This window comes from Mobula hypostoma, chromosome 4 (genome assembly GCF_963921235.1).
Source record: "Mobula hypostoma chromosome 4, sMobHyp1.1, whole genome shotgun sequence".
Classification (NCBI taxonomy): domain Eukaryota; kingdom Metazoa; phylum Chordata; class Chondrichthyes; order Myliobatiformes; family Myliobatidae; genus Mobula; species Mobula hypostoma.
In genome coordinates, this window is record NC_086100.1 from 189,342,905 (window position 1) to 189,485,599 (window position 142,695).

Genomic DNA, 142,695 nt, shown 5'->3' on the forward strand with positions numbered 1-142,695 from the left:
TCTCTACTATCTGAGCTCTTCCCATCCCTTCCCTGACAGTCACCTACTTACCTATCTCTGTAGGCCTCGGGAATTCCTTGTAGCTCCTATGTATTTCCTGCTCAATTTGGCCAATCTCTTTAATTCTGTCTGTATATTCACCACCATGAGTATAATTATGTGCTGTGTTGTATGATGTGAGCAATCATGGTCTTTCATCTGTCTTTCTCTATCCATAAATATGATTGTTCTTGGCAAATTTTTCAACAGAACTGGTTTGTCATTGCCTTCTTCTGAGTAGTGTCTTTACAAGACGGGTGACCCCAGCCATTATCAATACGCTTCAGAGACTGTCTGCCTGGTGTCAGTGGTCGCATAACCAGGATCTGTGATTTGCACCGGCTGCTCATACGACCATCCACCACCTGCTCCCATGGCTTCATGTGACCCTGATCGGGGGGCTAAGCAGGTGCTACACCTTGCCCAAGGGTGACCTGCAGGCTAGCAGAGGGAAGGAGCACCTTACCCCTTCTTTGGTAGAGACGTATCTCCATCTCGCACCGTGTTACCCAAGTCTGCATACTACAAGTTTATAAAAACAACTGTAACATCAATTCATTTCGATGTGTTCTGATTTTTAAAATGTACGCCTGATAGATTTTCAGAGAAATAATATACTTTTAAGTTATAGTTTCATTACATACTTCAAACTGTTTACATCTGGAAATTGTGCAGTGACATAGACAATTAATATATTTCTCCTTTTCAGTTGTTTCCCATGCATGAGTGATCCTTCTCTGATGACCTGGACTAACTTTCGCCTCCGCTCTGTTGTCATAATGACCCGAGCCAAAACTTCAGAAATGTAACCATTTGTCACCAGGTTAACCTCTATCTGAGCAATGTCATAAGTAAGAAGGATCCACTCTCGGACTCCCAGTCAGTCCCGGAAATGTTCCAGGTAACCAGATCGCTCTTCGTACATTTTTCATAAGAAAACTCGACTGTTCAGGTCTGAGAAGTTACTCTGTCAGGATTCAGGTTTATTTCTCACATGTACTTCAAGCATACAGTGAACTGCGTCATTTGCATTAACAACCAACACACCCAAGGGTGTGCTGGGGGCTGCCGCAAGAGTCGCCGCACATTCCACTGCCAACGTAGCATGCACAATGCTCGGTAAACAAAACAACTTCAAAACAAGCTCCATTCTTCACTCACTCTCACTCACTCTCCAGAACAGGCTTCTACTCTTCAGTATCAGCCTCCAGGTTCCAGGCTTCGACACCCAGATAACAGCAGAAGTGCAGTCCTCTAATCCCAAGACAGTCCATATTTTATGGCATCTAGCCTCCAGGGGACTCAGATTCAGACGCAGACACTGGGCCTTGGAATACCCCAGTGGACTCGCAGAGAACCGCAGCTCCGGTGAAAAGGCCTTGACTTCTGGACTTCCAATTCGATTGTGGTCTCAACCAAACAATATGCTGAGAATCAAATCTGAATACAAGTTACAAATGTCTTAATTCACTACTTGTGGTGTCTTCAACTATTATAATTAGCCTGAATCAGAATGAGAATTATTATCACTGACTTATACAATGGCTCCTGAGCTAGAGTGGGTAACTTCACTCACCACAATACTGAACTGATTCCATAACCTATGGACTCACTTTCAACGATTTTACAACGCATACTCTCAATATTTATTATTTATTTAATCAGTATTTTTATTATTATTTTTCTTTTCTTTTTTGTATTTGCATGACGTATAGCCTTTTGCACATTGGTGGTTTGTGTGTCTTTGTGTGCAGTTTGTCATTGATTCTTTCGTGTTTCTTTGTATTTACTGTGATTGCTTGCAAGATAATGGATCTCAGGGTAGTATATGGTGACATACATGTACTCTGATAATAAGACCATAAGACATAGGAGCAGAATTGGGCCATTCAGCCCATCGAGTCTGCTCCACCATTTGATTTAAGCTGGTCTATTTCCCTCTCAACCCCATTCTCTTGCTTTCTCCCTGTAGCCGTTCACACCCTGACTAATCAAAAACTGATTAGACTCTATGTTAAATGTACCCAGTGACCTGGCCTCTAGAGATATCTTTGGCAACGAATTCCACAGATTCACCACCTTCTGGCCTTACACCTCCTTTGCATTTCCATCCCACCATTCAAATTCTATATTTATATCTATATTCATTAAGTAGTGCGATGGTTGAGGGGAAGAAATTATTCCTTAAACAGCTGATTATGCACTTCATCATTTACCTGCACTGCACTCTTTCATAAAACACAGGAGATTCTGCAGATGGTGGAAATCCAGAGCAACATACACAAAACGCCGGAGGAACTCAGCAGACCAGCTGGCATTTACAGAAATGAATAAGCAGTTGACCTTTCGGCTGAGACCCTTCATCAGGACTGGAAAGGAAGGGGAAGATGCCAGAATAAGTAGGCTTGGGAAGGGAAGGGAGTACACGCTAGAAGGTGATAGGTGAAACCAGGTGGGTGAGGGAATTGGATCCTCCGTGATGAAGTAAGAAGCTGGGAGGTGAAAGGTGGGAAAGGTAATGGGCTGGAGAAGAAGGAATCTGATAAGAGAGGAGAGTGGACCACGGGAGAAAGGGAATGAGGAGGGGCACCAGGGAGATGAAACAGGTAGGTGAGGAGAAGAGGAGGTAAGAGAGGGGCAAAGTTGGGAATTGAAAAAGAGGGAAGAGGGAGGCAGAAAAATGACCTAAAGTTCATGCCATCAGGTTGAAGAATACGAGGTGTTGCTTCTCCAACCTGAGAGTGGCCTCATCAGGGCAGTAGAAAAGTCCATGGATCGACATGTTGGGACGGGAATGTGGATTGGAATTAAAATGGTTTGCCACTGGGAAACCCTGCTTGTTGTGGATGGAGCAGAGGTGCGCAACAATGCAGTCCCCCAGTCTATGTCAGATCTCAGCACTGTAGAGGAGGCTGCATTGGGAGCACCGAATACAGCTGGCAACCCCAGCAGATTTGCAAGTGAAGTGTTACCTTACCTGGAAAATCTGTTTGGGGCCCTGAATGGCGGTGAGGGAGGAGGTGAATGGGCAGGTGTAACATTTCTGTCTCTTGCAGGGATATTTTTCAGGAGGGATATTAGTAGGGAAGGATGAATGGACAATGGAATGATTGTCAGAGTAATTCCTGTGGAAAACAGAAAGGGGAGGAGATGAATCCTGCCTACAGATGTTCCAGAATGAGGTGTTGGGAAGATGGGGTGAGGGTGGATGTTTGGGAAACGGAGGAGATCTGGTTGAGGGCAGCATCAACGGCACCTGTTCTTTGAAGAAGGAAGACATCTCTGATGTCCTGGAAAGGAAAGCCTCATCCTGGGAATGGATGTGGCAGAGACAAAGGAACAGAGAAAAGGGAATTGTAAATTACAGGAGACGGGATAACCAAAAGAGTCAGAACACTTATAAAAGGTATCGGTAGACAGCTTGTCTCCAGAGATGGAGACAGAGAGATAGAAAAAGGGGAAAGAGGTGTCAAAGGGAGGTGTCAGAAATGGACCAAGTACATTTAAGGGTAGAGTGGAAGTTGGAGGCAAAGTTGATAAAACTAACAGCATGGGTGCATGAAGCAACAGAAGTATAGTGCAGGAAGAGTTGGGGAGCATTACCAGAGAAGGCTCGGAACATGAACTGTTCCACATCGCCCATCAAAAGACAGGCATGGCTGGGGCCCATGGCTACTCCTTGAGCTTGAAGAAAGGGGGAGGAGCCAAAGGAGAAATTGGTGACAGTGAAGACCAGTTCCGCCAGACGAGACAAACTGGTCCGGTCTGTTGTACAGAAAGAAGCAAACAGCATTAAGCCTTTCTTGATCGGGGACAGAAGTGTATCGGGACTGGACATCCATAGTGAAAGTGAAATGATCAGGGGCAGGGACTGAAAGTTTTTGAGGAAATCTAGAGCATGTGGGTTTTCACGGATGTATGCAGCAAGGGACTGAAGCAAAAGGGGTCGAATAGAATTGAAGTATGTGGACGCAAGTTCAGTAAGGCAAGAGCAGGCAAAAACAAAGGGCCTACCCAGACAGTCAGGTTCGTGGATATTGGGTAGGGGATAGAAATGAGTAGTGTGGAGTAGGGGAACTGTGAGGTGGGTAGCAGTGCATGGGAGATCTACAAACATTGGTACAATGCTGATGAGCTTAGTGATGGTCCTAATTGGCGTCTTTTTTAAGGGGTAAGTATGAAGAGTTGCCTGAGAGTTGCTCCCTGCACTTTTTTTCCAGTAGCTTTCACACTTTATTCTGCATTTTTATTATTTTCCCTTATTCTACTGCAATGCAGTGTAAGGACTTGACCCACATAAACTGTATACAAGACAAACTTCTCATAATATTTTGGTATATGTGACAATAATAAATCAGTAAGCAAAAAAAAACTTTCCTGCCTGTAATGAAGGTCAATGTCATATGACCGTTCTTTGGGTTTTATCCAGATGGAAATGATAAAATGGAGCATTTGTTGCCTGTGCACAATTTGTGAGCTATTGTTGTTGAGAAATGAGTTCTTAATTTAAATGACAAGCTATCAGTACTTATCCATCAAACAATCTTATTAACTCGATCCCATCGCAGGGAGTAATGTTTTGCTAAAATTTAGAACCATTTAACAGAGCCAGCTGAAATGAAGGGTTTTAAATAATTGTACATTATTAAAAACCAGCTGTTTTACACATTCATTCTCCAAAGCATTGGAGGTTGGTACATATGTCCTTTGATGGTATTTATAATCATGAGGCATGAACGCATATTATAGGCTAAAATAGACAAAAACACTGTGGATGTAGAAAGCCTGAGATAAAACCAGAGAGCCCCATGTGAAGCAACACACATCAAAGTTGCTGGTGAACGCAGCAGGCCAGGCAGCAGCAACTTTGATGTGTGTTGCTTGAATTTCCAGCATCTGCAGAATTCCTGTTGTTTGTCCCATAGGAATCAGGTTTGCAGCAGACATCAACTCATAAATACTCATATGTCAATGACTTGGATGATACAATTGGTGGCTTTGTGGCCAAGTTTGCGAATGATACGAAGACAGGTGGAGGGGCAGGTAGCTTTGCGGAAGTAGAGGGGCTACTGGAGAAGGTTGTTCAAAGGAGGATCACCAAAATGATACTGGGATGGAAAAGCTTGTCATATGAAGAGTGTTTGATGACACTGGGCCTGTACTCACTGGAATTTAGAAGATTGAGGGGGAATCACATTGATGCCTATCAAATGGTGAAATACCTCAATAGGGTGGGTGTGTAGAGGATGTTTTCTATGGTGGAGAAATCTCAGCACACAGAGGACATAGCCTCAGAATTGATGGGCAACCTTTCAGAATGGAGATGAGGAGAAATTTCTTTAGCCAGAGAGAAATAAATCTGTGGGATTTGATGCCATAGGAATCTGACAGGAGAGTGGACCATGGGAGAAACATAGACAATTTACAGCACAATACATGCTTTTCAGTCCACAATACTGTGCCGAACATGTACTGACTTTAGAAATTACCTAGGGTTACCCATAGCCCTCTATTTTTCTAAGCTCCATGTACCTATCCAGGAGTCTCTAAAAAGACCATATCGTATCCCCCTCCACCACTGTTGCCAGCAGTCCATTCCATGCACTCACCACTCTATGCATAAAAAACTTGCCCCTGACATCTCCTCTGTACCTACTTCCAAGCACCTTAAAACTGTGCCCTCTTGTGTTGGCCATTTCAGTCCTGGGAAAAAGACTCTGACTATCCACATGATCAATGCCTCTCATCATCTTATACACCTCTATCGTGTCACTTCTCATCCTCCATCACTCCAAGGAGAAAAGGCCGAGTTTACTCAACCTATTCTCATAGGGCATGCTCCCCAATCCAGGCAACACTCTTGTAAATCTCCTCTGCACCCTTTCTATGGCTTCCACGTCCTTCCTGTAGTGAGGCAACCAGAACTGAGCATAGTACTCAAACTGAGGTCTGATCAGGATCCTATATAGTTGTAACATTACCTCTTGGCTCTTGAACTCAATCCTACGATTGATGAAGGCCAATGCACCGTATGCCTTCTTAATCACACAGACAACCTGCGCAGCAGCTTTGAGTGTCCTATGGACTCAGAACCCAAGATCCCTCTGATCCTCCACACTGCCAACAGTCTTGCCATTATTACTATGTTCTGCCATCATATTTGATCTACCAAAATGAACCACCTCACACATATCTGGGTTGAACTCCATCTGCCACTTCTCAGCCCAGTTTTGCATTGTATCGATGTCCCGCTGTAACCTCTGACAGCCCTCCACACTATCCACAACACCCCCAACCTTCGTATCATCAGCAAACTTACTAACCTATCCCTCCACTTCCTCATCCAGGTCATTTATAAAAATCACGAAGAGAAGGGGTCCCAGAGCAGATCCCTGAGGCACACCACTGGTCACTGACCTCCATGCAGAATATGACCCATCTACAACCACTCTTTGCCTTCTGTGGGCAAGCCAATTCTGGATCCACAAAGCAATGTCCCCTTGGATCCCATGCCTCCTTACTTTCTCAATAGGCCTTGCATGGGGTACCTTATCAAATGCCTTGCTGAAATCGATATACACTACATCTACTGCTCTACCTTCATCAATGTTTTTAGTCACATCCTCAAAAAATTCAGTCAGGCTCGTAAGGCACGACCTGCCTTTGAAAAAGCCATGCTAACATTTCCTAATGACATTATGCCTCTCCAAATGTCATAAATCCTGCCTCTCAGGATATTCTCCATCAACTTACCCATCACTGAAGTAAGACTCACAGGTCTATAATTTCCTGGGCTATTTTTATTCCCTTTCTTCAATAAGGAAACAATATCTACAACCTTCCAATCCTCTGGAATCTCTCCCGTCTCCATTGATGATGCAAAGATCTTTGCCAAAGGCTCAGCAATCCCCTCCCTCACCTCCCACAGTAGCCTGGGGTATATCTCATTCGGTCCCAGTGACTTATCCACCTTGATGCTTTCCAAAAGCTCCAGTACATCCTCTTTCTTAATGTCTATATACTCAAGATTTTCAGTCCGCTGTAAGTCATTCCTACAATTGCCAAGGTCCTTTTCTGTAGTGAATACTAAAGCATTTATTAAATACCTCCGCTATCTCCTCCGGTTCCATAGACACTTTTCCACTGACACACTTTATTGGTCTGATTCTCTCACGTCTTATCCTCTTGCTCTTCATATACTTGTAGAATGCCTTGGAGTTTTCCTTAATCCTGCTCGCCAAGGCCTTCTCATGGCCCCTCCTAGCTCTCCTAATTTCATTCTTAAACTCCTTCCTGCTAGCATTACGATTTTCTAGATCTCTATCATTACCTAGTTTTTTGAACCTTTCGAAAGCTTTTCTATTCTTCTTGACCTGATCTTCAACAGCCTTTGTACACCACAGTTCCTGTATCCTACCATCCTTTCCCTGTCTCATTGGAATGTACCTATGCAGAACATCACTCAAATATCCGCTGAACATTTGCCACATTTCTGTCATGCATTTCCCTGAGAACATCTGTTCCCAACCTATGCTTCCAACTTCCTGCCTGATACCTTCATATTTCCTCTTACTCCAACAAAACACTTTCCTAACTTGGCTGTTCCTATCCCTCTCCAATGATATGGTAAAGGAGATAGAATTATGATCACTATCTCCAAAATGCTCTCCCACTGAGAGACCTGACACCTGACCAGGTTCATTTCCCAATACTTGATCAAGAACAGTCTCTCCTCTTGTAGGCTTATCTACATATTGTGTCAGGAAACCTTCCTGAACACACCTAACAAACTCCACCCCATCTAAACCCCTTGCTCTAGGAAACTGCCAATCAATATTGGCATGATGACCCTATTATTATTACACCTTTCCAGAATCTGTCTCTCTATCTGCTCCTCGATGTCCCTGTTATTATTGGGTGGTCTATAAAAAACACCCAGTAGAGTTATTGACCCCTTCTTGTTTCTAACTTCCACCCACAGAGACTCAGTAGACAATCCCTCCATGACTCCCTCCTTTTCTGCAGCCATGACACTACCTCTGATCAGCAGTGCCACACCCCCACCTCTTTTACCTCCTTCCCTGTCCTTTCTGAAACATCTGAAGCCTCGCACTTGAAGTATCCGTTCCTGCCTTTGAGCCATCCAAGTCTCTGTAATGGCCACAACATCACAGCTCCAAGTACTGATCCATGCTCTAAGCTCATCCAATTTGTTAATGAGAAATGGAAGGAGAATGAGCACTAGAGGCAGGTGAGGAGGAGGGAAGGGGTAAGAAGGGAACTATAATACAGAATGGTAAAAGAGTGGGGTAGAGATTACTGGAAATCATGCCATCAGTTTGGAGGCTACTCAGACGAAATATGAGACGTCGCTCCACCAACCTGAGAGTAGCCTCATCATAACAGTTGAGGAGGCCATGGACAGACATGTTGGAATGGGACAGTGAAGTAGAATCAAAATGGGTGGCCACCAGAAAAGCCCACTGGGAAATACCATCTCTAACCTTTAAGGTCAGGTGAGGCATTGCTTCCTAATTTTACTCAGAAGGGCCAAATCCTGATTTTGTAATTTTCCCATCAAGAGAAGCAGATTGATCAGCTGAAGAAAGACATTGTTCCTTATATTTCTTTATGAGTGTTTGGTCTACAAAATGTCTGCAATACCTTTCGTCATTGAGCCGGTGAGTTTATCCAGCAGGTTGTTTTTAGTTAGGCCTCACTGACTGCAGGCCTGTTGTAGTTCTACATGCCTCCCATAACAATGGGATGGGTGGAGCCTATTTTGTCCTGTTGGCTTGTTTGAGGTGGATTGTTGGCCAGAGCTTCAGGCTGAAGTGAAAGGACTCTTTGCATCTCCTTGGATTCTCCTTCCCTGACTTCGAAGGATGTGCTTTCCTGTGAAGTGACCTCCAGACATTTGAGATACAAACTGTATCTTTCTGTCCAAATCCAAGCTGCAGAAAGCTGTAAACTCAGTCAACTCCATTGTGGGCACTAGCCTCCCCATCTTCGAGGACACCTTCAAAAGGCGATGCCTCAAAAATGCGGCATCCTTCATGAAGGGCCCCCATCACCCTGGACATGCCCTCTTCTCATCACTATCTTCAGAGAGGAGGTACAGGAGCCTGAAGATATGCACTAATTTTTTTAGAAACAGCTTCTTCCTCTCCCCTATCAGATTTCTGAATGCACAATGAATCCATGAACACTATGAGTCCTGAAGAACGGTCTCGGCCTGAAAACGTCAACTGTTTACTCTTTTCCATGATGCTACCTGACCTGTCGAGTCCTTCCAGCATTTTGTGTCTTGCTCAGTATTTTTTCTCTATTTTTGCCTGACTTATTTAATTTAAATATATATTTATTATTGTTTTTAATAGTTTTTCATTATTATGTATTGTGATGTCCTGCTGTTACAAAACAAAACATTTCACAACATATTCCAGGGATATTAAACCTGATTCTGATTCTGACCACATACTTTGGAATCACATTTTCTTCTATATTATATATAAAACATATTGTACAAAGCAAGGCTTTTCTTGACAAAAGGAAGAGGAAATAAACACTAAAAGGGCTTGAAATATCTTTCTATGTTTTCTTTCCATTTAGAAATGCTTTGAGATATACTTTGGGTCTTAGAGACCAACATCTGCATGACAAATTGGAAAGGAAATGCAAGAACCCAAGATGGGACATGTCACATTAGCTCAGACCGAAAGAATCAGATGGTTTGAGTCTCTGTTCCTTTGTCAAACTTTAAAAGCATTTGAGGAAGTTGTCTGTCACTTATAATCACATCAAAAGGAGAAGGTTGCCACAGTTATGTCTCAAAAAGCACTGAGAAACAGAGTGGAATACTTGTTTTGTTTCCAGGTATGGAAAAGAAAATTAAGGGCACCACTCTCTGGCGCTGTTTACTGGGACAATGAATGACGGAGGTGACATTTACTAAGAGGGCCCTTATGGCCCAATGAACTGCAAGACCCAGCAACCCCCCAGCTTAACCCTTGCTTAATCATTGGGCAATCTACAATGACCAATTAATAACCTTATCAGTACGTTTGTGGATTGTGGGAGGAAAGCGGAGCACCCAGAGAAAACTCATTTGTTCACAGGGAGGATGTACAAACTTCTTCTAGAAGGCGCTGGTATTGAACTATGACCCTGGCTGTAAAAGCGTCAGGCTAACTGCTACGCTGCCATGGGGACATTCGTCTTCTGGCAATAACAGATGGGTCACCACTTAGAAGCTGCTCACTGGAAGTCTACATTCAATTAATGTTGATCTCCACTCAGAAAGAACAGATCCATGGATAAATCAAGGCGTAAACACTTTGACTAAAAAGCATCCTTGTACCTCTATTTCCACACAAGGATAAGGAAACTCGGCATGTCACAAATGACACTCAGTGAAGAGGACTAAGTAGGTCAGGCAACATCTATGGAAGGAAATGGAGAGTCAATGTTTTGGGTCGAGAACCTTCATATGGACAATGGACCAAACCACTAACTACAGCCACACTTACTCTTGCCCCAAAACTATGTGGATCCTGGATCGGCCTCTATCAGCACCTGAAGACCCACCAATGGGCAGCTCCTTAGCAGAGCATGTTACTCCAATCAAGTGATCGCACTCCTACTTTCATGGAGGGCAATGAATGAACTTCATCTGGACTGATGAGGGGAGGTAGCCAGTCTGAGAGGGAAGAGGTAGTGCAAGAGCTGGCAGGTGATGGGTGGATTGAGGTGAGGAAAGGTGATAGATGGAGGAAGGAAGAGTGGAAATAGTGACAGAAAATGGGAGGTGATGGGTGGAGGCAACAAAGGGCTTCAGAGCATGGAATCTCATAGGAGAGGAAGGTGGAGAATGGAGCCAGATAAAGGAGATGGGGTGGGCAGATGGGAACAGTAGGGGGAAGGATTCCCAGTGGAAGATATGTGTGGGTGATGGGCAGACGGAGTGGGTGGAGGAGGGAAAGAGAGGGGCATAGGGTCTGGGGTGAGTGCAGGAAGAATGGGAGGGGGGGGGAAGGAAATGAGAATGGTTATGCACTGAGAATATGGCACCTCCACAGTCCTGCTTCTGAAAGTTCAAGGTTCAAAGTATGTTTATTATCAAAGTACATATATGTCAGTATATACAACCCCGAGATACATTTACTTGCAGACATCCTCAATAAATCTAATAACTGTAATAGAATCAATGAAAGACCGCACCAACTGTATGCAGAAAATAAAAAATATACAAAAAGAAAGAAATAATACATAATTAAGTAATAGGTATTGAGAACATCAGATGAAGAGACTTTAAATGTGAGTCCATAGGTTGTGGGAATATTTCAGTGATGGGGTGAGTGAAGTTGAGTGAAGTTATTCCCTTTGGTTCAAGAGCCTGATGGTAATAACTATTCCTGAGCCTGGTGGTGTGAGTCCTGAGGCTCTTGTACTTTCATCTCAATGGCAGCATTGAGAAGAGAGCATGTTCTGAGTGGCGGGGATATCTGATAATGGATGCTGTTTTCCTGCAGCAGCATTTAATATCGATGTGCACAATGGTTAGGAGGGCTTTTCCCATGATGAACTGAGCCATATCCACTACTTTTTCTTGGATTTTCCATTCAAGGGCATTGGTGCTTCCACACCAGGCTGTGATGCTAATAGTTTTAGATGTCATGCCAAATCTCTGCAAAACTCCTGAGGAAGTAGAGATACTGTCTTGCTTTTCTCAAAATTGCACTTTTGTTCTGGGCCCAGAACAGGTCCTCCAAAATAATAGGAATTTAAACTTGCTGACTCTCTCCACCTCTGATCCTCTGAGGAGGACTGGCTCATGGAACTCTGGTTTTCTTCTCCTGAAGTCTACAATCAGCTCCTTGGTCTTGCTGACATTGAGCAAGAGGTTGTTGTTATGACACCACTCAGCCAGATTTTCAGTCTCCCTCCAGTATGCTGATTCAACACCACCTTTGATTCAGCCCACAACTATGGTGTCATCAGCAAACTTGAGTATAGCATTGGAGCCGTGCTTAGCTACACGGTCATAGTGTAAAGCAAGTAGAGCAGGGGGCTAAGCACGCAGCCTTGGTCTGCTCCTGTGCTGATGTAGAGTGTGGAGCAGATGTTGTTGCCAATCCAAACTGACTGGGGTCTGTAAGTGAGGAAATCCAGGATCCAATTGCACAAGGAGGTATTGAGGTCAAGGTCTTGAAGCTTATTGATTAGTTTTGAGGGGATGATGATATTGAATGCCAAGCTGTAATCAATAAAGAGCATCCTGATGTATGCACATTTGCTGTCCAGCTGTTCCAGGGTTGAGTGAAGAGTCAATGGGACAGCATCTGCTGCGGACCTGTTGCTCCGGTAGGCAAATTGGAGCGGATCCAAGTCACTTCTCAGGCAGGTGTTGAGTTGATATGTTTTTTTATCATGTGAGGGGTTGGTCATGCCTAGATTCAACTCCTGCCTAAGCAAAGATCTGGACCCACAAGAATCTGCCTAATGCCACAGTAGTTTTACAGTGAATGCAATCTCACTAACTCTCCACTCAGCCTTGGACAATAGCAATATCTACATCATTCCACTGTTTATTCATCACAGCTCAGTGTTCAACACAATCATACCTTCAGTTCTAATCAACAAACTCCAATACCTAGGCCTCTGTAGCTCCATCTACAAATGGATCCTAGACTTCCTCACCTGGAGACCACGGTCTGTGCAAATCAGAAATAACATTTCCTCCTCACTGACAATCAACTCTGGTGCACCTCAAGGATAGGTGCTTAGCTCACTGCTCTACTCTCTCTGCACCCACTACTAGGCGCAGCTCAAACCATCATATATACTGTAAATTTGTCAATGACACAACTATTGTTGGCAGAATTGCAGATGGAGATGAGGGGGTGCACAGCGCGAGATAGATCAGCTGGTGGTGGTGCAACAACAAAGTTGCACTTAACATCAGTAAGACCAAGGAAATTATTGTGCACTTCCGGAAAGGGAAATCAAAGGAATACACGCCAGTTCTCATCGAGGGATCAGTAGTGGAAAGGGTGAGCAGTTTCATGTTCCTGGGTGTCAGCATCTCTGAGGATCTATCCTGGGCCCAACATATTGATGCAATTACAGGGAAGGCACCACAGTGACTATATTTCATTAGGTGTTTGAGGAGACTTGGAATGTCACCAAGACACTCACAAATTTCTACAGATCTGCTATGGAGACTACTCTAACTAGTAGCATCACCATCTGGTATAGAGAGGCCACTGCACAGAATTGGAAAAAGCTGCGGAAAATTATGAACTCAGTCTGCTCCATCATTGGCACTAGTGTCCCAGCATCGAGGATACCTTTAAAAGGCTGTACCTCAAAAAGGTGGCATATGTTATAGTACGCCCACCACCCAGGACACGGCTTCTTCTCATCAAGGAGGAGGTGCAGGAGCATAAAGGCACACACTCAATGTTTTAGCTTCTTTTCCTCCACCATCAGATTTCTGAATGGACAAATAGCCCTCTCTACCTCTTTATATTTTCTCTACTTTTACACTACTTACTTAACTTCATAAATATATATATTTATTGTAATTTATAGTGTCTTGTTATTATATATTGCCACATACCGCTGAGTCAAAAGGCAGGATCTCCAGAGTTGTGATCTCGGGATTGCCACCTGTGCCATGTCCCAGAAATAGGACAATCACACAATGTAACTCATGGCTAAGGAGATGGTGAAAGAAGGAGGGCTTCAGATTTTTGGATCATTTTGGTCTTTTCCAGGGAAGGTGGGACCTGTACAGGCAGGATGGTTTGCACCTGAACTGAGAGTGTGATGGTGGATACCATTTCCATTTCAACATTTAAGATTTGGATAGGTGTGTGGATGGAAAGGACATAAAGAGCTAAGGTCTGATGCCGGTCAATGGGATGAGGTAGATTAATAGTTTGACATGGACTAGATGATCCAAAGGGCATGTTTCTGTGTTGTAGTGACCCTCCAACAGACAAGGGGCAAATAGATTCGTAGAACCCTATAGCAGAGAAATAGGCCCTCCTGCCTATCTAGCCCATGCTGAACTATTATTCTGCCTCGTCACATCCTACTCCATAACCCTCCCATCTATTTACTTATTCAAACTTCTCTTAAGTGTTGAAATTGAACCTGCATCCATCACTTTGGCTGAAAATAGAATACCTCGTACTTTGGAAGAAATGTCAGGAGGAGGCAATGCAAATATAATGGTATGAGGATATTAGGTCACCTTTGGGCACCTGCTTAACCCCCTAATCAGGACCATGTGAAGCCATGGGAGCAGGTGGTGGATGGTCGTATGAGCAGCTAGTGCATATCACAAGTCCTGGTTTAGCGACCACTGATAACAGGCAGACAATCTCTGAAGAGTATTGATAATGGCTGGGATCACCCGTCTTGTAAAGACACTGCCCAGAAAAAGGCAATGGCAAACCTCTTCAGAAGAGCTTGCCAAAATGAATCATGGTCATGTGACCACGATCGCCTATGTCATACAACACAGCACACAATGATGGTGATGAAATAACCTATTAACTGGTATGTCTTTGGACTGTGGGAGGAAATCAGAGTACCCAGAGGAAACCCACATAATCCTGGGGAGAATGCACAGACTCCTTACTGATGGTTCCAGGTAGAATAAGGTGCCATATACATACTTCGAAAATAAATTTACTATGAATTTTGCTTTGAACTTTTGTTCATAACCTGACAGAGGAATCAACTTGCACGGTCATGTGCTTCGAGCTGCTTGGAAAATCCAACAAAGCGAGAACTATTTTCAAAGTTCAAAGTACTTGCCTCTCAAAGTCCCCATTGTGAGAGGTGGGAATGGGTAAGGCCAGCCAACAGGGCTCTGGTGAAGCTGTATAGGCCAATGCCCTGCATAGTGGATGCAATGGATTGTAGAAACATAGAAACATAGAAAATAGGTGCAGGAGTAGGCCATTCAGCCCTTCGAGCCTGCACCACCATTCAGTACGATCATGGCTGATCATCCAACTCAGAACCCTGTATCTGTCTCCTCTACATACCCCAATCCCTTTAGCCACAAGGGCCATATCTAACTCCCTCTTAAATATAGCCAATGAACTGACCTCAACTGTTTCCTGTGGCAGGAAATTCCACAGATTCACCACCCTCTGTGTGAAGAAGTTTTTCCTCATCTCGGTCCTAAAAAGCTTCCCCTTTATCCTCAAACTGTGACTCCTCGTTCTGGACTTCCCCAACATCGGGAACAATCTTCCTGCATCTAGCCTGTCCAATCCCTTTAGAATTTTATACGTTTCAATAAGATCCCCCCTCAATCTTCTAAATTCCAGAGAGTATAAGCCTAGTCAATTCAGTCTTTCATCATATGAAAGTCCTGCCATCCCAGGAATCAATCTGGTGAAGCTTCTTTGTACTCCCTCTATGGCAAGAATGTCTTTCCTCAGATTAGGGGACCAAAACTGCACACAATACTCCAGGTGTGATCTCACCAAGCCCTTGTACAACTGCAGTAGTACCTCCCTGCTCCTGTACTCGAATCCTCTTGCTATGAATGCCAGCATACCATTCACCTTTTACACCACTTGCTGTACCTGCATGCCCACTTTCAATGACTGGTGTACAATGAAACCCAGGTCTCGTTGCACCTCCCCTTTTCCTAATCGGCCACCATTCAGATAATAATCTGAATTAGATTAACTCCAACCATGCCAGTAACATTGGACGATGGAGAGACAGATCACCAATACCCTATGCTTCACTGGGAGCTAAAGGTCAAGAAGAAATATAGCAGATTTACCTTCCTGCAGCAACCACAAAGAAACACAACAGAATCCACAAAAATCACTCAAGTACAAATGGGATGACATATGAATTCATTGACTGTAAATGAGTTAATAAGTCTGCTCTTTCATTAATGGATCGAGGCCCCCCTATCAGTACAGACTTTATTACACAGATTTATACCTAACATACTTCAAATACAACTCAATTCCTTATTTGATTCATGTGGTCACATTTCAGTCATGGTCCCAAATACATTTCTCTCCAAGTGACAATTTTTAGCAGAACACCATCATTCTACAAATATGCCAGCATTTTTGACACAAGAACCATGTCACTAATATCAACCCAATTGGCTACAAAAAGTGGCATTTATGAAATCTCTTTCCTTCCGAAACATTTGGCTGTGAAATGTACTATCCTGGCCAATACATAGACAACTCTATATTGAGGTGTGAAGGAGTTCATGGAGAAATGCCACAGTATGGGCAATGTAGATAAGCTTCAGATATAGAAGACATAAAAGCAGGATTAAGACATTTGGCCCATTGTGTCTACTCTGTAATTCCAAATTTCACAATATATGTCGATGACGTTAAACCTGATTCTAATTCTGGTAAGTGGATTAGTGTAGATCAGGGGTCCCCAACCTTTTTTGCAACGTGGACCGGCTGAGCCGGGGGGAGGGGGTGCAGGGGGGTGGTGGTAGGGTTGCCAACGGACAAGAGTAGCAGTCAAATATGTTGTTTACCCCGAGAAAGACTACAATGACCATGAAGCCTTGTGCGGGCACCAGTGCGCATGCGTGTAAGTGCCGATTTTTTTCTACCAATCATTTTTGGCGATTCTGTTCAGAGGGGAAGGGAGGGGGTGGTGTTAATCACGACCAGAATATAGGTAATAAATGGTTAATGCACTCAATTTCGTTTCTAAAAGGGTTTATCTAACGAATTTAATATTAAGCACACAGCGCATATTTTCCTCGCATGAATATAGTGATAAGTCAATTATCAGGGAAGGACAGGGGAGCTTGAAGTAAGTATTGAACGAACTTCCAGTAGAAGTGGTAGAGGCAGGTTCGATATTATCATTTAAAGAAAAATTGGATAGGTATATGGACAGGAAAGGAATGGAGGGTTATGGGCTGAGTGCAGGTCAGTGGGACTAGGTGAGAGTAGCGTTTGGCACGGACATGAAGGGCAGAGGTGGCCTGTTTCCGTGCTATAATTGTTATATGGTTATATAAGTCACTTATAAGTCAATAGCATCATAACATTTTAAGCAACGTTTGGATATCAAACACACAGCACGTATTTTCCCTGTATGGACATATAAAATAATTGCAACAGACCAATATCGCTGAATCAGTGGGAGCCCTGGGCTTGTTTCCCTGCAACAAGGTGGTGCCATCGAGGGGTGATGGGAGACAGCGATACTCGAAGGGGGTTCTTTATGTCCAGTCTATTCCGCAATTTAGTTTTCGTTGCATTCATTGCAGAGATATGTTGGAAATGGAAGGAACGTTTTCAGTGCTTTCATGGCTATCTCAGGATATTTACCCTCGACTTTGATCCGGAATGCCGGCAGAGATGTTATGTCAAACATACTTTTCAGCCCGTCGTCATTTGCAAGCTCAAGGAGTTGATCTCCTTCCCGTGCTGACATGGATGACGCGTGCGTAATGACCTCGCATGCGTTCAAGCTCAACAGTGCGTGGCAGGGAATGAGGAAAGGTGCCGCTGACTCATCGCCAAATCATATCGTTTCCTCACAGCCCGGTAGCACATGCTTTGCGGCCCGGTGGTTGGGGACTGCTGGTGTAGATGGATATGTGTTGGCCAGTGTAGACATGGAGAGCTGAAGGGTTATTATTTGGAATCGTAGAGTGTCAGAGTCATACAGTATGGAATGAACCACCTTGGCCCAATTTGTTTATGTTGGCCAAGCTGTCCATCTGAACAAATCACATTTGCCTGAATTCAAGATTCAGGATTGTTTAATGTCATTTCCAGTACACAAGTGTAAAGAAGAACAAAATAATTGTTACTCCAGATCCGATGCAGCACAAAAAAAACACAACAAAAATTTAACCAACACCTCTCTAAACTTTTCCTATATGCCTGTAAAAGTGTAAGAAGCACTGGTAGAACCACAGAGGAGGGTTGCGGCATGGCATGTACAGGCCGAATCGAGGTGGCAAGCCCTAGGCCTGAGAGCCTATGGAAGCAGCAGGGCCTGGGCCTGGGTCCGAGAGCGAAGAATATCCTGACGTTTGGCCGATTTAAGCGCCGAGCCAGATGGAAAAGATCAGGGTGTTGGTGCCAGAGGAGAGGAATGGGCCAGTGTTCAGCTCACTGCTCACGAGGTTTACTCATCTCTGTGCTGAACTGAGGCAGTGGCCTACAACCAATGGACTGGCTGTAACTGTTTCATGGCTGTGGACTCATTTTTGTGAACTTCGGTTCTGAATATTATTTGCTTACTTACATTGTTTGCATGATTTGTTTTTTTTCCTGCTCTTTGGGTGTTTGGCGGTCTTTTTTTAATGGGTTCTATTGGGTTTCTTTGTTTTATGGCTGCCTGTATGGAGACAGATCTCAAGGTGTATCTAGTATGCATACTTTAATGATAAATGTACTTTGAACTTTGAATGTTGTTAATGTACCTGTCTCAACTACTTCCACAGAAGCTCATTTCATATATGGACCACCCTCTTTGTGAAAAGGGAAACACAAGAGATTCTGCAGATGCTGGAAATTAATAACGCACATAAAATGCTGGAGGAACTCAGCAGGTCAGACAGCATCTATGGAAAGGAACAAAGAGTCAACGTTGTGGGCTGAGACCCTCAAAGTTGCCCCTATTAAACCTTTCCCCTCTCTCCTTAATTCTGCGCTCTCCAGTTCTTGATTTCCCCAAACATGGGGGAAATGTCTGTATACATTCACCTATCTGTGCCCCTTATGATTTTGCACATCTCTATAAGATTATAGAGACCCAATACTGTGACATATAGGGTGTCCAGGGAGGGGTAGCACCTCTGGTGAAGGGGCTTGTCTTGTCCATTCTAGGGCAGCTCAGTTACCTTTGGTCCCCAGAGGACATTCAGTTCTCATCTGTGGCTCCAAGTAGCTGTTTACTTGCAACATGGCCACACCCCAGTACAGCGCTTTGACAGGGAGGCTAAACCAGGTGAGGGTACTCAGTGGGCCTCATACCCCGGTGAGATAGGGTCATAATTGTCCTAGTAATTCATAATCAGCTCCGGAAGACTGGGCAGATCAGTAATGAGATCCAATGGCCAGGAAGGCGGTATTACAATGCTCGGCAGAGAGCATGATAAAGCACAGGAGATGTCATGGTCTTCTACTGCAACCAAGTAAGACCCCAACTTGTGATGCTTGTTTGTACCACTGGACTTGGACTTCTGAAGTCAAGAGTGGCGAATTGTCTCAGTGCAACGGCCTTTCCACTTTAAAAACTCTACCGTGTGGGTCACCTATCATTGTCATACAGGATGGCCAACCACCTATATTATCAACCAAGATTATCCCCTATACTAGAGGAACTAAGAACCTAGCCTGCTCATCCTCACAGTAAACTTAGTTCCTAGAGTCCTGGTGGCATCGTCATAGATCTCCTCTGCACTCTTTCCAGCTTAACAGCATCATTCTTAGAACAGGGTAACCAAGCTGAACACATATTCCAAAAGCAGTCTCACCAGCATCATGTACAACTGCGTCATGAACAGAAGGACTTTGATTTCTTAATAGCCAGTTGACAGTAGCCACTGCCAGCACAGTGAAGTCAGAATATTACTCACATTGCAAACTTTGTCATTAATATTCTATAGCAGTCAAAGCCAATCCATTATAATACATAATTTTTTGTAAGAACTACAATGTTCCCATTGCTGAAATGTCCAGTGGATCTAATCACGTCAACTAAAGAAATGAGTGATTATTTGAGTGAAGTTAGTGATTTTAATCTTGAACTCCCTGAAGCAGCTGAGTGTCCCTGGCCTTTTCAAATTAAGAAAAGAAATGATTTCAAAATGAAACAAAATGCTAAATTACAGCTTTCGTTGCGGTTCATCTTGCTTGAGTCAAAATCCTTCAAATGAAATAAAGAGCCGTCTTTTTATTGAATAATTTACTGTGGTTTTAGCCAGAAAGTGTGACTGATATTTAGAAAGAAAGATTCAATGTTATAGAGTCAGAGAGTCACGGAATACCACAACACAGAAACAGACCCTTCAGCCCATCTAGTCTATGCTGAGCTATTACTCTGCCTAGTCCCTTGCCCTGCATCCAGATCATAGCCCTGCATTCCCCACCCATCCATGTACCTATCCAAATTCCTCTTAAATGTTGAAATCAAACCCTCTGAAATCAAACTGCTGGCAGTTCATTCCACACTCCCACCACCCTTTAAATGAAGAAGTTCTCCCTCAAGTTCCTCTTAAACATTTCACGTTTTACCCTTAACCCATGATCTCTTGTTCTAGTCTCATCCAACCTCAGTGGAAAAAGTCTGCTTGCATTAACCCTATTTATACCCCTCATAATGTTGTGTCCCTCCCCTCATTCCCCTCTGCTCTAGGGAATAAAGTCCGAACCTTTTTAACCTTTTCACTATAGCTCCGGTCCCCAAGACCAGGAAACATCCTTGTAAACTTTCTCTGTACTCCATCAATCTCATTAATATCTTGCCTAAATATTGTACTTTTCAGGATAATTAAGAGGGCCAAGTCACTTTGCAGCTAGTGATGTATTATCCCTGTGGCCAAACTTTTTAATTCCAATTCCCATTCCTGTTCCAACATGTCGGTCTATGGCCTCCTCCTGTGCCATGATGAGGCACAACATCTGATATTCCATCTGGGTAGCCTCTAACCTGATGGCATGAATATTGATTTCTCTTTCCAGTAAAAACCATTTTTCCCTCCCTCTACCTCCCCTCCTCTATTTCTCACTCTGGCCTCTTACTTCTTCTACATCTCTCCCTGTGTCTCCCTGTGTGTCCTCCTACTACTCTTTCTCACATGGTTCACACTCCTCTCCAATCAGGTTCCTTCCTCGCCAGCCTTTTATCTTTCCTACCTACCTGGCTTTATCTATGACATTCCAAATATCCTATTTTGCCTCCCCCCACCTTTTTCCCTCACATTCTCCCCCTCCTTTCCAGTCCCGAAGGCAGCTCTTGGCCTTAAACGTCAACTGTTCATTCATTTCCATGGATGCGACCTGACCTGAGGAGATCCTCCAGCATTTTGTGTGGAGTGCTTCATATTATTTGGAAATTTTGCCGTTTATGTAATGTAGGAAAGATGTTAGAGTATACACAGCAAGCTCACAGGAACGACAGTATGCTAAAATAAACAGGCAATGCTAGAAACACTCAGCAAGTCACGCAACATCCGTGGATAAAGAAATAGAGCTAACATCTCAATTCAATAACCTTTTGTCAAATCATTTCAATGTGGGAAGAAATGTTTGTGAACTGAATGCCCTGGATGTTCATAGAGTACAACAGCACAGAAAAAAGCTCCTTGGCCCATCCAGTCCATATTTACTGCCTGTTACACCACTGGTGTTTAGGGCAGCAATGAAGTTCTTCCATCTCTGTCTGTCCTTAGCCATCTTCGCTATTGTGCCCCAGCTGTGGTTCAGGGCCCTCAGCTACACACAGGTGTAGAAGGATTCTTCATTACTGCTTCTGTAGCAATTTTTTTGATCAGTCGGCGATGTTCACCCCGAGCTGAACCCCCAAACCTGGGAGACTGGTGGACCACTCAGATTGGCCTCTACCCTTTGACCTATTTGGCACCGGTGACCTAACAAAGAGCAAAGCACAAGGCCCTGACTCCAGGCAACATAGTTCTCCAGGTCATTGAAGAGCACAAGCCTCCAGATCCTACAACAAAGTTGTGGTTCCCTTGGAGGATCTAGTCCATGCCACACTATTATTCTGCTTAGTCCCACCAATCTGCACCTGGACCATAGCCCTCTACACCGTCCCTGTCCACGTTCTTATTCAAACTTCTCTAGTTCCCTGAAAGTGGCAACACTGGCAGACAAGATGGTGGGAAAAAAAAGCATACGGCAAACTCACCTTCATAGTTCACAGCACAAATATAAAATTCCAAATTACAAAACACTGGTTAGACCGCAGTGGGAGAGCTGAGTGAGTAGTTTTGCTCACTACAGTATGTGGATGGCGTTAGAGAGAGTGCAGAGGAGGTTCACCAGAATATTGTTTTGATTGCAGGATTTTAGTTCTGGGAAGAGATTAAATAGTCTGCGATTGTTTTCGCAGGAGTGGAGGAGGTGGTGTGGGGGTGGGGGTGGGGCCAGGGTCGGGGAGTGTGACCTGATAAAGGTATATAAAATTATAAAAGGCGTAGACAGGGGAGGTAATCAGAAATCCAATCAAGAGGGCATAGATTTAAGGTGAGAGGAAGATGTTTAGAAGTGGATCTTGATGGGGAAGTTTCTTGTACAGGGAATGGTTGGTTTCTGTAACTCAGCGTCAGATAAAGTCATTACAATTGAGAAACATTTAGATGGTGCTTGGATAGATAATGGTTAGATGGACATAGACCATAAGACATCCAGCAGGCGCAGAATTAGGCCACTTGGCCCATCGAGACTGCTCTCACCCCATTCTCCTGCCTTCTCCTCACAACCTTTGATGCCCTTAATAATCAAGGAATTATCAACTTCTGTTTTCAATACACAATGACTTGGCCTCCACAGTTGTCTGTGGCTATGAATTCCACTGATTCACAACCCTCGAGTTAAAGAAAATCCTCCTCACCTCTGCTCTAATAAGATGTCCTTCTATTCTGAGGCTGTGTCCCCTGTTGTAGACTCCCTCACGATAGGAAACATCCTCTCCACATCCACTCCATCTAGGCTTTTCAATATTTGATGGGTTTCAATAAGATTCCCCTTTTTATTCTTTAGTGAGTACAGGCCCAGAGTCATCAAACACTCCTCATTCATTAATCTTTTCATTCCTGGTATCATTCTCGTGATCCTCCTCTGGACTTTCTCCAATGCCAGCAAATCCTTTCTTAGATAAGGGACCCAAAACTTCTCACAGCCTTATAAGGCCTCAGCATTACATTCTTGCTTTGATATTCTATTCCTCTCAAAATGAATCCTAACATTGAATTTGTCTTCCGTACCACCAAATCAACCTGCAAGTTAACCTTCGGGGGATCCTACACGAGGACTCCCAAGTCACTTTGCACTTCTGATTTCTGAATTTTCTCTCCATTAATATAAAATATAGACTGATGCTGGCAAGTGAGATAAGTGTAGATGGTAAAAGATTTTGCCACGGACATGGTGCACTGAAGATCCCATTTCTATGTTGGGTAGTTCTATGACTCTATGTGTTTTGACTGAACTGAACCACAAGACATATCTTACATTGCCCTAGGATCACCAGTCATCTGTTGCCTGGGCTCTGCCATATGTTCTGATCAGGGTCTGGCACAGATTTCCAGGGAGATCTTAGGGGCTGCAGAGCAGAAAGGCTATCTCCATGCAGTTAGCTAGCTGCTCTCACACAATGGCTCTGACAGCCGGTACAGCCCAACTTCTGGCTTAACCTCCTGACAAAGCTGTCAGTGATAAAAAGGCTATTGCATGACATTCACAAGTGCTTAGTAATGCTTGGAACCTGTTGTAGAGCCATGGAGTTATACAGTATTGAAACAGGCACTTAGGTCTGTTCTTTTTCTTCAACATAGAACAGAAAACATGGAACTTTACAGCACATTATAGGCCATTTGGCCCACGATGTTGTGCTGATATATTAACCTACTCTAAGGTAAATCTAACCCTTCCCTCCTACATAGCCTATGTAGGTGCTCATTTTCTATCATCTCTGTGCCCATCTAAGTGTTTCGTTAATGCCCTTAACGTATCTGCCTCTCCCACCACCCCTGGAAGAGTGTTCCATGCATCCAGCACTGTGTAAAAAAACTTACCTATGACAGTGCCCCTATAACTTCCTCCAATCATCTTACAGTTATGTCCTTTCGTATTAGCCACTTAAACCATTTCTGAAAAATCCTCTGGCTGTCCACTCAATCTATGCCTTTTATCATCTTGCACACCGCTATCAATTTACCGTTCATCTTCCTTCCCCATAAAGAGAAAAGCCCAAGCTCACTTAATTTTTCTTCTGGTCCAGGCAGAATCCTGGTAAATCTCCTCTGAACTCTCTCTAAAGCTTCTACATCCTTCCTGTACTGAGGCAACCAGAACTGAGCACAATATTCCAAGTGTGGTCTAACCAGAGGTTTATAGAGGTGCAAAATTACCTCAACTCTTGAACTCAATCCCCTGACTATTGTAGGCCAGCACAGCACATGTCTTTTTAAGAATGCTCTCAACTTGTGTGGCAAGTTTTTCCCTTTTAGTTTCACTCCCCTACCCCCATTTTCCATTCTGGTGGCCTCCTCACCTGTTCTCTTCTCCTCCTTTAATAAATAGGTTGACCAACCAGTTGCCAAGTAAATATCAAGGGCAACATGGGTTCCTTGAAGTCCCTCTCTCCCACCAACTGCTCCCCCAACCTCTCCACCACTTCATGAGTTCATGGATGATCTCTGCCTTATTTGGATGCAGAATAGGCGAGATGGATGGAGTCAGAGAGTTATTCCATCCCATAGATACTGCCCTGAGGAATTCATCAGATCAGGCAGCAGCTATGGAAAGCTCCACAGATGTTGCATGACCTGTTGAGTTTCTCCAGCAATTTGACTCAGCCTGAAACATCAATTGTTTATTCCCCTCCACAGGTGATGCGTGACCAGCTGAGTTCCTCCAGCATCCTGCGTGTTGTTCAGGATTTCTAGCATCTGCAGAATCTCTGGTAGTTATCATAGCATTCATTTGTATGTTTTTATGTTGAAGTTCACAGTCACAAGCCTCTGTGGGACATCAAACTAGGATCCCAGGAAATGAGGTTTGACATATGAGGAGCATTTGAAGGCTCTGGAACTGCACACAAACAAATTCAGGAACATGAGGGAAGATCTCTACTGGATACAATAAGACCTGCATAGAACAGAGGGGGAGAGGATGCTTCCATTGGTAGAAGAGTGTAGAATCTGAGGGCACAGCCTCAGAATAAAGGTTTTTCTTCCTTTTCTGTAGAAGGAACTTCTGCAGCCAGAGGGTGATGAATCTGTGGAACTCATTGCCACAACGGCTGTGGAGGCCAAGTCACTGGATGTATTTAAGGCAGAGATGGACAGTTTTTTTGGATTGGTATGGGGTTAAGGGTTATGAGGAGAGGTGGGAGGAGAGGGTTGAAAAATTGGGAATGATTGATGGCAGAGCCGATTCAATGGTCTAAATGGCCTAATTCTGCTTCTGGGTCTTATGTTCCTTTGGACTAAACAACACTGTTTCTGGAGGAAGTCAGCAGTTTCCAAGGGCAATGCCAGTACAGGTTCCAAGACCCTCAGCAAAATACAGAGCTCTTGGGGAAGTCTTACTGATGGTGCATGTTTCTATTACTTCCTCATGCCCATGAAGAAAGTGTGTGGACTGGAGGATTAGAGAATGACAATAACAACCCTGAACCTTAAATAATGCGGCACAAAAGTGAATCAAAGCACAAGGCAGGATATAGTATTACAATGAGAGAAAAATGAGGTGCAGATAGATAAAAAGGTGCAAAGGTTATGATGAGATAGAGAGGCTCAAACCTTATTCACTGGTCTACCCATTTCATTCCAGTTCCCCCATTTCCTGCTCCAGTTTCTTCATTCACCAGTGTTGCTACGCGAGGTTATTTGAGTTACTGCCGCCTTCCTGTCAGGTCAGCTTGTACCAGTCTGGCCATTCTCCTCTGGCTTCTCGCACTAACAAAGCAGTTTTGTCCATGGAACAGCCTCTCAATGGATTCTGTTTTTGCTTTTCACAACTCACTCTGTAAACTCTAAAGCTGCTGTACATAAAGAGCCCAGGAGATCAGCAGCATCTGAGATAGTCAAACCATCCCATCTGACACCAACAATCATTCCCTGGTCACAGTCACTTAGATCACATTTCATCCCCATTCTTTTGTTTGGTCTGAACAACAAACTAACAACTTCTTCTATTTCTGGCAGTTTAGACACATCTAGGCGTATTACTGCCCTCCGCAGGATGTATAATTAATTACAGAACTTCAAGGAACTCAAATTCTCGAATATAACCTAGTCTCACGTATGAACTGAATAATAAACTCTTCAATCAGATGTTGGTTCTCTTGATGGCCAAACAAAGATTTAATAGAAAACCAAAATACGTTTAAGCCAGACAGCCTCTTGAACAACATGCTTCTTTCAGTTTTGTATCGATTACAGCTCAGCAAAACATGCTGGACTGTCTCTGGACTACCACAGTCACATAATCCAGTGGGATGTTTTCCTATTATCTTTAAATAATAGTTTAGCCACAATGCCCCACTCTAAGTCTTGTTAGTTTCACCACATCTCTACAATTTAAAAAGTAACAGTCTGAGACCTTTTTAACTAGTGGGTGACTAGAAGAATAATGCCTGCCCCTTAATTCATTTTTCCAATCCTCCTGCCACTTCTTCTCTATACCTTTTTTAATCCTACTTCTCAATTCTGCTCTGCCTAGGGGAACTCTAATTTCTACTTGCCTGCTCTGTAAGGAAGACTTTGCAATGCCATCCACAATTTCATTTCCCTCCACCCCAGCATGCCCAGGTATCCATGAAAATCTAATTGCACAACCCATCTTCCCTACTCTAAACACAAAGAGAATCTCAATAACTATGTCAGGACGAGCTTTTGATTTACTCCCTTTTATAGACTCTAAGGCAGCAGCAGAATCCGAACAGATGATAACCCTACGTGGTCAAGAGTCTTCTATCCACCGTAAGGCCCAGAGGATTGCTAATAATTCTGTTGCAAAGACAGAAACACCATCTGAAACCCGGTGACTAATCTTAACTCCAAGTTAAGACACATACATCCCAAATCCTGCCCTACTGCTCCCTGGGTCCACTGAGCCATCAATAAAAATCTTCAGATAAGATCCCCATCTATTATTTAAATATTCATTTGTGATCACTGATGAAATTGCTCTGCTTCCTTGATGCTGCCTGGCCTGCTGCGTTCACCAGCGACTTTTATGTGTGTCCCTAGTTAACTGGGTACAATTTCTATATCATTATGCCTTTTCTGAGCCTTAAATAAATCAGAATCATTCAGGTCTTGTTCCATTTTCTTATACTTGTTATCTCCCTCCTGTCTTTCAGTTCAGGTGAAGGGTCTTGTCACGGTGAGCACTGGCTACAAGTGAACCCAAGTGCAGAGGAACAAGACTCCCATGTAGCAACAGAAACAGAACATGGTCATATCGAGAGATGACCAAAGCCCAATGATCCTTTCAATCTTCCAGGGTTGATGAAATCAAATTTCTCTCTATCTACCTGGGACTGATTGCATCCATTTTCTTCTCCATGAACATGATGACTTCTATCCACCTGGCCATTCTCTCGTCTTACCCACTCCCAACAGGCAGAGGATAAAAAGCTTGAGAGTGCATACAAGCACTCAAGGACAGTTTCTGTCCCACTGTTATCGGACTGTCATTCAATATACCTCTCATTCGATAAAAGATGAACTCTTGAGCTCCCAGTCTCTCACTTTAGGCTGCCTACCTGCACAAGACTGTCTCTGTAAATTATAACACTGTATTCAGCATTCTGTTTTCCTTTTCAGAAGACCATAAGACAGTTGCAGAATTAGGCCATTCAGTCCATTGAGTTTTCTCTGCCATTCAATCATGGCTAATTTATTATCCCTCTCAACCCCATTCTCCAGCCTTCTCCACGTAACCATTGACACCCTTACTAATCAAGAACCTATCAACATCTACTTTAGATATGATTGCCTCCCTAGCCATCTGTGGCAATGAATGCCACGGATTTACTGTCCTCTGGCTAAAGAAATTCCTGGTCATTACTATTCTAAAGGGGCATCCCTCTGTTCTGAGGCTGTGCCCACTGGCCCTACACTCTCCCACTATTGGAAATATTCTCTCCATGTCCGCTCTATCTTAATATACTACCTTAATATACTCATGTTTGGAATGATAGAACTTAGAACCATACAGGCCTTCAGCCCATGATGTTGTGTGGAGCTTTTAATGTATTCTAAAATCAATCTAACCCTTGCAACACACATCAAAGTTGCTGGTGAACGCAGCAGGCCAGGCAGCATCTCTAGGAAGTGGTACGTTTCGGGCCGAGACCCTTCGTCAGGACTAACTGAAGGAAGAGCTAGTAAGAGATTTGAAAGTGGGAGGGGGATGAGGAGATCCAAAATGATAGGAGAAGACAAGAGGGGGAGGGATGGAGCCAAGAGCTGGACAGGTGATTGGCAAAAGGGATATGAGAGGATCATGGAACAGGAGGCTCAGGGAGAAGGAAAAGGGGGAGGAGGGGAAAATCCCAGAGGATGGTCAAGAGGTATAGTGAGAGGGACAGAGGGAGAAAAAGGAGAGAGAGAGAAAGGATGTGTGTATATAAATAAATAACGGATGGGGTACGAGGGGAAGGTGGGGCATTAGTGGAAGTTAGAGAAGTCAATGTTCATGCCATCAGGTTGGAGGCTACCCAGATGGAATATAAGATGTTCCTCCAACCTGAGTGTGGCTTCATCTTTACAGTAGAGGAGGCCGTGGATAGACATATCAGAATGGGAACGGGACGGGGAATTAAAATGTGTGGCCACTGGGAGATCCTGCTTTCTCTGGCGGACAGAGCGTAGGTGTTCAGCAAAACGATCTCCCAGTCTGCGTCGGGTCTTGCCAATATATAGAAGGCCACATCGGGAGCACCGATCAATCTAACCCTTCTTTTTTACATAGCCCAACATTTTTTTTCTTGTATCCATGTGCTTATCTAGGAGTTTCTTAAATGCCCCTAATGTGTCTGCCTCTACTACCACCCCAGCACAGAATTCCACCCAACCATCACTCCCTGTGTAAAGAACTTACCCCTGACATCTCCCCTACATTTTCCTCCATTCACTTTAAAATTATGATCTACCTGGATGGCACACAAACAAAAGCTTTCCACTGTATCTCAGTGCATATGACAATCATAAACCAATAATCGAATACAAATCCCTGAACCATCACTCAGAATCCATTTTATTCAAGGCTTTCATTTGAATTTAAGAACATAGATGTGCATGTGGGTTATTCATCTCCCTGGCTTTTTTTTTGCACCAGCTTTTAATGAGGTCAAAGTGACTCTACATCTCAATTACATTCACACACCATGTTACTTGACAACCAACATCTGTTGTTTCAAGTTTGCTCAAGATCATTTTCAGCAATTCACAACATTGACCCATCAAGGCAACAGAACATTAAATTTAGCAAGGTGTAATGAGCCAGGTTTAACAAATAGCTTAACAGTGAGGAACACTTATTAAGCATCGATCATAATATGATGGAGCCCAGTGTAGTGTTTCAATAGAACACATGTGGAATAACAAGAAGGATTCAACACACACAGAAAACAACACAGAAAAACTGGAAGAACCCGTGGTCAGGTAGGGATCTATTTCTATATTTATTGAGACACAGAGTGGAGTAGGCCCTTCCGGCCCTTCCAGCCACACCACCCAATTTAATCAAAGCCTAATCACGGGACAATTTACAATGACCAATTAACCTGCCAACTGGTACATCTTTGGACTGTGAGAGGGAAACGGAGCACCTGGAGAAACCCCACACAGTCGCAGAAACCCCTTACAGGCAGTGGCGGGAATTGAACCCAGGTCACCTGTACTGTAAAGTGTTGTGCTAACCACTACGCTACCGTGCCGATCTGTGGAGGGAAATGGATAATTGGCATTTAGAGACAAGACGCTGTCATGAGCCATGGACTGTTGGGCTTTTAGGTTTCTCAATCACCTGTATTTACTAATCATTGTTTTACCTAGAGCTGTTAAGCCCTTGTGTTTTCTGTTTAATTGTGACTGTCACCGGTTTTCCACATACTGTGATTATTTTAAGCAGACTCCTGATTAGCGCATTTCGTGGGGTACTTGTGTAGAGAATGATTTGCCTCGCAGGGTTGTCTGGTGTCTGTTGGAATTCATATATGTATTTCACCAGCTGATTAGAAAGGATAAACATCAGTTTAAGGAAAATACCAGTAGGAAGTGTATACAATCTCTATAAACAGAACCTCAGAACTGAGTCCTTTCGGTCCATTACAAAATCAACTGTTCTCTTGTATAAGTCACTTATGATGTTTCTAAATATAGAATTTTGCAATCAAACTAAACTCAGATGATAAACACAACTGATTCTGCAGAAGCTGAAAACCCAGAGCAACAAACACAAAATGTTGGAGAAACACAGCAGGTCAGGCAGCATCTATGGAGAAGAGCAAACTGTTGATGTTGATTGTTTATTCCCTTCTCTAGATGCTGCCTGATTTGCTGATTTGCTGGCCAATTCCTGCAGATCATACAACACCTCACAACCATTACATAATCTGTGTTTGTGTTCCCTCTTTCTAATGTCCTCTCGTTACCCTATGAACAAACAGCTTATTCAGTTTAAATTATTGTTGTATGCACCAGGATATACTGAAGTTCTTTACTCACTTGCAGTTCACAGTGTAAAAACAGTTTGCATTGAAATAATACACTCAGTGGCCACTATATTAGGTACTCCTGTACACCTGCTCATCAATGCAAATATTTAATCAGCCAATCATGTGGCAGCAATTCAATGCATAAAAGCATGCAGACATGGGCAAGAGGTTCAGTTGTTGTTTAAACTAAACATCAGGATGGGGAAGAAATATAACCTAAGTGACTTTGACTGTGGAATCTTGGTGCCAGATGAGGTGGCTGGAGTACCTCAGAGACTGCTGATTTCCTGGGATATTCACGCACAACAGTTTCTAGAGCTTACAGAGACTGGTGCGAAAATCAAAAGAAAAATCCAGTGAGTGGCTGTTCTGTGGATGAAGACACCTTGTTAATGAGAGAGGTCAGAGAACAATGGCCAGACTGGTTCACGTTGACATGTAGGCGACGGTAACTTAATTAACCACACAACAGGGGCGTGCAGAAAAGCATCTCCAGTGGTGTACAGAATTGCATCTCCAAATGTACAACACATCGAACCTCGAAGTGAACGCACTACAGCAGAAGTAGCAGAAGATCATGATAAATACTCAGTGACCTCAGACACCGCATATAGTTGCCACTGTATGTAAATACAATGGAATGGTGCAAAGATTGTTGTACCATGCAGTGTTCTCATTCAAACCCTGGCCTCAGTCTATCAGAAATATTCTATTTACTCTATCCATTCTTTCCCCATCCTCTCTGCAACTTAAAACTACTTTGTTTCTCCTTTCTCCCATTTCTAAGGAATGTTCTTTGCCCTGGTCTATGTCATCCCAGCATCTGCAGTTTTATCTGTCAACTCTGTTCCTCTCTCCACGGGTGCTTCCCGGCCTGCTGACTGCACCAGTGTCTGGCTCAAGCTTATTGATCCTTTCTGCCTTATTAAAAATCTTTATTCTTTGAGATACAGAGTGGATCTTCCAGCCATGCCGCCCAGCAACTCCCCGATTTAATCCTAGCCTAATTACGGGACAATTTATAATGACTAATTAACCTACCAACCGGAACAACAGGAATTCTGCAGATGCTGGAAATTCAAGCAACACACATAAAAGTTGCTGGTGAACGCAGCAGGCCAGGCAGCATCTCTAGGAAGAGGTGCAGTCGACGTTTCAGGCCGAGACCCTTCGTCAGGACCTACCAACCAGTATGTCTTTGGACTGTGGGAGGAAACCAGAGCACCCAGAAGAAACCCATGTGGTCACGGGGAGAATATACAAACTCTTTACAGGGAATGGAGGGAATCGTACCCCAGTCACCTTTACTGTAAAGCATCATGCTAACCACTACACTACCCTGCCATCCCAAGGGCCAAGTTGCTTACCTTGATACATCAGTCAACTTCCTCCCATGTGAAGGAGGATGTTAAAGAGCCCAGGGGAGGCAGTAAGGATTTCCACTTGAAGCACTGGAGCAGCGTGTGTGCTCCTTTGAAGCCGATTGGAACTTCCAGGAGAGAGATCGGGGGATCATAATCTATCATTGCACGATGACAGTTGAAGTTGTATAAGATGTTGGTGAGGCCATATGTGGAAAACTGTGTGCAGTTCTGGTCGTCTACCTATAGCAAAAGCAGCAATAAGCTTAAAAAAAAGAATGTAGAGAAAACTTACAAGGATGTTCCTGGGACTTGAGGATCTGAGTTTGAAAGGTTGACTAGGTTAGAACTTTATTCCTTGCAGCGCAGGAGAATGAGGGGAGATCATAAAGCGGCATACAATGTTATGAAGGTCATAGGTTTATTATTCCCCCATATTGGCTGAGATTAGAGCATGGGGTCTAAGGTTAAGGCTGAAAGGTGAAATATTTAAGGAGAACCTTGGGGAGAATTTCTTCACTCAGAGGGTAGTGTGGGTGTGGAACGAGTTGCCAGCGGAATTAATGGATGTGGGCTCGATTACATTCTATAAAAGAGATTGGGATAGGTATATGGATAATAGGGGTATGAACGACTATGGTCCATACAAGTACATTTGTAGATGGGACTAGGCTGTAAAGCAGGATAGTCTGGACTAGTTGGGCCCAAGGGCCTGTTTCTGTGCTGTAGTGCTGTACAACTCTATGACTCTGGATCCCTCTAAGTGTCTGAGTGGTTGCTGTGATTTGTACTTCTGGCTGCAATTTTGCAAAGAGTGACATCCTCAGAAGGTCTTGGAGACTGTGTTATCATGAAGCAAAAGAAGGTAGATGCCACAGTCCTGCTAAGATCAAATGAGATGACAAGCCAATTAGTCAACGTGTAGGTTTTTGATTGAGACAGAAATTATAGCCCAAAAACATCCAGAGCATCCCTGCTTTTTCCAAGTCAAGACATGAAGTCTTTTACACCCAGCTAAACTAAGTTAACAGAGTGTTAATTTAAATCTTCACATCATACTGAACAAAGTAGCACTCTGAATAAACACTGAAAATTCCAGAAACATTCGATAAGTCAGGCACCATCTGTTGAAAGGAAAACAAAGCTAACATTTCAGGTCAAAGACCTGTAACAGAACTCAGTTTGAAGATAAGCTTTAGAGCGAATCATTAATTCTTGTTATTTCTCCAGTTTGATCTTTCCTTTTGGCCACAAACACTCGGTGGCCACTTTATTAGGTATATTGGTACACCTGCATGTTATTGCAAATACATAATCAGTCCATTATGTGGCAGTAATTCTATTCATGCAGACACGTTCAAGATTCTGTTGTTGTTCAGTCCAAACATCAGAATGAGGAAGAAATGTGATCTAAGTGACCTTGACTGTGGATGATTGTTGGTGCCAGATGGGGTGGTTTGAGTATCACAGAAATTGAGATTTTCACACACAACGGTCTCTGGAGTTTACAGAGAATGATGTGAGAAACAAAACAAACATCCAGTGAGCAACAGTTCTGCGAGCGGAAATGTTTGTTAATCACAGACGTCAGAGGAGAATGGCCAGACCTGTTCAAACTGACAGAAGGGTGACACTAACTCAAATACCATGTGTTACAACAGAAGAACACCTTGAAGTGAATGGACTACAGCTGCAGAAGACCAAGGACATGCATTCAGAGGCCACTTTATTAGGTACAGGGGTATCTAATAACTACGGCCGGAGCTGTAGTGTAGAGGCATCCGCACTGGGCTTTGAGGTGAGTGGTCCAAGGTTTAAATTCAACTGGCTCCTTGTGCACTTTCCACTCGTACTGGGTTGAGCGTCAAGCTAGCTACTCAGTCTTGTGAAAAACAGACAAATGCTAAAGCAACAGCAAGGCTGCCGTCCAATACACTACAAGGTGCGGAAAGGAACAACAAAAGTGGTCACTGTGCGTATCGTTCTCCCGCACCCTGTTGACACTGTAATAAGCATTTCCCAAAGTGGTCCCTGCAGAGATTCTTGGCGATATTATTAATCACCTTAAATGCACAAGTTCTATTCTCAACCTTTCTTCTCCAATCTATTCACCTGGTTTTCAACATATTTAAGCCCCTCTCTAGTATTTTCTTACATTGTCCCAACATCTCTCTACTTCTCAATGAATGGGATTCTGCAGATGTTGGAAATTCAGAGCAACACATGCAAAATGCTGGAGAAACTCAACAAGTCAGGCAGCATCTATGGAGGGGAATGAACAGTTGCTATTTCCCTCCATTTCAATCTTTCATTTCTGATCTGATTCCTTCTCCTCTGCCAAATCCAATAACGAATCCTTCTAGATGGGCTGTTGATAAGATGGGTCAGAAATGAATTCTGTATTTATTGCAGAAATCCATCCCAATATTCACCTTACAGAGATCTTATGTCAAAATTAAAACAGTAGTTAAAAGCAAGTCTCACAGCATCTGCAGATTATTTTGTAGTTAAAAGCAAGTACGTGCTTTGGAAAAGATTAGAGCAGGAGTTCCCAACCTGGGGTTTACAGGTGCCCTCAGTTAATGGTCAGGCTCCATGGCATAAGAATGGCTGGGAACCCCTGGTTTAGAGGGATATGGAGCAAAGATGGGAGAATGGGACTAACTTAGATGCGCAAATTGGTCAGCATGGACCAGTTGGCCTGAAGGGCCTGTTTCTGTATTGTATTGCTCTATGTTTCTATGACTTAAACAAAAGGACTTGCTTATGTGTTTCTGTGTTGAATTTGTGACTTCATGACTCTAAATTCATCAGGATTACTATTCTACGTTTTATTAATTTCACTAGATCTTCTGCATATTACTTTTCCCACCTCAAAGTCCTTTTTAGTTGGCTTGCAGACCTAATTAGTATTGGTGATCTTTTATCTCCACCCATATGGATTCTGTTTTTCCTATTTTTGGCTGTTTGCCTTTGCCTTTATTTGTTCTTAATTACTGCTGCTCGCTCTCTCCCTTCCCTATTCTCCCTCTCCAATCTCTATTCTCTCCTCTATCCCACTTTAGTAGTGACTGTGCAGAGTTTTCTTCCCAGTCCTGATACACTTAAGCAAAGTCTCACCATTCCAAGCCACATGTCACTCCTCTCAAGGCCTGATTGCCTCCACCTCCCCTCTCTTCTTACAGACAATAGGTCACTTGCAGATGGACAGTTTAATTCTTGATTAGGAGGCCGCTCAGTCAATCAGGTCCATGTTAGCTCCCAGCAGAGCAATCCCAGTCTCCCTTCCTGTTCCCTTGAAACACTCATCCCCTTGTGCAATCATCTACACTTTGGGGCAATGCACCATGGCCAATCAACATGGGATGTGCGAGGAAACCCACTCGGTCACAGGGAGAACATGCAACCTCCACTCAGGCTGCAGTCAGAATCAAACCATAAGACCAGAGGACGAAGGAGCAGAATTTTGACTATTCAGACGTATCGAGTCTACTCCACTAGTTGATCATGGCTGATTTTATATTTTCCCTCTCAATCGCATTCTTCTGCCTTCTCCCCATAACCTTTGATGGCCTTACTAATCAAGAACCTCCACTTTAAATATACCCAATGACTTGGTCTTCTGGCTAAAGAAACTCAAAGGTTACGTGAAGAAGCCAGGAGAATGGGGTTGAGAGGGTAAATAAATCAACCATGATTGAATGGTGGAGCAGACTCGATGGGCTGAATGGCCTAATTCTGCTCCTATGTCTTATGGTCTTATCTAGCATACCCACAACGTATGAATTTGGACTATGGGATGAAACCGGAACACCCAGAGAAAACCTACGTGGACACAGGGACTACGGGTAGAACATACAAATTCCTTGCAGACAACAGTATTAATAGACCCTGATTGTTGGTGCAGTAAAGTGTTACAGAAATCACTACACTACCATGTCACCCCTAAATGAAAGACAAGAAAATTAATCCAACAGAGATAAAACACTTAAGATTTAAGCTGAACGAGGAAAAAACCTTTATTTTCTCTGAAGTTTTTTGTTGATTCTATCATACAGCATTGGTTTGTTCTACTGCGAATGCCCACAAGAAAATGAATCTCAAGGTTGTATGTGGTGACATACACTTATTTTGATAATAAATTTACCTTGAACTTCGAATGATTTTAACACCAGCAAGAAAGAAAACGCAGAGGAATAATATTTAAATATAATATCACAGAAAAATAACTTTAAAAATGTAACCACCAGGCATCAAAAGTGAGAACAGAAACCCGCAGGAAATGTGGCAAATGTTGAGCAGATCTTTCTGCAAGGGTGGAGTGAACAGACTGCTTAATGCTTTAAACAGTGTCAGTCTTCACCAATGGTTAATGAATGATGAGCAAGCAGAGCAAAGGGTTGGGAGGGAGTAAAATATCTCCAGCCGCTCTCACAAAGCATTACTGACATCACCGTTGATTCTTCCTGTAGTTTACTTTTATACCTTTGAATTGCTCCTCTTGCCTGACTCCCAATTCAAGTAAAAATTCTTGCTGATATTCAGAATACGATTGGAAGTGATAATTCAGGCAAAAGAATGACTTGTACTATATGGCATAATATAATATAACATAATATTCTTCCAGTCAAGATGGCATCGAGCAGTGGTCTCTGTTGTAGTCGCGGCTCAAATCTTGTCATTTTTCAGGTTTTGTTTAAAGTTCGTAGGGATGGTTTTGGGACAGGGAGGAGTGTTAGGGGTCAGGTTAGAGCATAGGGATAGGAATGTGGGGGAAATAGAGGACAGTCTGAGCCTCCTCTCTGTGTTTTTTAAGGCCAGCAACATGGACTGAGAGGGAAAAATAAGATCAGCCGTGATCAAATGGTGGACTAGACACGATGGGCTGAATAGCCTAAATTCTGTTCCTATGTCTTATGGTCTTATAGTTTGATCCTGTCAGATGCTATGTTGTTATGTTGAAATCGTACAAGCCATTGGTGAGGTCTAATTTGGAGCACTGTGTGCAGTTCTGGTCACCTATCTACAGGAAAGTTATCAGTAAGAATGAAACAGTGCAGTGAAAATTTACAAGTTTGTTGTAAGGACTTGAGGACCGGATTTATAGGGAATGGTTGAATAGGTTAGGACTTTATTCCATAGAACGTAGGAGATTGAGGGAGATTTGATAGAGGTATACAAAATTATGAGGGATATAGATAGGGTAAACACAAGCAGGCTTTTTCCACTGAGGTTGCGTGAGACTAGAACTAGAGGTCATGGGTTAAGGGTGAAAGGTACCTGTTTAAGGGGAACAAGAGGGGGAACATCTTCATTCAGAGGGTGATGAAAGTGTGGAACAAACTGCCGGTGGAAGTGGTAGATGCGAGTTTGATTTCAACATTTAAGAGAAATTTGAACAAGTACATGGATGAGAAGGATATGGAGGGTGCAGGTTGATGGGACTAGGCAGATTAATAGTTTTGCACTAATTAGATGGGCTGAAGGGCCTGTTTCTGTCCCATAGTGTACTACGACTCTATGACTCTATGTCAGGCCAGCACACTTGCAAGGTTGAGGACTGCTGACCCCCTAGGTATGCGATTCAGCAAGATTGGAGTTTGAGGCCTAGTGTTGGTGGTCTTGTCTTTGTCGAGTCTGGCGTTCAAGGCCTAGTATTTATGGTCTTGTCTTCATCGAGTCTGGAGTTTGAGGCTTAGTATCCATGGTCTTGTCTTTATCGAGTCTGGAGTTCAAGGCCTAGTATTCGTGGTCTTGTCTTCATCGAGTCGGGAGATCGAGGACTAGTGTTCGTGGTCTTGTCTTCGTCAAGTCTGGAGTTTGAGCCCTAGCACTTGTGGTCCTGTCTTTGTCGAGTCTGGAGTTCGAGGCCTGGCATTTGATCCTCACTAGTGTCCTCATTCACTGTCATCAGCAATTCCCAGGTGGATACCAAAGATTGAAACCCAAATGTCAAAAAGTCCAAAAGTCAAGGATGGCCAGAGCCCCGAGTCTGCAAACCTATACAAGTCTGCTGGAGATTTGAAGGTCCAAGTGTCTGTGAATCCATAAATCCAATGGACACCGAAGATAGCTTGTCTTGGGTTTAGGGGACTGTGTGTGTGTGTGTGTGTGTGTGTGTGTGTGTGTGTGTGTGTGTGTGTGTGTGTGTGTGTGTGTGTGCGCGCGCGCAAGCGAGAGTGAGAGCGAGAGAGAGAGTGTGTGGGAGGGAGGAACAAGGCTTGTTTCACTGTTATTGCTTTGTCACTTGGTATGCTCTGTTTTTGTTGGTGTTTGAGCATTGAGAGCATGCTACATTGGTGCTGAAATATGTGGCAATACTTGTGGGCTGTCTGCAATACCACTTAGGGCGGATTGGTTGTTTACACAAAGAACTTGTATTTATATGAAGATATATCGCAGAACAGGCCCTTCCTGCCCTTCCAGCCACGCTGCCCAGCAGCCCCTGGCAACCACGACTTAACTCTAATCCAACATGAGACAATTTACAATGACCAATTAACCCACCAGTACATCTTTGGAGGATGGGAGGAAATCAGAGTAACTGAGGAAAATCCACACATTCCACGGAGAGGAAATACAAACTCCTTACAGAAGACGCCAGGATTGAACTCTGACCTCTGACGCCCCCGAGCTGTAATAGGGTCGCGCTAACCACTACACTATCGCAGTGCCACTTCACTGCATGTTTCAATGTACAGCACGTATGATAAATAAATCTGAATCTGAATAATGCATTCCCAAGAAACACTGAAATACCTTTGATATGAAGCTGTTGTTGTCACAGAAAAGTCAACAGTGACCATCAAGGATCATTACCACCTGGATCTTGCCCTCTTCTCACTGCTACCGTCAGGCAGGAGGTACAGAAGGCTGAAGAACTGGACCACTGGGTTCAAGAACAGCTCCTTCCCTTCAGCCATCAGGTTTTTAAACTGGAGGCACAGGAGGCGGCAGATGCTAGAACTTGGATCAACAACCAAAGCTCTGGAAGAGTTCAGCAAGTCAGGCAGCATCTACACAGGGGAATAGATAGGCAACATTTCAGGTGGATTTGGACTGGGTTTTGAACTGACCTGCTCAACCCTAACCCTGCCGGAATTCCACCAATGGGACACCATGGACCACGTCCTGTACTACAATAGGTCTGTCTCTCAGTGTGTCTTTTTTATAGGTCTTGTATTCCTTTTTTTTGTCCCCCTTCACTCTCTTGTAATTTACGTTCTGTGTGTTTCCGGTACCGAAGTGCCTGTGATGCTGCTGTAAGTGTGATTTTCATTGTCTCTGTACCTGGACTTGGCTCAGCAAATGGCCATAAACACAAACATCTGATCAGCTGAATTACCCCAAACCAAGCCCAGCAACAATGCCAACTCCATGTGTTCCCACCTGCTCATGCTTACATTTCCTGGTTGCACAGGGCTAGGCAAACTAACCCCTCTCTACGAGCCAACACCCCAGAGTTGAGAAGGTTCCAAATGATCAATGTGCCTCAGGCATTCTGAAAGCTGGCTCATCCACATTCATGTCAACCCTCAAGTATATTTCTAGAGCTGATGTTTCCTTTGGAGCGTTTGGCTAACAGCCCAAGCTGCTTCTCTAACTGATGATGCTTTATTTACATCCCTGTTTGTTCAGACTCCATCCCTTTCAATCATTCACAATGCATACGCTCTTAAAAGGACACCTGCACCTTATTATCTGTCTCCTATCTCCCTAGTGAGATACTACATACCACATGCTTTGTCCAATTAAGTATGCAAAGTTGGCAAATAGATTGGATTTTCAATGTGGTTAATGGCTGCTCTTTGTTGACTTTGATTAGGTGGTTGGCAAGTTGTTCAAAGGCAAATTGAATGTTTTTCCCCTTCCAAGCAGAAAGTCCACCTGTAGAAATAAACTACTGCAGATACTGCTGATCTGAAACAAAAACTCTGCCGGTCAGCAGGCAGTGTCTGTGAAGAAAGAGGTAGAGTCACTAGTTCCTGCTGATCGAGCTTTGCTCCTTTATTCATTCTCATTCTCATTCTCTCTCTCTCTCTCTCTCTCTCTCTCTCCCCCCCACAACAAATGTAATGACTCCTTCAATTACGTTGCACCTTTAACTGATCTCACTCAGTGCCAAATTTCCACTCATCTTTTCACTTCTTTAATTCACTTCTCCAACATTCAAAACGAGAAGCACACAAGAACAGGAAAAGATGGCAAGAATAAACTACCCATCTTTAAAAGCCTGGTCTGACATTTAATGTGATTGTGGCTAATCTTTGCTGATGAAGGGTCTCGGCCGAAACATCAGCTGTTTATTCCTTCCATAGATGGTGGCTGACCTCCTGAGCTCCTCCAATATTCTGTGTGTGTGTTATTCTGGATTTCCTGCATCTGCAGAATCACTTGTGTTTATGAACTCATCTTCTCTTTTGTTCCTCATAATGCGTATTTCCCTATCTTTCAAAGATTTATCTGTATTCAGCTTAAATATGTAAAATGATCTGTCCCCAGCTTAAATATGTAAAATGATCTGTCCTCAACCAGTCTTGGGGGCAGAGAACTCTTGAGATTCACCGTTCTCTGAGGGAAGAAATTTCTATGCACCTCAGTTTAAAATGACTGGCCCCTTACTCTGTATGTCTCTTGTTTATGTCTTGCCTGCAAGTGAAAGCATTAACCCTGTCAAGCCCACTTATGTGCTTAAATAACCCAACATCCTTCACAGTTGTTAAAACAGTGAATGTCTGGGCCCCGTCAACTCTCTAGGGCAATGGATTCCAAAGATCCATCACTCTGCGTGACGTAATTTCTCTTCACTGCAGTTCCAATGTTGTACAATCTGAGACTGCAATCTGTAATTCCAGGTTTCTCAGCCAGACGAAATAGCCTCTCCACATCTAATCTGTCAAACTCTGTAAAGATTTTGCCTGTTCAGTGTGGTCACATGTCATTCCCCATTGAAAAGAAGCTTAGCTTAATGCAAAGCAACACACACAAAATGCTGGAGGAGCTCGGCAAGTCAAGTAGCATTAATGGAAATGAATAGACGGTCGATGTTTCAGGCCAAGACCCTTCTTCAGGACTGAGAAGGTAGGGGGAAGACATCAGAATAAAAAGGTGGAGGGAGGGGAAAGGGGCTAGCTGGAAGTTGATAGGTAAAGCCAGGTGGACGGGAAGGAGGAATCTGATAGGAGATGAGTGTGGACCATAGGAGAAAAGGAAGGAGGAGAAGACCCAGGGTGAAGTAATAGGCAGGTGAGAGGTCATAGTGGGGAATAAAGAAAGCGGGTGGATTTGTATACCAGAAGGAGAAATTGATATTCATGCCATCAGGTTGGAGGCTACCCAGACAGAATATAAGGTATTCTGAGGGTGGCCTCATCATGGCACAAGAGAGGCCATGGACCAACATGTCAGAATGAGAATGGGAATCAGAATTAAAATGTTTGACTGCCAGAAGTTCTGCTTTTGGTGGGTGCAGCAGAGGTGCTCAATGAAGCGGTCCCCCAATTTACGACGGTTTTCACCAACATGGAGGTGGCTGCATTGAGAGCACCAGACACAATAGACGACCCAGCAAATTCACAGGTGAAGTGCTGCCTCACCTGGAAGGACTATTTGGGGCCCTGAATGGAGGTGAGAGAGGAGGTATTGTACACGGCCAGGTGTAGCACTCAGGCCACTGTCAGGGATAAGTGCTGGGAGGGAGATTCGTTGGGAGGACAAATGTGTTTGCAGGTCTTTCCTTATATGACAGACCTGTCATATGAGGAAACAGTCTTGAGAATCTTTCTGGTAGTGAAGGTAGATAATTTTAGGCAATGAAACCAAATTTATACACAATACCCCAGGCAAGTTCCTGAGAAAAGGTGTGCTGGCATTGGAAAGGGTCCAGAGGAGGATTGTGTGAGTTATCCCAGGAATGAAGGTGTTAACGTAGGAGGAATGTTTGATGGCTCTGGGCCTGTACTTATTGGAGTTCAAGGGAAGATCTCATGGAAATCTATCAAACATTGAAAGGATTAGATAGCGTGGATGCAGAGAGAAGGTTTCCTATAGTTAGGAAGTCTAAGACCAGAAAGCACAGCATCAGAGTACAAGGGTGTCCCTTTAGATCTGAGGTGAGGAGGAATTTCATTAGCCAGAGGGTGGTGAATCTGTGGAATCCGTTGCCATAGACAGCTGTGGAGAACAAGTCATTGGGTATACTTAAAGCAGAGGTTGATGAGTTCTTGATAAGTCAGGGTGTTAAAGGTTACAGGGAGGGGGCAGGAGAATGGGGTTGAGAGGGATCAAGTCAAGTCAAGTCACTTTTTATTGTCATTTCGACCATAACTGCTGGTATAGTACACAGTAAAAACGAGACAACGTTTTTCAGGACCATGGTGCTACATGAACAATACAAAAGCTACACTGAACTACGTAAAACAACACAAAAACTACACTAGGCTACAGACCTACCCAGGACTGCATAAAGTGCTCAAAACAGTGCAGGCATTACAATAAATAATAAACAAGACAATAGGCACAGTAGAGGGCAGTACGTTGGTGTCAGTCCAGGCTCTGGGTATTGAGGAGTCTGATGGTTTGGGGGAAGAAACTGTTACATAGTCTGGTCGTGAGAGCCCGAATACTTCGGTGCCTTTTGCCAGATGGCAGGAGGGGGAAGAGTTTGTATGAGGGGTGCGTGGGGTCCTTCATAATGCTGTTTGCTTTACGGATGCGGCGTGTAGTGTAAATGTCTGTAATGGTGGGAAGAGAGACCCTGATGATCTCAGCTGACCTCACTATCCGCTGCAGGGTCTTGTGATCTGAGACGGTGCAATTTCCGAACCAGGCCGTGATGCAGCTGCTCAGGATGCTCTCAATACAACCTCTGTAGAATGTGGTGAGGATGGGGGGGTGGGAGATGGACTTTTCTCAGCCTTCGCAGAAAGTAGAGACACTGCTGGGCTTTCTTTGCTATGGAGCTAGTGTTGAGGGACCAGGTGAGATTCTCTGCCAGGTGAACACCAAGAAATTTGGTGCTCTTAACGATCTCTACGGAGGAGTCGTCGATGTTCAGCAGAGAGTGGTCGCTCCGTGTCCTCCTGAAGTCAACAACCATCTCTTTTGTTTTGTTCTATCATGGATAATAAATCATCCACGACAGAAAGGCAGAGGCAGCTCAGTGGGTTGAATGGCCTTATATTGCTGTATGCTTTATAGTCTTATGGTTTTATAGTCAAAGACCAACATACAGTTAGCCTTCCCAATGCCCTGCTGTGCCTGCATATTTACTCAGCTCCTGGTGAACATCCATGTTTCCAAATCTCCCACCGCTTAACAAGTACACAGCATGCCTGCATTTTCCACGAGAGTGATTAACCTTCCATTGTACGCCATCTGCCACGTTGTTGCCCGCTCTCTCAGCTTGAAGCTTCTTTGAACCCACATGATGACTCACTTTCCACTGTAAAATCCCGGGGAGTCCCAGTAATGACGCAGAGACAGATTCAGCCATCAGTGAGTCCCGGATTTGTGGGTGGGACAAAGTGGTGCAGAAATCAGGGACACATAGTAAGTCCAGTTGAAATACTAGCAATAGCCAACCAGATATTTTCTTGTAACACTAGAGGTTCTGTAGACGCTGGAAATCTAAGCAACAGCCACAAAAATGCTGGAGAAACTCAGCAGGCCAGGCAGTATCTATGGAGAGGAATAAACAGTCAATGTTTCAGGATGAGACCCTTCGGATCGGAAAGGAAGATATAAGAAGGCAGACTGATGGGGGATGGGGTAGTGTGCAAGTTGGCACATGATAGATGAAGCCAGGTAAGGAGAAAGGTGGGTGGCTAGGGGAGGGGGGAATGAAGTAAGGAGCTGGGAAGTGACAGGTGGCTTTGACTCTCCCAGCAGATAACAAAGAACTGCTGGCAATAACTAAAACTAATACCAAGACAATACCAATGCCAATACGAAAACCAATACCAATGTCAACACTTTACCTAGAGAGTAGTGAATCTGAGGCAGTGGAGGATAACACATTAAATATATTAAACACAGTTGAATAGATTGTTGAATAGCAGGGAAATTATGGGACAAAGCCAGGTAGTGAACTGAGTCCATGGCCAGATCAGCCATAATCTTACTGAATTATGGAGCAGGCTCGACAAGCCAGATTGCAAATTCCTCCTCTTAGTTCTTAAGTCTCAATACCAATGTGTTATTGAGAATTTAATACCACATTGTGGTTGCAGAGGCAAATACATTAGGGCCGTTGAAAATCTGTTCTCATTGCCCTTCCTTGTGATTGCATCTAATTGATGGTCCCAGGACATATCATCTGATTTATCTGCTCCACCATTCAAAAAGATGATGGTTGCTGAGATACCTCAGTGTGACTTTCCTGCAGTAACTCAATTCCTCCTGATTCCTTTAATATCTACAAATCTCCCAATGTCTGTCCAGAATATACAGAGCAACTGAGCCTCCTTTGATCTCCTGCATCAAGAACTCCAAAGGTTCAACACCTGCTCATAAAGAAATTTCTTCTCATCTCAGTCCTGATTCAACATAGAAACAGGCCATTCAACCCACAACATCTATGCTGACCTTCTCATCTATGTTCCTGCATTAGATCCATATCCTTCCATCCCTTGCCCTTCAAGCACTGTCTAAATGTCTCTGAAGGTTTCCTCCAGGTGCTCTGGTTTCCTCCCATATTCGGTTAGTGAGTTGTGGGTGCATTACATTGGTTCCAGAAGCAGGCTGCCCTCAACACAATCCTCGCTGATTTGATTTGATGCAAACAGCACATTTCATTGTTTGTTTCAATGTACATGTGACAAATAAAGGTCATCTCTTTTTTATTCTCTCTATCATGGAGTCAATGTAATCATAATGAGATGAATGGCTTCATTTATTGCATATGTTCTTATAATGCTATTTTGAATGCATTATATTTATAAAGATTGTCACTGGGATCTTTTTATTTCTATTTTTCCTCCAATTTCGGAGGTTGAGTCATGTATTGACTGAATAATGTCAGGACCCTTCACCCAGTCCTAATGAAGGGTCTCAACCCAAAGCATCGACTATTTACTCTTTTCCATAGATGTTGCCTGGCCTGCTGAGATTTTCCAGCTTTTTGTGTGTGCATCTTTTAGAAGGGGGCAGGAATATGGAGCAAACTGCCAGAGGTAGCAGCAGAGATGGACACAATTACATATTTAGATAGGTCCAGTACGTGGATATTTACCTACTGCCTGTTACACCACTGGTGTTTAGGGCAGCAATAAAGGCCCTCCATCTCTGGCAGTGTTCAGGGCTTCCTTCATTATGTCTCGGTTTTCACCACTGTCAGTCATGCAAGTCCGAGTGGAGGCTCAGGAATACCATCGCACTGAGATGTAAAATGATTCTTCATTGCTGTTTCCATAACAGTTTTGTTTTACTAGTCAGGGTTGTTAGCCCTGAGCTGGACCCCTGAACCTGGAGGATTGGTAGAACATGCTTAGTCTGGCCTCTACCCTTTGACCTGCTCAGCATGGGTGACCCTACCAAAAGCCAAAGCATAAATCCCTGATCCAGCCAATGCAGTTCTTCAGGTCATTAAGACACACAAGCCGCCAAACCTCAACAAGGTTGTTGTCCTCTTGGAAGGGTACATGGATAAGAAATTTTTACACAGATTTGGGCCAAACACAGGCATAGATCAAATAGACAAGTTGGCTGGCAAAACGTATTGGGCTGAAGGGCTTGACTCTATGCTGAATAACTCTCTGACACTATGACTGGTGAAGCATGCATAAAATATTATCATAACTCTTTCTCCCCCAGCTTGATTTAATGACCTTTATCTTTTTAACAGCTATGAGCATAAGCGAGAAGGTTTGGGGCATTGACTAAGTTGAGGATGAGTGTCATCTCTGACTTACATTTGTCTCGTTCACAGAAATCTCATGAGAGTTGTCAAAGCAATGATGTCAGGGACAGCTGGCTGTGCAATGTGACGCTCAGAACAACCGTTGAGCATCCACACTGCTCAGAACGACCGTGAGCATCCCAAAGCCCATTCATTTCTTCACAATCTGATGATCAGGCAGGACAGGCAGGACAGACATTGGAGCATTTCACCCATTTCAAACTTTCAAAGTCAAATTCATTGTCACATGCACAATTACAGTAGTGGAGGAGTCTAGGACCCGAGGACACAGCCTCAAAATATAAGGACATCCGTTTAGAACGGTCAGGATGTGCACTGGCAATACTGGAACCCAAGTGCAGAGATGTAACATTCGCAAAACTATGACACTGCGATTAGTGACATCAGGCATCAACTTAAATAATACAAGTAACACAGTATCCCTGGACCTGTCAAACTGGACATAATGAGCTTAAACAGAAGTCACCAGGAAACTACATTACAAAGAGTGAGTCACCAAGTAAAATACAAGGAACTCTAAACGATTAATGACTGTCAGTACATAACAATTAACTAATCCAGGTGCTCTAAAAGTCTTGGAGCCCAGCACATTCCAGCGCCCAAAGAACTCATTACATGAACAGAGACGAGGAGGAATTTCCTTAGTCAGAGGATAGTGAATCTGTGGAATTCATTGCTCTGGACAGCTGTGGAGGCCACGTAATTGGATATATTTAAAATGGGGGCTGATAGGTTCTTGATTAATAAGGACTTCAGAGGCATCATGGAGAATGGGTGCCATGGTAGCAGAGCTGATCAGGTGACATTATTACAGCTCAGAGTATTCCAGACTTCAGAGTTTAATTCCAGCACCATTCTGTAAGGAGTCTCTGTACGTCCTCCTCGCGGAACATGGGGGTTTCCTCTGGGTGCTCTGGTTTCCTCCCACAGTCCAAAGGCATACTGCTCGGTAGGTTAATTGGTCATTGTAAATTGTCCCATGATTAGGTTAGGGTTAATCAGGCTGGAGTGGCCCAAAAGGCCAACTCTGCACAGTATCACTAAATAAATAAAAGAGTAAAGAAAAACAGGAAAATAGGGTTGTCCGGGGAAAACAAATCAGCCATGACCGAATGGTAGAGCCGACTTGATGGGCCAAATGGCCTAATTCTGCTCCCACATCTTAAGGTTTCATGGTCTTACCTGTATGCATGTGTTCAGTGAAAAACTTAACTGAAAGTCACACAGCATTCACAAAAAAAAACCTTTAATTAAACATAAATTTTATGTATTTTTTACAAGAGTCTATCAACCTCTGCCTTAAATATACCCAATGACTTGGCCACCACAGCCGCCTGTGGCAATGAATTCCACAGATTCACCACTCTCCAGCTCATCTCCATTCTAAATGGATGTCTCTCTATTCCGAGCTGTGTCCTCTGGTCTTAGACTCCCCCACCTCTCCACATCCATGCTATCGAGGCCTTTCAACATCCGTTAGGTTTCAATGAAATCCCCCCCATCATTCTTCTGAATTCCAGTGAGTAGAGGCCCAGAGACACCAAACACTCCTCATATGAGAAGCCTTCCAGTCCCAGACGGGATAAGTAATGCAATCAAAACCCTGCGGTTTATTTCATGAGGGGCAGAATTAAAATGTGAGTGTACTGATAAATCTGCACAAACTTGGTCACAGTCACAATTATAGAGAAAGCACAGAGCAGGTAGACAATAAAGTACAAGAGCCACGATGGGAGATGAAGAACAAATCTCCAATGGGAAAGACGGAACATTTAGATAAGATTAGATTCAACTTTATTGTCATTGTGCCGAGTACAGATACAAAGCCAATGAAATGCAGTTAGCATCTGACCAGAAATACAAAGAATAGTGTTATTTACAAAATAACTGTGAATAAAAAGTAAGTGCTACAGCACACAAATATAAAAGTACTGAGACAGTACAATACAGATGCAATACTGCTTAGCACTGTGATGAAGGGTTCAGCAGTGTCACAGCCGCAGGGAAGAAGCTCTTCCTGTGCCTGCTGGTGCGGGAACGGAGGCTCCTGTAGCGCCTACCGGATGGGAGGAGAGTAAAAAGTCAATGGTTAGGGTGAGATGCATCCCTGATAATGCTTTTCGCCCTGCCCAGGCAGCATTTATGGTAGATGTTCTCAATGGTGGGCAATTGGGTGCCGATAATCCCCTGGGCAGTTTTCAGCACACGCTGGAGTGCTTTGCGGTCCGATACGGGACAATTGCCATACCACACTGAGATGCAGTTGGTGGGTATGCTTTCAATGGTACAGTGGTAAAAGTCCATCAGTATCCTGGGACAGAGGTGAGCTTTCTTGATGCTCCACAGGAAATAAAGGCGCTGTTGCTCCTTTTTGATCAGGATGGAGGAGTTCAGGGACCAGGTGAGATCCTCAGAAATGTGGACACCAGGGAATTTGAAGCTTCATACACACTCCACTACAGCTCCTTTGATGTAGATGGGGACAAGAGTGTGGCTCCTAGCACGCATTCATACAGGACTAATTATCACAGGGATTTTCAGGTGCTTTTATAGCCAATGTAATTATTTGTGCATTCACTGTTGTTTATTGTACATGAGGTCTGTACAATAGTCTTATAACAGTGGAATGGACAATCATTTTCCTTGAGCCTGGTAGGATGTGTTCTCAAGCGTTTTAATCTTCTACTTGAGGAAATGTGGGAAGAACAATAGAAGATGTTGGCAATACTCAGAGTGAAAGCGAATATCAAATTTATTGTAATATACATGAACAGGTGCAATGAAAATCTTACTCACTTCACAGGCATAAACACAAGAGATGCTGGAAATCCAGAGTAATACACACAAAATGCTGGAGGAACTCAGCAGGGTCAGGCAATATCTATGGAGAGGAATAAAGAATAAAGAATTGGGTCACTCCATCGATGCTGCCTGACTTGCTGACTTCCTCCAGCATTTTGTGTGTGTCACAGTCTCAGTAGTTCAGACAGCAACTGTAGGGTAAGAAACAGAATTAATGCTTCAGGCTGAAGAACTGATGATAAATTATCGATCAACAACATTAAACCATCTGAAGCATTTACCTTTCCTTTTCCCTCCACAAATGCTTCCTGGCCTGCTGAGCATTTTCATTCTTTACATCTGCCCCTGCCCCTTTTACACAATCCCCTTTCTTTGAGCAGACACTCAGACTGGAGTCTGGTGTAGTTCGGTAATGCTGCAGGAAAGTGCTTAGGGATATTCTGCTACGTTAGAGCTGTCTTATACATGCAAGTTTCGATTGCACTGATATGATAAATGTCTCCAACATTTTTGCACCATTTTTGCTCCATTGAAGCAAAGTTAACTAAAGAAGAGGCTTAAATGAAGTGAACTGTATTTTCTTCAATGTGACGGCATCTCATCGAAGGGCAGGATATAGCACAGAATTTCCCTTGTGCAATGATTAAGAGCATAGAACAATATAGCCCATACTGTTGTGCCAACCTTTTAGCCTACCTCAAGATCAATCTACAACTTCCCTCTCCCATATCCATGTGCCTATCTAGGAGTCTCTAAAGTGTCCCTAATGTATCCACTTCAGCCACCACCTCTGGCAGGGTGTTCCACACACTCACCACTCTCTGTATAAAAATTCTGCATCTGACATCCCCTCCATAACTCCCCCGAACACTTCGGGACAGCACAGCGGCACGACGGCTAGTACAACGCTTTACTGTTCCAGCGGCCTGGGTTCAACTTGTGCGGCTGCCGGTAAGGAGTTTGTACGTTCTCCCCGTTACCACGTGGGTTTTCTACCCGTTACCGCGTGGGTTTTCTACTGGTGCTCTGGTTTCCTGTAAGGAGTTTGTACGTTCTCCCCGTTACCACGTGGGTTTTCTACCCGTTACCGCGTGGGTTTTCTACTGGTGCTCTGGTTTCCTGTAAGGAGTTTGTACGTTCTCCCCGTTACCACGTGGGTTTTCTACCCGTTACCGCGTGGGTTTTCTACTGGTGCTCTGGTTTCCTGTAAGGAGTTTGTACGTTCTCCCCGTTACCACGTGGGTTTTCTACCCGTTACCGCGTGGGTTTTCTACTGGTGCTCTGGTTTCCTGTAAGGAGTTTGTACGTTCTCCCCGTTACCACGTGGGTTTTCTACCCGTTACCGCGTGGGTTTTCTACTGGTGCTCTGGTTTCCTGTAAGGAGTTTGTACGTTCCCCTCACTACCGCGTGGTTTTTCTACCCCTGACCATGTGGGTTTTCTCCCCGTTACCGCGTGGGTTTTCTGCTGACGTCTCCCACAGTCCAAGGGCGTACCGGTCGATAAATTGTCCTGTGATCAGGCTCGGATTAAACTGGGGGATTGCTGGGTGGTGTGTCTCGAAGGCCAAAAGGGCCTGTTTTGTGCTTTCTCAATATATAAATAAATAAATAAGAACCATAGAGTGCGGTACAGACCCTTCAGCCCACCGCACTGTGCCCATCTTTCAACCTACTCCAGGTCGATCAAACCCTTCCCTCCCACATAGCCTCCATTTTTCTATCGTCTATGAGTTGAATTCCTCTGGCATTTTGTGTGTGTCTTAAGAGTCTTTTAAATATCCCTAATGTATCTGCTTCTACCCCCACCCCTGCCAGCATGTTCCATGAACCCATCATCCTCTGTGTAAAAATTCTACACTTGACATCCCATCGCCATTCCCCCTAATCACGTCACAATTCTGCCTTTTCATATTAGCCATTTCCATGCTGGGAAAAAGGCACTGCTCTCTGCTCTATCAGTGCTCTTATCATCTTGTACACCTCTATCATGTCAACTCTCATCCCCCTTCACTCCAAAGACAAAAGCCCTACCTCGCTCAACCTATCTTCATAAGGGGGGTGGGAGGGAGGGAGGGAACGTCGACTCAGACCATGAGAGGCCTGCATCGGGCATTTTCATGCCTTACAAGGTCTGTGTGGGGCGCCACTCCTCGCACAGACTAGAGCAGTGTGTGATTAAGTGCCTTGCTCAAAGGAACAAACACGCTGCCACAGCTGAGGCTTGAACTACCGACCTTGAGGTAACTAGACGAACGCCTTAACCACTTGGCCACGTGCACATCCTCATAAGACATGCTCTCTAATCTAGGCAGCTTCTTGGTAAATTTCCTCTGCACCCTCTCTAAAGCTTCTACTTCCTTCCTATGATGAGGCGACCAGAACTGAACACAGTGTGGAGTTTTATAGAGCTGCAAAATTACACTGTGGCTCTTGAACTCAATCCCCCTAACTAATGAAGAACAACACACCATAGGCTTTCTTCACCATACTATCAACTTGCATGGTAACTGGAGGGATCTATCGATATATAACTTTAATCGTACTTTCTCAAACTAAAAATATATCAGGATCTCTCTTCCAAAAAGACCATACTGGCTGGTTGATTGGCTGTTTTCTACAGACTATCATTATGGGCATAGGATGGTGAGGTGAAGATTTGTCTCTACCAAAGGAGGTCTAAGGTGCTCCTTCCCTCCGCGAGCCTGCAAGTCACCCTTGGCAAGGTGTAGCACTTGCTATACCCCCGATCAGCCTCACATTAAGCCATGGGAGCAGGTGGTGGATGGTAGTGTGAACAGCTGATGCAAATCACAAGTCCTAGTTATGCGGCCACTGACACCAGGCAGACAATCTCTGAAGAGTATTGACAATGGCTGGGGCTACCCGTCTTGTAAAGACACTGCCCAGAAGATGGCAATGGTAAACCACTTCTTTAGAAAAATTTGTCAAGACCATGATTGCGCATGTCATAGGGCACGGCACATAATGATGATGTCATACGACACAGCACTTAACGATGGAAGTCATCATTATGGGCAATGGTGCTCTCTGGAGCAAGGCTTATTGAGAAGCAACTCAAAGCCTGTCCCAGGTCATCACATGCAAGGCTTTGATAATTTTTGAACTGCTCACTGTTTAGATGGAAGAACTCCATTTTTCAAACCCATGGATTCACACCAGAACACTTCCATATTGTTGAATTAAGACTGTCAGTGCTTTTGTTATCACGAAGAGGCATAATTGCTCTACTTGTTAACACCACCCTTGAGTTGGAGTGTGAAGTCATGGCTGATTCAACAAGACACCTCTTGTTAGCACTCTCTAGAGGTTTAACATTTTGCCTGTCCAAGTAATACAATATTTTAATTTAAATGTACTTTTAATTTCCGATAGCTGGATAAGAACTGCATAGTCATGAGCTAGAACCTTAAGATATCTTATTTTATTTAGAGATACAATGCAGAACAGGTCCTTCTGGCCCTATGAGCTGTGCCACGCTGCAACCCACCTATTTAACACTAGCCTAATTGGGTCTTGGTCCAAAAGGTCTACTGTTTATTCATTTCCATGGATGCTGCCTGACGTGCTGAGTTCCACCAGAAGTCTCTTTGAGGGGTGCCTCCAATGAAGAGGTTAAATCTTCCCTTCGGCAGGAGTTCAGCAAGACCTTCTCTCACTGCTCCCCTTCTGCGATCTCAGCTGCCCTCCAACTCTTCGATCGTGTACTCGCCCAAACCTGCATTTCACCTATGACTGCCTAGCTAGTCTCCTTCCCACCACCCGACTTTGTTATTCTGACTTCTCCCCGCTTCCTTTCCAGTCCTGAAGAAAGCTCTCAGCCTGAAATATCAATTGCTGATTCACTTCCATAGGTGCTGCCTGACCTGTTGAGTCCTGCCAGCATTTTGTGAGCATTGCTTTGTAGCTCCAGCGTCTGTAGAATTTCTCATGTTTACAAATTACGATGAACAATTAACCTGCTGACTGGTACGTGTTTTGGACTGTGGGAGGAAACCAGAGCAGCTGGAGGAAACTCACACAGTTCACGGGGAGCAAGAACAAACAGGTGGCGCCGGAATTGAACTCTGAACTCCAGCGCCCTGGGCTGTAATAGTGTCACGCTAACCACTGTGGCCATGTTGCTTTCCGACAGTCAGTTCCTTGCATATTGCATGTGGTCTGGTATTATAGAGTTGCACAGGTCAGAAGAAGGGATAAGTTCTAGATCTGTTGTCCTTGAACTCAATGACATAGGAGCTGAGACACAGCGAAGGCAAGGTGTTAGTCACAATGCATCTGATTCATTCTCCTTTCAAATGTTAATTGTAGCTGGTGGTACTTAACCATTTCTCGTGCATGACTGGACTAACATTCATAGATTGAGTTTGAGATTTACACTATTAGTAGAGGAGGAACGTAATAAAGTGGCCACTGAGTGTGCGTTCATGGTCTTCTACTTCTGCAGCTCATCCACTCTGATGTGTTGTGCATTCAGTGATGTTCTTCTGCACACCATTGTTGTAGTAGTAGAAGAACAAATTACCTTTTAAGCTCACGAGAGAGCATAGGCCATCAACTTTTTGCTGTTGATGTTTCTGTAGCAGGCAATTTCTTTTTTACGAGGTCGAGTCGACGCTCAACCCAGCACGGATGGAAAGCGTGCATGGGAGCCGGCTGGATTCGAACTCGGGACCTTCTGCCCCAAAGTTCAGTGCTGATGCCACTACACCACCGGCCGGCACATCACTGTCGTAACATGTGGTTATTTGAGTTCCTGTCAGTTTGAGCATGTCTGGCCATTCTCCTCTGACCTCTCCTACTAGCACCACATTTTCACCCACAGAACTGCCGTTCACTGGATGTTTTTTTTTGCACCATTCCCTCAAAAACTCTAGAGCCTGTTGTCCAGAAGATCAGCAGTTTCTGAGATACTCAAACCACTCTATCTGGCACCAACAATCATTCCATGATCAAAGTCGCTGAGGTCACATTTTTTCCCCATTCTGATACTTGGTCTGAACAACAACTGTACCTCTTGATCATGCCTGCATGCTTTTATGCCTTGAGTTGCTGCAATGTGATTGGCTGAATTAGATATTTGCATTTATGAGCAGGTGTAGAGATGTAGCTGATAAAGTGGCCATTGGGTGTATATGCACACTATGTGGGCTATTTTGGAAAGACAGCATGGGAGTGTCAGATTTAGTTGCAGAATATTGAAAGGCCTAGGTATAGAGGACATGGAGATGATGTTTCAAAGGTTGTGATGAATCAACATTTAAGAGGGAGATCGAAAATCTGGCTGAGTGGTGTCACAACAATAACCTCTTACTCAATGTCAGCAAGGCCAAGGAGCTGATTATTGACTTCAGGAGGAGAACACCAGAGGTTCATGAGCCAGTCCTCATCTGGGGTTCACAGGTGGAGTGTCAGCAACTTTAAATTTCTCAGTGTTATCTTTTCAGAGGAACTGTCCTGGGCCCAGCACGCAAGTGCACTAATGAAGAAAGCACGGGTGTTGAGACTGGAGACGAGGGATGGGCTGGTTCTGCCCGCCACTTTGCGACGTTTACTTGGCTCTGCGCTGAACTGAGGCTGTGGCCTGCTCTGGCTGCAGTGATCCCTGGCTTCGTGTCTGTTGTTTTTATTTATATATTTTACTTCCTTTTTGTGTTTGCACAAATTGTTGTCTTTTGCACACTGGTTGTTCGCCCTGTTGGGGCAGCCTTTCAGAGTTCAAAGTAAATTTATTATCAAATTACATACATGTCACCATATACAACCTTTAGATTCATTTTCCTCAGGGCATACTCAATAAATCCATAATGGAATAACCACAGGATCATCAGAGGTTGCATGAGCTCATGATGGTTCCGTCAAGATAGTGACGCGTTCAGATGCAGTAGCCTCTTAGGGGTCAGGGGCCACCAAAGGTGAACATTTCTTTTTAATGTGTTTTTTTATGATCGTAAGTCTCTACTGGACTCCAAGAACAATGGGTACAGCAGGTCTACCACACCAGTGATCTGCTTGTCGTTCAGAGCTGCAGGCTGGCGTGTCGCAGGAGCTGATGGACGAGTCGGAGGAGGAGAAGCCAGTGCTCATGTCGGAGAAGGCAAAGTCGGTGGTTGAGTCAGAGAAGGAGAAGCCAGTGCTCATGTCGGAGAAGGAGAAGTCGGCGGTCGGGTTGGAGAAGGAGAAGTCGGTGGACGGCCAGAGAAGGTAAAGCTGGTGGCCAGGTCGGAGAAGGTGAAGTCAGTGGACAGACCAGAGAAGATAAAGCCAGTGGACGTGCCAGAGAAGATGGACGGGCTGGAGAAGACAAAGCCAGTGGACGGGCCGGAGAAGATAAAGCCAGTGGATGGGCTGGAGAAGATAAAGCCAGTAGATGGGCTGGAGAAGATAAAGCCAGTGGATGGGCCAGAGAAAATAAAGCCAGTGGAAGGGCTGGAGAAGGTAAAGCTGGTGGTTGGGTCGGAGAAGATAAAGCCAGTGGACGGGCTGGAGAAGATAACGCCAGTGGACGTGCTGGAGTAGATAAAGTCGGTGATCAGGTCAGAGAAGATAAAGCTGGTGGACGGGTTGGAGAAGATAAAACCAGTGGATCGGCCGGAGAAGATGAAGTTGGTGGATGGGCCTGAGTGGGTGAAGCCAGTGGTCGGGTTAGAAAAGGGGAAGCGGGAAGCTGGTGGACAGGCCGAAGAAGGTTTGGAGAAGCTGACCTGGATGCGGACCATGCTGCTGCGCAATACTTGGAGGCGTCAGAGTTGGAGCGTGAAAGCAGCATGCAGTCCAACCATGAGTGACTGCCTTCAGTATTTCTCTTGTGATCGCAAGATTCTGCTGGACATTGATAATGTAAGGTGCTGCAGGCCTGTTTCCCTTGTTTGATGGCGAGACAGGTGATGAGGCAGCAGTGTGACTTCGGTTGTAATGAAGACTTGGCCACAAGCCGCGGACTTGCCTGCTGCTGCAGTCCAGGTGAGAAGATGCTGGAGGCGGTGTAGCGTGGCATCCGTGCTCAATTGGGAGCTGGCCTCTCCCATCAGTGCTGCCTTCCAGTGTTCAACCGGTGGAATGACAGCCTGGACTGCCGGGAGCTGTACAATTAATTTGCATGTCGCTCACGGACTTGGACTATACATGTGTTTTCTTGCATAATGATGTGTGTGTGTTTTTTTTTCTCTCACTATTTAGAATGCATGTTATGCTCCTCAGCCTCAGAGGAGCGCTGTCTCGTGCGACTGTATTCATGTATGGTCTGAATGATAATTAAACTTGATTTGATTTGATTTGATGTTTTGACTGTCAAAGAAAGCATAGAAGACATTAAGCTCATTTGGAAGCGAAGCTCTGATGTTACCTATGTCACTTGATTTTGCTTTATAAGATGTGATAGCATTTAAGCACTGCCACAACTTTGAGCATCCTCCATTGAATCGTGTTTAGTCCAGAATTGCCACTTCACCCATGAGATGGCTTTCTGGAGATCATACCTGGACCTCTTGTAACTTTCTTTGATTGATTCTATTATTGAGTATGCCTGCAAGAAAATGAATCACAGGGTTGTATATAGTGACATATATGTACTTTGATAATAAAATTACTTTGAAGTTTGAACTTTACAGCGGGGTGGGGCGGTCCTATAGAGCCAGTGGGCACAGCCTTAGAATGAAAGAATGTTCCATTTATATCAGAGATAAGGAGGAATTTCTTCAGCCAACCCTAAATCTCAAAGTCCAACAATGTTAAATGCAGCAAGTATTGAGTGCAGGAGATGGGATGGTATGTTGAAGTTGTATAAGATGTTGGTGAGGCCTAATTTGGAGTATTATGTTCAGTTTTGGTCACTCACCTACAGGAAATATGTAAATAAGGTCGAAATAGTACTGAGAACGTTTACAAATTATGAGGGGTATAGGCAGGGTAAATATAAGCAGGCTTTTTCCACAGAGGTTGGGCGGGACTACAGCTAGAGGTCATGGGTTACGGGTGAAAAGTTTAATGGGAACATGAAAGGAAACTCCTTCACTCAGAAGGTTGTGAAAATGTGTAACAAGTTGCCAGAGCAAGTGATGCATGTGAGCTCGATTTCAATATTTAGGAGAGGTTTGAGTAGGTACATGGATGGTGGGGGCACGGAGGGCGATGGGACCTGGCAGTTTAAATGGTTCAACATGGACTAGATGGGCCTGAAGGCCTGTTTCCATACCGTTCTTTTCCACGACTCTATGATCCTAAATCCGTAAACTCATATTGAGTTTGTGACTGATGTTGGTACAGTTGCCAAATCCCAAATAGCGTGTGTTAAATTGAAGTTATCTGGGACAACGGTGAAGCTGGATTCAGCACAAATGATAATAATGTCCCATTTCAACTGATAATATATTAAATGCAGATTATAAAGACTCCCACTATTATCTCAATCATGAACCATCGCTTAACTAGTCCTCAAGTTCACTTGAAATGTCAGAAGCTGAAGTGTGATAACTCAGGAAAGGCACTGGGGATTATTAACTTGGACATCCAGGAGATGAAGAAACAGCCAGTAGCAGCCAACAGCCACGAGGTAGTGTTGCAAGTCTATAAAAACCTGGTTAGATCACATTTGGAATATTGTGTTCACTTCTAGTCCCCTCATTATACGAAGGATGTGCAAGTCTTGGAGAAGGTGCTGAGGGGATTTATCAGGATGCCGCCTAGACTAGAGTGTATGTTTTATGAGGATAGGTTGTGCTAGCTGGGGTGCTTCTCTTTGGAGCAAAGGAGGATGGCAGGTAAATTGATAGTGGAGGGTAAGATGATAAGAGGCACAGATTGAGTAGATAGCCAAAGACTTCTCCCCAGGGTGGAAATGACTAATACAAGGGGGCATAATTTTAATGTGATTGGAGGAAGGTATAGGGGGGATGTCAGAGGTAAGCTCTTGACATAGAGAGTGGTGAGTCCTGCCAGGGGTGGAGGTAGGGCAGATACATTAGGCACATGGATAATAGAAAATGGAGGTCTACGTGGGCAGAAATGGTTAGATTAATCTTAGAGTAGGTTAATAGGTTGGCACAATATCATGGGCTGAAGGGCCTGTATTGTGCTGTAACAGTCAATGCTCTACGCTGTATTTCTTGCTACTTATTTTGAAAAGCGGAGGCAGGGTGTCTGTACAAGCTGCAACTCCAAGAGTCAGACCCAGCACATAGAGTGATGGCATCACAGGGGGCAGCCCTTCGTGAGCCGCTAGCCAGCCAGGATAAGAATGGGCAATATCAATCCTTGGCTTGTTCCATCAACAAGCATCCCAGTTAATGATAAAACAAACACCATATACTGGATTAATGTTAATCACAAAATTTCCAATCTTTCCTCTGGTTGGAATAAGGGAGGCACACAGCACTGATACAGACCCTTAAACTTCACAGCTTCCTAGTGCTTGCTGCCCACAAGACGATAGATAGAGTGGACATGGTGAGGATGTTTCTTATAGTGGGCGAGTCTAGGACCAAAGGGCACAGCCTCAGAAGAGAAGGACATCCCTTTAGAACAGAGATGAGCAGGTTTCAATGAAGTCTCCCCCCATCCTTCTGAACGTTATTGAATACAGCCCCAGAGAAAACAAATGTGCAAAGTGATTTCTTTTACTGAGAAAGAGTGCAGATTAGGCCCTTCTGGTCCTTCAAACCACGCCACCCAGTAATCCCCCATGTAATCCTAGCCTAATCACAGGACAATTTACAATGACCAATTAATTTACTGATCGGTACATCTTTGGACTGTGGGAGGAAACCGGAGCACCCAGAGGAAACCCACGCGGTCACGGGCAGAATGTACAAACTCCTTACAGGCAGCGGCGGGAATTGAACCCGGGATGCCTGTACTGTAAAGTGTTGTGCTATCCACTACACTACCGCGCCACAGGGATCTTTCTTGTGAACCTCCTTTGGACGCAGCACATACTTTTTTTCCAGAAATGGAGCCCAAAATTGTTCACAATACTCCGAACGTGGTCTGACCAATGCTTTAATATATCCCTGTACTTTCGGACATCCAGTACATCTTTGCCTCTATATCCATGCTATCAGGTACCCCTCTGCATAGCGTGCTATCCCATTCACCAGCATTTGGTCCAAGCCCATCGATGCCTTGGTGATTCAAGTACTCAGGCAAATATTTGCTATTTGTTGTGAGACTACCAGTCTCCCCATCTACTCAGACAGTGCATTCCACAGGGAGTGATAAGATGTTCTCTCAGATCCCCTCCAATAAGTTTAAAGTTCGAAGTATATTTATTATCAAAGTATGTATGTATATTATTCTTGTCTTCTTGTATTCTTGAGATTTGTCTTCTTACAGGCAGGCACAAGACAAAAAAAATCTCGAAAGAACCCATCAAAAAAACGACTGTCAAACACAGCAGAGAGGAAAAAAATACAAATTGTGCAAAAATAAAAGTAAGCAAATAGCTTCCGAACTGAAGTTTTACGACAGACACGAAGCCAGGGATCACTGCAGCCAGAGCAGGCCACAGCTTCAGTTCAGCGCAGAGCTGAGTAAACGTCACAAAGCGGCGAGCAGAACCAGCCCATCCCTCGCCTCCAGTCTCAACACCCTGACGTTTTCAATTCGGCTCGGTGCTTAAATTGTCAAAACATGGGGTGTTCCTCACTCTTCGACAGCTCTGGGGCCTGAACCCCAGCGCCAAGATTCAGCCTACACCTGCTCTTTCAAATTTGGCACTTAAATCGATCAGACTTTGGGACCTTCCTCACCCTCGGGGATGCCATGACTCTGCTTCAACCCCACCTCTGCCTTCACTTGCCTCGACCATGCCACCCCTGCGCCTCTGCTCCCACTCGCCTCCACTTCCCTCGACCATTTCTTGCCTGTGCCTCCGCCTCCACCGCCGCTCGCCTCCACTTCCCTCGACAATCCCTTCCCTGCGCCTCCGCCTCCGCCAACCCTCGCCTCTCCATTGTTCGCATTGATTGCTATTAATAAGGCATTTAGTAATTTTTTTTGTTTTGTTTTTTTTTTGTTGCTGATAAGTAGTCACTGGGCATCACCAGTGCTATCTTAAACCAGAGACAGATACAATTTCCAATGACAAAATCCAAAAGATTTATAAACTACAAAGGATTTCCAAACACAGGTACAATTCTTACAAACTAAAAGAACCTACCAATGAGTTGCATACGGTTGAGTTACCCGTTGCAGAAACCAAATGAACTCTAGTTCTTCTTTCTGCCTTGCCATTCCTAACAATCCCCAATGCTTTCTAATATTTACACTGTTTTGCTACTCGTTGACATTATTTGTATGTGATGTTTTTCAGATACCTTTGCTGTGACACAGTAATTCACACAGACTGTCGAAACGCTAGAGGGGATGGAGATCCCAGACACCCAAAGTTAATGCTCTGAGGGCTGTCACCCTGAGTACACAAATATCTCATCTATTGTTTGATCATACCTGTGACTGTTGTGGGACCTTGGTGATGTTTCTGATCCCCAGGTTCTTTTAGGTGTCCAAGAATGAGTGAAAACTTGTTGCTTTATGATAATTTATTTAACAGTTTAAACAAAAGAACAGATACAGAGTATATGAAACTAAGGCAGACAAAAAAAAAACAAAGACACAAAGATGGCACCTTTACAAAAACTGGCACTTTTATACTTCACTAAAGAAACACCCCTGAGATAAGTGCTGACCAATTAAGAGACACAGTCAGAGCACATGTGTTATGTGCTAATGCTTAGCCAGTGAAAAATGAAAAAGATGACAATTGTTATGTATCTGCTATACCTCTTTCCCACCAATACGTGGAGACAACACAGCACATTGTTTAAAATATACTAATTTTTAAAACTGCAAATAGAGTTTGTAAATACCACGATTTTAGTCTTGCATTACTTCAATGAAGATCTCATTGAAAGCATAAAAAAACAACTGATTCCAACATTATGTTTGTATTGTAATGAAGTAGTAAGTCTGGTTAAACAATTATTTACATTTATAGAAATAAGATTCACAGTATCCAAACAAGAAAGTCGAAACTGAGGTATGACCTTACTTCTTCTCTGAAATTCACATTTTATTGAATTGAGAACGTGAGAAATCCAGCCAAGCATAAGCCATTCAACATTGCCTGACACAAGCAGGAGAGAATCTGCAGATGCTGGAAATCCAAGCAACACACACAAAATGCTGGAGGAACTCAGCATCTATGGGAAAGAATAAAGTCCTGCTGAAGGGTCTCGGCTTGAAACGTCGACTATTCACTCTTTCCCATAGATGTTGCCTGGCCTGTTGAGTTTCTCCAGCATTCTGTGTGTGTTGCAAATTACCTGCTATCCAGTGAAATCATGACTAATTTTGACCCTCCAATCCACCTGACTATCTAATTCCAATTTCCATCCATTCTTAAAACCCAATTTCTCCAAAGACACGGAATTTAATCAATGAATGAGCATCCAAAGTCTCCAGAGTTTACAGAAAATGATGTAAGAAACAAAAAATATCTAGTGAATGGCAGTTCTGTGGGAGAAAATGCCTTCTTAATGAGAGGTCAGAGGAGAATGGCCAGACTGGTTCAAGATGACAAGAAGGCAATAGTAATTTAAGTAACCATATATTACAACAGTGGTGTGTAGAAGAACATCTCTGAATATACAACAACGTCAAAACTCGAATGGATGGGCTACAGCAGCAGAAGGCCAAGGACGTACACTCGGTGGCCACTTTATTTTATAGCTAATAATGTGGCTATTGAGTGTATATCCCTATCTGTCAACACCAACATTCCCTCTAGATTTTTTTTAAACAGCTGAGTGGACCAACCCTTGCTCTGAGCAGGAAATTTTTACGTGGCCTGAAAAGTGTGTGGCATTTTATAATAACATTATAAAAAAAAATTCCAGCTGCATGGCAACAAAGGCTATGTGCGTAGGAACATTGCAGCCACCATGCAGCCATGCAACAGCCCAGCTTAGAGGGAAGAGTGCTCACCACCCCAGTAGGACGTTAATGCAGTTGTCACATTCTGTGTAAAAAATCTGACCTCTGACCTCCCCCCCATACTTTCTTCCAATTTCCCTAAAATTATTAACCATTTGCTCTCTGGGAGCAGTCTCTACCTGTGCATTTGATCAATGCCTCTTATCATCTTATACACCTCTATCAAGTCACCACTCATCCTCTTTCACTCCAAAGGGAAAAGCTCTAGTTCACTCAACCTATAACTTAGGCTCTCTAATCCAGGCAGCATCCTGGCAAATCTTCTCTGCTCCCTCTCTAAAGCTTCCATATCCTTCCTGTATTGAGGTGGCCAGAACTGAGCACAACATGCCAAGTTTGGTCTAACCAGGGTTTTATAGAGCTACAATATTATCTCACAAGTCTTGAACTCAGCCCTCTAACTAATGAAGGCCAATATACTATTGGCTTTTTTAACCATCCTATCAACCGGCGTGGCAACTTTGAGGAATCTATCTGTGCCATGCTTCCCCAGAAGCAAGCATATCCTTCTTTTTGTACTCCAGGTTGGATCTCGCCAAAGGCTATACAGCTGCAGCAAGACTTCCTGTAGTCCACACACACTGAATAATTGCTTGTTTTAACTGAATGCTCAACATAGAAAGACATTCCCTTTAGGAGAGTGATGAGTAGGAAGTTTTTGAGCCAGAAGTTGGTGAATCTGTGGAATACATTGCCACTGATAGCTGTAGAGACCACGTCATTGGGTATATTTACAACAGAGGTTGATAGGTTCTTGTTTAGTAAGGATGTCAAAGGTTATGGGGTGAAGGCCAGAGAATGGGGTTGAGAGGGATAACAAAACAGCCATGATTGAATGGCAGAGCAGACTCGATGGGCTAAATGGCCTAATTCTGCGCCCACTGTTTCATAGGCATCTGCATCATGTGAACAAATACCTCAAGGTCCCTCTGTACATTAAAATCTATTAGTTTCTTATCCATTGTAAAAAAAATATCAAATTCTTCACATTTTGTCTTTTTTTTTGAAAAATCTGAATGTTTCTTTCTCTAGCAATTCATTCATAACAGACTAATAGCAGATAGTGCAAAATCATTTTGGTTCAATACACATACTAGGGATGTTTCCAATCTTTAAGATTCAAGATTGTTAATGTCATTTCCAGTACACACGTGTAAAGGAGAACAAGATAATTGTTATTCCAGATCCAATACATAACAAAAAAAACACAATAAAGGACACAATAATAAAAAAAAAACACAATAAATATAAATACATGAGATAGCTTCTATACATAGATTGATTTTATGCCCATAAAGTGATGCCAAGCACAGGGGTGTCCAACCACAGGTGACCCTGACAGGAAATGATGAAGTAGTGGAGGGGTGGGTTAGTGGCTGGAGTTGTTGGCCAGCCTTACTGCTTGGAGAAAGTAATTGTTTTTTGAGTCTGGTGGTCCCGGCATGTGTGCTCCATAGCCTCCTCCCTGATGGGAGTGGGATGAACAGCAACTATACCCCTGTGATGCGTATTGGATCAAACCGTTTTGGCACTACCGTATTATTAAATATTCCATTATGAATGATTCAAACATTCAGATACTTCCTAAAAAATTCTCCCTCATGGTTAGCAACGACAGTTCATACACTTTGACAATATATCTTTACATTAGTGGAGCAAACTCGAGGGCAGAAATCTTTTCTCTGTGTCACGCCTCTCTGAGATCAGTGTGAGTGAATGGTTTGATGCTCTGCTGCCTTATCTGATGAGGTAGTAAAAGAATGATTATTGGCTCATTGAATCAATTCTTTTGAAATGATGGTGTGAGCTTGCCCCCTTTACATCACTTGCAGTTCTTTAATTAGACGATGCTTTGCGGAAGGAGATGGTTAGAAACGTGCGGAATGCTGCTCGTGCGGTTTTCTTGTCTTCTGTGTTTCAGGAAGAGCAATATATCCATGGCCACGAAGATGAAAAGTACCACTGAAGCAGAGGCGATGACACCTGTCAATAGATAAAAGAACTGCTGATGACACGTATGTCTTTCCTCTGTGAAAAAAAAGCATTCATTTTGTTTTGGTTTTGACGTACGTTAACATTTTCACTTAACACACATCAAGGTTGCTGGTGAACGCAGCAGGCCAGGCAGCATCTCTAGGAAGAGGTACAGTCGACGTTTCGGGCCGAGACCCTTCGTCAGGACTAACTGAAGGAAGAGCTAGTAAGGGATTTGAAAGTTGGAGGGGGAGGGGGAGATCCAAAATGATAGGAGAAGACAGGAGGGGGAGGGATGGAGCCAAGAGCTGGACAGGTGGTTGGCAGAAGGGATATGAGAGGATCATGGGACAGGAGGCCCAGGGAGAAGGAAAAAGTGGGAGGGGGGAAAAACCCAGAGGATGGGCAAGGGGTATAGTGAGAGGGACAGAGGGAGAAAAAGGAGAGTGAGAGAAGGAATGTGTGTATATAAATAACAGATGAGGCATACCCCACCTCCCCCTCGTACCCCATCCGTAGATGTTTCTATGTACGTATGACAAATAAATCTAATTTTATAGGAACACAAGAAATTCTGCAGATAATTGAAATCCAGAGTAACACACACAAAATGCTGGAGGAACTCAGCAGGTCAGCCTTCCTGGTCTCTCTTCTTCCATTCCCAACCCTGACTCCTTCTCTTACCCCTTCCCTTCTCCTCACCTGCCTACCACCCCCGGTACCCCTCTTCCTTCCATTACACCCATGGACCAGTCTCCTCTCCTATCAGATTCCTTCTTCTTCAGCCCTTTACCCACCTCTCACCTTCTCACCTCATCCACCCCTCCCATCTTCTCCCTTGTACTCCTTCCCCTCCCCACCTTCTTTATCTGTCTTCTTTCCCCTTCCTTTCCAGTCCAGATGAAGGGTCTCAGCCCAAAATATCCAATGTTTATTTCCTTCCATAGATGCTGCCTTACTTGCTGAGTTCCTTCAGCATACTGTGTGAGTTAATCTTATAAGAAACGTATCTAAGTTTTTTTCTCAGGGTCCTGTTCCCAAAGGAGTCAATCTTCAGTCAATCCAACAGTGCTTCAGCTTGTTCTCCCTTCAAAGGGAGGTTCCCCGGTGACGTCCATGATCAGTGAACTCAGTGTCAGCAATTGCAGCAGGGAGAGCTCAAGCTCTTCAAGCTCTTAGCAAGTTCTCATCCAATTCCAGCTCCAACGGCGCAGTGTGTCAGCCAGAATATCTTGGGAAAATACTCTATATTCCAATCATCTCTAGTCTGGGGTGGAGAAATGGCTTCTAGCCTACTTTGCTCTTCATGAACTTACACAGCAAGAAGGGAGGATATCTGCGCGAGACATAATTGTAAAAGGCCCTGGCAAGGTCACGCTTGGAATATGGGGCTGAGAGGGAAAATGGATCAGCCATGATGGAATGGCGGAGCAGACTCGATGGGCCAAATGTCTTAATTCTGCTCCTGTGCCTTATGTATATTGCGCTCAGTTTTGGTCACTCTGATATAGAAATGATGCAATTACGATGGAAGTGGTGCAGAAAAGGTTTGCAAAGTAATAGCCAGGATTTGAGTGACTGGGTTATAGGGATAGGTTATACAGACTTGGGGTTATTTCCCATGGGCCATCAGAGACTGAGGGGTGACCTTATAGAGTTGTACAAAATCACAAGGGGCATAGATAGGTAGCCTTTTTCCCCCAGAGTTGGGGAAATGTTTAAGTGAGAGAGGTGAGATCCAATAGGAATCTGAGGGGCAACTGTTATTTTACACAAAGTTTTGTCCGTGGGTGGAAATGGTTGAGGCAGGAATAGTAACAACACTGCAAAGACATTTGGGCAGGTACATGGTTAGGAAAGGCTTGGAGCGACATGGCACACATGCAGGGAACTGGGACTGGCTCGTGAGGGCATCTTGATCGCATGGACCAGTTGGGCCGAAGGACCTGTTTCCATGGTCTATCACTCTGTGGTTCTATTTGGCCCATCACGTCCTATGCTATTCCTCTCCTGTTTCCCCACTTCCTTAAGGTGTTATATTCACTTACACACAGTGGCCGCTTTATTAGGTACACCTGTACACCTGCTTGTTAATGCAAATATCTAATCAGCCAATCATGTGGTAGCAGCTCAATGCATAAAAGCATACAGGTATGGTCAAGACATTCCATTATTTTTTGGATATGCATGACATAAAAGCAGGGAAGATATGATTGCTGGTGCCAGATGGGGTGGTTTGAGTATCTCAGAAACTGCTGATCTTCTGGAATTTTCCTGCAGTCTCTAGAGTTTACAAAGGCTGATGTGAAAAACAAAAAAACACATCCAGTGGGCAGCAGTCCTGTGGGTGAAAACACCTAGCTAATGAGAGGGATCAGAGCAGAATGGCCAGACTGGTTCAAGCTGACAGGAAGGCAACAGTAACTCAAATAACCAGGCATTACAACAGTGGTGTGCAGAAGAGCATCTCTGAATGCAGAACACATCGAACTTTGAAGTGGATGGGCTACAGCAGCAGAAGACCACAATGGGTTCCATTGCTGTACCTAGTAAAGTGGCCACTGAGTGTATCTCTACTATTCCACTTTCCAAATTCCTTTCAAACAGTTTCCTCCAGCTTTCCTATTTCAACTCAATGTGTGATAGATAAACCCTCCAGTCATTTTGCTAAGTTCCTTTGGTCTGTGTCCTCAACACCCCCTAGTAATATTAACCCAATGACACTATCCAGCAAGCATGGCATTGGTTAACCCATCTATTCCCACTTTCCCAGCTGAGATCCTCAGGATTGGTACTCACCAATCTTCAAATTCATCGAACTGCTTTCCTTTATTAATGCCACTGTGATATTCTGGGAAAACAAAATAGTGAAACCCGTCACCCTCGGTCCCTAAATAAATACATTGCCAGCGATGCAGGGATAGATAGCAGGTGAATCCTTCTGAGTGGGAATCAGGTTTATTATCACTGGCGTGTGTCGTGAAATTCGTTAACTTAGCAGCAGCAGTTCAATGCAGTACATCGTATAGAAAGAAAAATAAATAAATAAACAAATTGATTGCAGTAAGTATATATACATATATCGAATAGATTTTAAATAGTGTTAAAACAGAAGTAATATATATATTTCTTAAAAGTAAAGTGGCATTCACGGGTTCAAAGTTCATTTAGGAATTGCATGTGCGTACGATACAACATTTATGTACACAAAGCATCTATAGCAGCTTCAGTGTTGTCTTATTTTTATTTATGTATTATTTGATTCAGAGATACAGCTCGGTAGCAGGTGCTTTGAGCCCGATTACACAATTAACCGATTAACGCACACGTCTTTGGACTGTGGGAGGAAGCCAGAGCCCCCGGGGGAAACCCAGGTGGTCACAGGGAGTATCCAATCTCCTTACCGGCAGCAGCGGGAATGGAACCCGGGTCGCTGGCTCTGTTATAGTGTTCTGCTAACCACTACGCTACCGTGCTGACCTCGTAAAGGGCGTAACAACACTGAGAGTGTACCAGAAATTCAACAAAATATCAAAATATTACCTGGGACACAGTGGTTCATTATGAGGACAGACTGTGCTTGTTTTCTTTGGGGAAGGGGTGGATGAGCAGGGATCTGCTAGGGGAGGGTATGGGGTAGCTAGGAGGGAATGTTTCCCCTCAGCAGAAATGTCTAAAACTAGAAGGGATAATTATCAGAATCAGAATCGGTCATGAAGTGTCTGGCTTTGCAGCAGCAATACAGTGCAATACGTAAAGATTAAGTTTGCCGTGAAGGACTCTGCACAGCAGATTCGGCAATTGCATTCATGCTAATTTCTGTTTCCTTAAGGCTGTATTTAACTCCCATCTTTTTGTTGTAGCGCTTTTTGAGACGACCAAAGCACAGCAACGTTATGTTGTCTGCTTACATTTGGCCTAGTCTGGAAAGTGGACTATCAATTCGACTGACGCTGCCTGAAAATGAATAGACCATAAGACCATAAGACAAAGGAGCAGAAGTCGGCCATTTGGCCCATCGAGTCTGCTCTGCCATTTTATCGTGAGCTGATCCATTCTCCCATTTAGTCCCACTCCCCCGCCTTCTCACCATAACCTTTGATGCCCTGGCTACTCAGATACCTATCAATCTCTGCCTTAAATACACCCAATGACTTGGCCTCCACTGCCGCCCGTGGCAACAAATTCCATAGATTCACCACCCTCTGGCTAAAAAAATTTCTTCGTATCTCTGTTCTGAAAGGGCGCCCTTCAATCCTTAAGTCATGCCCTCTCGTACTAGACTCCCCCACCATGGGAAACAATTTTGCCACATCCACCCTGTCCATGCCTTTCAACATTTGAAATGTTTCTATGAGGTCTCCCCTCATTCTTCTAAACTCCAAGGAATACAGTCCAAGAGTGGACAAACGTTCCTCATATGTTAACCCTCTCATTCCTGGAATCATTCTGGTGAATCTTCTCTGAACCCTCTCCAACGTCAGCACATCCTTTCTTAAATAAGGAGCCCAAAACTGCCCACAGTACTCCAAGTGAGGTCTTACCAGTGCCTTATAGAGCCTCAACATCACATCCCTGCTCCTATACTCTATTCCTCTAGAAATGAATGCCAACATTGCATTCACCTTCTTCACTACCGATTCAACCTGGAGGTTAACCTTAAGGGTATCCTGTACGAGGACTCCCAAGTCCTGTTGCATCTCAGAACTTTGAATTCTCTCTCTATTTAAATAATAGTCTGCCTGTTTATTTCTTCTGCCAAAGTGCATAACCATACACTTTCCAACATTGTATTTCATTTGCCACTTCTTTGCCCATTCTCTCAATCTATCCAAGTCTCTCTGCAGACTCACTGTTTCCTCAGCACTACTGGCCCGTCCACCTATCTTTGTATCATCAGCAAACTTAGCCAAAAGCCATCTATTCCATAATCCAAATCGTTGATGTACAAGGTAAAAAGAAGCGGCCCCAACACAGACCCCTGTGGAACACCACTGGTAACCGGCAGCCAACCAGAAAAGGATCCTTTTATTCTCACTCTCTGTTTCCTGCCAATCAGCCAATGCTCTAACCACGTATGTAACTTTCCCATAATTCCATGGGCTCTTATCTTGTTAAGTAGCCTCATGTGAGGCACCTTGTCAAAGGCCTTCTGAAAATACAAATATACAACATCCACTGCATCTCCCTTGTCTAGCCTACTGGTAATTTCCTCAAAAAATTGTAATAGGATTGTCAGGCAGGATTTTCCTTTAAGGAAACCATGCTGAGTTCTGCCTATCTTGTCATATGCCTCCAGGTACTCCATAACCTCATCCTTGACAATCAACTCCAACGACTTCCCAACCACTGATGTCAAGCTAACGGGTCTATAATTTCCTTTTTGCTTCCTTGCCCCCTTCTTAAATAGCAGCGTGACATTTGCAATCTTCCAGTCCTCCGGAACCATGCCAGAATCTATCGACTTTTGAAAGATCATTGCTAATGCCTCCACAATCTCCACAGCTACTTCCTTCAGAACATGAGGGTGCATTCCGGGAGATTTATCTACCTTTAGACTATTCAGCTTCCTGAGTACTTTCTCTGTCGTAATTGTGACTGTGCACACTTCTCTTCCCTGCCACCCTTGAGAGTCCGGTACACTGCTGATGTCTTCCTCAGTGAAGACTGATGCAAAATGGTGACACTGAATAGTGACACTGTCTGTCAAAACGAATAGTGACACTGCCTTGATTCTGCCTGAACTGCTGAGTTCCTTCAGCATCTTCTGAGTGTTGCTCTTCAGAAATTGTCTGCCTGGCATCAGTGGTCATATAACCAGGACTTGGATATGCACCAGCTGCTCATATGACCATCTACCACCCTCTCCCAGGGATTCATGTAACCCTGATTGGAGAGGCTAAATAGTCGCTACACCTTGCTGAAGGGTGACCTGCAGGCTAGTGGAGGGAAGGAGCACCTTACATCTCCTTTCGGAGAGACACATCTCCATCCTGGCAATTTTATAATAAATAAGTAGATAGATAGATAAACAAATAATACCAAGGACTTTCTTGTGATAAAATCTTGTGAAGCTGATTTGAAAATTACCATGGAACTGGTTAAGGACATAGCATTATATTTCTTCCACCAGTGTGAGATACCCACACTCACCAAGGAGGTGGCTGGCTGATCCTTCAAACAACTGACGTCAAAACTTCTCAAGAAGTTGTTCAGAAATTCCTTACTGCAATCACTGAATATTGGATTCATTGTTGACCTGTGGAGGAAAGGAAAAAAGACAATGAACTTGGTAAATAGAAGTAAGTAAAGCTTGTGTAAATCCTTGGAGGGTCCGTAATTATTTTTGGGGAATAAATCATTCTTAATCATTCTTGGGGAAACTGCAGTTTAGACACAGCGAGATTTATTGATACATTAATATTAGTGCCCAGGACATTACTGTGGCTGCATTTGGAATATCGTGTTTAACTGTGGTCACCCTGGTTTAGGAAAGATACCATTAAGCTAGGAAGTGTGAAAAGGAGATTTACAAGTTTTTTAAACTCAAAAGATTGTGTTTATAAAACTTGTATAGGGTCCTGCTGATGAGTCTCAGTCTCAAACGTCCACTCTTTATTCCTCTCCGTAGACGCTGCCTGACTGCTGACGTCTGCCTGCATGCCGTGTGTGTCACACGTTTTATCTTGTCGGGTCTCGAGGCACTGAGCAAAAGAGAAAGCTTGAGTATATTAGGACTTTTTTAAATTGGAGTGTAGGAGAATGAAGCGTGATCTTAGAGAGAAGTGTAAAATCATGAGGGTTACAGATAGGGTGAACTCCTACAATCTTTATCCCCGGGTTGCAGAATCAAGAACTAGAGGTCACAGGTCTAGAGTAGGAGTGGAAAGATTTAAGACACATGAGGGACTTCTTCACCCAGAGACTGGTCAGTACATGAAATGTCTTAGGCCCATATATATAGCTAGAGTGCCTAAGACTTTTGCACAGTACTGTAGTAATTTTATGTATTGCATTGTACTGTTGCCGCAAAAAAAAACTAATTTTATGACATATGTGAGTGATGATAAACCTGATTCTGATATGAATCTCTATTGTGGACTGAGAGTGGGAAGGAATGGGAGGGATGTAAGTATCTGAGAAAGGAGAAGGGAGTGGAAGTAATGAGTGAGTTATTGTAAAGATAAGGCACAAACATAATGGATGAAATATCATCCTTGCTGTACAACTCTAGAACATAGAACACTACACCACAGTACAGGCCCTTCGGTTCATGGTGTCACGCCCACCCTTTAACCTGCTCTGAGTTCAAACTAACCCGCCCCTCCCACATAATCTCCACTTTACTATCCTCCACGTGGGCGTCATGGTAGCTCAGCGGTTAGCGCAAAGCTGTCAAGGCTCAGGGCATTGGAGCTCGGCGTTCAGTTTCAGCGTCATCTGTGGGAAACCTGAACACCCTGCCCGTGGAATGCACAGGTTTTCTCGGATCCACTGGTTTCCCCTCACAGTCCAAAGACACGCTTGTCAGTGGGTCAATTAGTCTTTGTAAATTGTCCAGTGGTTAGGCTAGGGTTAAATTAGAGGTTGTTGGGCAGCGCAGCCCGAGGTGTTGGTAGGGCCTACTCCGCACTGTACCTCAACAAATAGATAGATAATTGTGCTCAACTAAGTTTCATAAATGCCCCTAATGTAGAGAATCTGCCTCTTCCACCATCCCTGGCAAGGCAATCCACACTCTCTCCACTCTCTGTAACACCCTTATATTTCCTCCAATTGCCTTAAAACCATACCCTCTCGTATCAGCCACATTCTGTGATATTCTGTAATTCTGTATGACTTTTTCCTCAAAGATAATTCTGGTCCTTCTTCGAGTCCTTCAGCATATCTCTCCTCACCCCTCACCCAAGTGACATCCATCCTGGGTGAAGAACTTGTGCCACGGAGAGGTCCTACTGGGGAGGTCGCCACTTGAAGACCTGCTTCTGTCACCCCTTCAAATTCAACTCCAGAGGAGTTGTCATCCTCTTATTCAGATTGAGTAGCCAGTGGGCATCAACCCAAAGGGCTCAAGTTACATCAACTAACAGGGAAAACAGAGCATACAACTTAGTGCACAGCACGTGTGTGTGTGTGTGTGTGTGTGTGTGTGACTCTGTGTGTGTGTGTGTATGTATGGGTTTGTGTGTGTGTGTGTGTGTGTGTGTGTGTGTGTGTGTGTGTGTGTGTGTATGTATGGGTTTGTGTGTGTGTATGTGTGTGTGACTGTGTGTGTGTGTGTGTGTGTGTGTGTGTGTGTGTATGTATGGGTTTGTGTGTGTGTGTGTGTGTGTGTGTGTATGTATGGGTTTGTGTGTATGTGTGTGTGTGTGTGTGTGCGTGACTGTGTGTGTGTGTGTGTGTGTGTGTGTATGTATGGGTTTGTGTGTATGTGTGTGTGTGTGTGTGTGTGACTGTGTGTGTGTGTGTGTGTGTGTGTGTGTGTGTATGTATGGGTTTGTGTGTATGTGTGTGTGTGTGTGTGTGTGTGTGTATGTATGGGTTTGTGTGTGTGTATGTGTGTGTGACTGTGTGTGTGTGTGTGTGTGTGTGTGTGTGTATGTATGGGTTTGTGTGTGTGTATGTGTGTGTGTGTGTGTGTGTATGTATGGGTGTGTGTGTGCGTATGTATGGGTGTGTGTGTGCGTATGTGTGTGTGTGTGTGTGTGTGTGTGTGTGTGTGTGTGTGTGTGTGTCTTTGCACCGTAATGTATATATTGCAAAAAGTAATCATATATTATTTGAATTATCATATTACATTATTATAGTTAATCAAAATAATAGTTTATATAATATATAATTAATTTTATACATCAAATATTTATATACTATACTGTGCAAAAGTCTTAGGAACACACACACACACACACACACACACACACACACACACACACACACACACATATATATATATAGCCAGGGTGTCTAGGACGTTCACACAGTACTGTAGTAATTTTATGTATTGCACTGTACTGTTGCCACAAAAAAAATCTTATTTTATGACATATGTGAGTGATGATAAACCTGATGATAAACTTGCTCTCTGCTCCACATTGACCAATACAGTACAGTGCAAAAGTCTTGGGCACCCTAGCTATATATATGTTTTTAGACTTTTGCACGGTATTGCATCTGTATATATTTTTCTTATTGTAATTTATAATGTATGCCTACATATTGCACTCTGCTGCTGCAGAACAGTAAATTTCACATTGCACAACATATGGCATATCAGTGATAAATAAACCTGATAATAAACCTGAGTCTGATAGTGTATAACTTATCCTGGGATCATAATCCCTTACATAAACGATTATTGCTCAACTTCATCGTCACAACAAAGTGCCACGTGTTGTGTCAATGTGACAGCGGCTCGAGACTCTAGGCTGCACTGTACAATAGGAATGATTTTAACCTGATCTAGCAGTCTAGGTGTGTTAGTCCCACTAAAGTCAGTGAGAGTAACAAATGGCCAGTTTAACTGACATAACCTCGTGTTACAGTGACCTTCACTATAATTACAAAGGCTCAAATGTTCCTTTAATTACCATAATACAGCTCAGTCAAAAGTTCAAAGTAAATTTATTATCAGGGTACATATATGTCCCCATTTACAACCCTGAGATTCGTTTTACTGTGGACATACTCAGCAAATCTGTAGAATAGTAACTACAACAGGATCAATGAACGATCAACCGGAGTGCAGAAGACAACAAACTCTGCAAATGCGAATAGAAATAAATAGCAATAAATACCGAGAGCATGAGATAATGAGATAAAGAGTCCTTGAAAATGAACGGTTGTGAAAGCAACTCAATCTGTCAGAGATAATTAAATGAAAGAGGGTAAGCATTAATCGCCCTTACTCAATACTTTTCGCCAGTAAGCATGCCCCAGAGGTGACAGGGCAGTGGCAAGTAGGTCTATCGTGACGCATTCCCAGATTGTGACCCATCTCATGAGCAACGTACTTAGCCACCTCTCTGATGTTATCCTGGTCGTCCTGCAAAGGTGGAAAAATTCCATCAGTATCATACCTCCCGATTCATACAAGGACTTCTTTGCACTTCATAATGCACTCTCAGCTCTGCATGCTGTCTATTTGTGTCCAGTTAAAAGCTAAGTAGTTAGAGTAGACAGTATCTTTTTCCTAGGGTTGAAATGTCCAGTGACAGAGAATATGAATTTAAGATAAGAGGGGGTAATTTCAAAGGAGACATGACAGGCAAGTTTTTTTTAAACACAGAGTGGTGGGTGCCTGGGGTGATGGTGGAGATAAATACATTGGAGACCTTTTAAGAGATATTTTGATGAATGTGAGAAAAGTGGAAGATATGGACCTACCTCAGCAAGTTTCAAGAATTTATTTATTTATTTTGTTTATTGAAATACCGCACAGAATACGACCTTCCAGCCCTTCAAGCCGTGCTGCCCAGCAACCCCGATTTAACACTAGCCTAGTCATGGGACAACTTACATTGACCAATTAACCTACCAACCAGTAGGTCCTTGGACTGTGAGAGGAAACCACCCAGAGGGGACCCATGCGGTCACGGAGAGAATGTACGAACTCCTTACAGACAGCAGCGGGAAAATATTGGCCAGGTGATTATTAATTTATTTGGTTCAGCACAGCCGAAGGGCCTGTTTCTGTGCTATACTCTTCTATGTTCTATTTTAAAAGATTGGCTGAAAGAGAATAAATGGCACTGGGTCATACCTTGACAACTCCTCCACTTCTCTCCTTCGAGCACATCTCGCTGAGGTAGGCTTGTCCCACAGACCTCTGAAAAGGCACACCACTGGGGGGAAGGGAGGGAGTCAATGAAGACAACATTGGTCAGTGCAAGGCAAGCCAAGTTTTATGTAAAACTCTCCCTTCTCTTTTGCCTATTATGCCACTGGCATTTAGGGCAGCAGTCAGAATCGGGTTTAATATCATCGGCATTTGTTCTTTGCAGCAGCAGTACAGTGCAATGCATAATAATAGAAAAAACATGAATCACAGTAAGTACATATATTAAATAGTTAACTGAAATAAGAAGTGCAAAATTATAAATAAAAAAACTAGTGAGGTAGTTTTCATAGGGTTCAATGTCCATTCAGAAATCTGATGACAGAGGGGAAAAAGCTATTCCTGAATCATTGAATGTGTGCCTCCAGGCTTCTGTACCTGCTTCCTGATGGATGCAACGGGAACAAGGTATGACCTGGGTGACAGGGGTCCTTAGTGACGGATGCCGTCTTTTTGAGGCATTGCTTCTCGAAAATATCCTGGATGTTACAGAGGCTAGTGCCCATGATGAAAACTCTTTGCAGCTTATTTCGATCTTATGTAGGGCCTTCCTCTCTGGCAGCGTTCACTTCAACATGTCGGTAGCTTCCTTTCGGTTTTCACTACTGTCAAAGTCACGCAAGTCCCGGCTGCAGATTCCAGAATACTGTCACACTCAGATGAATAAGGACTCTTCATTGCTGTTTCCATAACAATTTTGTTTCACCAGTCAGGGTTGTTAGCCCTGAGCTGAACCCCCGAACATGGAAGACCGGTGGACCAGTCCCTAGTCGGGCCTCCACACTTTGATCCGTTTGGCACGGGGGATCCTACCAAAAGCCAAAGCATAATGGCCCGACTCCGACCAACACAGCTCTCTGGGTCACTGAGGTATGCAACCCTCCAAACCCACGACAAGCTTGTGGTTCACGAGAGGGTCCAACGGGAGTGACGCAGCATGGAAACAGTCCCGTGGGTCAAACGATCCATGCCAACCAAGATTCCCATGGAAACTGCAGCACAATAATTCCAAGACTCACCACCCTCTGGGCGAAGAAATTTCCTCTTACCTCTAACCTGCATATCTCCTCCATTCTGCATGTAAGAATATATCAGGTTGCTGCAGATCAGCTGGTTGCATCTCTGCCCGGGACACAGATTCCAATGCACAGGATGAAAAGAGGCTGCAGAGCGTTCTAGACTGAGACAACTCCATCATGGGAGGCTCAATCCTCCCGCTGTCGCCAAGAAGTCGGCATCCATCATTAAGGACACTTAGCTTCTGGATCATGCCCTCTTCTCATTGCTACCATCAGAGTGGAGGGACAGGAGCCTGAAGACCCACAGCCAACATTTATAAACAGCTTCTTCGCTCCGTCGTCAGGGTTCTGAACCCACCAACAGTCCCTTTATTTGCATTATTTCTTTCTCCACTTATTGCAATTTACAATAATTTTTTATATCTTTCCTGTACTGCTGCCGCAAAACAACAAATTTCACGACGTTTGTCAGTGATAATAAGCCTGATGCTGATCCCTGAATATCCAACCCCTTCTGAATGCCAAGTGTATACTTTTCTGTAGATCTTTTGCAGGGGAAACATGGACACTATTGAATTACTCAGTGAGATCACCAGACAAACATCTCTGAGGGCTCTTCCTCCGGTTGACCAGACGTCAACAAATGAGACCAGGGATCAAGTACAAGACTGTTCAGGGCTGCCAAGAAGGACTGGTTTTGAGAGCAATGCTGTGCTGGAGCTCCCCTTACTGTCACAATGGAGAACTGCAGCACTCTGGATTCTGATGATGCTCCTGGTCACACAGCGTGAATCAGGCCCTTGGGCCCATTTGGTCCATGCCTACCAAGATTCCCATGAAAGCTAATCCCGTTTCCTGCATTTGGCCTATATCCTTCTAAACCTTTCCTATCTGGTTACCTCTCCAAAATACCTTTTAAATATTCTTAATATGTCGGCCTCAACCACTTGCCCTGGCAGCTTATTCAGCATACTGACCACTCCCTGGGGTGAAAAAGTTGCCCTCAGGTCCCTAATAAACTTTTCCCCTCTCACCTTAAACCTAGTTCTTAATTCCCCAAACCCATGCACAATGACTTTTCTCATGTCTGTCATGACTATATATACCTCTCTCAGGTCACCCTCATGCTCCCCTCATGCAGTGAATGAAACCCCAACCTGTTCAGCCTCTCTCAGTAACTCAGTTCTTGGAGTACCGACTATATCTTCATAAGTATTTTTCCAGCATAACGGCCTCCTTCCTAAAGCAGGGTGACCAAAACTTAACGTTGTATTCCAAATTCAGCTCATTAACACCTTGTTCAATTCCACCTCTCCTCTCCTGGATCGACCTATTGTCTACCAGCCTTGCACCAGCACTTTATACTACCTCCCCTCTACCTTCCAGTCTAGAAGAAGGCTCTCAACTAGGAACAGCAAAGGACTGGCAATTGAGAGACGACCTAGGGAAACAGCTCAGATTCCCTGAGCCAAGTCCTCGACAGTGCTTAGGCCAAACATGGTGTTCCTGTCAAGAGTCATCGAGACAGGGGGTCATGTTGGAGCTGACCATTCTCTAGGCCGGCTGGAGGAGGCCCATGAAAGGGCCAAAACTTGGTGGACTTGCAGGAGCAGTGCTGCAGCAAGGGGCGGCGAGCGCACTTTATGCGCGTGGAGGTGGGCTGCAGGGGGCTTGTTGGTCAATCCCTCTGCCAAGCCTACAGCTGGATGGACATCCCAGGAGCCCAGAAGAGGAAAGACATCAGGAATACCACAGAGGCAGCACAGCAGTAATACTAATTACTCAGGAGGAGTAATCCGTTACAGAATGTTACTCAGTCACAGGTCGGGGCCTGATCAACCCTGGCTGGGTCGCCCGGGCAAGGGTTCTAATGTTGAAAGACCTGAAATACACTGTGACCCCCCCAGCTTATATCACTGATGATGTGTCTGAGTGCATCACAAGATGTATCATTCTATCAGAATGTATACAATACACAACCTGAAATCCTTACTCTTCACAGACATCCACAAAACAAGAGAGAAAAACCCCCAAAAAATGAAGGACAGAAAAACGTTAGAACCCCAAAACATTTAGATAATAAATTTGCTTTGATTGCTTGAACTTTGGTGAGCTCTGTTCCTGCCCTTGATTCGTGAGGACATCAGAGGTTATGGGGAGAAGGCAGGAGAATAGGGTTGAGAGGGATAATAAATCAGATATGATGGAATAGCAGAGCAGACTCGATGAGCCAAATAACCCAATTCTGCTTTACGATTTTTCTGATATACTGGAAAGAAAGGGCATGGATTCTTTTAGATTATAAACTGCTCAGACCAAAACAATATTCTTATTCACCATTTTTCCTTTGTAATTCTATTTAATAGTGTGTGGGGGTGATAGTTTTTGACATTGGGACTGGATTGTGGACCACAATGAACTTTCCTGAATCAGAACTTAGTAGTTTTTTAAGTGCAATGTGGTCCAGGAATGGAAATGGCTTAATAGAAGGGGGCACAATTTTGAGGGGATTGGACGTCAGTATAGGGGGAGTATCAGAGGTACATTTTTCATACGTAGAGAGGTGATTGCATGGAATGTGCTGCCAGGGATGCTGGTAAAGGCAGATACATTAGGGACAGTTTAGATAGGGGTATGAATAGTACAAAAGGGAGAGTTATGTAAGAGGGAAGGGTTACATTGATCTTAAAATAGGTTAAAAGGTCGGCACAATATTGTGGGCCTGTACCGCGCTGTACTATTCTAAGTTCTACGTTCTATGTCCCAGGTGACACAGTCCCGTATCTACCTGACAAGCTGGGCATTGTCGTGGTGCTTCCTTGGCACCAGCTCCCTGGTTCTCCACTGCATGAAGTTTTCCAGAGCCTCAGCTGTATCTTCACTGGAGCCAACCTTGTTTTTGACTGTCCAGACTTCAATCCCAACTAGAAAAATCTGGATATTTAACTGCTGTTGGTAAATCTGTAAAAAGAAACAATGGATCCAAATGTGCATTTAGAATCCGTAATTCTGCAAAGTCAAAGTAAAGTTTAGTGTTCTACGCACAAGTACTTAGCAAATTCACATGCGACGTTATTTCTGACTGGAACACGGGGCCTGAAGCAAGTGGTACATCACAGAAATGGACCATTCAGCCACAATAACCATGCTGATCTTTGTGCTCATCTACACTAATCTCACTTGCCTGCATTAGGTCCTCAACAAACCATTCATTGTGGCAAGACCAACCTTTCATTGTCCAAAAAGTAATTGTTCATGACCTCACTGAACCCCTGTAGTGATCGAACAAGAAAAGACCAGGGCATTGTTTGCATAGGGGGCATAATGAACGCAATTGAAATCACAAGATGCTTAGTGATACAATGGTGGGGAATTAGCTAAAGGAAGACAATATGCCAAAAGCAGCCGAATGGGATTAGTGTAGATGAGTGAAAAGGTCATTATTTGCATGGTGGGCTGAATGGTTTATCACTCCTCGATGATGTCCTGGATGCTGGGAAGGCTGGTGCCCTTGATGGAGCTGACTTTCTGCAACTTACCTAGATCCTGTGCCGTTCCCCCCCTTCCCAAACCAGACAGTGACGTAGCCAGGTAGAATGCTAGCCATTCTTTTGTCTTTGCGCTGAACTGCTACCGGGAAACATACAGTTCACGTAATCTAAGTCAGTAACAATAAATCTGATTCCGAGCTGTCATTACCATACCAGAGAAAGAACCTAAGTGCCTGGAGACCTACTGTGGTGAGGGTTGGTAATCACAAGTGCGAAGGAGTACAGGGCTTTTCACTGGGTTAGTTTGAGATATGAAGGGTGCATTAGTGCATACTGAGTGGCCTTGCGACTGATTTTACTGCATTACATATAAAATGAGTACTGTGCAAGCCCAAGACCACAAGACGTGAAGGCAGAGGAGCAGATTAAGGCCATTCTTCCCATTGAGTCTACTCCAGCATTCCACCATAGCAGATTTATTATCCCTCTCAGGCTCATTCTCCTGTCTTCTCCTCATAACCTTTGACGCACTTATTAATCAAGGATCTGTCAACCTTCGATTTAAATGTACCCGATGACTTGGCCTCCACAGCCGTCTGTGGCAATGATTTCCACAGATTCACCACCCTCTGGCTGAAGAAATTCTTCCTCATCTCCATTCTAAAGGGATGTCTGAGTGTGTGTCCTTTTAATCTGAGTCATGTTGTAGCTGTATACAACTCCGCGTTAGACAAGTTGACAGAAACTACAAGTCTCCCTGTAAACTACAATAATTCTTGTATGTTCCCACAACCCCCGCAGAAAATCTGAAAATATTTCAGTTTTTCCCTTGTTACGAGAATACACATAAAATTAAGATGTTTGCTGGCCTGGGCTAGCATCAGTGGCATCAGCAGTTGGTCTGCCACCTGCCCTCAGGGGAAGGAGAGATAAGGAACAATGGAGCAGCGTCTGGAGATGTGTAATGAAGGGATGTGGGAGAGAGAGCTGTCTGGAGCGGCTCCCCCCTTTGAACCCTGAACTGTTTGAAGTGATGGACAGGCGATACCCCAGCAGGGGGATAAAAAGGGACAGGTTCGCTAAGCAGACACACACGCCACCCGAGGTAACGAGACCCTGGAAGCGGTGCGCCTCTCACGAGTGGGTGAGAAGCACCAGACAACGACAAGGGTGGAAAGGTACGATCAGCGGGAACCCAGTGTGTGTCCGTCCTTGCCTGGGTGCCGGGTTCACTGCAGAGGATCGACCGCATCTGGAGGAGGGGTCACAGTCGGTGACCTCAGGTGACATCACCAAGGACCCGCCCAAAAGCTGTTTGTGAGCCATCTCGCTGGTCTGTGAGTGAAGCAGTGTTCTGAATGATCAGTTGTTCCTATTCTATCTCTCTCTCCCCCCACGTTGTCCCTCGCCATGGCAACGATTACTGCGAACTGAACTGGACTGAACTTTGAGTCATTTTGAAATTTGGTCATTTACCCCTAGACAACGATAGAGCTTGATTGATGCTGTTATCTTAATTCTGTGCACATGTGCGTTTATCATCGCTGAACTGTTGCATTTATTATCCTTTCGATTACTGTGTTGCTCGTTTCTCTAATAAAACTTTCTTAGTTCTAGTACTCCAGACTCCAACTGAGTGATCCATTTCTGCTGGTTTGGCAACCCAGTTACGGGGTACGTAACAGCCTTCTTTGGTTGAGTTGTAGAAATAGATCAGATGGGCAAGGAAGTTGCAGGTGGAGTTTAAAACTGATAGTTTAACCCATTTTCAGAGCATCTTACTCCTTCACACTTCCCTTCCTCTTTCAGACTATGGCCTTTGAAAACCTTAAAGGAGATGGCTAATTTAGAGCCATAGATTCATAGAACACTACAGCACAGAAACAAGCCCTTCAGTCTATCTAGTCTGTGCCAAACTGCCTCGTACCATCAACCTGCACCTGGACCATATCCCTCCATTACTGTCTAATCCATGTACCTATCTAAATTTATCTTGAATGTTGAAATCGAACCCACGTCTACAACTTCTGCTGGCAGCTCATTCTACACTCACACCATCCTCTGAAGGAATAATTTCCCCCTCATGTTCTCCTTAAACATTTCAGCTATCACCCTTCACCCATGCACCTAGAGACACAAGAGACTGCAGATACTGGAATCTGGAGCAACGTCACACAAAGAGCTGTTGGAATTCAGCAGGTCGAGCTGCATCTACGGAGAGAAGTGGACAGTCCACATGAAGGGGCTTGACCCAAAATGTTGACTGTCCACTTTCCTCCAGAGATGTGGCCCACAAGGTCCTGATGCAGGGTCTCAACTCAAAATGTCAACCATCCCTTTGCCTCCACAGATGCTTCTTGACCTAAAGAGTTCTTCCAGCAACTTGTTTCTTTTTTTGATTGAGTTACATCGGCTTCTGTCCTACAATTTCACGATTGTTAATTGTCAGTCTTCAGTACACAATTGTAAAGGAGAATGAAATGATTGTGACCCCAGATCTGATGTGGCATTAAAAAATCACATTAATCATAAATAACACAATTTCTTAAAAAAATAATAAAACACTATAAACATAAAAACAATCCTTTAAAATGCAATGTGCAGGTAACTGTTATATACATAGACTGATTGCATGTGACACTAGGTGAGGTGTACGTAGAGATGGTAGGGGGTGATAGAGTGCATTAATGGGTGGGGGTGCTGCTCAATCTGACGGTTTGGGGAAAATTGACTTTTTTGTAATCTACTGGTCTTGGCATGGATGCTGAGTTGCCTCTTCCCTGAAGGGAGTAGGACAAACAGACATGGGTGGGATCCTTCATGATATTGCTGGCCTTTTTCATGTTAATTCAAAGAGCATGGTGCATTGTGGACTTTGACCTTTCACCTGACCATTAGCAGAGAGAGGCGTTCCATTCCCATTACCTGATTGACATAATGTGCAAGAGTAATTAAACGCTCCTGTGTCTTTCTGAGGTCCTCCCCATTCTGCTGAAACTGGAAAACAAAGTCATCATAGGTCAATCAGTGATGTTCATCAAGAGAATTCCAACAATTGACAATTTAAACACAAACACAAGAGATTCTTAAGATGATGGAAATCCAGAGTCACACACACAAAATGCTGGAGGAACTCAGCAGGTCAGACAGCATCCACGGGGAGGAATTCAAAACTGAGCAACTTTAGATTTCTTCCCTTTCATGTTTTCACCCTTTCCTCACACTAAGCAAGACTTTTGATCCTCACTTTCATCAAGGATAGCCTGCTCCTGATTCTTAGATACATTGAATAGTCAAGCCTCATCCGGAGCAGATTCCCTACCATGACTGCCATGGATTATCATCCCAGGAGTGGCAAAAATTGAGAAGCCAACTTGCTGATTCCTGAGAGAACTGATTGAAAGTTATGAGAAAAATTGGAGTGGATGATTGGAAAGAGACAGGACGATTTATTCTGTGAGGAAGATTACAGATACACACAAAGACTGACAAACAACCAATGTGCAAAAGAAGACAAATTGTGTAAATACAGTAATAATAAATAAGTAAGTTGATAAATAATATTGAGAACATGAGCTTGTAGGTTGTGGAATCAGTTCGGTGCTGTGAGGAGCAAAGTTATTCATGATAGTTGTTGAGTAATAACTGTTCCTAAACCCTGTGATGTGGGACCTGAGCACCTCCTGCCCAATGGTAGTAGAGCAAAAAGCCTGCATGGTGGAAGTGCTTGATGATGTATGCCACTTTCTTGTTCACTTGAGAGCACCACCAGGCTTTTGCATTAGTGCTACCTTCCTACACTAATCCCACATCACTTGATTCATAAAACATCTAAAAATCTACTGAAATCTAAAGAAAGGGTTTCATTTTTATGGCACCTACCCCAAACTCAAATTTCCAGTGGGCATTTCTGTCAGGCAAGTCTCACTCCTGACAGAAAAATCACAAAATAACTGCAAATCGTATCTGAATTTCTGTTGTTTTTCGTGGAGGATATCCTGGCTGGCACAGCATTCAGCTTGAATTGCCCTCCGAACTGTTGCCAAGAGATTACAAAGGGCATGAGGGTCACCCACAGTAGTGAAGATATTTGGCATCCTATCGAGCCTGGAGTCACATATATCAGCCAGATTTCCTCCTTGTACATACACTAATGTAACAGATGGGTCTTTTTTTTTTACTGCTATTGTTAAAGCCACCACTATTCATGCTAGATTTCTTCTAATTTATTTCAGCTTATTGAGTTAAATGTACTTGAATTCGGCACTGGAACTTGGAAGTTTTCAGTCCAACGTTCTGATTGCAATTATAAGTGCTAGGGGTAGCGGCAGATACAGTTGGGACATTTAAGAGACTCACAGTTAGGCAGATGGATTAAAAAAATGGGAAGTTATGTGGGAGGGAAGGGTTAGGTTGAATTTAGGAGTAGCTTAAAAGGTCGGCACACATAGTGGGAGGTAGGGCCTATACTGTGTTGTACTATGTTCTATAACACACAAAGCGCAGTATTTCATGTTAATTCCCATTGAACTCAGTGAATAAGTTTACCAACTATCCATTCTCATATATGATTTCAATTAATACCTCCTCTGACTGGCACTTCTCAACACAGTGATCAATTTTCATGGATCATTGTTGTCTGGTCCCACTATAAGCTTGGGATCCATTCTACTTTCTCAAAAGTTCAAGGAAACATGGCAGGTACCCAAGGACTCTCAGCAATTTTTAATAAATGCCTCTTAGAAAGCATCCTACCCTGATGCATCACAGTTTGGTCTGGCAATGACTCAAGCCAAGATGGCAAAATATTGTTTTCTTGGAAAAGCAGCTGGTCATTCTCTCTTCCCCTCCATTCCACCAGGCAGAAAAAAAATACACACACCACAAGCTTAACAACAGTTTCTGATCTCCTGTTACATAATCACTTTGATCATGCCTTGACCAAATTGTGGGAGATCATCGGGGGTAAAATGGCCCACTATCCTCTATCAAATTCTTACCTCCTCTCTGTCAGCCACCAAGTAGAGTTCAATGCTGAGATTGGTGTGAGTCTAGTCAAGAAAGAGAAAGGAAAGTTATAAATGACCATCTGGTCGTACTATTTTCTCACGTGCTTACTAATAGACCAAGTCAAAATAAATTTATTATCAAAAAACGTTTATGGATTATTTTGGGATTCATTTTCTTGCAGGCATTTGCAAGAAATACATTGGAATTTATGAAAAACTATTCATAAATAAAGAGAACCAAACAGTCAATGTGGAGAAGAAGACAAATTGTGCAAAATAAATAAATAATTAGGCAGAGAGACAGACAGACAGACAGATACAAGTATGTGCTGGCATTGGAGAGAGGTTGGGGAGGTTCTTGAGAATGGTTCCAGGTATGAAGTGGTTAATGTATGAAGAGCTTTGATGGCTTTCGGCCTTTACTCACCAGAGTTTGGAAGAATGAAGGGAGTTATCAAAGGCCTAGTTAGAATGGATGTGGAGAGGATATTTCCTATTGTGGACCAGAAAGCATAGCCTCAGCATACAAGGACACCCCTTTAGAACAGAGATGAGGAGGAGTTTCTTTAGGCAAAGGGTGGTGAATCTGTGGAATTCATTGGCACAGATGGCTGTGGAAACTGTGATAATCAAGGTGGAGGTTGACAGGTTCTTAATTAGTAAGGGTGTCAAAGGTTATTGGGGGAAGGGAGGAGAATGGGGTTCAGAGGGATAACAAGTCAATCATGATGGAATTGCAGAGCAGACTCAATGGGTTGAATGTCCTAATTCTGTTCCTATGTCCTATGGTCTCTGTTTGACACACTTAAATTTAAAAAACAAAAAAAAATGCAGACTTAAACAGCTAAGTGAGATGAGAATATCAGTGATGGACCGAAGACCCCATTTCTGTGCTGTACAATTTTTTTGACTGTGACGTGAAGGTGGCCTCAGTTTCTTACCAGAGGTGGCGAGTAGGAGTGGGAGAGGTGCCTCTTCGTCCGTACATGCGGTGTCCGGCTCACTTTGTGCATCTCAGTGCCATTGTTCACTGGATCAATGATGTACTCCCGGTCTCCCATCAAGATGTACCCACTACATTGAAAGGCATTCGTCAGCATCTCAAAGCAACAAGGACTTCAGCAGTAAAAGAACCTGCATTAATACTGTCTGGTTAATAGTTCCAGGATGACCCTTTGATGCAGCCAGGATAAAGCACTATCACTTTTGTAAAGTACAAAATACAGGAGTCAATGATGTTGTGTTTATCAGAGGCTCAATAGTCAACTCAGCAGACTTTCTGCTTCACAGCTCCAGTGACCCATAATCAAGCCTCAGCTGTTGCATGTTCTCCCTATGACCTCCTGGTGCTCTCACTTCTTCCCGATCCAAAACACATGGATTAGACAGTGGACAGTAGAAGGCTGACCTAAGTTACGACAGAACATTGATAAGATGCAGAGGAACACACATCAAATGCTGGAGGAATTCAGTAGGTCAGTCAGCCTCCGTGGGAGTAAATAAATAAGAGGATGTTTCAGCCCAAAATCTTTCATCAGAGGACTGATGATGAGTCTCGTCCAAAACATCAACAGTCTTGATGAAGGGTCTTGCCCCAAAACGTCGACACTTTATTCATTTCCATGGATGCTGCCTGACCTGCTGAGTTCCTCCAGCATTTTATGTGTGTTACTCTGGATTTCCCACATCTGCAGGATCTCTTGTAGTTTCAATAGGATGCAGAGCTGTGCTGAGAAGTGGCAGAGGGAGTTCAGTCTGGATAAGTGTGAAGGGATTCACTTTGGAACAGTGAATTTGAAGACAGAATACAGGGTTAATAATAGTGTGGATCTTGTAGACCCATTAAAGCTGTCACATAAGTTGATGGGGTGGTTAAGAAGGCACATAGTGTTCTGACCTTCATTAGTTGGGGGATTGAGTTCACGAACAATGAGGTAATGTTGCTGCTCTGTAAAACCCTGGCAGACCACATTTGGAGTATTGTGTTTGGTTCTGGTCACCTTATTATAGCAAGAATGTGGAAATTTTAAAGATGGTGCAGAGGAGATTTACCAGGATGCTGTCTGGATTAGAAAACACATCTTATCAGGATAGGCTAAGTGAGCTAGGGCTATGCCAAAGGTAGAAAGAGGGTGAGGTAGAACTGTACAAGATGCTGAGGTATACACTCAGTTGCCATTTTATTAGGTACGTGGTTGGCATCCATTTGTCTCAAAGGATGATGCTATGTGATTAGGTACATTCAATATCGTTAATGCAAATATCTAATAAGCCTATCATGCGGCAGCAACTCAATGCATAAAAGCATGCAGACATGGGCAAGAGGTTCAGTTGTTGTACAGACCAAACATCAGAATGGGGAAAAATGTGATCTAAATGACTTTGACCTTGGAGTGATTGTTGGTGCCAAAGAGGTGGCTTAAACATCTCAGAAACTGTTGATCTCCTAGGATTTGCATGTACAATAATCTCTAGCGTTTACAGAGAATAGTTGAAAACATTGCAATGAGCAGCAATTCTGTGGGTGAGAATGCTTTGTAAATGAGAGAGCTCAGAGGAAAATGGCCAGATTAGTTCAAGCTGTCAGGAAGGCGACAGTAACTCAAATAACCATGCATTACAAAAGTGGTGTGCAGAAGAGCATCTCTGAATGCACAAGATGTTGAACCTTAAAATGGATGGGCTACAGCTGCAGAAGACCATGAACATACACTCAGTGACTACTTTATTAGGTACAGGAGTGCAGATAGAGTGATAAATAGAGTCCCAGCAACATTCTCATGAATTATCTCCCACTTTGTTCAGCTTTACCGCCAATGTAGGTTATTTAGGCAAGAAGGGAAAGTAATCAAAGGGGAGTTAAAGGGCATTTGACAGAAGGGAGGGAAGGAAGAGAGAGAGAGAGAAACAGACAAATAGACAATGAGAAAAAATTACATGGCTACAGGGAGAGAAGGCATGGAAACGTCTCAACCCAAGCAAGGCTGCAGGACCAGATGGTGTCAGTACCAAGGTGCTCAAAGCCTGTGCTCCTCAGCTATGTGGAGTACTTCACCATGTCTTCAACCTGAGCCTGAGGCTCCGGAGGGTTCCTGTGCTGTGGAAGACGTCCTGCCTCGTCCCTGTGCCGAAGACACTGCGCCCCAGCGGCCTCAATGACTACAGACCGGTGGCATTGACCTCCCACATCATGAAGACACTGGAGAGACTTGTTCTGGAGCTGCTCCGGCCTATGGTCAGGCCACACTTAGATCCCCTCCAGTTCGCCTACTAGCCCCGACTAGGAGTTGAGGATGCCATTGTCTACCTGCTGAACCGTGTCTACGCCCACCTGGACAAGCCAACGAGCACTGTGAGGGTCATGTTTTTTGACTTCTCCAGTGCGTTCAACACCATCCGCCCAGCTCTGCTGGGGGAGAAGCTGACAGCGATGCAGGTGGATGCTTCCCTGGTATCATGGATTCTTGATTACCTGACTGACAGACCACAGTACGTGTGCTTGCAACACTGTGTGTCCGACAGAGTGATCAGCAGCACTGGGGCTCCACAGGGGACTGTCTTGTCTCCCTTTCTCTTCACCATTTACACCTCGGACTTCAACTACTGCACAGAGGCTTGTCATCTTTAGAAGTTTTCTGATGACTCTGTCATAGTTGGATACATCAGCAAGGGAGATGAGGCTGAGTACAGGGCTACGATAGGAAACTTTGTCACATGGTGTGAGCAGAATTATCTGCAGCTTAATGTGAAAAAGACTAAGGAGCTGGTGGTAGACCTGAGGAGAGCTAAGGTACTGGTGACCCCTGTTTCCATCCAGGGGGTCAGTGTGGACATGGTGGAGGATTACAAATACCTGGGGATAAAAATTGACAATAAACTGGACTGGTCAAAGAACACTGAGGCTGTCTACAAGAAGGGTCAGAGCTGTCTCTATTTCCTGAGGAGACTGAGGTCCTTTAACATCTGCCGGACGATGCTGAGGATGTTCTACGAGTCTGTGGTGGCCAGTGCTATCATGTTTGCTGTTGTGTGCTGGGGCAGCAGGCTGAAGGTAGCAGACACTAACAGAATCAACAAACTCATTCGTAAGGCCAGTGATGTTGTGGGGATGGAACTGGACTCTCTGACGGTGGTGTCTGAAAAGAGGGTGCTGTCCAAGTTGCATGCCATCTTGGTCAATGTCTCCCATCCACTACATAATGTACTGGTTGGGCACAGGAGTACATTCAGCCAGAGACTCATTCCACCGAGATGCAACACAGAGTGTCATAGGAAGTCATTCCTGCCTGTGGCCATCAAACTTTACAACTCCTCCCTCGGAGGGTCGAACACCCTGAGCCAATAGGCTGGTCCTGGACTTATTTCCTGGCATAATTTACATATTACTATTTAACTATTTATGGTTTTATTACTATCTATTATTTATGGTGCAACTGTAACGAAAACCAGTTTCCCCTGGGATCAATAAAGTATGACTATGACTATGACTATGAAAATGGAGCCAGAGCGAGAGAAAACATAGAGGGTGAGAGAGAGAGAGAGAGAGAAACAGACATACAGACAGAATGAAAGGCAGAAGAGAACAAATTACATGGCTACTTTAACAAGGAGAGGGAAAAGGAACTGAGGTGATTGCTTGGGGCCCAGGATGGGCTAAATGGATACCTTCTGTCATTACAATGAAGGTGTGAGGGCTAGCACTGACAAACAGGTGCTGATGCGCCATTACCATTATAATTGGTGTGATATTTCATGTACACTAACTTGACAGAGGGGTTACTGTACTCACCTGAGACCCTGGCAGGTGCAAAGCGACACTGAGGACTCCTCAACTCCCTGAACAAACCCAGTGTAACAGCAGTGGTCCTGGAAGAGAATTGACAAGAATCTAATTCAAAAGTCATCAAACATTTCGGGACCCGGCTACATCCACCAGCTGTACAAGATTGCGTTCACAGGGATGGTCAGTGCTGGCCTCCCTGCATCCTATAAACCAGGGGTTTCCAACCTGGGGTCCACAGACCCCTCAGTTAATGGAAGGGGTCCATGGCATAAAAAGGGTTGGGGACACCTGCTATAAATGAACAGTAATGATGGAAGTACCAAGGAAGTCTTCATTCTATGGCCTTGAATGTTTATTATCTTGAAGAGGTTGTCATCTTTTCCTAATCCCATTTCACGCACAATTGTTTCCTCCAAGCAACAATGAAGTCCTTTGTGAAAGTTTACCACTCAACAAGATTTTATTTTGTTCACAGGCTGTGGGTTTCGTTAAATATCCAGGAGACACAAAAGACTCCAGACTTCAAAACTTAAGTAAATATATTATCAAAGTGAAGGTATGTCACCATGTACAACTCTGAGATTCATTTTTCTTACAGGCATACTTAATAAGTCCATAATAGAGTAATAACCAATACAGAATCAATGAAAATCTGCACCAACTTGGGCATTCAACTAGTGTGCAAAAGACAAAGAATAGTGCAAATACAAATTGATAGAAATAATAATAATAATAAATAAATAAACAATAAATATTGAGAACATCGAGGAAGAGTCCTTGAATGTGAGTCCATAGGTTAAGGGAATATTTCAATGAAGGGGCAAGTGAAGTTGAGTAATGGTAACCCCTTTGGTAAAAGAGCCTTATGGTTGAGGGGTAGTAACTGTCCCTGAATCTGGTGGTGTGAGTCCTGAGGTTCCTGTACTTGCTTCCTGATGGTAGTAGTGAGAAGAGAGCATGACCTGGGTGGTGGGGGGGTCTGTGATGACGGATGCTGCTTTCCTGCGACAACACTCCATGAAGATGTGGTGGGGAGGGCTTTACCCATAATAGACAGGGCCTTATATGCTACTTTTGTAGGACTTCCATTCAAGGGCATTGGTGTTTCAGTACCAGGCTGTAATGCAGCCAATCCACATACTCTCCACTGCACAGCTATAGAAGTTTGTCTAAGTCTTAGATGTCATGCCAATTCTCTGCAAGCTCCTAAGGAAGTAGAGGCTGCTGCCGTGCTTTCTTCCTAATTGCATATATTTGCTGGACTCAGGATAGGTCCTCCAAAATAATAATATAATGCTGTTTCCTGTAGCTGGAGCAACAGTCTGCTGCAGGAAACAGCAAACTGATTAGCACCTGTGGTAGGAAAGTATTGAAGTATAAAGTATTGAGTACAGGAGTTGGGATGTACTGTATTTTGCAATTGTGTAAGATGTTATTGAGGCCTAACTTGTTGTACTGTGAGCAGTTCCGGTCACCTACCTACAGGGGCGATATCAATAAGACTGAAAGAGGACAGAGAAAATTTACAAGAATCTTGCCAGACCGGAGAACCTGAGTTATAGGGAATGGTTGAACGTAGAAGAATAGGGGAGAATTGATTGAAGTATACAAAATTATAAAGGGGTATAGATAGGGTAAATGCAAGCGGGCTTTTCTCCACTGTGGGTGGGTGAGACTAGAACTAGAGGCCATCAAAGGTGACTTGTTTAAAGAGAACCTGAGGGTGAACTTCTTCACACAGAGGGTGGTGAGAGTGTGGAACAAGCTACCAGAGGGAGTGGTAGATGTGGGTGGATTTCAACAGTTGACAGAAATTCACATTTGAGTATATGGATGGGAAGGGTATGCAGAGCTATGATCCTGGTGCAGGTCAATGGGTCTAGGCAGATTCATAGTTTGGCACAGATAAGCTAGGCCAAGGGGCCTGTTCCTGTGCTGTAGTGCTCTATGATTCTATGAAAGGAACTATTGACATCTTCCGCCTTCCATTCCAGTCTTGAGGAAGGACTTCGGCCTGAAACGTCAACCGTTTATTCATTTTCACAGATGCTGCCTGACCTGCTGAGTTCCTCCGGCCTTGTGCGCTGAGGTTAAAAGCCTGAAATGTCAATAACTTCTCTCCTCCCAGAGATGCTGCCTGACCTGCTGAGTTCCTCCAGTGGGCTGCTTGCTTCTCATTGAATACCCAGCTGGTCAGACAGCTCCTGTGGAGATAGAAACAGACTGAATGTTTCTCATTAATGACTTTTTGATTGGAATTGGGAAGTGTCAGTTAATAAAAACGTTTTAATTTCTCATAGTTTAAGTTTCCGCTGCCATTGACCCGAAACATTATCTCTGTTTCTCTTACTCCTTGAGTTGCTCCCTGACCTGTTGAGTAATTCCAGTATCCGTAATTTTTTCTGTTTCCATTTATTGTTCATCCACAATCATCCACTTGATGGGCCATTTGAGGCCAGCTAAGGGTAAATAGTACTGTGGTCTGGAGTCTCATAGAGATCAGACCAGTAAGGGAGACATCCTGGAGAGATTGTCCACTGAGCAGTGTGGGTGGCAGTCCCACCCCTAAAACGAAGCATTAAACCAGATGCATAGAATATAGAACAATACAGAACAGTGCAGGCTCTTCAGCCCACGATGATGTGCCAGCCCTCCAAGAACAATCGAACTCTTCTCTCCCACGAAGTCCTCCATTTTCCTTTCGTCCTTCTGCCTTTCTAGGAATCTCTTGAATTTTCCTAATGCCTTTAACAACACCCACAGCAATACATTCCATGCACTTACCATTCTCTTTGCAACAAACCCATCTCTGACATCCCCTCTAACACTTTCCTTAAGTGGATGCCCTCTCATATTAGCCATTTGGAACAGCCTCTGGCTATCCTCTCTGTCTATGCTTCTTATCATCTTGTACATCTCTATCAAGTCACCTCTCATCATACTTCACTCCAAAGAGATAAGCCCTCACTTACACCTCCTTTCCTCATAAGATACACTCTCTGTTCCAGACATTATCCTAGTAAACTTTCTCTGCACTCTTTCAAAAGCTTTCACATACTTCTTATAATGGGGCAACTAGAACTGAAAACAATACTCCAAGTGTGATCATGACCATAAGACAAAGGAGCAAAATTATTCCAGAATTGTTCTGCCTTTCTATCATCACAGATTTATTATCCCTCTCAACTCCATACTCCTGCCTTCACCCTGTAATCTTTGACACCCCTACTAATCAAGAACCTAAATTGACCTCCGCTTTCAATACACTCAATGATTGGCCTCCCCAGCCATCCATGCCAATGAATTCCATGGATCCACCACCCTCTGGATAAAGAATTCCTCCTCATCTCTGGTCTAAAGGGACGCCCTTGTATTCTGAGGCTGTGTCTAGGACTGTCCCACCATAGGAAACAGCTTCTCCAAAGGTGGTTTAACCACAGTGGTATAGAACTGAAATATTATACCGAGGCTCTTGAACTCAATCCCCTGACCAATGAAGACCAACACACCATACACTTCCTTAACCACCCTATCAACTTGAGCAACAACTTTGAAGAATGACACATCGCTAAAAATCCTGCCATTAACCTTGTACTCGGCCTTCAATTTCTGCAGCTATCTTTATTCCAAATGTCATTGATTACTTGAAATTATAATCTCACATTGGTTCCATGGTGACTTGGTAAATTGGATCCAAAATTGGTTTGGTCACCATACACAGAGGAGAGTGATGGAGCAATGTTTTATCGAGGACCGGTCAGAGGCCAGCGGTGTTCCCCAGGGATCTTTTCCGGGATCTCTGTTGCTTGGGAGGTGTGTTCTGGATTTGGATGAATGTGTAAGTGGGTTGATCAGTAAGTTGGTAGATGACGCAAACATTGGCAGAATTGTGGATAATAAGGTTGTCATGGTAACGTAGTGGTTTGCACAACATAGAGCAGCCACGGTAAGATTGGGGTTCATTTCCTGCTGCTCTCTGTATGCAGTTTGTACATTCTCCCCATGTCTGCGTGGGTTTCCTCCCACATTTGAAAGACAAATGGGCTGGGGTCAGTGAGTTGAGGACATGCTATTTTGGTGCCAGAAGTGTGGCGACATTTGCAAGCTGCCCAGGCACAATCGTCACCGATTTGATTTGATTTGACACAAATGATGTTGTTCACTTTATGTTTTGACGTACTTGTGGCAAATAAAGCTATTATTTATAAGATCTATGTCATTACTAAATGACAATAAAAGAGGACTGTGTGTCCTCATAATCTAATCTAATTATAGGATAGAGATTAGTTAGAATTTTGGGCAGAGAGCCAGCAGAAGGAGCTTAATGTGAAAAAGTACAAGATGATGTATTTTGGAAGGTCAAACTCAAGCAAAAAAATAAATAGTTCATAGCAGGACCTTAAAGCACAAAGAGACCTTGGGGTGCAAGTCCATAGCCCCCTGAAAGTGGCAACTTGATCAGAGCAGACTAGTTCTGTGGCCTGCAGCCAACAAAGGACTCAACGCTAAACTGAACTGAACTGAACTAAACTGAACATTCCTTGATAATGTTTCAGTGATTCTGTGGTTTGAAAGTTAATATGCTGTGTTTTTGCTCATTTTTTGCTGTTGGTGCAATTTGCTTTTTTTTGCTCGTTGGGTGTTTAATTTTTTTTTGAACAGGTTCCATAGTGTTTCTTTGTTTTGGGGCTCTCTGTGGAAAGGTGAATCTCAGGGTTGCATACTTATTTTGATAATAAATGTACTTTGAACTTTGAAGAAAAAAATAGGGTGGACAGGGCCCAGAGGCAGCCTGTGCTGGAGCTGGAGGCCTGTGTGCATCTGTGTGCACGAGTGGGTGGGTGAGTGCAATGGGAAAGAGGCTTGTTGCCGTGGCGTTATTGTTGCTGGTGCTGTTCTGCCGAACATTGTGGGCATGTTATGTTGGTGCCAGAAGGTGTGGCGACAATTACGGGCTTTCCCCAGCACATTCTCGGGTTGTGTTGGTTGTTATTGCAAATCATGCATTTCACTGTATGCTTCAGTGTACATGTGTCAGCTAAAAGAATCTGAATCTGAGACGGGGAAATAAAGGAGCCTGAGGACACCCTTGCTTTCATCAGTCAGGGCATTGAACAAGGCAGGTTTTATACACGGAGAGTGGTAGGTGCCAGAATAGGCTTCCGGGGGAGATGGTAGACGCATTTAGGACCTTTTCCATGATCTTCTTTTCTATGTTCTATCTGCTTCTGAAGAAAATTCATAGTATCACTAAGAAGGCTAATTACACTAGAAAAGAATGTGTCTAGCTGTGAGGAAGATTGTCTAAATCATTAACACCAGCCTAGTCCAGATGGACTGAATGACCTGTGACTGACCCATCAATTCTATGTGACGTTTAAGCAATAACACTCACAAGTTGGTGGCGAGTCTTGGTTACCATGGATCCATCTGGTAAGTAGTGGGTTTCACTATAGGTCTCAGCCAGTAGGTCTCTGGAGAAATACAGAAAAGAACATCTGCATTGTGAAACATGCAGAAAATATCATTTTAAAGATCACTGAAGGTTATAGTTCACAGAGATTCACTCTAATAAGTCCAACCAATTCACATAACATTTCAGCTCCCTTTTATCTTCTCTCATCTCAACCATCAGCGCCTACAACTTCTTCCTCTCTCAGCCTGTGGCTTTGTAAATTGCTGCTTCTCTGCTCGACCTGTGGGAATAATCTCCATATTCTTAGCTTCCTCTCTCTTCTCTTAGGACCTTAGCTCCCAGTGGAGAATAGGCTATCGATGACCTCCCATCTCTATCGTCCTCCAAAGTTGATGTTATGGTTGGAATTCATCAATGCTTCCTCAATCCATTGCATCCTCTGTATAGGGGACTGGCCTGTACAGCTTCCTGGGCCCTGTTGGCCGGCCTTACCCATTCCCACCTCTCACAATGGGGACATAAAGTTCAACTTTAAGAGGTGCATATTCTTAGCGTTCCCTGGATAAAGAGGTTTCCTCTCAAGTTGCAAAATGGGACACATGCCCTTCTCTCCAGAAATACAGAGTAGTGAAGATATTTGGCATTCTATCGAGCACGTTCACTCTATCAGCAACAGGCAGGATTTCCTAGTAGCCACCCATTTTAATTCCACTCCCCCTTCTGTCATGTCAGACCATAGCTTCCTCTACTGCCATGATGAGGCCACTTTCAGGTTGGAGGAGCAATATCTCACACTCCATCTCGATATCCTTCAAACTGATGGTATAAACATTGATTTCTCTATTTTCTGATATTTCTCCCCCTCCCTTCTCTCTTTTACCATTCCACAATTCTAAATCCCCTATTACCCCATCTCTTCTTATCACCTTCCCTTTGTGCCTTCTCCTTTCCTGTCTCCCATGGTCCACTCTCCTCTCCTATCTTCTGCTTCAGACCTTTACCTCTTCCACCTATCACCTCCCAAGTTCTCATTTCATCCCCATGCCCTTCCACTCACCAACCTTTCCCCTCCTCTGGCTTCACCTATCCTCTCACAAACAGGAGAAGATCTGCAGATGCTGGAAATCCAAGCAACAGACACAAAATGCTGAAGCAACTCAGCAGGCCAGGCAGCAAAGGGTACAGTCGATGTTTCAGGCTGAGACCCTTCAGCAGGACTGGAGAAAAAAAAAGGTGAGGAGTCAGAGTGAGAATGTGAGGGGGGGGGAGAGAAACACAAAGTGACAGATGAAACTGGGAACACACATCAAAGTTGCTGGTGAACGCAGCAGGCCAGGCAGCATCTCTAGGAAGAGGTACAGTCGACGTTTCAGGCCGAGACCCTTCGTCAGGACTAACTGAAGGAAGAGCTAGTAAGAGATTTGAAAGTGGGAGGGAGAGGGGGAGATCCAGAATGATAGGAGAAGACAGGAGGGGGAGGGATAGAGCCAAGAGCTGGACAGGTGATAGGCAAAAGGGATATGAGAGGATCATGGGACAGGATGTCCGGGGAGAAAGACAGGGGGGGGGGAAACCAGAGAATGGGCAAGGGGTATAGTAGGAGGGACAGAGGGAGAAAAAAGAGAGAGAGAAAAAGAATGTGTGTATATAAATAAATAAATAACAGATGGAGTACGAGGGGGAGGTGGGGCATTAGCGGAAATTTGAGAAGTCCATGTTCATGCCATCAAGTTGGAGGCTACCCAGTTGGAGGGGGTGAAGTAACGAGCTGGGAAGCTGATTGGTGAAAGAGATACAGGCTTAGAAAATGGGGAATCTGACAGGAGAGGACAGAAGGCCATGGAAGAAAGAAAAATGGGAGGAGCACCAGAGAGAGGCGGTGGCAGGCAAGGAGATAAGGTGAGAGAGGGAAAGGGGGATGGGGAATGGGTGGGGGGGGGCGGGTTTGGCCATTACTGGAAATTTGAGGAATCGATGTTCATGGCATCGGGTTGAAGGCTACCCAGACAGAATATAAGTTGTTGTTCCTCCAGACTGAGTGTTGCCTCATCATAACAGTAGAGGAGGCCATGGATAGACATATCGGAATGGGAATAGGAAATGGAATTAAAACGGTTTGCCACTGGGAATCCCGCTTTATCTGGTGCTCAGCAAAGTGATCTCCCAAACTGCAGTGGGTCTCACCGATATACAGGAGGCCACACCAGGAGCTCTGGATACAGTAGATGACCCCAACAGATTCACAGGTGAAGTGTCACCTCACCTGGAAGGACTGTTAGGGGCCCTGAATGTTAGTGAGGGAGGAGTTGTAAAGACAGTTGTTCCATCTGTAAGGATAAATGCCAGGAGGGAGATCAGGGGCGAGGGACGAATGGACAAGCGATTCACATAGGGAGCAATCCCTGTGGAAAGCAGAAAGTAGCGGGGGGTGGGGGGGGGAAGATGTGCTTGGTGGGGAGATCACGTTGGAGATGGAGGAAGTTATGGAGAATTAGGTGCTGGACCCTATTCCTGGTGGGGTGATGGGAGGCTGGTAAACGTGCGTAAGATGGAAGAGATGCGGTTGAAGGCAGTGTTGATGGTGGGGGAAGGGAAGCCCCTTTCTTTGAAGAAAGAGGACATCTCCTTTGTCCTGTAATGAAAAACCTCATCCTGAGAGAAAATGCAGTGCAGGTGGAGGAATTGAGAGAAGGGGGTGGCATTTTCACAAGTACCAGGGTGGGAAAAGGTATAGTCGAGGTAGTTGTGAGAGACAGTGGTTTATAATAGACATCAGTCGATAAGCTGTCTCCAGACATAGACAGAGAGATCGAGAAAGCGGAGGGAGGTGTCATGAATAGACCAGGTAAATTTGAGGACAGGGTGGAAGTTGGAGGCAAAGTTGATGAAGTCGATGAGCTTGGCATGGGTGCAGGAAGCAGTACAAATGTAGTCATGGATGTAGCATAGGAAAAGAAGGGGAGTGACACCAGTGAAGGCTTGGAACATAGACTGTTCCAAGTAGCCAACAAAAAGACAAGCATAGCTGGGACTCTCATGAGTACCCATGGCTACACCTGTAGTTTGAAGCAAGTGGGAGAAGCCAAAGGAGAAATTATTGAGAGTGAGGACAAGTTCCGCCAGATGGAGGAGAGTGGTGGTGGAGAGGAAATGTTTGTGTCTGGTGTCCAGAATGAAACAGAGAGCTTTGAAATCTTCCTGGTGAGGGATTGAAGTGTATAGGGACCGGGCATCCTTTCCGAAAATAAGATGCTCAGGGCCAGGGAACTTGAAGTCATTGAAAAAATCCAAAGCATATCAAGTGTCATGGATGTAGGTAGGGAGGGATTGAATCTGAACCAGGGGGTGATAAAACTGAGTCGAGGTCTGCAGATATGAGTTCAGTGGGGCAGGAAAAAGCAGAAACAATGAGGCTACCTGTTCAGGCAGGTTTGTGGATCTTGTCAACCTGATGGCACGAACATCGATTTCTCGAACTTCCAGTAATGCGCCTCCCCTTCACCATTCCCCATCCCCTTTTCCGTCTCTCACCTTATCTCCTTGCCTGCCCATCGTCTCTCTCTCTGTTTGACTACTTATTTATTTTTCACAAGTGATGCATGCAAGCTTGATTTCAATGTTTAAGCAAAGTTTGGATAGGTGCATGGATGGGAGAGGTATGGAGAGCTACAGTCCTGCTTCAATTGAGATGGTTTCAGCATGAACTAAATGGGCCAAAGGGCTTGTTTCTGTGCTTACTTTTCTATGACTCTTTTACTCTATATATTTCTTATTGTAACTTACAGTAATTTTTAATGCCTCTCCTTGCATTTTAAATATACATTGGGAAAGAGAATTAAAGAGTATAAGTTTAAGGTGTGTACATTCAAACTGTCTATGCCCTTTGTGATTTCAAACACCATTTTCAAGGATCATCACCTTGTCCTGGTGAAGAGGCCTATGAGTTCCTGAGATCCTAACAGTGATGCCACCTGAAGCCTAGGTCCTGTAATGGTTACCATAGAACATAGAACATTACAGCACAGAAACAGGCCTTTTGGCCCTTCTTGGCTGTGCCAAACCATTTTTCTGCCTTGTCCCACTGACCTGCACCTGGACCATATCCTTCCATACACCTCTCATACATGTACCTGTTCAAGTCTTTCTTAAATGTTAAAAGTGAGCCCGCATTTACCACTTCATTTGGCAGCTCATTCCACACTCCCACCACTCTCTGTGTGAAGAAGCCCCCCGCCCAATGTTCCCTTTAAACTTTTCCCCCCTCACCCTTAACCCACGTCCTCTGGTTTTTTTCTCTTCTAGCCTCAGTGGAAAAACCTGCTTGCATTCACTCTATCTATACCCATCATAATTTTGTATACCTCTATCAAATCTCCCCTCTTTCTTCTATGCTCCAGGGAATAAAGTCCTAACCTATTCAACCTTTCTCTGTAACTGAGTTTCTCAAGTCCTGGCAACATCCTTGTAAACCTTCTCTGCACTCTTTCAACCTTATTTATATCCTTCCTGTAATTTGGTGACCAAAACTGAACACAGCATCACCAATGCCTTATACAACCTCACCATAACATTCCAACTCTTATACTCAATATATTACCTGTGGTGGTAAGATCAAGGGGAGCTTCCGGACAAAGGGTGATCCAACCAAGGTCTGAACGGTGGTGTTGGTGGAACATGATGACAGATCACAGTGGTAATGAAGGTGGAGGAAGGCTATAGTAGTGAAGAGTCCCCAGAGCTCTTGCATTCCATGCCACAGGACCCTGACCCCCGATATGTCAAGGACCACGTGGCGGCTGCCCGTTCACCTTAAACAAACTGCATACACGAATCTAAAGACTGCACTACACCTCTAAGGTCAACCCACGGTATCCTACATTCCAAGTATAAATTTGAAGCTCACGCAGCCTCTCCCAAGTCTTCTTTGTTAGGGCCTCATCAGATGGTTAGGATATTAGGTTTGCTGTATTGTTAGAAATTAAGTGGAGATGAACAGTCAAGAGGTGATCTCTTGAATCATGTTCAATTCTTGTAGAAGTTAAGATAAATGCAAATATCATGCTCCCATGATAATAATGAAGGCATCCGTTAGTCTTGCAAGACCATGGATCTGCGCCTGGAAAGTCCTTAACCTGGGCAAGGTTGTATGGAAGACTGGCAGTTGCCCATGCTGCAAGTCTCCCCTCTCCACGACACCGATGTTGTCCAAGGGAAGGGCATTAGGACCCATACAGCTTGGCACCAGTGTTGTCGCAGAGCAATGTGTGATTAAGTGCCTTGCTCAAGGACACAACACGCTGCTTTGGCTGGGGCTCGAACTAGCAACCTTCAGGTCGCTAGTCCAGTACCTTAACCACTTGGCCACATGCCCACACGCCCACACATAATGATGATGTGCTGATATTGGTAAACTGAGCAAGAAACCTTGAATGGCTTAATCTGAATAGAATTCCAGTGTCACAGTTTGTTCATTAAGAGATTCGTGCTTACCGTGCCTTTGTGAGGTGCAACAGCCATTCTTTGCCTTCAATCCGCAACAGGTAACGCACTTGGTCCTCTTGATCGCCCTGTAGCTCCTGCCGGGAAGAAAAGTTAGAGAGATGGATATGTAAGTGTTGGATAGGGGAAGAGAGTAAAGGAGGAACTAACATAGAACAGAGAACAGTGGGTTCTCTGTTTAAAGAGCCACTCCACTATTTAAGAAGGGAGGAAGGCAAAAGAAAGGAAATTATAGGCCAGTTAGCCTAACCTCAGTGGCTGGGAAAGTGTTGGAGTCTGTTATTAAGGATAAGGTTTCAGAGCCCTTGAAGACTACTGATAAAATAAGTCAAAGTCAGCCTGGTTTCTGTCAAGGGAAATACATATTCCCTGATAATCTGTTAGAGGTCCTTGAGGAAGTAACAAGCAGGGTGGACAAAAGAGAGGCAGTGGATGTCATTTACTTGGATTTTCAGAAGGCATTTGATAAGGTGCCACACATAAGGCTGCTTAACAAGATAAAATCCTATGGTGTTACAGGAAAGATACTGGCATGGATAGAGGAATGGCTGGCAGGCAGAAGGCAGCAAGCTGGAATAAAAGGGACCTTTTCTGGTTGTCTGCCAGTTACTGGTGGTGTTCCTCAGGGGTCAGTATTGGGTCCGCGACTTTTCACATTGTTTGTCAATGATTTGGATAATGGAATTGATGGCTTTGTGGCATAGTTTGCAGGTGATACAAAGACAGGTGTAGGGGTAGGTAGTGCTGAGGAATCAATGCGATTATAGCAGGATTTCGACAAATTGGAAGAATAGGCAAAAAAGTGGCAAGTGGAATACAAAGTTGGGAAATGTATGATAATGCATTTTCATAAAAGGAACAATAGTGTGGACTATTATCTAAATGGGGAGAAGTTTCAAACATTGAAAATGTAGAAGGACTTAGGAGTCCTCATGCAAGACTCCCAGAAGGTTAATTTACAGGTTGAGTCAGTGGTAAAGAAGGTAAATGCGATGTTGGCATTTATTTCAAGGAAAATGGAATATAAAAGTAAGGAGATAATGCTGAGCATTTGTAAGACACTAGTCAGGCCGCACTTGGAGTACTGTCAGCAGTTTTAGGCCCTATATCTCAAAAAGGATGTGTTGTCATTGGAGAGACTCCAGAGGAGGTTCAAGAGGATAATTCTGGCAATTAAGGGGATTGGCAGCTTTGGGCCTGTAAACACTGGAGTTTAGAAGAATGCAGAGAGTAGTGAGTCTGTGGAATGCTCTGCCACAGACTGCGGTGGAGGTCAAATCCATGAGTATATTTAAGGTGGAAGTTGATAATTTCCTAATCAATCAGGGCATCAAAGGATATAGCAAGAAAGCAGGTGTATGGGGTTGAGTGGGGTCCGGGATCAGCCATGATGGAATGGGCTGAATGGCCTAATGTTGCTCCTATGTTTTATAGTGCAGCACAGGACCTTCAGCCCATAATGTCTGGCTGAACACAAAGCCAAATTCTGTCTGTATATGATCTATATCCCTCCTTTTTCTGTATATTCAATTAAGGACCCTCACCATCTGGGAAATGCACTCTCCTCATTACTACCTTCATGGAGGAGGTACTGAAGCTAGGAGACCCATACTCAACGTCTTCCCCTCCACCATCAGATTTTTGAACACATGAACACGACCTTGAGATTGGTCTTTTGCACTATTTATTTATTTGTGTAACTTGGAGTAATTTTTATATTTTGCACCATAGCCTCTCAAATATCACAACTGCATCTGATTCCACCACACCTTGAAGCAACCCATCCCAGACAGCCAACACTCTCAGTGTGAAAACATTTACATAAGAACATAAGAAATAGGAGCAGGAGTAGGCCATCTGGCCCATGGAGCCTGCCCCCCCCATTCAATAAGATCATGGCTGATCTGTCCGTAAACTCAGCTCCACCTCCCTGCCTTTTCCCCATAACCCCTAATTCCCATACAATGTAAAAACCTATCTAACTGAGGTACCCCACGCCGCCCAAATAACAGACAATACACCAGATGCAATTAAATGATATACAGTTTATAGGTATTACTGGAACTATATAATTAAAAGAGAATAAAATATAAAAGGACAATGAAAGGCGCCACACTTATCAAAGTTCAATCTCTTTGTGCACAAAAACCGTTGGAGCTCAAGGACCTTCTTCTTCATCCTGCGACCCCCTCGGACCACCTCGACCGGCCGCCTGGGACCAACAACGGTGGTTGACCAGATGCTCCACACGAGTCCGTCTCCGTCTCCTCGCCGAACGTCCCGCTCGGGGTCCGACCCCGTTAGCGGACTCACAGCACCTCGTCCATCCTCTGTCTCGCTCTCCCGCCTTCTCCCCCAAAACCCCGCGCATACAGTATCTTCAAATACACCAAAACCATAACAGCTGTCCCAATTGGTTAATAGTACTCTCTTATCACCCTCTAAACCAAAACAAGCTGCTAGCACAAACTTTCTCAGCGTTTAACACAACAAAGCCGCATTGCCCAGATTAACATAACAAAGACGCCATTTTAATTAGCCTCCGCAGTAAAATAAAAGTCGAAACCCCCTTTCATAAATATATTTATTGAAGAAGCCTCAGCTGCTTCCCTGGGCAAGGAGTTTGCCTTGCACAATTCCTTTAAACTCTCCTCGCTCACCTTAGGTGAATGTCCTTTAGTAATTGTCATTCCCAACCTGGGAAAATGATTCTGGCTGTCCTTGTTTTTTCTGTTCCTTTTTAATTGATAGAGGTCCCTCATTTGAAACATTAACCATTTGTCTTTTCACAGATGCTGACTAAGGTGTTTTGTTTTTTTTACTATTTAGAGATATAGCTTGGTAACACGGCCTTTCTTCCCAACTTGGGCGCACCACCCTATCACACCCATGTGACCAATTAACCCACTAAACCATATCTTTGGATTGGGGGAGGAAACTGAAGCACGTAAAGGAACCCCACACAGTCATGGGGAGAACGTACAAACTTCTTAAAACAGTGTTGTGAAGTGAACCCGGGTCACTGGTGCTGTTAAGCGTTACGCTGGCCTCTATGCTACCATGCCACCCAGCATTTCTTCCATCATTTCCACTCTCTCTTTCCCTCTTCATATCATCTTGGCCCAGTTTTTCTCAACCTACATATGAACTTATTGGCCATTTTATTAGGTACACCTGCTCATTAATAATCAAATAAACCGGTCATGTGGCAGAAAATCAATGCATTAAAGCATGCAGACATGGTCAAGCGGTTCAGTTGTTGTTTAGATCAAACATCAGAATGGGGAAGAAATGTGATCTAACTGACTTTGCCCGTGGAATAATTGTTGGTGCCAGAAGATTTTCACGCACAACATTCCCTAGAGTTTACAGAGGATGGTTCAAAAAACCTTGTTAATGAGAGAGGCCAGAAGAGAATGGCCAGACTGATTCAAGCTGACAGGAAAGCAACAGTAACTCAAATAACCATGCCATGTCAAATAACCAACAGTGGTGTGCAGAAGAGCATCTATGAATGCACAACATGTCATTCAAGTGGATGGTCTACAGCAGCAGAAGACCACACTGGGTTACATCCTTTACCTAATAATGTGGACTCTGAGTTTAAACTTCTGATCTGTTGGGCAAGTCCTACATCCTTGACATTAACATAAACCAATGAAATTGATGTGATGGTAAGTGCACTGATGAAGCCATTTCAGGTTGTCCTATCACAGATATTCCCTTTATTCTACACATTCCTCCCCCACCATTTACTGAAAACTAACTTGTATCCTTTTCTTTCCAAGTATCTCTCCCCTTTCCAGTTCTAATGAAGTTTCACAGAAATATAACATTGGTCACAGATATCGCCTGAACTGTTGAGAGATTTCCAGTATTTTTCTGCTCCTAATTCAAATTTTCAGCATTTCTTTGATTTTATCTTCTTTAGATTTTTGTTCATCTGATTCTGAGTAAGGGCATACTTATTCCTTGCTCTGATGTTGTTTGCCTTAGTCAATCCATTTCTTTCACCAGAAAATGTGTATCTGGAGCATCATGGTAGTGTAATGGTTGTGGGTAGTGTAATGGTTGTAATGGTTGTGGGTAGTGTAATAGCCCACAACGCTACTACAGCTCGGGACCCTTTTGGAGTTTGGAGTTCAATTCTGAAGTTAGCTGTAAGGAGTGAATATACGGGTTTCCTCCAAGTACTCTATATTCCAAAGACATAGGGGTTAGTAGATTAATTGGTCATTATAAATTGTCCTGTGATTAGGCTTGTGTTTAAATAAGTGGGTTCCTGGATGCTGTAGCTTATTGGGCCAAAAGAGACTCTTCCAGGCTGTATCTTTAAATAAAATAGGACCAGGAGAGGCCCAGCTAGTTCATCTAACCCGCACTGTCGGTCAGCACCATGCCTTGGACTTCAACTCCCCTTCTGTGTCAGTTTGCCATAGCCTCCAATTCCTCAATCTCTCAAAAATTTATCTACCTCCTCATTAGGTTATTCGATTACAGACAAAGATGCTAGAATAAAAATAAAGTGTTGGGGGGTGGGAGGGAAAGGTGCCAGAATAAAATAGTGTTCATTTGTGGTAATGTTCCTTTATGCGTTGTGTATAAGTTACATGTACTGTGTTGTGCCCCCTGGTCCAGAGGAATATTCCTTTTACTTGGCAGTGTATATGTATACAGTTCAATGACAATGAACTTGAATTTGAACTTGTAATTGGTGAGTTTGAGAAATGGTAAACAGCAGTGCTATTAGGCATGTGGAAGAGAGCAAGGTCGAGGGAAATAATGGGGGAATGAAACCCTTCTCTGTCTTCCAGCCAGGTACAGCTATCAATTTTAGGGCTATACGGTAATATCTATGTCAATCTTCTGAAAGGCACAATACTAAACACCACTAGAAAAGTCCGAAAGTTCCTAGCAATTGACAAATGAGTGTGCTTGGCTCTGTCCATACCTCAGATTTTACCAGCTTGAGCTGAGAAAAAAATAAATAATAATAATAATAAATAAACAAACAATAAATATCATGGACATGAGATGAAGAGTCCTTGAAAATTAGTGTAAAACATGTTTGTGTTTTCTTTACCATTTACTGTTTCTTTGCATGCATACAATACACTGGAGACTAATTTTTGACACCACTTCTAATGGGGAATTTAGAAGGAACTTCTTTGTTTTAAGAGCAGTGAACATATAGATTTTGCTTCCACTTAATACACGATCGCTGCTTCCACTAAGAAGGTCCGGGGGAGGTCCACCAGAATGCTCCCGGGAACGTAAGGCACTTGATGAAGAGTCCTTGTTGTCTCTGGGCCTGAACTCAATGGAGGAGGAGTAATTTCATTATATCTTACCAAATACTGAAAAGTCTGGATTGAGTGGATAGTTCCATCAGTACGAGATCCTAGGATCCAAGGGTACAGCCTCAGAGTAAAGGGACAGCCACTTATAACTAAGTGGAAGAGGAATTTCTTCAGCCAGAGGCTGGTGAATCTGTGGAATTCGTTACCACAGACGGCTGTGAAGGCCTGGTCCCTCGGAGTATTTAAGGCAGAGAATGATTGCTAAGGGAGGTAAGGGTTATGGGCAGAAGGAGGGAGAATGGGGCTGAGGAAAAAGCAGTCATGATTGAATGACAGAGCAGATTTGATGGGCCAAGTGGGCTAAATTCTTGTTCTATATCTTATGGTATGGATGCTTGGGTTGGCTGAACAAGCATATGAAGGAGGTGAGGATACTGTGTTATCGGTGGTAAACTTAGAGGAATAATGACAGGAAGATATTCAATTGGTATACAATTGTTGACATGCACTGATTGAACCAACCAGCCTGTTTCTGTGTAATATTGAGGTTGAAGTTGTGAAGTTGTATATTGAAATTGTATTGGATGTTGGGATGTTATGTTGAAGTTATATAAGACATTGGTGAGGCCTAATTTGGAGTATCGTGTGCATTTCTGGTCACTGACCTAAAGGAAAGATATCAATAAGATTGAAAGAGCATGGAGAAAATTTTACAAGGAGTTACAGAGAAGATTTATAAGATTGTTGCTGGGAATGAAGAACCTGAGTTAGAAGCAAAGTTTCAATAGCTCAGGACTCTATTCCCTGGAGCGCAGGAGAATGAGGGGAGATTTGATAGAAGTCTACAAAATTATGAGAGGTATAGATAGGGTAAATGCAAGCTGACTTTTTTCTCTAAGGTTGGATGAGACTGGAACTAGAAGTCATAAGTTAAGATTCAAGCTTCAAGATTGCTTGTCATCTTCTATCCACAAGTGTAAGGAGAACAAAAAAGTTGCTGCTCCAGATCCTTTGCAGCACAAAAAAACACAAAAGATAAAGAACACAATAATAATAATAATAATAATAATAATATAAAACATGATAAATATGTAACATCCTGAGAAATGTTTCACTGCTAATTTAATAGTCTTTCTGTAGAAGCCGTGTTTGGGCCATGGTTAGAGATAATGGGTGTTTTGGAATGTAAGCCATCCAATCAGGGGAGAGGGTTTTTTCGTTGTGTGCCAGTGTGAACTGGGGTCTTTGTTTGGCGGGAGATAAAGAGAGAAAATACTGGAGAGATCCAGTTGTAGGATTCGATCTGGTGAGGGGTCGTGATTCGACGGAATATAGTGCAGAAGTCTACTGAGGATCAGTGAATATGACTTCAGGGTGTTTCACATTTCTCCCATGTCCCAAAGGCATGCTAACTAATAGATTCGGGTTCTTCCCACTTCACAAAGATGTGTGGTTAAAGTTAATAAGCTCTGACACACTACGATGACATGAAAAGCATGTTGGTACTTGTAGACTGCACAGCACAATCCCCACTGATTTCATTTGATGCAAATGATGCATTTCACTTTATGTTTCGAAGTCATGTGACAGACAAAGCTAATCTTCCAAGCTTTAACTGTCTTTTATAATAATCAATAGATTACTCCTACACTATTTTTATTTTACTATTTGTTAATTCATTTGTGGTAATGTGTTGTATATAAGTTATATGTACTGGGTTGTGCACCTTGGTCCAGAGGAACATTATTTCACTTGGCAGTGTATATGTATACAGTTCAATGACAATAAACTTGAATTTGAACTTGTAATTGGTGAGTTTGAGAAATGGTAAACAGCAGTGCTATTAAGCATGCGGGAGAGAGCAAGGTCGAGGGAAATAATGGGGGAATGAAGCTCTTCTCTGTCTTCCAGCCAGGTACAGCTATCAATTTTAACTGAGGTTTTGATGACAAACTCTGCCATTTTCATCAGCTATGATGCCTGGGCATGTCTAGTCTGGTGGTCCGGGGCATGGAGTTGTCCTGAAAACCAGTGTGGATGTCAAGGCTAAATAAATTTTTATTCGTCACATGAAATTGGAAATAATTCCTGGTCTGAACTCAGTTTACACCTCTTCAAAAGTAAAGAGCAGAAAAGATCTCAGAAGTTTGCTAGATTCAGCATGTCATCTAAAACTTTGACAAATGGCTATAGATGCACAGTGGAGAGTGTCCTGACTGATTACATCATAGCCTGGGATGGAAACATCGACACCCAAAAATGGAAAAACATACAAAAAGTGGTGGATAGAGCCCAGACAGTCATAGAAAAAGCCCTCCCCACGTTTACAAAGAATGCTGCCATAAGACAGTAGCATCCATCATCAAGCACCCCCACCATCTAAGACAGCTCTCTTCTCAGTGCTGCCATCAGAAAGAAGGTCCAGGAACCTTAGGTCCCACACCACCAGGCTCAGGAACGGTTATTACCCTACAACCATCAGGCTCTGAACCAGCATGGACAACTTCACTCACCTCAACACTGAATTGATTCCACAATCTATGGACTCACTTTCAAGGACCTTTCAACTCATGTTCTCAATGTTATTTATTATGCATTTATTTATTATGAATGTTATTTTGTTTTTCTTTTTGTATTTATATGATCTGTTATCTTCTGCATATTGGTTGTTAGCCCACCTTTGTTTTGTGTGTAGTTTTTCTATTGCATTTCTTCATAGCTACTGTGAATGCCCACAAGAAAACAAAATTCTGATTACTTTACAGTGATGTACTCTGATAATAAATTTACTTTGAACCTTGAACTTTGAACTTTAAAAGAGCAAGGGCAGACAACCTCACCTCCGTGATATTCTTTGAGAGTAAGTTCAGTTTTTCCACTGCAACTAGTTCATGTGCTTGAGATTTGTTGACTTCCCTTCGATTTTTCAAGCAGCATTTTCCTGCAGGGGAGAAGTGAATGTTACTAACAGTGTAACCCAAACTGCTAAATCGAAATACTTCTTATGGAGAAATCCGATATAAAATACACAGATACAAGAGATTCTGCAGATGTTGGAAGTGCAGAGGAACACACACAAAATGCTGGAAGAACTCAGCAGGCCAGGCAGCATCTATGGAGGGGAATAAGTAGTTAATATTCCAGGCTGAGACCATTTTGGAGTGGCATGGGAGCGCAGTGGTTAGCTCGAAGTTCTACAGCACCAGCTGCAAGATCAGGGTTCCATCCCTGCCTGGAAGGAGTCTGTCCTGAGTGACTGCCTGTATTTCCTCTGCATGCTCCCGTTTTCACCCACATTCTGCTCCATCATTTATCATGGCTGATTTATTTTTCCTCTCAACCCCATTCTCCTGCCTTTTTCCCATAACCTTTGACACCCTTACTAATCAAGAACTTATCAACCTCTGCTATAAAGTGACTTGGCCTAACAGTCATCCATGGCAATGAATTGCACAGACTCACCACCATCAAGCTAAAGAAATTCCTCCTCATTTTTGTTCAGAGGCATCCTCTCCAACAGCACTTTATCTAGGCCTTTCAATGTTCAATAAGTTTCAACGAGATCCCCCTCAGTCTTTGAAATTTCAAGCCCAAAGCCATCAAATACACCTCATACATTAACCTTTTCATTTCCGGGATCATCATTCTCGTGAACTTCCTCTGGGCCCTCTTCAATGTCAGCACATCCTTTCTTAGATACCGTGTCCAAAACTGATTACAGTACCGTATTCCAACTGAGGTCTGACAATGCCTTATAAAACCTCAGCATCTTATTCTTGCTTTTATATTCTAATCTTCTTGAAACGAATGCTAACATTGCATTTGTCTTCCTTACCAACTCAACCTGCAAATTAATCTTGAGGGAATTCTGCACTAGGACTCCTAAATTCCTCTGCATTTCTGATTTCTGAATTTGCTCCCAGTTTAGAAAATAGTCTGCACCTTTATTCCTTCTACCAAGATGCATGAGCATTAACTATCTCCATTCCAGGGAGAACAGAACTAGCTTCTCCACTCTCTCCTCATAACTGAAACACTGCTTCCCAGCATTCCGTCGCATCTGCATGCTCTCCGGTGATCTCATATTCTAAGCACAAGAGATTCTGCAAATGCTGGAAACTTTTCTAGAGAAATACACACACAAAATGCTGGACGAACTCAGCAGGTCAGGCAGCATCTCTGAAAATGAATAAACGGTCGACATTTTGGGCCAAGATCCTTCTTCAGGACTGGAAGGAAAGAGAGAAGCTACCAGAATAAAAAGGTTGGAGCTGGGGAAGGAGGACTAGCTATGAAATGATAGCTGAAGCCCAGTGGGTGGGAAGGGTAAAAGGCTGAAGAAGAAGGAATCTAATTGGAGAGGAGAGTGGACCGTAGGAGAAAGGGACACCGGAGGAGGTGATTGACAGGTGAGTGGAAGAAGTAAAAGGTCAAAGTGGAATACAGAGGAGAGAAGTGAGAGAAACTTTTCTTGACTGGAAGGAGAAATTGATGTTCACACCATTAAGTTGGTGGCCATCCAAATGGGATATGAGGTGTTGCTTCATCATCCTGAGAGTAGCCTCATCATGATGAAAGTGGAGGCCACAAACCAACATGTTGGAATGGGAATGGAGATAGGAATTAAAATGGTTGACCACCAGGAGATGCTGCTCTTGGCGGATGGAGCGGACATGGAATTTACGTCAGGTTTCACCAATGTAAAAGAGGCTGCTTCGGGAGCACCGGATAGAGTAGATGACCTTTCATATTCCTCTTGGGTAACCTCCAACCTGATGGCATTATTTCTCCTTCCTTTAATTTTTTCCCCTGACCCTTGCATCTTTTGCAGTTTCCCACTCTGACCTATTACCTCTTCCACTCACCTGTCTATCACTTTCCCCTGTTTCCCCTCCTTCTTCTCTTTCTCCTCTCCTATCAAATTCCTTCTTCTCCAGACCTTTACCTTTCTCGCCCACCAGGATTCAATTATCACCTTCTAGCTTCTCCTTCTTCTCCATCCCCCAACCTTTTATTCTGGCATCTTCCTCCTCCCTTTTCAGTCCTGATGAAGGGTCTCGGCCTGAAACCTCAACTGTTTACTAGTTCTCATAGAGGCTGCCTGCCATGCTGATGTCCTCCGGCATTTTATGTGTGTGACTCAAGACCTTGGCCCCGTTTATCTCTCCTTATGTGCCATGCAACTTGTTAAACGGGGTGGTTTAGAAAAGGAATTTCAGAATATTGTATATTTGCAAATGAACCATGACTTACTTTGGGAGAGCAATTAAACTTTGGAATGGGCAAGAGGCCAAACTTATTTGCATAGTTCCGGCGTGCATTTCTCAGAATCCGGTTTAATATCCCCAGCAATATATTGTGTAATATGTTGTTTTGTGGCAGCAGTATATTGCAATTCATAGTAATAAAAACTATAAATTACAACAAGAAGTTTATCTAAAAAATGAATTGAATCAGTAGACAACTCACAAACAAGAGCAAATCTGCAGATGCTGGAAATCCAGTTAACACACACAAAATGCTGAGTTCCTCCAGTATTTTGTGTGTGTTACATGAATAGGTAGAGGTTTGTCATGGCTAGAATCCACACCTGTCTCAGGTAAGACCTGGACCCACTGCAATTTGTCTATCGCCACAATAGGTCTGCAGCAGACACGGTCTCAATAACTCCCCACACGGCCTTGGATCACCTGGACAATGCAAATACCTATGTCAGGGTGCTGGTTATTGACGATAGCTCAGCATTTAACACCATCATTCCCACAGTCCTGATCGGAAAGCTACAGAACCTGGGCCTCTGTACCTCCCTCTGCCACGGGATCCTCGACTTCCTAACCAGAAGACCACAATCTGTGCGGGGATTAGAAATAACACAAGTATTTGGAACTAATAGCCTTTACTTTGCTGTTACATCCAGAGTCTCTCTTTCTTTGACTCAATTCCAGTAAGTTCTCACATTTTTATACCTAACAAGCACTGGGAATTACTTTGCTCTGTCTAGCAGAATTAGTCCTTACTCTTAATAATGTCTCCTTTGGCTCCTCCCACTTCCTCCAAACTAAAGGTGTAGCTATGGGCACCCGTATGGGTCCTAGCTACGCCTGTCTTTTTGTTGGCTTTGTGGAACAATCTATGTTCCAAACCTATTCTGATATCTGCCCCCACTTTTCCTTCGCTACATCGACGACTGCATTGGCGCTACTTCCTGTATGCATGCTGAGCTCGTTGACTTCATTAACTTTGCCTCCAACTTTCACCCTGCCCTCAAATTTACCTGGTCCATTTCCGACATATCCCTCCCCTTTCTAGATCTTTCTGTCTCTATTTCTGGAGACAGCTTATCTACTGATGTCTACTATAAGCCTACTGACTCTCACAGCTATCCCGGACTATTCCTCTTCCCACCCTGTCTCTTGCAAAAACGCCATCCCCTTCTCGCAATTCCTCCATCTCTGCTGCATCTGCTCTCAGGATGAGGCTTTTCATTCCAGGACGAGGGAGATGTCCTCCTTTTTTAAAGAAAGGGGCTTCCCTTCCTCCACCATCAACTCTGCTCTCAAAGGCATCTCCCCCATTTCACGTACATCTGCTCTCACTCCATACTCCCGTCATCCTACTAGGAATAGGGTTCCCCTGGTCCTCACCTACCACCCCACCAGCCTCCGGGTCCAATATATGATTCTCCGTAACTTCCGCCACCTCCAACGGGATTCCACCACTAAGCATATCTTTCCCTCCCCCCCCTCCCTGCTTTCGGCAGGGATCGCGCCCTACGCGACTCCCTTGTCCATTCGTCCCCCCCATGCCTCCCCACTGATCTCCCTCCTGGCATTTATCCTTGTAAGCAGAACAAGTGCTACACATGCCCTTACACTTCCTCCCTTACCACCATACAGGACCCCAAACAGTCCTTCCAGGTGAGGCATCACTTCACCTGTGAGTCGACTGGGGTGATATACTGCGTCCGGTGCTCCCGATGTGGCCTTTTATATATTGGCAAGACCCGACGCAGACTGGGAGACCGCTTTGCTGAACATCTACGCTCTGTCCGCCAGAGAAAGCAGGATCTCCCAGTGGCCACACATTTTAATTCCACGTCCCATTCCCATTCTGATATGTCTATCCATGGCCTCCTCTACTGTAAAGATGAAACCACACTCAGGCTGGAGGAACAACACCTTATATTCTGTCTGGGCAGCCTCCAACCTGATGGCATGAACATTGACTTCTCTAACTTCCGCTAATGCCCCACCTCCCCCTCATACCCCATCCATTATTTATTTATATACATACATTCTTTCTCTCTCTCTCTCTCTCCTTTTTCTTCCTCTGTCCCTCTGACTATACCCCTTGCCCATCCTCTGGGTTTTTCCCTCCTCCCCCTTTTCCTTCTCCCTGGGCCTCCTGTCCCATGATCCTCTCATATCCCTTTTGCCAATCACCTGTCCAGCTCTTGGCTCCATCCCTCCCCCTCCTGTCTTCTCCTATCATTTTGGATCTCCCCCTCCCCCTCCCAGCTTCAAATCTCTGACTAGCTCTTCCTTCAGTTAGTCCTGACGAAGGGTCTCGGCCCGAAACGTCGCCTGCACCTCTTCCTAGAGATGCTGCCTGGCCTGCTGCGTTCACCAGCAACTTTGATGCGTGTTACTGGGAATATCACCTCTGATGTGATGATGTGATCACTCATCAAATAGTTGAAATAGTTCAAATTCAGAAAAATCTACCAGTCTATCCAGCCTCTCTTTATAACTGAAGTTTTCCAGTCCCCTTTTATGACCCCAGCATAGACACAATGGACCTTCTGAGCCATAACTTTCATGGCTGCATGATCCCAGGCTGAGGAGAGATTGAACTGATCGTTTCAAAGTTCAAAGTGAATGTATTATCAAAGCTACATATATGTCACTGTTTACAATTCTCAGATTCAGTTTCTTGCAGGCATACTCAATAACCCCATAACAGAAATAAATAGAAATAAATAAATAGTAATAAATAAAGAGAACATGAAATAACAAGATAAAGAGTCCTTAAAGTGAGACCTCTGGTGGTAGGATCATCTCAATGGATGGGCAAGTGAGTGCAGTTCAGAATCATAATCAGAATGAGAATCAGGTTCATTATCACCGGCATGTGACGTGAAATTTGTTAACTTAGCAGCAGCAGTTCAATGCAATACATAATCTAGCAGACAGTGGAAGAAAATAATAAATAAAATAAAACATAATAATAATAAATTAACAAGTAAATCAATTACATATATCGAAAGATGCAAAAACAGAGCTTGTTTCTGTGCTGTACTTTTCTATGACTCTATCCAAAAAGAAAGAAAGAATAATTATAAATAAATAAGCAACAAGTATTGAGAACTTGAGATGAAGAGTCCTTGAAGAGTCCATTGGTTGTGGTCACAGGTTGAGTTTTAATTTTATATTCATATTGCTAAACCCAGTTCCCTTGGGAAAGACCTGATTGTCTGTTTTCATTACTTTAAGTGGCAGTCAGTTCCAGATCATTACAGCTCCAAGTAAAACTAATTCTTCACATACACTTCAGCGTCTTCCGTCCATCATTTTACAAAAACACACAAAATGTTGGAGGAACTCAGCAGGTTTTGGAGTCACAGAGTCATGGAACACTACAGCAATCCTTTGGCCCATCTAGTCCGTGCCCAACTATTATTCTTCCTTGTCCCATGGACTTGTACCTGGATCACAGCCCTCCATACCCCTCCCATCCTTGTACTTATCCAAATCTCTAACTATTGAAATCGAACCTGCATCCGCCCACTTTTGGTGTCAGCTCGTCCCGCACTCTCACCGCCCTCCGAGTGAACGGGGTACGGCGAGTGTGGAACGGTCAGGTAGCATCAATGCAAAGGAATAAACAGTTGATACTTCAGGCAAGACTGTTCATTTTAAAACTGTGTCCATTGGTCCCTGTTTCTTATCTCGAGCCTTGTGTAAGTTATTGGAGGTTGTCATCCACGTTAATCTTGTTTTAGAGTCACTGAGCACTACAGTACAGAAACAGCCTTTCAGCCCATGTAGTCCATGCTAAGCTGCTATTCTGATTATTCTCATTGACCCACACCTAGACCACAGCACTCCATGCACTGTCCACATAGAACATAGAACATAGAACTCTACAAGCCCTTCGGCCCACGACGTTGTGCCAACCTTTTCAGATCCAGAGTCAGATTTAATATCAAAGGCAAATGTCATGCCATTTGCTGTTTTGCAGTAGCAGTACATTACAATACATGGTAATAGAAGCTATAAGTACACTGAGAAGTATATATAAGAAAAAAATAAGTAATGCAAAAAAATACTGAGGTGGTGTGAACATGAGTTCATTGTCCATTCAAAAATCTGATGGTGGAGGGGAAGAAGTTGTTCCTGAAACATTGTGTGTGTGTGTGTGTGTTCAGCTCTTGTACCTTTTTCTTGATGGTAGCAATGAGAAGAGGGCATGTCCTGGATGATAGGAGTCCTTAATGATGGATGCTGCCCTTTTGAGGCTTAGCCTCTTAGAAGTCTCCTGGATGCTGGGGAGACCCATGCCCATGATGGAGCTGGCTGATCTTACAACTATCTGCACCTTTTCCTGATCTTATACAGTGGCCCCTCCATACCAGATGGTGATGCAACCATTCTGAATGTTCTCCACTGTACATCTTTAGAAATCTTCAACTCTTTATCCTACTCCAAGATCAGTATTACCCTTCCCTCCTATATACTGCAGCTCACCATTTTCTATCTTCCCTGCGCCTTTCTTCAAATGCCTACGAAGTATCTGAGTCTACCAACACCTTTGGAACTGTGTTGCACGCACCCTCTACTCTGTAAAAACTTCCCTCTGACATCCACCCTATATTTTCTTCCAATCAATTATATCCCCTGGTATTAGCCATTTCAGCCATGGGAAAATTCTCTGGCTATCCACTCAGTCAATCCCAATTATCATCCTGTACACTTCTATCAAGTTGCCTCTCAGCCTCTTTCACTCCAAAGAGAACAGCCCTAACCCAATCAACCGACATGCTTAATAATCCAGGCAGTATCCTGCTAACTCTCCTCTGCACCCTCTCGAAAACATCTACATCTTTCCCATAATGAGGTGACCAGAACTGACTACAATATTCCAAGCGTGGTCTTAGATTTGTAACATTACTTCGCGGCTCTTGAACTCAATCTCTCAACTAATGAAGGAGTAATGAAGTCCTGACGGTTAATGCACTAATTATTAAAGCTGCCAATTATTCCAAGATAACTAAGATATTATTTTTAATATTCTCCCTTCTGACCTCTCCTATCAGACAGAACATACAAAAGTTCATAACAAAGCCTGAAAGCACATGACATCAGGCTAAGGGAGAGCTTCTACCCCACTGTTATCAACTCTAGAAAGATTCTCTTGTATGATAAAATGGACTCTTCATCTCACAATCTACCTGTTAGGGCGGCACGGTGGGGTAGTGGCTAACGCAACGCTTTACAGTACCAGCGAACCAGGTTCAATTCCCGCCACTGCTGGTAAGGAGTTTGTAAGTTTTCCCTGTGACCGTGTAGATTTCCTCCGGGTGCTTTGGTTTCCTCCCACAGTCCAAAGACGTACCAGTCAGTAGGTTAGTTGGTCATTGTAAATTGTCCCATGATCAGGCTAGGGTTAAATATGGGGTTGCTGGGCAGAATGGCTCAAAGGGCCGGAAGGGCCTGTTCCGTGCAGTATCTCAATAAAATCGAAGTAAAAATAAAAACTAATCTTACACTTTATTGGTTTCCTGCACTGCAAATTCTCTGTAGTTTTTACACTTTGTTCCGCATTGTTATAACTGTAACTTGTCCTACTTCAGTGCATTTTGTGATCTGTATGAATAGTATGCAAGACAAGCTGTGGCCTGAATATTGGTACAAGTGATAATTAATAAACCAATAAACCAATAAAAAGGATATCCAGCATAACAAAACCTGAACCATATAACCGGTTCCTGCTTGGAAGGGAATAATTAATAGGGTTTTTGAGCGAGCAGGGAAATGCAAGTGAATGCTTGGAGTCTGACTGGACTCAGCAGGTTGAACAATCTCTTCTATGCTGTAACAATCTAACGTCTTCATGACCTTGTGTTCCTTGAATCCAAGAAACATTCAGAACTGAATATGTAGATTTGTAGATAATCAGGCACGTTATATGCACAACTATTCATATATCTGTTTGTGATCACACATCAAAATCAGTTTTATTATAAGACCATAAGACAAAGGAGCAGAAGTCGGCCATTCGGCCCATCGAGTCTGCTCCACCATTTTATCATGAGCTGATCCATTCTCCCATTTAGTCCCACTCCCCCGCCTTCTCACCATAACCCTTGATGCCCTGGCTACCAACGTAATCACCAACATTATCACCAACGTAAGTCAAAAATTTGTTGTTTTATGTTAGCTGTATAGTACAAGGCATAAAATATTGTTATGAGTTATAATTTTTAAAAAAACTAAATAGTGCCAAAAAAGGAATAGCGAGATTGTGTTCATGGACCATTCAGAAACCTGATGGCGGAGGGGAAGAAACCGTTCCTAATATGCTGAGCGTGGGTGTTAGGTTCCTGTCCATCCACCCTGATGGTATCAGAACCATGTTTATTATCACTGACATAGCAGTGGAATTTGTTGTTTTGCAGCAGCATTGGAATACAGTAAAAATAGATTTTATTTTTCTTGAGGTTGTCGTTCGTCCATCGTAGACTTCAATGAAGACCTCGACACCATTATGATGGTGTCGAGACTAGCGCGTGATTTGGATTTAAGTGAGGGAGGGTTGCGCAGCGTCAGCCTCACTCTCTCTTCCCAATTCCCATCTGGATCCAGTGGCAAGACAGAGTCGAGACGGCTGGAGATGGGACTAGGCGCAGGGGATGACCAGGACGTCTTCTGTGTCTTGTCCTGCTCTACACGTTCCACGATGCTTGCAGAGACCGCCTTCTTGACCGTTGGACTTTCCATAGGTCTCGTCCGCTCAATCCACCGGAGTCTGTCTTCACATGCTGGGATAGACAACTCCCTATCACACCGAGGGTTTGAGACTCGTCGGCTACCCTCACCTGGTTTAGCCAGCTTGTCAAAGCCGTTGCCCGGGGTGTGGCCGCTGTCGCATGCAAACAGCTACGGGGAGCCACAGGTGAGAGCTGAGTGCCAGGTGGGGACCGAAGGTGGACTAACCGCCCTGAAAAGGACGCGACATGTTCCCCCACCAGAGGTGCTACCCCTCCCTGACACCCCATACACCCTTGAGGTACAGCGTGGAACCAACCCTTCCAGTTCAACAAGCCTCACCACTCAGCAACCCGCCGATTTAACACTAGCCTAATTGCGGGACAATTTACGACGACTAATTAACCTAATAACTTGTACACCTTTGGACTGTGGGGAAGAAACAAGTGTGCCTGGAGAAACCCATGTTTATCACGGGGTTGAAGTACAAACTCCTTGCAGATGGAGCCGGAATTGAATTCCGAATTTCAACACTCCCGATCTGTAATAGCATCATGCTACAAAAGAAATAATTAAAATACTGCAAAAAGAGAAGAAAATAGTGAGGTTGTGCTTATGGGAGCATATATGCATATGGTTGATATGTTGAAACAATAAAGAAATCTAAATTAAAACTATATTTGAATATTTACATATCATGACTGACGCACCATGCATAATATCTACTAAAGCACACTCTCAGCGGCCACTTTATTAGGTATCTCCTAAATATAGCCGTCGTCGTTAGGTCGCATCTGGAATTTCCAGTTGGCGGAAGATTTCCCTCCACAGTGCTCTGACCCGACACTTGTCGTTAACGTCGTTGTTTTGATCCTTTGTTGAGACTGACATATGGGGAAATCATGTACTTGGCAGGTTACAGCAGTGGTTTGCCTTTGCCTTCTGCCTGGTGAGTTTAAAGAGATCACCACCTCCCTTCTTGGTAGGTCATCTGCTTGCAAAGCAACCATTGTCCTCCAAGGTCGTAGCTCTTCTCCCTTCCCCACCAGTCTCCTGCTGGGTCCGCCGGTGGCCATCGCTCATAACCCCGAGGAAGGTGCTACCAGGTGCTACCAGCCGGCTCAGCTGGACCTGGGGCGTTTCACCGCGCCGTGCTCCGGGCCGGTTGTTGCAGCGGCTGGCGGCTGTGGCGGGGACACCAGGGATGGAGCAGCCGGGCCTGGGCTCGAAGTGGCAGCGCCGGTGGCTGCTGAGCCTGGGCGCGGTGGCGAAGGGCTGCGAGCAGACGTCGCAGGCGAAGGTGGGCTCCCGGGAAAAAAATAACAGGAAACACATTTTCGTCCTTAAGATCTTGTCCAACCCTCCTTTGGAAGAGACGCGTTCTCACGGTTCCCACTGTGCTTCTCCCACCTCCGCCTCTTCCGTCCGCTGCCGCCACTGCTGCTATCCCACCGCCATCTTGATATTACAACAAATGAATTACAAGTGCATAAGCATTTTTATATCAAGATTATACTAAGTATCACATCTCACTAAATAATTAGATGTTACAAGATAAGATGCTGTACAATTTAATTTGGCTTCTTAAATTTTTTTAAAAATCCTGGTCCTCCCTGCCTGTAAGGAATTTGTACGTTCTACCCCGTGACTCCATGGGTTTTCTCCAGCTGCTCTGGCTTCCTCCCACAGTCCAAAGATGTACCGGTTGGTAGGTGAATTGGTCATTGTAAATTGTCCCGTGATTAGGCTCGGGTTAACTTGGGGGTTGCTGGGCAGTGCGGCTCGAATGGCCTACTCTGTGCTGTATCTCAAATAAATGAATAACCCAGACCACCAACAACCCCCAAATCCCTGGAGGGCACACTCCTGAACGACTCTCGTTCTGTCTCTAGTGGAATCTGGATGGTCATCACCGGATGGCAATGAAGCAGACATCAATAAATTTTTGAATCTTCCGGGCTACAACAGGATTCTTCAAATAGTCGCTTGGTGCCTGTGCGTCATTCTGCACTTTATTAGGGCCCTCCTGTACCGAATAAAGAGGCCACTGAGCGTATGTTCGTGGTCTTCTGCTGCTGTAGCCCATCCGCTTCAAGATTCAATCTGTTGTGCGTTCAGACATGCTCTTCACACACCACTGTTGTAATGCATATTTACTCGTGTGACAGTCGTCACCTTCCAAGCAGCTTGAAACATTCTGGGTAGTCTTCTCTGACCTCTCTCATTAACAAGGCTTGTTCGACCACAGAACCTCCATTCACTGGATGCTTGATGTCTTTCACACTACCCTCTGTAAATTCGAGAGGGCAGCCGTTTCTGAGATACTCAGGCACCAACAATCACTCCACAGTCAAAGTCACTTAGATCTCATTTCTTAATGCATACTGATGTTTGGTGTGAACAACAAATAAACTTCTTGACCTGCTGCTGCCTGGCCTGCTGCGTTCACCAGCAACTTTGACCATGTCTGCATGCTTTTATACATTGCAGCTGTGTATTTGACTGATTAGATATTTGCATTAACAAGCAGGTGTACACATGTACCTAAGAAAATAACCACCAGGTATACATGCAAAAGCCCTTTACTCATTCTGTTAATAATAAATGCAGAATCATAACACTGAACTTCATGCAATTATTTTCTCGTCTGTGTTCATCCAACTTTTTAAAAGTTATCTGTTAATGGAACCAACATTTCTTAGCAATGTATCATAAAGCTAATCAGATGCAAGATTTAATTTACACACATCACTATGTAAGCAGTTAGCATCCCCTCTCCAACCTGTGACCATTGCAGTTGTTCACTTGTTACTCGCCAATACAGTCCCACTTACACAACATGTACTGACAACAAAAAGTCTAACTCATTCCAAGACTGCACAGAGCACTGCATTGTACTGTACCTCCGGGAATGCTGGCCAGCAAAAAGAAGGCAAGCAGATGTTTTGATTCCATTGCCGTTCGGGCTTCAAGGGTTGCTTGCTCTCTGAATGTCGCAAGGACATCACCTTCTTTGATTCATGCACTGAAATGAAGCTTTAAGATTCCGGAGCCGTAAGCAACTAGAGAAGTAACTCCACCCATTATGAAATCTAATTCCCTTTCAGAACAATTATAAATTCTTGGAATCGCTTAATCTCCCTAGATTAAGTTACAAAGAATAATAAAGCAGTTGTTGAATATTCACTGGAACTGTAAACAGTAGTTACAAAAGTCCACTAAACTACAGATACAGGAATCATAGACAAACAGAATTTTTGCCAACCTCCTGATGAGTATTTCAACTTCTCTGCTCTTATGCTAAATTTCCACCATGTGCATTTTTTTGTTTTGATTTACTGCAGACATCCCACCTCTCCCGGAAGTTCCGGGAGTCTCCCGCAAATGAATAGTGGCTCCCTGATGCCCGCAAATTATGTACAATGTCCCGGAAATTGATTTTTTTTGAGAGCGAGCGTGAGAGAACGCGCGAGAAAGCAAGCGAGCGCAAGAGCAAGAAAGCAAGCGCGAAAGAGCGAGCGCGAGTGAGAGCGACCACGAGAGAGAGCGAGAGAGAGCGTGCGCGCACGAGAGAGAGCAAGAAAGCAAGTGCGAGAGAGCGAGAGAGAGAGCAAGAGCAAGAAAGCAAGCGTGAGAGAGTGAGAGCGAGAAAGCGAGCGTGAGAGAGCAAGAGAGAGAGAGAGAGCAAGAGCGAGAGAGAGAGAGAAAGAGCAAGAAAGCAAGTGCGAGTGAGAGCAACCACAAGCGAGAGAGCACGCGCGTGCGCGATAGAGAGAAAGCGAGAATGAGAGCAAGAGTGAGAGAGTTCCAAAAAAAGTCAGAGTGGCAGAGTGTTCCAAAAAAAGAAAATATAAAACGTACAGTATGTCACCCCAGACGTACCCTTGTGTACCCCTGCCTAATAGGGGTCAAAATAATGACAGTGTTGCTCACTGCACTGTTTGCAACAGTGAGTTTTCTATTGCCCCTGGTGGGTTAAGACTGTAAAAGACATGTTGAGGTGAGTTTAACAGGTGTCATTTGTTCATTAGCATAGCTAACATTATTTAAACTAGCTGGCCAGCTGCTAGGGAGCTACTCTATTGCAGACATCCCACCTCTCCCGGAAGTCTCCTGCAAATCGATGGTGCTACCTCCCTGACATGAGATTTTGCAGAGTGGGATATCTGTTTCTGTTCATTATTGCATAAAATCACATATAAAGTAACACACAGGGAATGCTGAAGGAACTCAGCAGGTCAGGCAGCATTTATGCAAAAGAACAAACAGTCAACGTCTTGAGCCAAGAACCTTCGTCAGGACTGAACAGGAATGGGGAAAGATGCCAGAATAAAAAGGTGGGGCGAAGGGAAGCAGGATAACTTGAAGGTGAAAGGTGAAGCCAGGTGGATGGGAACGGTCAAGGGTTGGAGAGAAGGGAATCTGATATAACCATATAAAAATTACAGCACGGAAACAGGCCATCTCGGCCTTTCTAGTCCGTGCTGAACTCCTACTCTCACCTAGCCCCACCGACCTGCACTCAGCCTATAACCATCCATTCCTTTCCTGTCCATAGATCTATCCAATTTAACTTTAAATGTCAACATCGAACCTGCCTCAACCACTTGTGCTGGAAGCTCGTTCCACACAGCTACCACTCTCTGAGTAAAAAAGTTCCCCCTCATGTTACCCCTAAACTTTTGCCCTTTAACTCTCAACTCATGTCCTCTTGTTTGAATCTCCCCCACTCTCAATGGAAAAAGCCTATCCACGTCAACTCTATCAATCCCCCTCATAATTTTAAACACCTCTAACAAGTCCCCTCTCAACCTTCTACGCTCCAAAGAATAAAGACCTAACTTGTTCAACCTTTCTCTGTAACTTAGGAGATGAAACCCAGGCAACATTTTAGTAAACCTCCTCTGTACTCTGTATGAGAGGAGAGTGGACCATAGGAGAAAGGGAAAGAGGAGGGGACCCAGGGGGAGGTGATAGGCAGGTGAGAAGAGGTAAGAGGCCAGAGTGGGGAACAGAAGGAGAGGGGAGGTGGAAGGGAACAAATAATTTTACCAGGAGAAATCAATATTCACGCCATCAGGATGGAGGCTACCCAGATGGAGGGTGGCCTCATCTTGACACAAGAGAGGTCATGGACTGACATGTCGGAATGGGAATGGGAATCCGAATTAAGTTGTTTGGGCACCAGAAAGCTTCACTTTCGACAGATGGAGCAGTGAGGCTTGACGAAGTGATCCCCCAATTTACAAAGAGTCTCACCAACACAGAGAAAGCCGCATCAGGGCCCCAGACACAACAGGCGACCCCAGCAGATCCACAGGTGAAGTGCTGCCTCAGCTAGAAGGACTGTTTGGGGCCCCGAATGGAGGTGAAGGAGGAAGTAGATGGGCAGTTGTAGCACTTTGACCACTTACAGGAATAAGTGCCAGGAGGGACATTGGTGGGGAGGGATGCTTTCCTGTGGATCTGTGGGGCAGCTAAAGATATGTTTGGGTGGTTATGTCCCTTTGGAGATGACCGAAGTTGTGGAAGTTTGATGCAGAAACTCACAAATAAAATGTTTATTACAGATGGACCACAAGACTTGGTCATGATATCTATGATTTTGCTTCTCCAAAGTTAGTTGCTTTGTCATGGTGGAGAGGCTTGTGAGTTCCTGAGAGTGATTTTGTCTGGACCTTAGCTACTGGTAGGGTCTACCCATGGTGGTCAGGTCAAGGGAGAGGTTCCAGACTAAAAGCAATCCAAGATCTCATTGGCGGAGCTGGCAGAAGATGATGACACATCACAACAGCAGTGAAGGTGGAGGAAGGCTACAGCAGTGAAGGGTCCCCAGTTGTCTTGGATTCTATGCCACTGGACCCTGATCCCAATCTGTCAAGGACCATTTGGTGGCTGTCCATGCATCAGGCCCCAAATGTTAAACGAAGTCCATCACAGGTGCTCTCCATTAAGGGAATAAGATTGTAAGACATAGGAGCAGAATTAGGCCATTTAGCCCCTTGAATCTGCTCTGTTGTTCCATCATGGCTGATCTATTATTTCCTGCATCCTCTATGTAACCTTTGACACCCTTCAAACTCTGTTATAAATATACCCAATGAGTGATGGCAATGAATTCTACACTTTCACCACCCTCTGACCAAAGAAATTCCTCCTCATCTTTGTTTTAAAGGGACGTCCTTCTACTCAGAGGCTGTGCCTTCTGGTCCTAGACTCTCAAGTTCAAGTCAAGTCTATTGCCTTCTGACTGTACATATTTGGAACCAAACAAAACAATATTCCTCCGGACCACAGTGCACCACAAAACACATATCACACACAGCACATAAACCACAATATTACCATAAATAAGTTAATAAAATACAACTCAAAATGCATGTAGACTGCAGCATAGGAAAAATAGTAAAGAATATAGTAAACAGTAAACACCTCACTGTCCTAGTGATAAGACCTTGGTGGTGGAAGGGCTTTCATGGGTCTCACAGCCTGAGGGAAGAAGCTGCTATCCAGTCTGACCGTGTTAGTTCTGATGCTTCTTTGCATCCTTCCTGACCGTAGTGGGTCAAAGAGATTGCGGGACGAGTGGTAGAGATCCTCATCAATGCTTTGGGGCTTTCATCTGCAACACTGCCAATAAATTGTAAACAAAGAGGAGAGGGAGGGGGTGATCCTCTCAGAGTTTTTATCAAATTCTGAAGGGTTAATGGACTGCTGCCTTGCAGTTTCTGTACCACACAACGATGCAGCCACGCAGAACACACAGGATGGTGCTCCTGTAGAAGTTTGGCAGAATGGGGCAGGGAGTCTTAATCTCTCAGAAAGTGTGTACGTCACTGTGCCTTCTTGACTAGCGAAGAGGTGTTGTGGGTCCAGGTTAGGTAGTCCGTTATCTGCACACTAAGGAACTTTGTACTCCTCACCCTCCCCACAGTGGAGCCTTTAATGTGCAATGGAGGGTGGTCGCCCCGTGCTTTCCTAAAGCCCAGAGTCATCTACTTTGTCTAGTCCACCTTCAGACTCTGTTAGTCATTCTTGCCCCATTCGACAAGCCTCTCTACCTCCTCTCTCCACGCCGACTCATCATTGTTGCCGACGAGGCCAGCCACTGTAGTATCATCAGCAAAACTGATGATGTGGTTTGAGCTGAATCTGGCAATGCAGTTGTGTAGTCAGCAGCGTGAACTGCAACGGGCTGAGCACACAGCCCTGGGGGGGGGGGGGGGGGGGCACCACTGCTCAGTGTGATGGAGCTTGAGTATTGACTGGGATCTTTCCATCAAGAAGTCCCAAATCCAGTTACAGAGACGGGTATTGAGTCCCCATGAGGACAGTTTACTCACTAGGGTCTAAGGGATGAGCATGTTAAACACAGAGCTGAATTTAATAAACAACACCCTGACACCATTTTCTAGCTAGGACAGGATGGAGTGGAGGGCAGAGGCTATGACATCATCAGTAGACTGGTTTGAAATGGGTCTAATGTATCTGGAAGGTGGGATTTTATATGATCCATTACCAGCCACTTAAAACACTTCATGATTGCTGCAATGCCGGTGGGCAGTAGTTAGGCTAGTTACCCATTGTTCTCTTGGGCACCAGATTGATGGTAGCTGCCTTGAAGTCTGCAGGGACAGTGGACTACTGCAAAGATATCTTAAAGATGTCATTACAACCTCTGTGCACAGTCCCTCAGCACCTGTTGTCCAGCCCTGCAGCTTTGCTTGGGTTTACCCTGGTAAGGATCCTCCTCCCACTATCGTAAATACCCTCTTCACGTCCACTCTGTCTAGACCAGTGGTTCCTAACAGGAGTAGTACCGCGCCCCTCCCCCAAGGGGGTGGTTACATGTCCTAAGGGGGCATTAGGGTAAACAGAAGTCATCAGGGGGCATTCAAGATTCTTGAGAGAAGAGGCGGAAAGCAGCATGCGGCATCCTAACTTGAGGGCACAAGACCTGACCGATCATGTCAACTTGCTGCTGTTGTCAACATCCGGTAGGCATAAACAACAGGAATTCTGCAGATGCTGGAAATTCAAGCAACATACATCAAAGTTGCTGGTGAACGCAGCAGGCCAGGCAGCATCTATAGGAAGAGGCGCAGTCGACGTTTCAGGCCGAGACCCTTCGTCAGGACTAACTGAAGGAAGAGTGAGTAAGGGATTTGAAAGCTGGAGGGGGAGGGGGAGATGCAAAATGATAGGGTTACCCCCCCCCCGTCTTAATTCCCGGACCTCCTGTCCCATGATCCTCTCGTATCCCCTTCTGCCTATCACCTGTCCAGCTCTCGGCTCCATCCCTCCCCCTCCTGTCTTCTCCTATCATTTTGCATCTCCCCCTCCCCCTCCAGCTTTCAAATCCCTTACTCACTCTTCCTTCAGTTAGTCCTGACGAAGGGTCTCGGCCTGAAACGTCGACTGCGCCTCTTCCTATAGATGCTGCTTGGCCTGCTGCGTTCACCAGCAACTTTGATGTATGTTGATCCAATAGGCATGTTAATTTTTGTTAAAAGTTGCTGTTAATTTTTTATTTTAACTTAGCCCCGTTAATGATGGATAAATATGAACGGCACAATCTTTACGAGTCTGGAGATGTTGAAGCTTTGAATTTTAATCCTGCTGAGAAACGGAAACTACAGGAAGTGTGGCAATACAATGTTACACGACTCGAGTAAGGTTCTATTCCATTCCTGTCAGATCAGCAACACCCCGTATGTCTTATTTGTGATACTGTATTGTCTAAAGAAGCCAAGAAACTATCAAGATTGCAGGAACGCTTCCGTAAAAGAAACCCTGAAAAGGCTACGTATGGTATCACTCAGTTCGATAAGGTGAAAGAAGCATTTGAAAAGTGTTGCTCGCTTGTGACATTTGCGAAGAAACTAACGAAGCTGCTGTACAGTGGACAGGTACTGTGTAAGCTAGGTTTAAAAACACATAAAAATTAGAAGCAGAATCATTTTTCCCATGTTAACATATGGTAGACATGGTTTTACACTAATGGGGGTGCTGAAAAGTACATTGTGCCTAAGAGGGACGTTGGCAAGTATGACAGTGCTTTAGGGGGCGTTGGCAAATATGAAAATGTTTTAGGGGGACGTTGGGCTAAAAAAGGTTGGGAAACACTAATCTTGACTTTTCAATATTTGATAGATTTCAATGAGATTCCCCTTCATTCTTCTACACCCCAGCGAATATAGACCAAAGTTATCAAACTCTCCTCAAACTTTAACCCTTTCATTCTTGGGATCATTCTCATGTGTCTCCTCTGGACTCTCTGAGCTGACAGCTGCATGAATCTGAGAAGCTCTCAGAACCTCTTCTTCCCATTGGCCTCTTAATGTCTGCCGTGATTCCTGATTATGTGACAAGGCTACAGAGCTCTGATCTGGTTTTTTGGTGGTTAAACTGCTTGACTCTTTACATTACATGCTTTTTTTTTTCTCGTTTCACATGAGTATGGATCTGCTTGAAGCCTCAGAGGTTTGGAACCTCCTTCTTAGATATCCTTGGAGTATTTCCCAATGCAACCTCTCCTGCCAATCCCCCATGACAGAGGGTGGTAGCTATCAGTTAGCAAACGGCTAAAATCAAGTGTAGTATCATGTTGGATATTTGAGGATGCCAATATTGAGGATGGAAGAGGGACTCATCACATTCAAGGGGCTGATAACAGCTTAACCTGCTGACATGAGGGTGGATCCTCAAGCTGACTGGGAAACCAATCTAAAACCATTTTCCAGCAATCCCGCTAGAATGGCTGAATCTACCACAGTGTATCAGCTGGAGGACCTGGGATCCCAAACACCGTCAGGGTGGCATCGAAAGATCACAGTGAGGGAAATCTTTTCAACAGGGACCTCTTCATTCTGATGGTCCTGCTCAAGTGCTGCAAGTTCTAGGAAATTGACAGGTTTGGTGTCCAAGGCTTCACCAGTGATGGCTTTTTCAGCATCGCATTCAAGATTCTAGCAGGATGGCAGAAGTTCCTGCAGGATTTTTGAGAGAAAGGGAACAAGGCACTGCTGTCACTTTTCACCATCTTCACCCAGAAGGAATAAGTGATCGCTGTGCACATGTTCAAACTTCATATACCCATTGTGGGCATCCTCACCTTCCTTGCCTATTACGTCAAGGGATTAGGAAAGTATGTGGACACCAAAGATGTGTTCAGGATCTGCTGTTGGAGTCCAGGAGCTTGGGGTCCCATCATCAATGAGACCAGGGTTCAAGGCCTGGAGTTCAGGCTCCCATCATCATTGAGGCCAGGGTTCAGGGCCTGGGGTTTGAGATCCCAATGTCAGTGAATTCTAGGGTCGACACCAAAGATCAAAGCCCAAATGTTGATCGGAAGACCTGGGTCTGTGAGTCTGGGAAAGTCAGAGGCCTTGTGTCTGTGAGTCCACAAGTCTACTAAAGGTTGGAGTCCTGGGTAGGCCTATCCTGAAGTTGGAGGGTTGTCTGTGTGTATGAGTGGGTGGAGAGGAAAAAAGTGACTAGTATTGCCGTTATCTTGTTGCTCTTCTGTTGTCTTTGTTGGTGCTTCCATTGTTCTGCTGAACATTGCGGGCATGCTAGGTGAGTCACATAATGTGTGGCAACACTTGTGATCTGCCTCCAGCACATCCTTTCACCGTATTTTCGACGTGCATGTGATAACTAAATGAATCTGAACTCTGCCCCTGATGATGCCACTAATGACTAGGTTCAGACTGGTGATCTGACCCAATTCAATCTTACTTAGCATTTTAATATTGATAACTGGTCAACAGTGGAGATGTATCTCTACCACCCAAAGGAAGTGCAAGGCACTCCTTCCCACAGGCCGGCAGGTCACACTTAGGCAATGTACAGTAGCTGGTTAGCCCCCTCGATCAGGGTCATGGGAGCAGTGGGTGGATGGTCGTATGATCAGCTGGTGCATATCACACTGTCGCCTGGCAGACAACCTCTGAAGAGTGTTGATATTGGCTGGGGTCACCCGTCTAGTGAAGACACTGCCCTGAAAAAGGTATGGTAAACTAGTTCTGTAGGAAAATTTGCCAAGAACAATCATGGTCAAGAGACCGTGATTGCCTATGTCATACACGGCACATAATGATGAATTGGTAGTTGGTTTCTTATTGGCACATGTTTCCGATCATTCAGTACATAACTACATTGAGGTATTAATGAAAGAAAAGTATCAGAATACAGAATGTAATGTGACAGTGAACGTACAGTCTAGGTAGATAAATAAAGTGCAAGGGTTACAAAGTGTTCATCAGCCAATTCCAATCCTTCAATCATGATACTAGCTAGTTAATTCCAAGCAATGGAATTAGATAAATTTAACTCCTTTGGCGGGAATTTCCATATTTTCACTGCAGGAGTCTGGACTGGGGACAGCTTCTGCTTGGTACTGCGCAAGCACTGCCGGACGGCTGTTATAACGTGCAGTCGGTGTGAACGGCGTGGGAGTTAAGTTGTAAAATAAGCTTTTTTGACGAGATCTCCTAAATCGATTTGATTGAGTCTATCTTTAAAAGTACTAATGTCAGAAATATTGCGCAGGTCTGGCAGCAGAAGATTCCACTCTCTTGTTGATCTTGGGTGGAGGGAGTACTGGTAGCAAATCTTATTGAATGAAGGGGTTTCCAATATGTGAGGTCCAGTTTGCTGTCGAGTTGAACTGACCCTGTGACGAATTTGGATGTTTGATGGAGTGGTGTGAACTTCTTTGAAAATGAAAATTAACCATAGTTTAATACGTTGCTTTTCAAGTGGTTCCCATTGAAGGTTAGGGAGCATGTTGGTGACACTGGATTTCCTGTTGTAATCGTTTAACACAAAGCGAGCAGCACGGCGTTGGATTTTTTCGATGGACTTCTCATTGTTAGCTTGATGGGGATCCCATGTGGCCGCGCAATACTCAACCTTTGGACGGACGAGTGTCTTATATGCCATGTCCTTGACGGATTTACTACATGAGTGGAGGTTTCTTCTCAGGCTAACCAGCACTTTATTTGTTTTGCCTGTAATCTGATTGATATGGCATGCCCAGTTAAGATCCTTTCAACACCAAGATATGGGTGGTGTGTGACTATTTCAAGAATCTGTCCATTCATGTTATATGTCGTGTTGATTGGTTTAACTTTGTGACTGACACGCATAGCATAACGTTTAGATGAGTCGAAGGTTATTTGCCATTGAGACTCCCATTGACATAATGAATCAATATCGTTTTGCAGCAGCTGAGTACCTTGGTAATTTTTTATCTCGTGGTAGGTTATGCAGTCATTTGCAAAAAGTATGACTTTGGACTTGCCCATATTTGGCAAGTTGTTGAGTAAATGAGAAAAAGTAAGGGTCCCAACACGGTCCCCTGGGGCACTCCGGATGATACTGGAGTTTCAGGGGTCTCTGCCCCCTCAAGAAGCACACGTTGCTGTCTGTTGGTAAGGAACATGTTTAACCAGTGTAGAAGGCTGTTGTTAATGCCCACATGTTAAAGCTTACATAGCAATCTCTGGTGGGGGACCGTGTCAAATGCCTTACTGAAGACAAGTATGATCAAGTCTGCTTGGCTTCTATTGTCAAGGATCTTTGCTAAGTCGTTGATCAACCCTGCAAGTTGTGTGTCACAAGATCTGCCCTGTCGGGATCCATGTTGATGGTGAGTAAGGACATTGTGTCTCTCCAGATGGTCCACAATGTGACGATGAATAATATGTTTAAGAATTTTACAAGGGATGGAAGTGATTGAAACTAGTCTGTAATTTCTTGAGTTTGTATGCTCACCCTTCTTATAAATTGGAATGACATTCGCTTTCAACCAATCGTCCGGTAATGTCCCAGTATCAATAGACTTCTGGAATATCTTTTGCAAAACGGGAGCCAGACTGGAAACACAACTCTTTAGAATCATAGCTGGTATTTGATCAGGTCCTGGTGTTTTCTTAGGCTGTAATTCCTCAAGAAGCTTCTTAAATAATGAGATCTGGCAAGTCTGAGGTATTGTGGGTGTCTAAAGTGGGGAGTTCATTCAAATTTTCCCTTGTAAACACAAAGCAAAACTGCTGGTTAAGTGCTTGTGCTTCGTTTGCAGTAAGAGATACAATGCGGCCCCCGGATGAGAGAGAAGAAATTCCAAAAAACTTCTTGCCTTGTAGATTTAATAAAGCTCCAGAAGAGTTTGGTGTTGTCACTCTTTAAGCTCTCACCTATTACCTCATTAACATACTGATGGTAAGCTTTCCTGATGTTTCTACCAATAAGTCGGTGCAAGGATTTAAACTTCTCCAGTCTTCACTATGACCGGATTTCCTAGCTTTATTATAGAGACTTTGCTTTCTACGTATCGCACGCCGAGTGGACTGGTTTACCCATGGTAAGTTGAACCTGGAAGAGCTCATTTTAGAGGGGACATGCTTGTCAATTGCTGCTTGAAGGACCTCTCGGAAGTTAGGCCAAAGAGTATTAATACTGACTGATGCTAAATATTCCTTAGTTAGTGACTGGTCAAAATCACTAACAAGTTTTGCAATTCCACTAAAATCTGCTTTCCTATACAGATTTTCCTCGAGCGCCTCCACATCATCCGCCACAAACAGGACTTTGCAGTGACCAGAGATTTTAATTCCGATTCCCATTCCCATTCTGGGTCAATCCATGCCAAGTTGAGTCCATGTTCAGGGTGGAAGAGCAACATTTTATGTTCTATCTAGGTAGCCTCTAACCTGATGGCATAAATATCGATTTTTCCTTTCGATAAACAAATTCCACCCCCCCCCCCGCACCTCTATCTCCCACTCTGAAACTCCACTTCTTCTCACCTACATACTACTTCCCCTGGGTCCCCTCCTCTTTCCCTTTCTCCTATTGTCCACTGTCTTCTCCTATCAGGTTCTTTCTTCTCCAGCCCTGGCCCTTTCCCACCCACCTGGCTTCACCTATCACCTTCCAGCCACCCTCTTTCCAACACCGCCCCCCCCCACAACCTCTTTATTCTGACATCTTCCCCCTTCCTTTCCAGTCATGAAGAAGGGTCTCGGCCCAAAATGTCAACTGTTTACTCTTTGCCATAAATGCTGCCCGACGTGCTGAGTTCCTCCAGAATTTTGTGCGTGTTGCTTTGGAATCTGGATTTCTGGTTTAGTGACTATGCCCTTTACATGGAATTAACACTGCATTATTTGGTGAAATACAGTACACGCTCCAACCTTCCCCTTCACAAATCTTCACAGAATGCTTGGCAAGATTTCATATATGTCCCAAAAGCATATCAATTGAGGGAGTGCCATTCAGTGAGGTTTATAAAACATGGTAAACAAGAGCTATTCCTCTAGGCAGTACGTTCAGGAATTAGAGCACATATTATCATAACTGGCAAGTTGAGAAAAAGTATTTTAACTCACTAAGAAGAAGTGTGAGCTGAAACCATCTAAGTGACAGAATAAAGAATATTGATTAGAAGCATCATCTCTGACCACTGTCTGTATCTCCTATAAACTCTGCCATGCACGGTCCCAAAGGAGGGCTGGGCATGGGGTTTCAGTGCGACAGAAACACCAACAAGGAGAGGGGAGATTTCATCATGGCTTGTCATAGATGGCTCTGGGCATCTATTCACTGGAATTCAGAAGAAAAAGAGGTTACCTCATTCAAATCTATTAAACGTTGAAAGGCCTCGATAGAGTGGATGTGGAGAGGATGCTTCCTATGGTGGGGGAGTCTAACACCAGAGGACACAGATTCCCAATAGAGGGATGGAGGTGAGAAGGAATTTCTTTAGCCAGAGAGTGATGAATCTGTGGAATTCGTTACCATAGGCAGCAATGGAGGCCAAGTCATTGGGTACACGAAAGGCAGAGGTTGATAAATTCTTGATTAGTCAGGGCGTGAATATGGGGAGAAGGCAGGAGATTGGGGCTGAGAGGAAAAATGGATCAATTATGGTGGAGCCTACCCGATGGGCTGAATGGCGTAATTCTGCTCCTATATCTTATGGTCTTATGGTCTAAGATGGGCTACACCAGGAGACAACTTGAAAGACTGGCCCAGGACAGAGGACTTTGTCAAGCTACTGTCAGCAGCCTATGCCCCGGGAAGGGTATGTAAGTATCTCCAAAATCTTAGCTTTACCTTTCTAGAGAAAGGTATTACCCTCCCTTTAGCTAAGATATTAATCCTTAGCCTGCGAGATTGGTCTCATTCAAAGCAGCAATATCAATTTCGTAGTCAAATTTGCCGAAGCCTCTCTTTGGTCTCACCATCAGACCAAGCAAGACAGAAGTCCTATTTCAACCTGCTCCTGGATCAGCTGCTACCAGCTCCTCTATCATTATCGAGGGAACAAGACTGAGTACAGTGGGAGACTTCAAGCTTCGTGTCATTTATAGCGATGGCTCGCTCAACAGAGAAATCAGTGCCAGGATTTGCAAGGCCACCCAGAGCGATCGCATGTATTGAACCAGCACTATATCTTCCTGTCCACAAAGCTAAAGGGGTACGAAGCTGTCGTCCTCAGCAGTCCCCTGTATGGATGTGAAACCTGGACCATATACAGAATGCACCTCAAAATGCGAGAAGGATTGCATATGCGTAGTCTGAGGACGTTCCTTGGCATCCATTGACAGGAGTGAGTCACAAGTCTGAAGGTCCTCAACAGGGCAGGGATCACGAGAGTTGAGGCCACAATTGTAAAAGCACAGCTTCAGTGGACAGGGCATGTCATACACATGAAGGATTCCTGAATCCCCAAGCAGCTACTGTATGGCAAGCTTTTGCTGGGCCAGGGGAGTCGAGGCAGGCCCCAGAAGAGGTTCAAAGACTATATGAAAATTAACAGTGCACACCCTGAGCTTGTACCAAAGTGGCGAGAACAGAGTGCGCAAGACTGGAGTGGCTAGAGAGCCTTGGTTAGAACCACTCACAACCACCTGGAGGAGAGACACCAAGCAGTACTAATCACTGCCCGTCAAAGAAGGAAAGCAACAGCAGCAGCTCCTCTTCCAGATTCAGCACAGTTTTCATGTCTTTATTGTCGAGCACCTTCACTCCATGTGCCACCAAAAGCAAGATTTCCCAGTGGTCACCCATTTCAATTCTATTTCCCATTCCCATTCTGACATGTCAGTCCATGGCCTCCTCTACTGCCATGATGAGACCACACTCAGCTTGGGGGAGCAACATCTAATATTCCATCTGAGTAGCCTCCAACCTGATGGCATGAGCATTAATTTCTCAATCTTCTAGTAATAGGCCCCCCCCCCGCCTTCTTCTTCACCAGTCCCTATTCTTGTTTCCCTCTCAAGCATCTTCTTACCTTCCCATCGCCTCCCTCTGGTGCTCCTCCCCATCCCTTTCTTCCATGATCTTTTCTCTTCTCCTATCAGATTTCCCCTTCTCCAGCCCTGTATCTCTTTCACTAATCAACTTCCCAGCTCTTTACTTCACCCCCTCCCCCTCCTGATTTCACTTATCACCTACCACCTTGTATTTCTTCCCCCCGCCCCCACCACCTTACTGTGACTTCTTCCCCCTTCCTTTCCAGTCTTGGTGAAGGGTCTTGGCCTGAAACATCAACTCCTTAATCCCATTCATAGATGCTGACTGACCTGCTGAGCTCCCCCAGCACATTGTGTGTATTGCTCCAGATTTCCAGCATTCGCTGGACCTCCAGTGTCTATGTGGCATGCAACTTGGACTCAGAAGACACCTACGAACACACAACAAAACTGCACAAACCTAACTGTCAAATGGCCTTCATTCAAGAGTCTGAAATTTTACATCTGTAGAGGCAATATTAGTTTCTTCAGTTGCTATGTTCAGATACAATAAATCAATGAAGTATCCCCTATAATCCATAGATCCAGCGTCTGTTTTCAATGATGGTCTTCATGGCAGTTTGTGTGGGGAAGGCCCATGGGCAGAGTGAGAGAGAGAGAGAGAGACAGACATTGACATTGATGCGAGTCAACAGGTAATGGGATTGTTGCAGAATTTAAAGGAAAAGTAAAAGAACAAACAAAAGAAAAACAGTAGTATGGTAGCTTAATGGTTAGCACAATGCTTTAAAATACAATTGACCTGGATTTAGTTTCCACCACTCCCTATAAGGGAGTTCTCCCTGTGACCGTGTGGGTTTCCTCTTGGTGCTCCGATTTCCTCAAGTGTGGGTTTCCTCTTGGTGCTCCGATTTCCTCAAGTGTGTTACCAAACTTGACGTTCAAAGCATTACGGAAATTAATTCAGCCATATCCAGAATTCCAATGGTTGACTATTGGGTTATTTGGTTACTAACTTGTAATGACCTTCTGTATTTATATATTCTGAGTATTATGGAATAGATTTGAATTTCAAAGACAACCATAATTAGTATTGGTTTATTATTGTCACATGTAGGGCAGTCTTTCATTTATTCTGTTATGATTATTATTCTATAGATTCATTGAGCATACCCATGAGAAGATGAATCTCATGGTTGTACATGGTGACATAGATGTACTTTGATCATAAATTTACTTTGAATTTTGAACATGTACTGGGGCACAGTGAAAAACTGCATACCGATCATTTCATCAGATTAGTACAGTGTGGTAGTACAAAGGAAAGCGATAATGAAATACAAAATATAGTGATACAGTTCTCAGAGGAAAAGCGAGATAGAAGCTGTCCTTGAGCCTAGTGGCCCTGGTTTTCAAACTTTTACAATTCTGCTCAGTGGGGGGGGGTGTAGGGAAATGATCCACAGTAATTAGGGTTCATGATTATGTTGGCTGCTTTACTGGGGCAGCCTCCAAGAGGACCGTGACCTTGTTGTTGGGTCTGGAGGCTTGTGTGTCTCAATGCCCCAGAGAGCATTGGTGGCTGGAGTCAAGGCTTCATGCTTTGGTTCTAGGTAGGGTCACCCATGCCAAACAAGTCAAAGGGTAGAGGTCAGACGAAGAGAGGTCCACCATTCCTCCAGGTTCAGGGGTTCAGCTCAGAGTTAAATACTCTGAATAGTAAAACAAAATTGTCACAGACACAGCAGTGAAGCATCCTTTGTCATGGTCCAGTCCGTGAAGTCTGTATTCCGGTTCACGGTCTGGTCCATCGACCCTTGCTCCATGTTTTCCTATCTACCTTGTTTCTGTTCTTGTTGAGCGCTAATTGAGGCAGCTGATGCTCATTGGGGCTGGCTGCATAAATACCTTCAGAGACCCAGGCATGGCCGCTGGATTGTTCTTGTCCTTACTCCTTGTATCCCTTGCTCTGCCTTCTGTTTCCTTGCCTGAAGCCCTGCCTTGTTTTGCCGGTAACTCTCGCTTCGCCTGAAGTTATCGGCTTGCCTTGCTTTGCCAGAAGCCTTGCCTTGACTTGCCGGTAACTCTTGCCTCACCTGAAGTTCTTGTCTCGCCTTGCATCGTGTGAAGCCTTGCCTTGTTTTGCTGGTAACTCTTGCCTTGTCTCGCCTGCAGTCTTGTCCTAGAGCCACCCTGTACCTAGCTCCCTTCCTGTCCCATGCCTCTGTCAGGTGGAGTACTGAGCCCTGCCCTGGAGGAGCCTGCCTATCCTCAAGCCTGAAGACTCCAGCCGGGCCCCGCCTCGGGTCTCCTGCCTGCAGCCCCCAGCTGGGCCCCGCCTCACGCCTCAAGCCTGAAGACTCCAGCCTCGTCCTGCCTGCATGCCAAGCCTCATCCTTGCCTAGTTCTGGGGTCCGAGCCAGAGGAAAAACCCAGGTACTGGGTCCTTGTGTAGTCTCTGACTCGGAGTCCATCCTGCCTCCTGCCAAGCCTTGCCTCTAGCCTCAAGCCTGAAGACTCCAGCCTCGTCCTGCCTGCCTGCCAAGCCTTGTCCTTGCCGGGTTCTGGGGTCCGAGCCAGAGGCAAGACCCAGATACTGGGTCCTTGTCCAGTCTCTGGCTCGGAGTCCAAGCCCAGGCTCCTAGCTCTCTTGTCCAGTCCTGGTCCAGGTTCCTGGTTTTCGTGTCCATGTCCTTGCCATCAGCCTGAATCCTAGTCCAGTCCCTAGTACTTCAGTGTCTGTGTTTTGCACTTGGGTCCGTTCCTAGCCACCGCATTATGACATCCTTCTACATCTGAGTGTGATGATATAGATAGTGAGATCAAGAGTTCAATAGTTTTGTAAAAGAGGTCTGCTGAAGAGTCTTATAATGGTTAGATAGAAGCTGTCCTTGAGCCTGATGCAGCTCTATAAAACTCTGGTTAGGCCACACTTGGAGTACTGTGTCCAGTTCTGGTCACCTCACTATAGCAAGGATGTGGAAGCATTGGAAAGGGTACAGAGGAGATTTACCAGGATGCTGCCTGGTTTAGAGAGTATGCATTATGATCAGAGATTAAGGGAACTAGGGCTTTACTCTTTGGAGAGAAGGAGGATGAGAGGAGACGTGATAGAGGTGTACAAGATAATAAGAGGAATAGATAGAGTGGATAGCCAGCGCCTCTTCCCAGGGCACCACTGCTCAATACAAGAGGACATGGCTTTAAGGTAAGGGGTGGGAAGTTCAAGGGGGATATTAGAGGAAGGTTTTTTACTCAGAGAGTGGTTGGTGCGTGGAATGCACTGCCTGAGTCAGTGGTGGAGGCAGGTACACTAGTGAAGTTTAAGAGACTACTAGACAGGTATGTGGAGGAATTTAAGGTGGGGACGGTTATATGGGAGGCAGTGTTTGGGGGTCGGCACAACATTGTGGTCCGAAAGGCCTGTAATGTGCTGTACTATTCTATGTTCTAATGGCCCTGGTTTCAAACTTCTATAATTCTGCTCAATGGGAGGTGGGGGGAGAAGGGAAAATGTCCACAGTAAGTGGGGCCCTTGATTATCTTGGCTGCTTTACGGAGCAGTAAACTAAATCACGGTAGCAGCCTCCCCAGTAGCATAGCGCGATGCCATTACAGCTCAGGGCATTGGAGTTTGGAGTTCAATTCCAATGGCATCTGTAAGGAGACTGTACATCCTCCCTGTGGTTGGCAGAGCAACACTTATTCCGTCTAGGTAGCCTCCAACCCGATGGCATGAACAGCAATTTCTCGAACTTTGGTCGTAATCCCCCTGCACTGACTTCTCGCCTTTCCTTCCAATAATGCAGAAGGGTCTCGGCCTGAAATGGCGACTGTTTACTCTTTTCCATAGACGTTGCTGAGTTCCTCCAGCACTTTGTGTGTCCTTCCTTTCCTTCCTTGTGTAATGTGTGGGTTTTCTCCAGGTGCTCCAGCTTCGTCCCACAGTCCAAAGACATATCAAATGATGGGTTAATTGGTCATTGTAAATTGTCTGGTGATTAGGCTGGGGTTAAATCAGGGTTTGCTGAGCAGAAAGACCTAGTCTATGCTGTATCTTAATAAATAAATAAATTCCACAGAGGAGAGGCTAGTTCAGTCACATGCTGAATCGTGTCCACAACACTCAGCAAATTCTTGCAGAACATTCAATGGCTCGTATTATATTGACAGATTTGACAGCTGGACTCTTAGGTAGAAATTCAAAGTTCAGAGTTCCAAGTAAATTTACTATCAAAGTATGTATATGTCACTATATTCTACCCCAAGATTCATCTTCTTGAAGGCATTCACAGAAGAACAAAGAAATACAATAAAATCAATGAAAGACTACACAGAAAGTGACAAACCAATATGCAAGAGAAGACAAAAAGTGCAAGTGCATACATACATAAATAAAATAAATAAATACACAAATAAATAACTTTTTAAAACTGAGAAAATGAGCTGCAGAGACTGTGAAAGTGAGTCCATAGTTTGTGGAATAATTGGAGTTGGTGGTGTGAGGTGTTAGTTGAGGTCCTAGGCTCACCTCCTCTGTGAGTGGATCAGGGCAGCTACACTGTGGCTGGCCAACACTACACTGAGGGCCACCAATCCCATTCAAAATCAGGGCTCCATGTTAGCACGAACAGCAACATGGAAGATCTGCCCCCTGGTAATGCTCAGCCAGTTCCTCAGTAGTGGGCAGAAAGCTGATATGAGCCTCAGGTGACTATTGAGTTCTTCCCGAAACACTAACTTTATCATTGATCTAATTTATACATACCTTCCCTGAGTTTGTGTAATTACTGTGAGTAATGAAATTCGGTCATCCATCACGTGTATGTGTCTCGGATTGCTGGCTCATGGACAAGACAGCTTCTGTGGAACTATTTTTCAAATTGCTCAACTCTATCCAACCTGTGACAGACAGTTGTAATCAATTGCTATATCTTTGTTCCATTTGTTGGATTGGCTTCAGATGATTTTTTTTTCTATAACTTCTCATGCCAAGTATTCGTACACACATCCATTGTAGGCACAAGATGCCCACCATTTGAACAAATTAACCAGTCGTACATCATAACCATTTTGGGAAATCTTACTCATATCTTCAGGTGCCTTGCAAAAGAAGTGTTAAGCTGCCCTTTCATGTGGATAAGAAAAAACACTGTATAAACTGTCATTCTCCAACCTATGGTAGTGCTATTTAACTATTACTTATGGGATATTGGAGTACAAGTTATAAACACAAGAGATTCTGCAGATGCTGGAAATACAGAGCAACACACACAAAATGGTGGAGGAATTAAGAAGGTCAGTCAGCATCTGTGGATGTTTAAGGGCAGAGATCCATCATCAGGACCGGAGAGGAAGGGGGTGGAAGCCAAAAAAAGGTGGGGGGAGGAGAAGATGGAGGGCAAGGGATAGGAGAGACCAGGTGAGGGGGAAGTTGGGTGGGTAGGGGAGGAGGAATGAAGTGAGAAACTAGGAGGTGATAGGTGGAAGAGGTAAAGGGCTGAAGAAGAAGAAATCTGACAGGAGAGGACTATGGCCCATAGTAAGGGACAGAGGATGAGCACCAGAGAGAGGTGATGGGCAGGTGAGGAGAAGAGAACATGTAAGAGGGGAACCAGAATGGGGAGTGGAAAAAAAGAAAGCAGATGGAGGACAGATTACCAGAAGTTGCAGAAATCAATATTCAATATTCATGTCATCAGGTTGGAGGCTATCCAGGCAGAATATGAGATGTTGCTCCTCCAACCTGAGTATGGCTACATCATGGCAGTAGAGGAGGCCAGCGCCCAACATGTCAGAATGGGAAGTCAAATGGAAATGGCTGAACGTCAGGAATCGCACCTTTCACAGCAGACAGAGTGAAGATACTTAATGGAGTGATTCCTCAACGTATCTCAGATCTCACCGATGCTGACGAGGCTGTGCTGGGAGCACCTAATGCAGTAGATGACCCCAACAGACTCACAGGACTGTTTGGTGCCCTGAATGGTGGTGATGGAGGAGGTGTAAGGGCAAGTGTAGCACTTGTGACTCTTGCAGGGATAAGTGCCAGGAGGGAGATCAGTGGGGAGGGACGAGGGGACAGTAGAGTCATGTTGAGAGCAATCACTATGGAAAGAGGCAAGATGTGCCTAGTGGTAGAATTTCATTGTAGGTGAAGGAAGTTATGGAGAAAAATGTGCTCTTTTAACAGAGTTGGAAGCTACTTGGTGGAAGATGTTTGCAGAGACAAGTTCCTAGGAAGGATACATGGCTATGGCAGTGAATTTGGATGAGCACATGGGCATGGAGTCAGCGGGCAGAAATTTAGACACTATAATTAGAATGCTGAATACTCAAGATGACTGCTGTGCCTCCAATAACTTTAAATTACTTGAGGATGTCCTGAGATTGTGAAAGGCAAAATATAAATCGGAGGCTCCAATATCCAGGATCAAAAGAGACTGCCGAGGATTGTCGGCTCAGCCAGCTCTGACAAAGGCACAACCCTCCCCACTATCAAGGACACCTTCAAGAGTTAGTGTCTCAAGATGGCGGTATCCATCACTAAGGACATTCACCTGGTTTGTCAGCGAAAACACTCAAAATCTTCTACAGATATACCGTGGAGAGTATTCTGACAGGCTGCATCACCGTCTGGTATGGTGGGGCTACAGCACAGGATCGAGGTAAGCTGCAGAGAGCTGTAAACTCAGTAGCTCCATCATGGGTACTTGCTTCCATAGTGTTCAAGACATCTCCAAAGGGCGGTGCTTCAGGAAGCCGGCATCAGTCATTAAGAACCCCAGTGCCCAGGACAGGCCCTCTTCTCATTGTTATCATCAGGAAGGAGATATAGAAGCGTGAAGGCACACACTCAGTGATTCAGGAACAGCTTCTTCCCCTCTGCCATCTGATTTCCAAATGGATATTGAATGCATGAACACAACAATTCAGCTTTTTTTCTTTATTTATCATATATTGTACTATTGCCGCAAAGGTAACAAATTTCATGACACATGCCAGTGATATTAAACCTTATTTTGATTCTGATCTGGGACACACAACCTTTGCAATACTACTATTTGAGAAGACATCCAGCTGCTGACAAGCTATACTGAACATTTTAGGTCAGCTGCTTTCCTTTACCACCCCACCCCCACCGCCATCATATTTTTGAATCATCCTTCAAACCATGACCACTACCTCACTAAAGATAAAGATAATAAAAATTAATTTTATTTGCACATATACATCAAAACAGAGAGGGAGATGTATCATTTGTATTAACAACTAACACAGTCCAGAGATGTGCAGAGGGCAGCTCGCAAGTGCCACCAAGTTTCCAATGGCAACAAGGCTTGCCCGTAACTTACTAACCCTAAGCAGTACATCATTGTTTAGTTGTGTTTTGAAAGTTGGCTGCCGGTGGACAACAAACACCGAACAACTGGTTTAGACGTGTGTCTCATCAGGACAGAGGTGGGTGACTTGTGATGGCTATGTGGTGGAGTTGATCCCGATGGATTGAAGACAAGTTAGTCAAATCGAGTTTACTGTTGTACGCATGCGCACAGAGGTAAAAGTAAAATGAAAAATTAACTTGCAGCGGCAACACAAGCTCAGAGGTGTAAATAACACACAGAGAGCGTAACTAAGGACCCCTCCCACTCTGGATATATCCTTTTCTCCTACAGAAGATGTAGAGCTTGAGATCGTGTACCACCAGGCTCTATCCCATTGTTACAAGACTCTTGCATGGCCCTCTTATACACTAAAAATGAACTCTTGATCTCTCAATCTACCTCACCATGATCCTTGCCGCCCTCAGCCCAGTCCATTACAGGCAAAGCCCTCCCCACCATTGAGCATGTCTACGAGGAGCACTGGCACAAGAAGCCAGCGACCACCATCAAGTGCAGTCACCATCCAGGCTGTGCTCTCTTCTCATTGCTGCCATCGGGAAGGAGGTGCAGGAGCCTCAGGAACTGCCAGGTTTGGCGACCGTTATTACACTTCAGCCATCAGGCTCCTGAACCAGGGTGGATAACTTCACTCACCTCAACACTGAACTATTTACCGAAAACATCCCAGGGACTCTACAACTTGTGTCCTCAATACTTATTTATTTATTCATTGACTTCTTTGTTTATTTCTCAATGTATTTATTTATTTGTTTGTTTGTTTGTTTTTACATGATATTTTTTGTTGCACAGTTTGACATCTTTTGTACATTGGTTGTTTGTTAGTCTTTGTAGTTCTTCATTGATTCTACTGTATTTTTTGTTCTACTGTGAATGCCTGCATGTAAATGAAGCTCAGAGTCGTATATGGTGACATATATACACTTTGAAAATAAATTTACTTTGAACTATTCTCTGTGATTATAACACTATATTATTTTTTTTTCCTTTCCGTACCACCTTCATGTACTTATACTGTATATGACATGATCTGCCTGAAAGGCATGCAAGCACACCAATAGATCAGAGTGCATGTGACAGGGGAGGGCTATGGTCTGGGTGTAGGTTGATGGAACTAGGCAAAATAATAGTTTGGCATGGATTAAATGGGCCAAAAGGACAGTTTGTGTGTTGTACTCTCTGACTCCATGTGGTGCACATTCTTTAGCAATTTGTATGGATTTCCACTGACTTCATTCAGGCTAATTTATTCAAAGAGGAGTTCACTAACTGTTCGTCCCACAATTTGCAATCACAACCAAAGGCAAATCTCGTAATATTTTCCTTACCATGTGTGGAGTACATTGGCTATTGTCTGAGACAGAATCTGACTCAGTTGTTGTGCCCGCTCAATGTGATCCACTCGGAGACACTCAGAAACTTTAGCTTGGGTATTGAGTAACGTTACTGGAAATGTTTTAATCTTACAGTAAACTATCCTTCAGGGAAGAGTCTTACTCAATATTAAAAAATAATTTAGTTATATATAAAACCAGGATCCTAAATTCAAAACAAAGGCAATTACAAATGTGTCAGTTGTATAGATGGATTGAGAAATCAGATTAAATATGTAATAGTAGATAAGCCATGGTAAACACATTAAAATAATTCAATAATCCTCCATCAGTATACACCTCTTTGGGCCTACACTCTCTGGAGTTCAGAAGAATGGGGGTGAACTCGCTGAGATTTACAGGACTCATACAGATGCAAGAATGGATTAGACACTGGCTTTGCAGGGGAAGCCAGAGAGTGGCAGTGGACGGTTCCCCCTCTGACTAAAGGCCTGTGACAAGTGGAATACCGCAGGCAGCGGTGCCGAGTCCATTGTTGTTTGTCAAATATATCAGCGATCTGGATGATCATCTGGTTAAACGGATCCGCAAATTTGCGGATGACACTCAGACTGGAGATGTAGTGGACAGCAAGGAAGACTATCAAAGCTTGCAGCAAGATCTGGACCAGCTGGGGAAATGGGCTGTAAATGGCAGATAGAATTTAATGCAGACAAGTGCGAGATTTTGCATTTCAGTAGGACCACCCAGGATAGGTCTTACACAGTGAATGGCAGCACACTGAGGA

The 142,695-nt window shown here is 44.1% G+C and overlaps 1 protein-coding gene across 2 annotated transcripts; it reads right to left on the reverse strand.

Annotated features, from left to right (window-relative positions):
• Nucleotides 1-60,048: 60,048 nt before the first annotated feature.
• On the reverse strand, nt 60,049-120,151 carry LOC134345004 (disintegrin and metalloproteinase domain-containing protein 12-like). Of its 2 annotated transcripts, XM_063045136.1 has the most exons (14): nt 119,807-120,150; nt 107,757-107,857; nt 99,608-99,693; nt 94,097-94,175; nt 88,708-88,784; nt 84,860-84,992; nt 83,910-83,960; nt 81,835-81,906; nt 78,207-78,379; nt 74,325-74,406; nt 73,471-73,607; nt 69,719-69,824; nt 66,365-66,416; nt 60,050-63,574 (listed from the first exon to the last, which is right to left on the reverse strand). In XM_063045136.1, the coding sequence occupies exons 1-14, from the start codon at nt 119,856-119,858 to the stop codon at nt 63,432-63,434; spliced, it is 1,344 nt and encodes a 447-aa protein (XP_062901206.1). In that variant the 5' UTR covers nt 119,859-120,150; the 3' UTR covers nt 60,050-63,431. The 2 variants fall into 2 exon arrangements, with proteins under 2 accessions (XP_062901207.1, XP_062901206.1); XM_063045137.1 differs by lacking the exon at nt 107,757-107,857 and having other exon boundaries at nt 60,049-63,574; nt 119,807-120,151.
• Between the last annotated feature and the right edge of the window lie 22,544 nt (nt 120,152-142,695).

Excerpts from the sequence above, each read along its gene's own strand:
- LOC134345004 (XM_063045136.1), bottom strand. The coding sequence starts at position 119,858 with ATGGAATCAAAACATCTGCTTGCCTTCTTTTTGCTGGCCAGCATTCCC. Across the intron at positions 81,907-83,909 it reads TGGTGGCTGACAGAGAGGAG|TTTCAGCAGAATGGGGAGGA; the intron begins GTAAGAATTTGA and ends TTTGTTTTCCAG. Across the intron at positions 74,407-78,206 it reads GACAATGCCCAGCTTGTCAG|TGGTGTGCCTTTTCAGAGGT; the intron begins GTAGATACGGGA and ends CCTTCCCCCCAG.